At 44.9% G+C, this 111706-nt stretch overlaps 5 protein-coding genes across 6 annotated transcripts; 1 reads left to right on the top strand and 4 right to left on the bottom strand.

Annotated features, from left to right (window-relative positions):
- Positions 1-11037: 11037 nt before the first annotated feature.
- On the bottom strand, positions 11038-20237 carry enc2 (ectodermal-neural cortex 2). 2 transcript variants are annotated; one of them, XM_030097126.1, is made up of 11 exons: positions 18561-18742; positions 17980-18085; positions 16986-17231; positions 16649-16738; positions 16382-16545; positions 16125-16272; positions 14358-14554; positions 14173-14278; positions 13737-13880; positions 13264-13653; positions 11038-13171 (listed from the first exon to the last, which is right to left on the bottom strand). In XM_030097126.1, the coding sequence occupies exons 1-10, from the start codon at positions 18740-18742 to the stop codon at positions 13267-13269; spliced, it is 1770 nt and encodes a 589-aa protein (XP_029952986.1). In that variant the 3' UTR covers positions 11038-13171; positions 13264-13266. The 2 variants fall into 2 exon arrangements, with proteins under 2 accessions (XP_029952986.1, XP_029952987.1); XM_030097127.1 differs by lacking the exon at positions 11038-13171 and adding an exon at positions 20088-20237 and having other exon boundaries at positions 13267-13653; positions 18561-18805.
- Positions 20238-21495: 1258 nt separating this feature from the next.
- Positions 21496-24314, bottom strand: ska1 (spindle and kinetochore associated complex subunit 1). The gene is made up of 7 exons (XM_030096736.1): positions 24250-24314; positions 23724-23809; positions 23292-23407; positions 22871-22965; positions 22591-22722; positions 22289-22458; positions 21496-22008 (listed from the first exon to the last, which is right to left on the bottom strand). The coding sequence occupies exons 2-7, from the start codon at positions 23803-23805 to the stop codon at positions 21860-21862; spliced, it is 744 nt and encodes a 247-aa protein (XP_029952596.1). The 5' UTR covers positions 23806-23809; positions 24250-24314; the 3' UTR covers positions 21496-21859.
- An 8061-nt stretch (positions 24315-32375) lies between these two features.
- Positions 32376-64796, top strand: agbl1 (AGBL carboxypeptidase 1). Its single transcript, XM_030096048.1, has 27 exons — positions 32376-32422; positions 45629-45702; positions 50493-50556; positions 50954-51100; positions 51303-51434; positions 51647-51740; positions 53509-53546; positions 54081-54289; positions 55573-55738; positions 55984-56051; positions 56456-56572; positions 57771-57951; positions 58133-58223; positions 58356-58613; positions 60381-60464; positions 60582-60662; positions 60765-60913; positions 61189-61276; positions 61464-61596; positions 61771-61924; positions 62045-62225; positions 62305-62434; positions 62546-62677; positions 62832-62894; positions 63249-63362; positions 63465-63619; positions 64044-64796. The coding sequence occupies exons 2-27, from the start codon at positions 45646-45648 to the stop codon at positions 64261-64263; spliced, it is 3306 nt and encodes a 1101-aa protein (XP_029951908.1). The 5' UTR covers positions 32376-32422; positions 45629-45645; the 3' UTR covers positions 64264-64796.
- A 1303-nt stretch (positions 64797-66099) lies between these two features.
- LOC115391717 (transcriptional repressor CTCF-like) lies at positions 66100-74477 on the bottom strand. Its single transcript, XM_030096051.1, has 16 exons — positions 74305-74477; positions 71137-71317; positions 70930-71051; positions 70732-70851; positions 70412-70591; positions 70109-70321; positions 69861-70023; positions 69267-69437; positions 69044-69177; positions 68751-68871; positions 68486-68635; positions 68242-68402; positions 67959-68141; positions 67746-67878; positions 67429-67662; positions 66100-67340 (listed from the first exon to the last, which is right to left on the bottom strand). The coding sequence occupies exons 2-16, from the start codon at positions 71303-71305 to the stop codon at positions 67096-67098; spliced, it is 2499 nt and encodes an 832-aa protein (XP_029951911.1). The 5' UTR covers positions 71306-71317; positions 74305-74477; the 3' UTR covers positions 66100-67095.
- Positions 73014-98788, bottom strand: LOC115391716 (rho family-interacting cell polarization regulator 1-like). Its single transcript, XM_030096050.1, is given in 26 exon segments — positions 73014-73024; positions 76339-79365; positions 80554-80644; positions 80838-80921; positions 81004-81072; positions 81074-81201; positions 81366-81524; positions 82271-82423; positions 82512-82647; positions 82747-82858; positions 83605-83750; positions 83845-84409; positions 84494-84663; positions 84991-85113; positions 86336-86468; positions 86652-86800; positions 86894-87019; positions 87199-87242; positions 87381-87444; positions 87587-87736; positions 88157-88210; positions 88391-88414; positions 88527-88605; positions 89139-89291; positions 90305-90428; positions 98690-98788. Coding segments are annotated over 25 exon segments (3153 nt in total). The 5' UTR covers positions 98709-98788; the 3' UTR covers positions 73014-73024; positions 76339-79267.
- Positions 98789-111706: the final 12918 nt, after the last annotated feature.

Consider the following 111706-nt stretch of genomic DNA (forward strand, 5'->3'; position numbering starts at 1 on the left):
CTCAGTCCATCTTGGTGGAAACGGCAGAAAATGCAACTTGCTCCTGCGTCTCAGTGTAAACAGACGTTGTTTTCACATCAGTACTGAGTTCATGCAAAACTTTTTGGAACGATGCATTTTCACTTCAAAACCTCAAAGAGGAGTCTGAAAAAATAGATGAAATAACTGAATGAAAGGAGAGCTCATGCAACCACAAATACTCTCTCATCATCAACTTGAAAATCCCCAATCACACACTACACACTCTACACACACTGCTTGTGTGTACGGCTTGTACCTTGTAGTCACGTGTGGTTGAATGCCAATCCGACTGTGTTCACACACACTCACACACACAATCTGAAACTTAACTCTAACTAAAACCCAAGCTACACACAATTTCAAAATGTTTGTGATTTTTATTCAGTAATTCACAATGAACACTTTTAGTTTTTGTTTTTCTGTCTTTCATTGAAAGACAATGCTCTTTTTTTTTTTGACACTGGCCTGTCTTTTTGTCTCTGCTTCTTGCCATGCTGTGTTCAGCAGGACTCCCTCCTACTGGCTGGTGACCACGTCGTCGTTCTGCAGAATCTTTTTCTTGCACTGCAGAGCCTCTTCGATGATTGACCTGTGGGACCCGCCACTCAAAGAGCGTTCATGCGTTTGATGAAGGAGTTTATTTCCACAGCGCCCCCTGCTGGCAGAGCCAGGTTTAGCGGTCCCACCTGCTCATCTGATCAGACATCGCCAGCTTCTCGCAGGCCACGGCCTCCAGCAGGCACTCGGAGGGCAGCAGAGCCAGCCAGCCACTCGGCCTTCTCCTCGTTTATGATGACCCGGGAGGAATAGGCGAAGTCCAGCAGGAGCTCCAAGACCTGGAGGAGGAGAAAACATCCGTCACAGACATCAGCGTATCGGATGAACCGAAGAGACCGTCCTGTGTTTTCACAAGTACAAACGCTGAAACTTGCATCTGAACAGAGGACAAACACCGTGCAAAAATCTGACTTCCTGTATCTATAAAGCTCTGAATGGTCTCAGACCTGAACTCATCTCAGATTTGCTGGTAGAATCTGAAGCCTCCAGACATCAGAGGTCGTCAGGAAGAGCTTGAGGCAGTAAAACCGCAGCAATATGAGAAAAGTGTTCATGTTCAGGAAGAGGCGGCTGTACCTCAGGATGCACGCTGTCCCTGAAGTTGACGTCGGTGTCCAGGCTTTCCCTCTCTTTTTTTGTCTTTTTTTGAAAGACTGCTCTTTTTTTTTTTTTCTTTTTAACACTGGCGTGTCGTTTTGTCTCTGCTTCTTGCCATGCTGTGTTCAGCAGGACTCCCTCCTACTGCCCGGTCTGGAGACGTCCTGCAGCTGGCGGACTTCCTCTAGCAGTCGGATACAGTCTTCCAGCCATTGGTTGGTTGGCCGCTGGACATTTTGGTGGTGCAGTCGGACAGCGTCCTCCTGCCTTCTTGAGTCCTCCAGCAGTTGGGCGTGCGCCTCCTGCAGCCGGTTGTGCTGCTCTTGCAGCTTCTCATAGTCCTGCTGCCTCTTCTTTGCTTCCTCCTTCACTCGGTCGCACTCCTCCTGCATGGCGTCACACTCCTCCAGCAGTCCCTCACACTCCTGCTGGCTGTCGAAAGCGTCCCTCTGCAGCTAGACGCACAGCATCTCCATGCGGTCCTGGTCCTCCTGCAGTTGGCTGTATTCCTCCTGCAGGTGGCGCCGCTCGTCCTGCAGCCGGTTATACTCCTGCAGTGGGACTCCAGCTCCACCTCCACCAGCTCCATGGTGCTGTTGGCCTCCAGCAGTTGGTTATTTTCCTCCTGCAGGCGGTGGCGCTCCTCTAACTCCTGCTGCAGCAGCTTCTTCTCGTCCTCCAGCTGCTTTCTTTCACTCTCCAGTCTCTCCATGTCCTGTCTAACCTGGGAGTTCTCTCTCTCCAGTTGGGACTTCTTCTCCATTTTGCAGAACTCGTTTCATTCCTCGTCTTCTTTCTGCTGCCATAAATCCTTTCTTGCCTCTCCCTGACTGACTGAACGCTGTGGAAGACCTCAAGTCGCCTGGTTTGACTGGGAGCTGCTGAAAACACGCCTGAACTGTGCCTGTCTCACACTGAGAAAGAACCTGCAGCAGAAAATGCAGAGGAGAAGAAAAACACACAGCAGCCCAAATAAACACAAAAGTTACAGTGTGTGTGTTTAACCAAGGTTTACTTGTCTCTAAATAGAAGAAATCACCTGGTTAACAGTGAATTTTCTCAGATAAATACTCATGCTCAATACAGGCTGACCTTGTGGTGACCTTGTACCAGAGATGGGGACTCGAGTTTGCGAGTCGCTCTTAAGAGACTTCAGACTCGACTCTGACTCGTGTTTCAAGACTCCTGAACCATCGTGAGATTTTCCTGTTTCCTTTCTTTCTATTTCTTGGTGTTTCAGTCTGACGGACCAGCAGCTGAACACACCAGTTCAATAGGTGGAAAAACTTACCATGCTTTCTTTCAATTGTTTCTCAAACAAAAAGCCACTAATGCCACTAAGTGCACTGTGACATTAAAGAATTTGTTTTATCACAAGTTTAAATACATTATGAAAAAAATTACATCAACAACATCCAGAACAAAACCCAACAGAAGCCAAGATCCATTTGCTCCACTGTAACAAAGTGGGTCTCAGATGAAACCAGAAAAGCTCCACTTTCAGATGAAACCAAGCAGAATATCTTCTGAGGAAGCTTCACCTCACGTTAGAACAGACAGAAACCAGACCTTCACATCACCACAGTCAGCACCTCAGACTGCATGAGTCTCACAGGCGACTTCACCAAATCCCAAAACTGACGCGTAAAGCAGTATATTTGATTTCCTGACTGTTTTGTGGTCATTATCAGTCCATCCTCGCTGTTCTCTGACCAGAATTCATGGTGTTTCCTCTGGAATAATGAAAAGGCGTCATTCGCCATCATTTGATCTGCTGCCTCTTGGGGCCATCTACTCGGATTGTCGTCAATCTTGAGAATTTAAAAGTTTTTTGACATTCTGTATCTCTTGAGCTTTGGAATGATATATTACACTGGAAAGATTCTTCCATTAAGTGTAAAAACAGGTGCTCTGCCACCATCTTGGATCAATGACACACAGAAACACCAGCAGCAATTAGACACAGTTTCTGTGATATATTTGACAATTTCTTTTCTGAAAATCCAGATTTGACTTCATTGTGCTTTTTTACAGCATGTTGTTCATTGGTTTTTTCATATTGCAAAGAAGATTTTGTGATTTTCACTGATTTCTTTGACTTTTTTTTTTTTTGCAATTTTATATTGGAATCTACTTTTTTAAATTTATTTGACAGTTTATATAGTTTATTGTTGGAATAATCATATTTCACTTGAAAACTGTTACAGGTCAGCAGGGGCGTCAGGGTTTGAGGACGGGGGGGCTTCACCCCCAGGAGATGAATAAGATGTGAGCGAACGAAGCACATGAGCACAAAATCTCAACTAACAAAGACTGAGAAATTATTCATTATTATTTCCCTTTTTTTTTTTTTTTAATACAAAACAACTACAGTCATAGGTTTGCATGATAACAGCATGTTTACAGCAGCAGTTCTCAAACTGGCGTCCCCGGACCCCCAGGAGTCTGTGAGCCATAGCTTGGGGATCCCTGAAAAATGTCAGATACATTAAAAATAAACATGAGAGACATGAGAGATTTACTTTTTAGAGACTTGAGGCTTGACTTGGATTTGCAAAAAAGACTTGTGAACATCTCTGCCTTGTTTGCACTGGAAATTAGACTGTGTGTGTGTGTGTGTGTGTGTGTGTGTGTGTGTGTGTGTGTGTGTGTGTGTGTGTGTGTGTGTGTGCTTCATCTGTAACGTGGAGGGAACCTGCAGGTTTTCTGCTCCCATGCTGCCATCTAGTGGTGACTTTGAGGAATCTCCACTTACCACTCTGGGAGCTGTTGACTGTCATTGTCCTGATTCTTCATCTCTGCTTTCAGCTGAGTTTTATCAATAAGTTACTTTGTTTAGTTATTGGGACAATGGTTTGACCAAACCTGTACCCAGAGCCATGTCTCCCAAAAACAGATTTCTTGTGGGAAGCATGAAGCTGCCCTGATTTACCGGGAATACGGTTGTTTTGTTGTAAATAGTTTTATTATGTTGACGTTCCTGTCGTGTATTTTGGGAATAGCATGGCGGTCGTCTGGTTTAATCTAGTTTTCTGATCTTTTCTAAATGAAATACATTCAGATGTACATGAGAAACAATACATATAGTATGCTGTCCTCACTCTGAAGCATCTACTTTTTCACCAGCTAGACAGCGAGCTAACGACGCCTCAAATAATCAGACTTGGTTTCTTGTTGCTGATTTATTTGTAGAATGGCCTCAAACCATTGCCCTCTTAAGACCGTCGTAAAACTAGGAAAAATACAACAAAAATGTGTGTTAGCTAAACACATAGCAGGCTAGCTTAGGCTAATTACAAGCTATGTGAATACTACTGTGAATATTTCAGCCAGAACTTCACATAAAACAAAGATAAAATGCATATTTTTCACAAATCACATCATACTCACGGACAAATCTTGTCCTAGGCACAATATGTGAGGCATAACATCAGCGGTTTCAGTCATGGACGCAGGTCGATATTTGCACGCAGCCATCTTGAATTTACTCTCAAAACAATTTCACACTGCAACCACTAGATGGTGGTAAAGCGCTGCATATACAATCTTCTTCTTCTTCTTTTCCTTTCCGGCAGGCTGTACACATATACAGTGTAATGCTGCCCTCTACTGTTCAAAGAATTACTCGCAGTCCTTTATGTTCTCGGGTAAAGGTTGGTGGAAAGAAGGAATCTTACAATAGCCTTTTCTATGTCTCGCGAATTTATTCCATAGGCAAAGATTGACTTGATTGAAAATAGTCATTTTAAGCTTTGAAAGGTCTTTATACAAAGCCGTTCTTTCTGCAGAGTTCCGATCACAAGATAAAACCACATGTGCAGCAGTCTCTAATTTCGCACATTGACATTTCCCATCCGGGTGCTTTCCCAGTTCTTTTAAACAAGCTACAAGACCACAATGCCCAAGTCTTAATCTGGTTATTTTTACTTGGTTAATTCTAGAAGAAAACTAAGCAAACCTGGAATTCTGCACTGTGGGTTGACACTTAAAATAATGCCTTCCCCTGGTCTCTGTTTCGACTCCCTTTGCCACTGTTTCTGCACAGCACTTTTGAGTATACTAAAACACTCCATCTTCCCCAAACAGAGGTTGTACTCAATTTCATGACATAAAAGTGACTGTTTAGCAAGAGAGTCAGCTGCTTCGTTTCCCTCTATCCCTGAATGAAATGGGATCCAGCAAAATATTACACTGCAGTCCATGCACTCTATTCTATGAAGGCAACTCAAGATTTCCAAAATGACATCTGCCCGAGCCTCAGCTGGACCAGCAGAGACCGCCTGTAAGGCAGACACAGAATCTGAATATATATAAGACGCTTCCGAATTGTTCCTTTCAATCAATTCTAAGGCACACCTAATGGCTAACAGCTCAGTAGTAAACACTGATATATGATCAGAAACACGCACACTAATTTTATTGTTACTTGTATAAACTCCAAAACCTGCCTTTCCAGAAGAGGGATCCTTTGACCCATCTGTGAAAATATAACAATCTTTTTTCATTCTCCACAAATTCATTTATTTGAGCACTTACTTGACTTTTATCTAATCCCACAAAATCCAGCTGAGCCTCAGGTTCTGGCAGAAGCCAGAATGGGACAGGAGACCACACTGATCCCACCACTCTTCCATTCTCTATACCCATCTCCCTCGCCATCTTACAGACAGAATTTAGAAAGGACTCTTTTCCACTACTCTTCTCAAACTCCCAGCAGTTTTCCAAAAGACATTCAGCAGCAGACTTACGTCCGGCGTACGTACGGTGAGTCTAACCCAGTACTGGAGTCCCAATTTTCTCCTCCTAAGTGTCAAAGGGGTCTCCCCCATCTCAACCAAAAGGGCAGGTATAGATATAGTTCGAAACGCTCCACAACAAACTCTTGGGGCTTTTGCTTGGACAATATCCAAATTTTGCAAGGTAGTTTTAGCTGCTGCTCCAAATACAAAGCAGCCATAATCCAATGTTGCTCTAATCATTGCTCTATAAAACATGTGCAATGTTGTCCTGTCTGCTCCCCAATCACTGCCAGCCAAACTTCGAAGGACATTAACTATTTTTTCACACTTGTCTACAGTCTTGTCTACACCTTTCGTCCATCCATAAACCCAGAAATCTGAACATCTTAACCCTTTCTAAGGGCTGTCTGTATAAGTGCAATGTCATTTCAGGAATGTTCTTTTTAAGACCAAAAATCATATAATTACTTTTTGATGTCGAAATTCTAAAACCCCACGTTTGCCCAGTGTACCACCTGATCTAGCGCTTTCTGAGTTTGCTTCAGTAAAAAGTTGACATTTCTGCCACCGTACCAAATAGCACGTCATCTGCAAAAAGGGATTTTCAGAAGGCTGGACTAACACTTTGAAAAATATCATTTTTTCATTACTTTAAATAATACAGGACTAATTACAGATCCTTGTGGTGTCCCATTCAAAATACTCGCGGTGTTTGAGATTTGATTGCCTATTCTTACCTGAATTGTTCTATCTTTAAGAAAATCCTTTATCCAAATGAACATCCTGCCTCTGATGCCAGCATCAAATAGTTTTATTAACAAACCCTCTCGCCACATGCTATCATAGGCCTTCTCAATGTTGAGGAAAACGGCCACCAAAGCCTCTTTTTTAATAATTGCCCTTCGAATATCTCGATCCAACACTGCAACAGAATCCATTGTGTTCCTGCCAACTCTAAAACCATTCTGATAATCCACAAAAAAAATAATTCATTTCTAAAAAGTACACAAGTCTATTAGTGACCATCCTCTCCATCACCTTACAGAGAACTGAAGTCAGCGCAATAGGTCTATAAGACAAAGGAGAGGAGGCATCCTTTCCTGGCTTCAAGATTGGTATAACCACAGCGTGCTTCCATACCTTTGGTAACGTACCAGCCTCCCATATGTAGTTAAACAAAGCAAGGATCTCCTCAAGTACTGGGTCATCCAGATGCTGCAAAAGCTTGAAACTTATCTGGTCTTGGCCTGGCGTGGTGTTAGCTCCAGCCTCAATCGCCTCTTTGAGCTCCTTGGAAGAAAAATACATATTATAAGAACTATTATCATCGCTAGTAGATTTAAGCTTCCAATTATTAATTTGCTGAACCTAATTTCTAACTCTAAGACTATCCTCTAAAAACTTGGAATTGTGCACATCCTGAAATACTTTAACACACATATCAGCCTTTTCTTTACTAGAAATTGCCTCCAAGCTTCCATTTTTTAACACTGGAATAGAGGTATTAACCATTTTCCCCACCATTCTATGTATCCTTGACCACACTTGTTTAACTGGTGTTTTTGGCCCTAATGTGCTACAGAATTCTCTCCAGCTTTTCTTTTTTGCGTCTTTAATTGTTTTCCTAGCCAGAGCTCTGCACCTTTTAAAATCTAAAACATTCTTCCTTGGTAGGACATTTTCTTAATCTCTTAAAAGCTTCAGTTCTTTTCCTAACTGCATCGTTACATTCCTTGTTCCACCACGGAACAATGACTCTATGACGAAGCTGCTTTCTGCAAGGATTTGTTTCTGAGGCTATTTTCATAATCGTAGATGACAGAGAGTCACGCATTTCTTCGATAGAGCCATCACTATTTACATTAGCCACCCCTACATTAGTGCCTTTCCTAATTTTTTCCCAATCTGCCCGTTTGAAGTCTAACCTAGGGGGTCTTTCAGAAGATTCAGTCACAAGGGTTTTATCAAAAATACTCATCACTGGGAAATGGTCACTACCGAGAGAGTCACTATCTGAAACTCTCCATTCTGCCATCCTGGCTAACAATGGACAAGTAAAAGCAAGATCAAGGCAAGACATCTTGTTCGTGTTAACATCAATACGAGTTGGGGTGCCATCATTTAACATTATAAAATTACTCCTATCTAAAAACTCTTTAACTATAAAACCATTTGAGTCTCTTTTATGGCTTCCCCACAAAGGAGTATGGGCGTTAAAATCACCTACCCAAACCACCAATGTGCTGGTTGTTCTCAAAATTTTATCAAACTCTGTTAAAGCCAGATGCTCACCTGGATTATAACTATTAACTATAAAAATCTTCCCCACAGTGCTCCACACCTCAGTAATTAAACATTCAAAAGAGACATCACACTCACAACACTTATACTGAACTCCTTCCTTGATGAATGTGGCACACCCACCCCCAGTTCTACCTTCTCGATCCTCGCGTAAACAGTTGTACTCCGGGATTGAAAAATCAAGGCATGGTTTCAGCCATGTCTCTTGAACACACAAGATGTCTGGTTTCACTTCACAATCTTTAATAAATTTCTTAAACTCCTGCCCATTAGCTATTAGACTCCTGGCATTCCATTGCAGGATGAGTACCATGAAAAATCACCTAAACATCGCCAAAAATGTCATTAAGATCACTCTGATCCATAGCCGACGTTTCCTCTCCCCATTCCCTAGCTGAGCTAGATGTGGATTGACTTAACAGAGCCACAGACTCATGACCTTCTTTCATGTAGTTTGACAGTGACCGGGGAGCGTAGTCCTTCCGCCCCAGGAACCTGTTAGCAGACTCTATCACACAGCTGATTAAATCTGATTTTGAGAACTTTGTGCGGGAATCATAAATTACGTTTACAACAAAAGCCAAAAAAGACTCTTTATTCATCACTATCAAATCCTGGTTAGAAGAATGTGGGGGAACTTTAGTGGCCACTGGCTCACTCAGAGAAGCATTTGACAGGCGAGTTTGAGATTTTGTCTCTACTCTCTTCACTGCGTCCACATAGGAAATCTTGTATTGCTCTTTCACTCCCATTACTTGCTTGGCTTTTGTAAATAGCTGGCACTACTTTGAGGACGCCATGTGACCTCCACCACAGTTGCAAAATTTCGGAGTGGACGCCTCACATGTTGTAAAATCATGATCTCCCCCACACTTTCCACACCGTCTCTCCCTTTACATGACACAGCCATGTGTCCAAAGCGCTGACATTTAAAGCGTCTTACAGGGGGCTTCACATTGCTTTTGACAGGGAAGGATAAACAACCTATGAACACTCTTTCTGGCAAACTAGTGTCACTGAATGAAATCAAGACAGGGGCATTGGGGTTCCCACCTTCTCGAGCTTTAAACTGTTTGACATCGCTAACAATACCACCTCTAATGTTTTCTTTGATTTCACCCTCTGATATGTCAGCACAACTCCATAAATGACACCCTGTACTATTTCTCTTTTCTCCATCACAGTGGCTACCACTTTCTTGTTGGCAATTTTCACAGTTTTACTCACTTTATCCATTTGATCTTTACTTTTGCACATTACAATAAGCGCTCCACTTGACAGCACACGCGCATCGATACCATCACCTACAGCTTTCAAAGACTCAGCAATTTTTAGTGGGTTCACAGCTCTAAACCCGTCCCCAGTCTGATCCTCTATCTTGATCATCACTTTATATTCATCCGAAGCTTTTGCCATTTTCAACAAAGGATTACCTTCCTTCTCGGGCGAGGTGTCCGATCTACGTTTGCCAAATGTTTTAGAGATTACCTTGCTCTTTGCGCCTTCTAGGCTTCCCCTCCTACCACCCCTAGATGAGGAGGCCATCAAATGAGTTTTAATCAGTGCAAATGTAATCGGAAAACAAAGTACGCTCGATCAAACAACCCGCGACTCAGAGCTTCTCGCAACGTCACTTCCTCTCTCTCCACCAACCTCCTGGCCATATACAATCTGTGCTGCTTACTCAAAGTTATTTCAAAGGGCAGAATATATAGATTAGTAGAAATGACACAAAGGACTGAAAAATGTGTGGTTGGGACGATCAGGTTAGTATGTTCGTTTATCTTTTGGAAAAAAAAAAGCCCCAAAACAACATTTTTGGTTAAATTTCCATGATACGATCACTTGACAGCCGGGTGGGAATGAGAGGAATCAGTTTGAAAGAACTTTAATGATTCACAAGATACTTCAGTGAGCTCCTCTGTGACAGAAGGGATAAATCCTGAGAAACAAAAAGACAAAAGTCGGATTATCTGAGCCGTTGTTTTAGGCTTATCTGCATACATGGACCATGCAGTGTATTTATTGATAAAACTGCTACTTACTCCGAATCTAATGCTACGAGTGCACCTTTGTTTATTAAATTTAACTTGTTAAATATTTTTTTTCATTAACACTTTTTTCACATGTACATTTGTGTACAGAGCTCTCTATGATTCTGACTGGCCGACTCACATCAAGCTCGACTTTTCCTTTAATAACCAATTCCATAATTATGCCACAAGACAGGCTCCTGGTTTGCACTTACCCTTATACAAGAGAAATCATGAGCAGTTCTCGCTCAGATTTAATGGACCTAAAGTGCGGAATATGCATCTGGACTTATTAGAAGCATCTTTGTCCATGTTCAACTACGAAAGAAACTTAAAGAACAATTTAATTCTACAATATCTGACCTAATCCAAACACGACATACACATGATATATGGGGATTGCTTTAGATTGTTTTGTTTATTTTGTAGGATCTCTGTTTTTTCTCTCTCTACTTTTGTGGTGGACTTTGTGACATTTTTCCATGTACATTTTTTTCATTTTGAGTTTGTGCAGGAGCAGCATTTGTACAAGCCTTTTGACTTTTTTCACTCTCTTGCACATAGTCTGATTGTTTTGATTATATGTGCACAAAAAAAAAAAAAAAAACTGAATTTTATATTTTGACTCAATCAGATTTGGTGACTGGGAGAGTGTGTACATATTTTCTGACTGTTGTTGAATATTTTATTCTACATATTTCTTTGGCTTATGAAGGTTTAAAAACAGAGTAAACCAACCTCTGGTTTCCTGACGGAAGAGACACACAGCGAGTTGAAACAGCAGTGTTTATTGTCACCAGTAGAAATGTACACAACTCTCCGTTCTCCGTCACTTCCTTCGGATCATCAGAAACCCGGCCGGTGGGTCCAGCTGCGGCGTTCCAGACGGGACGGGACATGCAGGGAGAGAACGCCGAGGGACGAGAGGACACCGGCCTGGACGCTCGCTGCAGCAGCCCGTATAAAAAATGCATAGATGGTGGAGAATCTGCGGCCGGTGCGGAGCTCCTCTCATCGCTGCAGGAGCAGCATATTGCTAAAACACAATAACATGCTACAGGAAACACTAAGTGTAAACTCTCTGCCGGTCTGGATTTAGTCTCATGTTAAAGGATCAATACTCCAAGACTATTTCACCATCAAAGGTCAAACTCCTGCTTCTCTTTAAGGCCCGTTCAGACGACGGCGTTTCACGTGAGAACTCCTCACTGCTGCGTTCTCCTTTCTGAAAACATGAACAGGGCCCCAGTTTCATCTCTCCGGTCTGATTCCAGGCTGTTTGCATGTTCCACACACGAGTCGTGCAGGTGAACACGCACGTGAACGCACCAGGGCAACAAGGTGAAGCTCAGCGAGTGTTTAAGGCAGGCGTGTCTCACTCCTTTCAGTTCAGGGCGACATGATCAACTGTTCTCTCATTCAGCCACTAAATCAAACTGAAGCTTTCTTTTCTAAAATGCTACTGATGAAGCTTTGTGCTTTTCTTCATGGTCGAATCAGGAGGAAGGAGTGAAATCTGTCTGCAGATTTCAGCCTGTTCTCCACTCCACCCTCAGTCTGGCTCTCGTGCTGAAGCTACAGCGCTGAGGCTTCCAGATGTTTCACAGCTGCATGACGGAGCTCACAGCCGGGGTCCACTGCTCCGAATAAAACCTCTGAAGGAAGCAGGAAAAGAAAAAGAACCTTTATTGAAAAGAATAAACTACAATTAAATTTTCTGTAAAAATTAAGGCTGAAATTGAAATTTTTATTTGATCAATCATTAAAAAAGAAGCATAAATGATTTAAATCAGAGCCCGAGAAGATCTGAGTGATATTTATGAAACGTCCTTGCATAAGTCCAGTAGATATTGCTTCTGTTATTATCTTCAACACGATCACAGCAGCCTGGAACTCGGTTCTAATCCTCACATCATGAGTCTATTCGTGATTCACTTCATGGAAAACCAGCCTGCAGTGAAGTATGCTGAAGTACAAATTAAACTTTACCCTGGAAATACGTACATCTCATTTTTTGTGCATTTAACATTTTCCGCTCCAGGATCAATACTGTCCACAGAAGTCACACTGTGATGAAGGCAGAACATTTAAAAGAAGCGATTCCACACAGGGAATACTGCTAAAAACCAGGTTTAAGATCACAGCTTCCTTTAGTTTGTTATTCCAGGGGTCACGTGCCCCTTGACCCCTGCTGCACATCCTAGAAACAGGATGGGTCAGTGTGGAAAAAGGAATTTCCTCAAGTCGGTTCAGAATGTAGACTTTCCTATTCAAGACTCACGTTAAGAGAAAAAAACTCTGTAAAAAGTTTATTCAATAACTCATGTTTAAACTAGATAAATTATTGCTCGTGTTTTTATTTCATAAAGCTCATCAAGATGTGCCACCGTCTTTGTTTTTGTGTGTTTGAACTATTTTATGTACATTTATTTCACTGCATGTCATCTATGAAGCAACTTTATCCGTTTTCGTACCAGATCCTCTTCCTGCTAACACTGTAAACTGTTTTTAAAAAAAGTGCTTTTTAAATTATCTTATTTTATGCAATTAACACAGTAAATGTGGAGAGAATCGGTTTGTGCTTTAGAACATGATATTTTCTCTTTCGGTTCAGTAAAAAAGTGCATCGACTGTGAGCATTTTCAGGATGTACACCTTCCTTGCCCTGAAACAAGGTGAGAAAGTAGAGTTATTTAAGGTGATGTAGTGGTTGTGAGCGGCTGCCTGCGGCCCCTGAACTGGAAGGAGTGGACGCCCCCCCGCTGTGAAAGCATGAGCGGAGCCCGGCTCCTCCGCCGGGCGCCGGGATGTGCTGGTAAGTCTGAGTCAATACAGTCGTTTCCTATGGAAATACTGGAGGTTACACTGGAATGGTTTAGTCTCCGCGGCGCCGGGCGGCGGCGTTCTTCCTCACCGTCGCTCCTGCAAACGGCACAAACACACAGCAGAGGGTGAAACAGAGCCGTCCTCTCTCCGGGTGGGAGTTCTCCCCCCCTCCCCCGTCCGGAGCGTACCGGTCAGGCGGGCAGGTGCTTCCAGGTGCTGACGAAGGCGGTGGGGATGAGCGAGTACGGCACGGTGGTGATGGAGTTCCAGCTGTCCGACGTGGGGTCGTAGCAGTCCAGCGTCTTGCAGCGCTGCGTGCCGAAGTAGCCGCCCACCACGTACAGCTTGTTGCCCGAGGCCACGGCGTGGCAGCTCATGCGCTTGGACGTCATGTCGCCCACGCGGGTCCACTGGGTGGTCTCGCAGTCGAAGCGGTACGCCGAGGCGGCGGTGAACTCCGTGTCTCCGCCCATGATGAAGATCTGGCTCCCGAGGACGGCGGCCGCCGTGTAGCGCCACGGCTGGGGACACTCGGCGGCGATGTTCCAGCGGTTCCCCACGGGGTCGTAGCACTGGACCTGGACACAGTGGAGACACCCCCACTGAGCGGACGGAGCGGACGGACCGGACGCCGCGGTTACAGACAGCAGGGCCTCTGTACCTTGGAGGCCTTGTCTCGGTGGATGGTCGTCCCTCCGAACACGAAGAGCTTCAGCTTGGCGCTGACCACGGCGGCGTTGCTCACCCCGTCCCTCAGGGGAGCCATCATGGTCCACTTGTTGCTGACGGGGTCGTAGCGCTCCACCTGGGAAACGGCACAGCCAGTACAGTTCATCCTCCACCCACACGAGAGAGAGAGCGCTAAAAACTGCGGATTTCTGTGGATCAGCAGGACGACGTATAAAAACGCCTTAACGGGGGCTTAACGATGCAGGGAAACCACACTGTGTGTGTGTGTGTGTGCATGTGCCGTTTCCATCTGAATTAACATTATTTTCACTGTAAATATGAAGCTTTTCTGAAACAGACACGCCAGAACGCCATGTTCTCACTCTAAACATCGTGTAAAACACAACGAGGAGTCTTGTTTCCCAGACCTGCTTTAGCGACACTGACGGAGACGCAGGGAAGACTCCAGCGATGGCCGTGTGTCCTCCCACCACGTACAGACTGTTCTCCAGCTCGGCCGAGCCGTGGCCGAATCTGCAGGTAAAAACACCCAGACGTTACCGCCGGCGGCAGCGACAGCAGCAGCAGCGGCGGCGGCGGCTGAGCGTCTCACCTGGCGATCAGCATGGGCGCTCCTTTAGACCACTCCTCGTGCACGGTGTCGTAGATCCACACGTCTTTGGACACTCCGTTCTCCGAGCCTCGCCCTCCCGTCACGTAGACCTTGCAGCCGATGGCGCAGGCGCTGAACTCCTTGCGGGGGCTGGGCAGGTCAGTCTTAGGGATGATCTCTTTGGCATTGTGGTCCACCTGAACATGGAGTCAGAGGAAAGTCAGGATCATACTGATCCTCATCAATGCAGATGGTTGTTCTGATTGGTCACTTAACAGAAAACATCTGTAGAAAAAACACTTTAAATATGTTTTTCTTTTTCAAAAGAGGGACCTCACTTTTTAAATAACCACAGAATGACACAGAATATTATTACGTGATACATTATAACTGTAGGAACCCTGAGGTCCAGGCTGGACCGGTAAGTAAGAACATTTGAATATTGAAGGGTAAAAATACATTGTTTTTCTACATTGTTGATGATTTCGGTTGGAGTTTCTTTTTTAGTAACTAAGGTTCCTCTCAGTAGTAGACAAGTCAACTCTTTTATAAGGAATTATGTTCTGCTGATGTTCCTCTTTAGTAGTAGACAGGTCACCTTTTAAGGGATCGTTTTCTGTAGATGTTCTTCTTTCCTAGTAACTGGTGTAATAACGAAACGTCTCAGAGAAAAGTATAAAATGGAAATGAACTGGAGAAGCGTGGGCTTTCACTTACAGGCACTGTAGTGTGATTTTGCTCCCAAGACTGCGCATCTTGTAATAAAAGACATCATTTCTGCTGGACTTTGGCTCCGACTGATTTCATCCTCTCCCAGAAAGAAATAAACCCTTCAATATATAAATAACTACAACTCTAAATCTCTGTCTTTATTTCAGTTCAACACAGCGTCAATATATCATTAAGAAGTTCATATTTAATTACCCATCCTTCAACAACAAGTGGAAAATGTGAAATCTGAATAAAACTGAAATTTGATCAATATTCTGTTTCAGTTCTCTATGCGCTTCACAGCTATCAGCTCACGGTGGATTTTAATTAAACTTTATATCTTAAGAGGCAGAAAAAATTTGGCCACTGTGATGAAAATATTTATATATATTTTTATTTTTGGCTCCAGTACATTTAAAATGGAATTGTTTAATATTTTGTTTGAGTGGAGACTCGGGGTTAACGAGCCTCACCCGCTGGACTCCACACCTGCTCATAATCAGGGGCGGGTCTATATAGGAGGAGAGAGTTTGGCCTCAGTAGGGGCTTTTGGGATGACAGAGGCGACACCATCAGTGGCCTCCGTCTGAGTATTTAATAAGTTTTGACTGAAGAGATATAATTTGTTTCAGAAACACCTTTCAGTTACTTGAGTTGTCCCACCACATCTTTAATATTATTCCTCCCATCATTTTGGTAGATTTAGTAGGGGGTAGTGTGGAGATCACACTACCACCTTTTAGAACCCCTTTGTGGAAATTTTCTTTCTTTTGGTTTTCTTTGTTAATTTCCCTTTTATACGACGCCTGACCTAATTTACTTAGGTTTTGGTTTGGGTAAACATAACAGCCACATGTGAAGAACAGTTTATATCTTGATCAGAATAACTTTCCAAAGTCTGGAAATGATCAATACAAACATTTCTCCATGTGTGATCCCCCGAACTGACTCAACATGTAATACAGACTCAAGTGCACCTCTGGTGGTTAAATACATGTACTGCAGTTACAGTCGGGAGCGTTAACTCTCCACTGCTGAGCGGTCTGAAGCTTCCACCTGGTAGATCTTGTCACACATGAAGGTCTGTCCTCCCAGGATGAGCAGGGTGTGTCCGGCTTTGCGGGGCCGAGCACAGGGGCTGGTGACCACGCCGTCGTTCTGCAGGATCTTCTTCTTACACTGCAGAGCCTCTTCGACGATCGACCTGCGGGAGAAAGAACACCACTCAAAGAAAGAGCATTCATGCCGTTTGATGAAGGAGTTGTCATTTCCACAGCACCCCCTGCTGGGGGGGGAGAGGTTAGCGGTCCCACCTGCTCATCTGGTCAGACATCACCAGCTCCTCGCAGGCCACGGCCTCCAGCAGGCACTCGGAGGGCAGCAGAGCCAGCCTGATGCCCCTCAGCAGCTCCGGCAGGTGGAGCCGCCGGTCCTCCAGGTCGTACCGGACCCAGCGCATCACCGAGTTAAACACGATCTGCCACGACAGACGCTCGCCATGAAACCACCGCATCCAACCCAGCAGGCTCAGCGGTCAATGATCAATCTGACAATGATCCGAATGATGAGGAAGAACCGACCTGCTCGTCTTCGATCTCCAGCTCGTCACTCAGAATCAGCTCCAGCAGTTTATCTTTAGACAGACTGTAGAAATCCTCAGACTCTCGAACCTGAACCACCGACACACACATCTGTTTAACACCTACTGACGTCAAACTTTCACCTGTTTTCAACTTCTTCAGGTTTAAAGATCATGATTAGTTTATTTATTTGACTTTTTGCAAGAATTTCATGTCTCCATAAAGTATGTACCATTTATAAACTGAAGAAAATGGCCATAAATCAATATAAAGTATTAAAAAGCAGCGTCTCCCTGGTGAAGGCTCCTCTAAAGCTGAGAGCAGGAGAGCTCCTCACCGTTTCGTAGTGCAAGAGGCACATCCTCCAGGACAGCTCGTACAGCTTCTTACACTGGTGAGCGTCCGACAGCAGCATCATGCCCAGGCAGTTGGAGGAATGGAGGTTCTTCTCTAAAAACTCGGCCGCCGCGTCCCGGATGTCGTGAAACTGCAGCATGTCGCCGGCTTCCAACAGCGACTCGGCGTTCTCCTCATTTATGATGACCCGGGAGGAATAGGCGAAGTCCAGCAAGAGCTCCAAGACCTGGAGGAGGAGAAAACATCCGTCACAGACATCAGCGTATCGGATGAACCGAAGAGACCTTCCTGTGTTTTCACAAGTACAAACGCTGAAACTTGCATCTGAACAGAGGACAAACACCGTGCAAAAATCTGACTTCCTGTATCTATAAAGCTCTGAATGGTCTCAGACCTGAACTCATCTCAGGCCCCATCCACACGAAGCCAAAACGCTCATAGTTCCAAAAACGTTTGCCCGTAAAGACGGAGTTGATTCAACATTTATGACCGTTTTAAAAACGGCCAAAACGTTGCAATAACATGGCAGGCCATTAGGTGGCGCTTCATTGACAACCGCAGGAAATACATGGCAATATCACAGCGCCTCCGCCTAGTAGCCCTTCGTGATCTTTTTCGTGGTCGATCCAACATTTTTGAGTTTTGGGCTGGATTCGTCTTCGTGTGGATGGGGCCTCAGATTTACTGGTAGAATCTGAAGCCTCCAGACGTCTGAGGTCGTCAGGAAGAGCTTGAAGCAATAAAATCACAGCAATATGAACAAAGTGTTCATGTTCCTCGCTGTGTTGGAGCATGGCAGCAAAATGAACACATTCTAAATCCAGCTGAAACATTTTAAAAGTACACATCAGAAAATATGGACCCCAATTTCAACTTTGCTGAGAAACACAGTACTGTGTAATTTTGTTAAAGATTTCTTTCAGCTGCTGAACTGGAGAAACTTGTGAATGACTGACAGGAAGAGGCGGCCGTACCTCAGGATGCACGCTGTCCCTGAAGTTGACGTCGGTGTCCAGGCTTTCTCTCAGCCCTCCGCTGAACATGGCCTCAAAATACCGGCTGCAAGCTGCCAGAACCGCCCTGCGAGACACAAACACACATCGATACACTCATTCACACAGCACTTTTCAGACAATAAAACACTGAAAGACACAAAAATAGGCTGAGCTGATTGGCTCAATTTGTCAATCATTGATGACTGAAAAACCACTTAAAGTCCAAATCCAATCACGCTCATTGGAGTAAAATAATGACAGATAACACTTGAATTGGTTTCTATCGAGCAGTCAGCAGCTTACAAGACAGTTTCAGCTATTGGCTGTAGATTCTGCTGGTGTTTAGGCTTTGTATCAGGTCTTTGGTGAAAGTTTCAGCACTTTAAATCCCACAGTCCACAGCGAGCGAGCACGTGTGCCAGCGGAACGATAAGAGTGAAGGTTTCACAGTCTTTGTGCTTTAACATTTACCACACCATCATCTGCGTAAGTGGCGACATAACCCTGACGGAGGAGCTTCTCCAGATCCTGTGATTCAGCCGATCGGGTTCGTGACTCACCGGTGGCACGGGAAGGAGCGATCCCCGGCCCACAGGGTGACGTCAGTGAACATGTGCTGCTTCCTCATGGTGTTCAGGTGGGTCAGGACGCAGTCGGGATGTGAAGGCTTGTGAAACAGTAGGATGTTCATGGAGGAGGTGCTGGTGCGGGATTTTCGATTCTCATGAACAGTCACTGACATGGCAGCTTTGGCACCTTCAGAGAATCACCGGAGGCAGTTTCATCTACTCCTTTGCGTCAGCACCTGCAAAGGTGAAGAGACAACGAGCGCAAGACAGCCACGTTTACAGAGCTCCACCTGGTTTGATCGCGTTTATAACAAAAAACACAGTGACTGCTGAGAGACAGGGCAATGAGGATGAGGACTATGTGATTTTCTTTAAAAAATAAGACAATTTTTATTGATTTTCTGCATGGGCATAACATGAAATGAGGTACATTTCAAAACCACCAAACCATTTTCAAACACAAAGCATGTGTCCGTCTCTCACAGCCCCATCCATTGTCTATGTGAAAAGCACCGCGGTGCATGCTGGGTGCGGTGCGGCACATTTCCAGCTGTGTTGCAAAGCCCCGTCTCAGCTCAACTGCAAAAAATTGAAGGGTGTGATTTTATGTTCAATCCCACTGGTTGCACTTGTCATATGATCGTCCAATTTTCTAAACTTTTTTATAGAATGTGTTCCTCTTCTGCCTTATAACATAAGTTAGTTTATCCATGCACTGTCCTTATTCTGGGACATCTGCATTAAGCTGAAAAACTGTGTCATCTTTGCACACATCCAGAAAACAAGTGATGGCTCACATCTGCAAGTCCACGCTTCCTAAAGTCAAGTCAGGTTTTTCCAGCAAAACTCCCTCCAAGCGTTTGAACTTGTGGATGTGCAGAACATCCCACACACTTCAGCTACTTCAGTCTTTACCTCTGCTGTGTCAAATCCATACAAGACTACACCATTCTCTGTAATTACACGATTGCATTTCTGTTTCCAGGTCATAATTTGGGTCTTCCAACTCTTCCTTTAAGATGTTTAAGAGTTTAGGAGTGAATGTGAGTGTGTGGTGGTTTATGGTGGACTGGAGACCTGTCCAGGAGTAACCTGCCCTCATCCACACCTATCTAGGACTCAGATCTCTCTTTAAACATAGACAGTTTCCTAGAGTTCAGTCTCTAACCAGATGTGTGTGAAAGCAAGTGTGTGGTTGACTTCAACCACAGCTGGAGTGTGTGTGTGGTCAGGGCTGATCAGAGTATACAGAAGCCACACTGAGGCGCCTCTATTATGCACTCGTGCGCATCTTCACGTGTCAGATCACTCCCAGGTTGAGCTGTACAATGAATGGAGTTCAGCTCGTGAAGCTATCTCCACCGCTGATCGATCTGTTCTGTAAAAGAACACGTGTGCCACTGCCAACACAGATTTCCAGGACAAACACACAACCTGTAAGAGGAGCAGATCCATGATAACAATCCAGGAGAGAGGGCAGCTCTACCTGGCTGACTCTCAAGCCTGGTTTTTACTCACTTGGTGAAGAGTTGAGGACGCCGGCTGAAAGACACGCAGTGTAAAGCGCGGGCTCCGTTCATGAAACATAACAATAACGTGTTTAAAAGCTCTGCGTTTCCCTTCCACGTCAGTCTGTTTTTGGCAAGAAAAAAGAAGGGAAAAAGAACAGGAACCGCAGCCTGGACCAATGACGGAGATTGACATTCCGCTGGCCAATCAGAAGCCGAGCTCTGAGGCAGGCGGGCCTCCCGACCAATCACGATACAGAGAGGGTTTGTTGAATGTGACGGACGTTTGTTTAGACCAATCGGTGAGGTGAGAGTCGCGCATGCGCAAAAGTAGCTGCGAGCGGTAGGCGGGGACTTGATTCTCATGGGAACCAATCAGCAAAGGCGGAGCCTTGCCTTTAATGGCGGCAGCAAAACAATTAAACTTTCTTTCATTCCAGATGTCTGAAACTGTCTCTCAATATTCCTGGAATTGAAACTTTGTCTCATTCCATGGCTCTGAAACTTTTTTTCATTAGTACAGGATCTGAAATGTTCCTTTTGTTCTAGTATCTGAAACTTTCCTTCATTCATCCAAAGCTCTGAAACTTTGTTTTTCATACCAGGAGTCTGAAACCTGCTGTTACTTCATGTTTTCTAACCTTTGTTTTATTATTCCCAGTAGGTCTAACACTTTCTTTAATTACCCCAAATGTCTGAAACTTCCTTTCATTATTCCAGATGTCCAAAATAATCCAGAGCTCTGAAACTGTGTCTTATTATTCCATCAAGGTATTATAAGAAACTTCCTCTCATTTCACCAGAGAGGGCTGAAACTTTCTATTATTATTCCAGGAAGGGGTCTGAAACTTTCTCTTTCTATTCCAGGGCTCTGAATCTTTTAAACCCCTAAGAATGGGGTTTCATCTTATTTCCTCAAAACAAATCTGCCTAGAAAGACAACACATATTTAAATATTAAAGATAACATTGCTTTAAGTCCTTAAAGAATTCTGAATCAAAATACTTCAGCAAAGGCTTTAAAATTACTGTCCATCTTTTTGTTGTTTTTATATCTTTAACATAAAAAAATGAGTTTTTTTTCCTTAAAAGGTTTGCACTTTAAAATGCTCACATTTCTTTAAGATAAACATCTTTCTGATGACCACCATTCTGCCGTATTTGCACAAGAAGTCCCTTATAGTTTAGTAACTAATGTATTTTTAATGCAAATACATCAATCAAGTGATCTAAGCTGATTTGCCAAAGCAAAGTAAAAAAATCCCATCGAATAATATATTTTATGACTGTCTTCAATTTAGAATAATTAGTCTGAAAGAAATGTTAAAGTTATTACCTGAAATGGTCACTCACCAAGGCTTAAAACAAAAAGGGTTAACAAAAAGGGAGTTTTGTTCTTTTATTCAACAGTAACATTTTTAAAGACAGAGCAACATCACAAGTCAGATTAAAACACTTAAATGTTAAATAATTTTACTTTCACAGAAGAAGAGAACAGAAAAATGAGCTTACGTATGTGCAGGGTACACTTTTAGTCGGACTTAAATTTTTTATGATACACATCTATATTTCATGATGAAACATGTCAGGGAAGAGCAGCAATCTCAAGAGCACCATAGAGCATATGTTACAGCAGCATGAAGCCTAATCAATATGATCCGAAAGTCTGAGACGCCAACACACACTGATGTGCAGATGAATAAGTGTTATAGAGCACAACAGCACTGTTTTAAACTGGATAAAAACGATCTTTGTGTCCAAGAGAAAGAGGGATAAAATCCCGTCATAATAAGACGTAGCGAGTGATTCCTCCGCCTCGCAGCTCCCGCAGGCGCTGGCAGTGGCGCAGCATGTTCAGAATCCCCTGGAAGCGTTTGTCCACCTTCATCTGAGTGAACTCTCGGATGTCATCCTCCACGATGAAATACTGACCTGAAACACACGTCAGAACATCACCGGTCACGTCCATTTGTGACAAAACAGAATCACTGTAATAACAAAGACACGTGGCGATATGTAAAACACGCATCGCAGCCATGCTGGAGATGCACTACAATAACGTCAATGTGGCAAAATTTAGCACAGAAACAAGAAAACATTAGAGCAAATTAAGTCTGTGAACAGATTTTTAGTGTCAATAGATTTCAGAAGTCTTCACATGTGGGCATTTGTTAAACGGTGGTCAGACACTCTGCTCATGGGTTTGTGGTACCTTTGGTGTCTTTGGTCTCCTGGTCCTGAAAGCGCCGGCGGAGCTTGCCGGACTGATTGTTGAGAGTTTTTCTCGGCTGATGGACGATCTTGTACTTGAATGTCACGGCAGAGTTGATGCTGTGCACTGCGCTGTTGACCTGGTCATAAGACACGCGCCCTTTCATGTACCTGAAGGAAACACATCGCACCACACAACACGTCTTCAATCTCTTCAGAAGCTGCTACATTCTCAACAGAGATGAGCTCTAATGTAGCAAAAAAACAACTACTGGCCTCCTATTCCAACATGTTAGTACTCACTGAGGAATGCCGTTGAATTCTTGTACTGTGATGACATCCATCTCTTTGATGAAACACTTGGACTTTTTACAGTTTTCTGTCTGTGCAGGCTGAACGTCTGCTTCACTCTGGTTCGTCACGGACTCGTTCCCACTGGATGAGGAGAGACGAGTCAGTCACTCACAGCTGATGGGTGTTTTTTAGTGAAGTGAATACAGACAGGCAGCAACATCAGAGAAAAGATGCTTGGTTTTCCACAAACTTAAACCAAATATTGTGTTTGAAGCCACAGCAGCTGTACCTGGCTGAGCTATTCTTCTGAGGCATGTGCGGAGGCACATTGTCCTTCATGCGCTCAACGTCTTCCAAATACATCTGACTCAACTTCTCAAGTTCCTGAAAGTCAAACGTAAAAATGTTTCATCAGGAGTGTAAGAGAATTCATTAAGATTTTAAGATCTCTAATGCTGCTGAAGTTTGAGGCTCTTTGCTCTGTGCTGTACTGAATATCATTTAGCAGTTTATATCTTTGTACCATTATGATTATTGTCTCACAGACATGTAAATCAACGTTATTACAGACTAACTATTTATTGTATAAATGATTTCTTTACGCTGTACTTTTATAATCTGAAAGTTAGCATATTCCAAATAAATCAGGATAACGTGTAAAGTGTCTCGTGACAGTGATGCACTCAGGAGAGAACACGGCTTCACTCTACCTTCAGATCTTTCAGGTGCTCTTCCTGTTTCTCAACACAGCTTTCAAACCTCTCCAGATGTCTCTCAAGCACACAGAGTCCTTCTTCGAGTTTCTCCATCTTCACTTGCGGTGAATCTGACGATCAAGAGGAGGAAAAATCACAATCTTTATTCACACTTGAGGATGACACAGTTGGCTGAGCCTAAGAAGATTTGATGACTGGCTGTAATAACGAATATTAGAATAAAACTAAACGTCGTCAGGTTCACTCACAACATTCAGGCTGAATAAGTCCACCTGAAAGTTTTAGACCCTGTTTACATAACAATGTTTTCAAGTGACAACTCAAAACTTTGGGTGCGTTTTTGGGTGTCCATTTAATCGACACGTTGTGTAGACGGGGCCTAAATGTGGACCTCCTTCTATTGGCATCATAAATGAGCATGCGTACCCAGTAGTGACAGGTCCAGGAGGAATCTTAAGGAAGATATGCTGTCCTGGATGTGGTTGCTGATGTCCCCCAGGTCGGCCATTCTCCTAAACACAGAAATTGTTACCAGCATGAGTTTTCACTCACAAAATTAACTTTCAAACCACTTCACTCTCAGCTCCCCTCGAAATGCTCATTTAGTCGCATTAATAGTTACAAACAGAGTGGAAAGCAGTAGAATATTATGACTTTGAATGACACTGATTAAAAAAAAAACCTGTTCTGATTGAAGCAAGCAAACAGTAACAAGAAAATCACATTCAAAATGTTTAGATCTGAACGTTTCTGCGTCTACGGAAAACGCTGAGGTGGTCACTTAATAACACCGGAACCAGAACATCCAAAACACCGGCTGCCACAATAACATCCACATCAGTTTTAAACGGCAGAAACGAGAAGTGAATTTCCAGTCATAGCGTCTTTGCACAGCAAGCCGACAGCGGCAAACAGCAGCTCCGTTTAAATACTCTATTCTGTTACAACATACCTGTAATAACAGTAAACAGACAGTAATCACACTCCCGCTCTTCTTCTGCTCTCTCCTTCACTCTGCTACCCGGTTCTTTTCAAACGCAACTTCTATTTCCGCTTACGTCATACGACGCAGGCGGAAATAGATGTATGTCAGTAGACACCAGACGTATAGATATATATAGATATTCAGACATAAAATATATATTAGCACAGACAGACGCGTATAAAGGGCGACAGAAAGTACTAAAACCAGGTCAGTGTTGTGAAAATCATATATTTCGTGCACTGGCCGGCTTGTGTTGTGCAACTATAGACTGTAATACATTATTTGCATGCAATATAATACTTGCAAAACACAAAACTGAACCAGACAGACATCTCGAAGAAGACACAGCATAGGCATATATTCTCAAAGTACTATATGCAAATACATAGACATATATAATAAAACACATACATATATTTAAGTAGACATAAACCATAAGCAGACATATAGCCAAGCTGACACACTATAAACACATGTAAGCTGACACAGGCCAGCTGTAAACACTGTTTAAGTAATATTATCAAATGACTGAGACATATCTAATATCTACAACCAAGCATCTGATTGCAGCAAGATTGTTACATTTAAATATATCTGAAATAATCAATTGCATTAGTATAATGTAATGTGTGAGGGCGAATTTGTGGAAACCTGAACGTTAAAGAGTGCAGAAAGCCTGTGATTTGAGAAGTTACAGGCTTTTGATTCTTGAGACTAACACTCAAGCACATACATGAATGCAGACTGTAATGATAAAGGTTTGTAAAATATGATCTTCTGCTTCTACATTTAGGAAAGCAAGTGTAATTAGTTATTTATTATGATGCCATTGTTCATTTAAGATCATTTGGAGCTGTATTTATGTTGCTTCTGAAACAGAGATAATGTCAATGACTGTATAAAGTGGCTGTGTTAAGTGTCACAGTATTTCAGGAGCTGTACAGTCTGAGCTGCAGCAGGGGGCAGACTCATTCAGCAGCTATGGCTATATAAGAGCACAGTAATAAAGATTAGGCTGTGATGATGCACAGCTGCATATTATAGGTTGTGTTAGACCTGTTCATGTGCACTGTGTGTTGTATACCTGTCAGCTGCCCCCTAACCCCTACTGTAACTGAGGGTTCATAAAACATACAGACAAATAACTCTGCCCTAGTAGAAATAACTACAATGTGAACAATTGTTCATCCTTTTGCTTCTTTATGGTATTCTGACAGTGAATGAGTACTCCCTTCTAGTTTTGATTCTATCCAATCAGATGTTTTTTTTTCTTTTTTAAATAGCGTGTTTCTCTTCATCTTAATGTTAAAGGCACATTGCTTGTCATTGCTGCAGTTTCTCCAGCCTTCAAGCATGCATTTTAGTACACTTGCTCTTAACGCTACTTCACTTAGCTCTTACTGCTGCTTGTGGTCATTACACATGCACTGCTTTTAATGCAACAATGCCATCCACAGTGGATAAATTAGTCAGAATTTATTCAGTCATTATTCATTCATGTATATATGAATAGACTTCAAGTAAATACGATTTGTTTTATTTTCAGAAAAGTTTCATATTTACGGCATTGGTTTGAAAATTATATTTTCTTTCAAGAACAAGCAGAAATGCTGAAAATCATGCAGTTTTCACGCACTAGTAGTTGCTGCTGTTTATTTTTGTTTAAATCACACACAGGTGCACGAAGAGAACAGTTCATTATAAACATTAACAATGGTGAATAGCTACAGGACGTCTGTATCGGCAGGTTGCTATCATGATGAACCTCATTGATAAAACTACCAAGTCCAGGAGAATCTGGCCTGGCAGTCGTATGTCACTCTGGAGGCTGTTGTTGTTACTGTTCAAAACTGTTAAAACGTTCCGACTTGAAAGCCGTTTTCAAGAAGTTGAATTTTCAGTGATTTTCAATGATTTTTGCACCAATATCATGCAAACAGGGCGTAATTCCTGAGAAACTCGGCGCAAGTCCTGGAAAAAAAATCAGTTTGTTTACCATTTGTTTTACAAAACAAAATAGGTTGAAACAGTTCATGTCTGGCTGACTGGAGCTCAATAAATCTGTTCAAGGAGTGTGTGTGTGTGTGTGTGTGTGTGTGTGTGTGTGTGTGTGTGTGTGTGTGTGTGTGTGTGTGTGTGTGTGTCTGATGGAGATGGGCAGCGTGCCTGGAGAGCAGCTTGGGTTTCAGGCCTTTTGGAAAATGCCATTTCAGCCATGTGTGGCACGACAAGTGGCAGGACCATCAATGCACGCTCGTGTTACGGTCTCAGGGATGATGGATGGCCGTGCACGTCAGAGGGGCTGCTCTGCAGCCAGCGCGGAGCTAAACTCACTTCAAGCTCTGCTCCAGCAGGAAAGCAGTCCTGATAAAACAGGCTGACTGGATGAACGTTACGTTCAGCTTTTCTTTTTTTTCCTCAAAAACTCTGAAAGAGGAGAAAATTATGCAGAATTGATAAGAACAGCAATCTGTACTTGGTCCAAGTCTGTCCTGAGAGGAACTTTTTGTTGGTGCACAGTTTCAGAAATTAGTCTAACAGAGAGCAACAGTGTGTACGGAACAGGAACGCAGGCTTTTATACGACTGTACAGATATGTGACCTCCTCTTACTGGATGGCTTTCCAGCTCTAAATCTTCTCCTGGATCTCTCCTCTGCCTTTGATGCTGTCAATCACAGCACCATGATTAACCGGCTGATGGATTTGTTTTGGATTGCTGCTGTTGCTGTAAAATGGTCTACCTCCGACCCGTCTAAGAGATCTTTAAAAGTTTTTCTCAATAAAATAATGTCTATCCCAGAATACCTGTTCTGTGGGGTACCTCAGGGATCTGTTGTGGGTCCCATACTCTTCTTGTTGTATATATTCTTATTGCTGTATATAGATGCTACACTGCTGTTTGGTGAGGAACTGTTTTAACCAAATGAAAAGCATGTCAAAGCTCAGATTAGAGGTGACAAATGGTGAATTCCAGATAATCATCCATGCTTTTATCGCTTGTTTGGATTATTGAAAGACTTTTCACCTGTTTAAAGAAATCTGCTTCGGACTGCAAACATTACTCCAGTCTTGACTTCTTTTCATCATTGTTAGTAAATTCTAGGATTCATTTTAAAATATTAGTGTTAAGTTGTAAAGTCCAACATGGTCAAACTCTCTGATACAAATGTCTGATATTGACAGGATACAAGTTAGTGCAGTATCACACAGACAAGACTGTGGACTTCTCTCCTGCTGACTCTATCTTTAAAAATAATAACTAATTAAAAAACAGGAAGTATTGTGTTGGATCATTGCTTGTTGTGAGGCATTTTTTAATTTTTATCCACGAAAAGTTCCATATACCGTAAAAAGGCCAGCATATTCCTGCTCCTTTTTAACTTTTCTATTTATTTAAATCATTTACACATGTTCTTTCATATTCTTTCAATTGCCATACAACCGATATCCAACATAATTCCAAATTTTATAATTGTGTACACAGTCAAATTGAATTCCCAAATGGAAAATCTTGTTCAGACTGATCCAAAAGAAAGCAATGATGGTAATAACTACATTTAAAATGCATTTTTTAATGCTTTTAAATGCTCTTGTAAGACTTTTTTTCTTCATCCTGAATTTTTTTTCTATCATTCTTAATGTTGGAAGAGATAGACAACAACAGATCAACGTTAAACTGTACATTTGTTCTTGCATGAAACTACAACAACAGATGAAATGGTTTCACCAAAGTCCTAAGTCTGTCTCCTCTCCAGCTCCTCTATTGTCCTCTCAAGTGAACTCTGTTGGCTTTTCCTCAGCCACCCTAAAACCAGTCTGTCCCCTCAGTCCTCTTTGGTCCCAGTCCAGCTTCTCAGGGCCCCACCTTCATGATGCCCCTTTCCTTAGATGTCATTCACTCTTCTTATCACTTGGGTCAACCAGCAGGGTGTCCTCTGGGTTCCTCTTCACTCCAGGTGGTTGTCTCCACATGGTTCTCTTTACAGTTACATCAAAGCAAGTTCTCAACAGAAGACCACCAGAGCACAACCTTATTTCCTTATCACTACATTCAACCTAAAGCAAAGTGTCATATTCACGTACTCTGCTCCAACTGTAGCTATTGCGTGTGTTTTAAACTTTAATTCAAATAATCTTCTAACAGTCTGAATCCACAGTTGGTGTCTTCCACCATTCTTCAGATTCAGATTCTACAGAACAACAGTAGAGTGCAGCTCAGAATTATGAGAATGGTTAACACATGAATCGAGACAAACGCCAAGCAAAGTTGGGCTTTGAGGCAGTTTGGGTTTGTAGTGGAGCTGTGAAAGTACTTTTTGTGAAACCATCCGTAATAAAAATGTGTCAAAGCAACTATCCATCCACCTCTCTCCACATCTGGACTCGTCTTTGGGACAGTCTTGACCGGGTCCTTTATGGGAATGAGTAACGAGCTGGGACAAGAAACTCACACCACTCTGCTTCATCACAGAACCGCTGAGTGACTAACATTTTGACCTTACTATCTTCTGGTGGTGAGATCTGAGTCAACCCGACCTGGACTCAAAGTTTCCCCCGTTTCCAGAGTGCTGACCGCTCTGCCACCATACATCAGTTACTTTGTCAATTAATCTTCCTCTGATTCCTGTTGAGACTTGATAATAATTAGAAGAGTCTTTTCGATCATGCACCACGATGTTCCTCATTAATCCTGCGCCGTGCACGCCACTGACACCGTTCTGGCCACGCGTCAGCGTTTCCAGGTGACCTCGAGTTCCCCGCTGTTCCGTTCCTTATATTTGTAGGAAGGTAGGACAAGACACGGCACGCAGCTTAGCCATACTTTTTTATCTCGGTGGCCCCTGTCAACGCGGCCCCCCTACAAAGGTTCCTACACATATATTATACCTCGTACTACATGCACAGTTGGTGTGCGCACCATTTTATCTAATCAACTTGAAAAGGATCCAGCTGAAGTGATGAAGCGGGGGTATTTTCACTCAGGATTGAGTTACGCTGATGGCTATTTCAGGCAGGACGAACCACGTCTTACCGGTGAAAGAAGACAAGGAGACGCTAATGTTCACCTTTTTCTGTCAACCTTTCTCAAGCTTCCGTAGTTTTGCACACGGCTCGAAATGTGACGGTGAAGAACGACTTCCTCACGGACCCTGAACTTCGCATCCTATATATTCTTACATTGTACGTGTAGGAATAAAAAAATGCATCGTGTTAATGTGAAAAGAGTCCTCTGGAAGAATTTATTCAAATATAGAAACAGCTTAAATTATAATAAAATAGACAGGACAACTGGTTTGGAACTACGTTTGGTTAAGATTTAATCTTGATTTTCCTTGTAGTGAGATGTTTTTACATCGGACTTTTTAATAAGAAGTTGGTGTAGATCAGACTTGGCAATTTAATTTTTATTCCACAAGTCACATGCAGTCCATTTCGATCTCACATTGGCAAAATGACAGAAAGAGCTTTTGGTTAAACAAAAAAAGTCACCAAATCACATCTATCCAAAATGCATGTCGCAGGAAAATAATGCCAGAGGCACAGGTGTGTAAGTATACAACACATTTGTCTTCACATTTATCTAAATTCTGCTGTGTAGTTTTGTCTTTAGTTTTCTTCAGGTGACATGTTTCTTCCTCTGTCAGTCAAATAAAGCATACTGGAGGTTTTCCTGCGGCACTGTAGCAGTTTTTTGTCATCGTACAGACTTCTGGTGTTCCCAGATGATAAAGTGTGGCTTGTATGCAGTTTTCGAACATGTCTCATGGTGAAAAAAAACAGTGAAATGTCCTTCATTTTGCAGCATTCAGCATGTTTTGACTGCTTCCCCCTCACATGATGGTAATGCTACGTCACTGAGGTGGCTACCTTAATATGCTTCATCACTGACCTGCTGGCTCGAATCACAAATGGCAGCAGTTTTAACTGATCCCTGATATGTATTCAGATTCCTATTCATGCATCAGCTGTAGCCTCTTGATCCAGTTTGGGATCATGAAGTGTTGAAGCTGAGCCCAGCTGACGACAGGTTTCTCCCACAGACACACACATTTACACCTATGAGCCATTTCAGAGGCACCAACTAACCTCCAGTGCATGTCTTTGGACCGTGAGACCCATAAGGAACCAGCCAGATCACCCCACAATAGAATGTGTTATTGGAACTATGGCCCAGGACCAGTACCAATCAAAGCTAATTATCAGCAGCAGGAAACCCGAGAGGAGGCGGGAAAGGGTTCACATACCAAGACGAAGCTCCGTTAAACCTCAGAGATGACAAGCATGTCTCAATATGAAGGTCTTTACCTCTGCAGCTACTGAACATGGCAATCAGGACACAGCCAGGTCCAAGTAATCGGGGAACTCCTGGCTCGCAAAATCCAAAACACCAAACATTCATGCTAGCAGATTGCTAGATAACTGTGGGTCCAGAAGGGTGAAGCACCATCAACTGAGCTGAGAATGCAGGGAGATTATTTGACTCTTAGAATTATTTCAAACACATATTAGAAGAAAAACATCAGATAATATAAATACTGTCACCTGAATGAAAAACAGAGGTGTCAAAGGACGGATGCCTCTTCTTAATCTTTGACTACTTGTTGATAGCGAGTACTGATATGAGTAAATGCCGTTAAGCCATTATTGCTACTCCAACGGAACTTGAAGGCCATGCAATGCCATGAAGAAGACTGTAATACTAGATCTACAGTATGCATATAGCAGAGCACAGTGTCTATCTACACGCTGCACTATGCTAATTGTAGATGCAGTAGTGGTCTTGAGATGCGGGACCGAGCACGCCACAATATCATCCAGCTCACCTTTAATGAGCATTTCTGTCATGCTTAAATCATGTTTCGGCGTGAAGCATCACTGGTGTGTGTGGCTCGAGACTCTTTAGCATCCTCCTGGAACCAGGGAGCTGTTAAACCGCTGAGCATGTGCAGAAGAACTACACACCACAGCCACGGTGCACACGCGCAGTAGCAGCATCTGAATCTGCAATGAAAGTAGCGTTTACCCCTCGTTTCCATGGAGATGGGTTCAGAGCATTGTCAGAAATGCTGTGTTTTCGTTTTGTTGTTGTGTCAATAAACACTCAGTACTCTACAAGAGTTTTCAATTTTCATTTTGAAAACATATAAATGGGGCCTATATGTAAATAATGTGATGGCGTCATTTTCCTCATTTGGGTCTCCTGAGGTGGAAAATGTGCCATAAATCTGACCTCCCTGATGTGGAAACTCATCTCAGCTTGTTGAACATTGGACATGAGAGAGCAAACGCCGACATTGAGCGTCGCTGCCAGCGGTTCCTGTTAAAAATAGCCGGATCTCGGTGGACCCTTTCATGCTGTTGACTGGCGAGCTCCCACTGAGCACAGCTTTATGCTATTCCTGCACATCCAAGCATGCACTACATGTAGACACAAGCCCCAAACTTAGCTCACACAGTGGCCGGGGGTCAGGGGGGGGTTCTTGCGGGGGTGGGGGCATCCCTGTCATCTTGGGGAGATGGAAACACTGTGAAAATTATCATGGCGTTGCAGACGATGCTGCAGCCTCGACTCCGTTGTGCCACTTCACCTCCTTTAACTCCCCTAAACAAACACGGCCTGCTGGTCATACATTTATGGAAATATTCAATATAAGTTAAAGGAATTAAAAAGGAGTGTTGATAATAAATCAAAAAATGTGGAAATCATTCAGGCTTTCAGCACCACTTTGTGCACACACTCACACACACACACTCGCATATGAATCAAGCCCTATACATTCACCCCGTCTGCCCCAGACACGTTACACAGTGCTGTTTGACATTTGGGCTCCTGACCAATAGGCTCCAGGCACAGGGGCATTTTAAAGGCAGCCAGGTGCTGGGAGGTGCTGCGCGCACACTCATTCTCCCTTCTTCCCCGAGGACTTCCCCTCAGTGACGGGACAGCGGGGGGACACCGGGGGGATTATATTCTCATTGGCTGCCTGTTCATTTAAGCAGTAGGGCAGACAGGAAGTCTGACAGCGGGGAGTCTGAAGCCAATCTGCGTGGTCATGATGTTCGGCTGTGGACGCAATAACTTCACCTGGAATGGGACTCTGAAGGAGCTGGAGGGCACCTACAATGCCTTCTGCACAGGTGAGCAGGTCTCCACAATCCTCTGAGAAATAAACAGGTGCTTTCACATTTTAAATCTGTTGTCGCAACTATTTACACCAAAAACCAACGCTCTGCTTTGAGTGACAATCTGCGAAGAATGAGAGCTATGGAAGGCATCTTTTGCCATCAGAGAAAGGGTTCCTTCACTTCAGAGCCAGCGTCTGTCCACGCTGCGCGACCATCTTCGCTATGTGGCTGTGTTATGTCCTGAATGCGAGGTTGCATTCTGTGTCCAGGCTCTCCGCAGTAATAAGATGTCAGATCAGAGGCATAGCAGGAGGGAGCAGAGTATCACACACTCGTCTAATGAGGCGCAGCGGGCTCGACCGGGCTGCAGCGCAGTGGAGTCCGTCGCTCTCTAAATACTGCAGTTTGTTAATGGACATTTAAATAATTGATGGTCCGGACTGTCAGAAACAACAGCAGCATGTCTTGGAAATGATGCACTGTTTTTATATCCTGGTGCTTAGAAAGGATTAGTTAACTATAATATAAAAATACTGCAGGAGAAGTCTTTAGCCTGCAGCTCTGCAGACACATGAGACTCCACAGCCGTCTGAGGAGGATCCATGAAACCCACTCTAAATTACACAGAAATAAACATCACATAACAAACCGTCTAGAAATAAGACTCTTAAGTCAAAGTTCAATGTGATAAAAGTGACATTTAAGTTAGAAAGTTCAACAGTTTTTGTGTTAAAATATGTTGCTTATTAGAATGGAAAAGCTGCTGAATGTCAAACAGTTGCAATGGTAAAAAAAAAGAGCTCCAAACAGATAAACCAGCCTGGTTCACGGTTGGCAAATAGTTTGGAGAAGTGAATCATGCAAAATTTTAAACTATAACATGTTTAATGGAAAATGAAAATCACCTAAAAGGGGCTAAAAAAAAAGTTTGAAACGGTAAAAAAGAAATAAAGTTGATGATGATAATAGCTAAAATGAATAAAATGGCTAAAACTGAAACAGCAAAGAATGTTCAAACATCAGTTATTGGTAAAATGTTCTAAATAATAATAATAATAATAATAATAATAATAATAATAATAATAAAAACTAAAAGTGGCAACTGGGCTAAAAGTGGCATAAAACAGCTCAAATGGATAAAAGTGTTAAGAAAGCCCTGCTAAAATGACTGTAATGAGAAAAACCAGTCAAAATGATCAGGATATCTAAAACCTCAACTTATAAAAAGTTCTTAAACTGTCTAAAAAGCTACAGTTTTGATGAATAAAGCTGTGTTCGCTTGATTTAAAATGTTAGACACGGCTTATGGGCAAAAATAACTCGAGTCATAAATGTTGCAGACGTCTGAAATGAGACCTGAAAATGGATTTTTGTTTTCAACAGAACTAACAGAGATGTTCAGTACTGTAGCAGGTAGTTTCTTCCACACATGACCTGTCACAGAACAAACATCACCTTCATTCTATCATGAAACAGAGATGGAAAAAAAACAACAATCTGAGTTTTAGGAGTCTGATCATGTTGGAGAGACGGTGAAGTCTTCAGTGTTCAAGACCAAAGAGTCTTCAGGTCTGCAGGCCCAGTGTGAAAGGCAGGTTTTGGAACTTCAGGAGGGGGATGTGATGTGGTTTGTTGTGGTTTTGGTGGATATTTCCCTTGTGTACTGTTTCTACCGCTTGTTTTTCGCGGCTGCTTCACGTCGTCCTTGGTGCTCTGGCTCTGGTTTCTAGTTATAGATCATGTTTGGTTTCATGTTCCACACATGTGTTTCCATGTTCCCTCCCTCCCCTCACCTCCAGCTGCCCGGCCCCCATGTCCTCTGGGCTCCCTCAGCCTGGTTCCCCTCCATTGTTATCAGCTGCCCCCCCCACCACCACCACCACCACCTCCACCACTCTCCATTCATCCATCTGTCTTAGAACTTTCTGACTTGGGTTGCAGGGCAGTGTGAAGTCAGTCCGTCACAGAGCAAACCCTGATGTTTGCACCTACATTCACCAATAACCTCAACAGGAGGATCTGTTGGGCTGTGTACGAAAAACAGGGCCATCCAGAGAGAACTCGGACATGAGCGCTAACCGCTAACTGCTAATTGCTAATCGCTAATCCACCGTGTTCTCAAGTGGGAACGCAAAACTTTCACTGTGTTTCAGGTGTTTACACAAGAATGGTGGTCGGCACCACTGAAAACGCAACTTTATGAAAATCCCAAGGTGGAACTTTACAGAGGACTACTTTTTCCTGTTAGCATGAGACTCCTCTGTGATGCTTCCTCCTGCTGTAGAGGTCAAGTGGCAGCTTTCGATCTCATGCTGTGAAACGCTGGGAAAAATCTAGATGAGTAGGAGGAAACATTTGGAGACACACACAGAACAATTTAAACATTAACAATGGCGAGTACAGGGACATTCCTACGGACAGATGACCCAGTTGAATTTCTATTCTGGGCGACTCTCGACTATAAAACCACCAAGTCCAGCAGAAAGGAAACGCTGTTGTTCCTGTTCGTCTCCTCCTGCATGTGCAGAGGAACTACTGACCTACGGCCGTGGTGCGCCTGACTGGCGGCGCTCATCAATACGTCACTTCATACTGCATTTCTATTGGCTAGCTGACGAAGGTCGCAGCATCAGTCACCATCTGCCCATTCTGAATTTCATCTCATGTTGTCTTTGGTCCCAAAATCATGAAAGCGACAAGAATGTAACCAGTCTGACAGCCTGACGTAGGAACACCGATTTACAACCAAGACCAAAGATATTCAGGTTCAACAGTGTTTCCTTGAATCCAGATGTGTCCAGGGGTTTATCTTTTCACCATTTTCTCAATCTCATGCAAAAATCTATAATATCTTTATTGCTGTTTGCTGTTTTGATTCTGCAGTTGCTGATATGTAGAATACTTGTAAGCATGTGTGAGTTTGCACTGTACAAATAATACTGTATGTATGTAACATGAGCCGTTCACCCCCCAGGCTCCCAGTGTTTGAACTGTAACTGTGTATATATAAACAAGTGTGTATCTGTGTGTGTGTGTGTGTGTGTGTGTGTGTGTGTGTGTGTGTGTGTGTGAGTGTGTGTGTGTGTGTGTGTGTGTGTGTGTGTGTGTGTGTGTGTGTGTGTGTGTGTGTGTGTGTGTGTGTGTGTGTGTGTGTGTGTGGCGGTAGGGTGACAGTTGGGAGTGGGAGGCTGGTGCCACTACTAAACTGCTGTATCATGTTAAGTTACTATATGCAGACCTCTGAGAAGCCAAAGATCAGATCCTGTTTTAGCCGATTTTCCATTTCAGCTCCCCTCCGAGACACACACACACACACACACACACACACACACACACACACACACACACACACACACACACACACGTGACTAATCGATCACAGGCTAATGCTCTTCAAGTTCGAGATCATGTAATTCAACGATGATTTTTATATCATTGACAAAAAGCAGAGTTTGACTGAAACTTAAAGGTCTAATACACGATTTTCTCGAAAAGACGAAGCCCCACGTCTGTTACTCACTTTTTGAACAACGCGCATGCGCCAGACCATCCGCCCGGCTCTCCCATAGATATCTTATAAAAACTAGATGCCTTAAGGCGGAGTCAACAATGTCGTTCACTGACGGCCATCTTAGGACAGTGGACCACTCTGGGGCGCTCTGTGTAATCTAAGGGAAGGTGTGTGATTTACACGAACTAAAATACTCAACTCATTGAATTCTTGACGGATTTACAGACGGTTTGATTTATTACTAACGTTACGTTGCTATTATTCAAAATGAATGTTAAAATCACAAGTTTTATTTTTGCATGCAGTTAAATATCTACATGTCTGACGTTTATAACAAACCAATTCGTTTGAAAATCGATTGAAAATTGAGCAATTAATACCTGTTTCAAAGTTGACACTCCATTGACATTAATGTGATGAGTGAGTGAGCGGCCCTGTACCAAGATGGCCGCCATGAGAGACGTTAGTCCCCATTGGGTTACAGCTCGCATGAGCCATCCAGTGTTCTTATATGATATCTATGGGCTCTCCTGCTTCTCCCAGGAAACGCGGAAGTGTATGAGCGCGATCTCCTCTTCTCTGGCGTGCACGGCTCTGTTTACTGTTTCTGCGATCCGCCTCGCTCATACAGTAAATAAAGCTTTTTTTTCCGAAACAGCTACAGTTTCATTATGTCAGACTCGCCATCGTTAAGTACTAGCTCAGAAGCTCACCGGCGACATAAACACTCTGAATGCGCATGCGCAAAAGGGAGAAGCTGATTGGGCGCAAGCACGTAGAACCGCCTTACGAAAGCAGCTCGTCAGAATGACTGACAAACGGACCCACCAATTATTTAGGTGATCCACCCGGAAATCAAAATGTTGTATTACACCTTTAAGATGAGACTGAGCTGTGGCTCTTCAGCTCAAACCGACATTTGATAATTTGTTTCTACTGTGATTGTAGTCGTCTCATGCCTTTTTATTTTTTTCCTTTATGAAGACTCAGTTCATGTTCTTGACTGCTAACAAAACACTTCCTTAAATATCTTAGTGTCTGTAAAACTGTTTTACTGACTGGGGCGTTTCTTGTGTCCTGATGATGTTGAAGGTTCTAGAAGGTGGTGGTGAAAGTGTTGTTTTGAGGCTTTCCTGGGTGAGATGGTGGACTGGTGGACTGATGGACTGATTCACATCCAGATTCTTGGTTTATGACGGAGCTGAAGGCCTCTCTGACGGACTGCGCTGCGTTTGGCCTCTGAAGCCTGCCCTCGGCCACTCCGGCACGCTAAATGGTTTGACCCTCACCTCCGTGGTTATGACAGCTGTGCCACCTCAAGGCTTGAGCTGAGAAATGCCAGGAGTTGTAAAAACATAGTGATCACTGTTGTAGAGCAACAAGAGAAAATAGCTTTGGTCTTTTACCTGTCAGAGAGAGAGGGAAGTGCAGGACATGAGGAGAGACATGAGACCAGCCGGAGGGGTCAGACTCCTTTATGGGGTCTTATAAAAACCAATCCGATCCCAACTGGGCCGGAAGAGTAATATTTCATCTCTGTTATTTTGAGACTTTGCTCCAGATTGGGCATCATAAGGCTCGGGGGCCACATGTGGCCCGTTAATGCTGTTTGTCCGGCCCTCGGGGCGTCGCCAGACAATTCTCAATCAGGAAATTCACTGCTGTTACTGGATTTATCACACAGTGTTCATGTTCTGGGCCATTGTTGCAGTATTGGTTGTGTTTAGCAGCTTGGCTAGCAGAGCTAGCAGTTATTACCGTACTTAAGTGGTGTTTCACAGTGGAAAAAAAAAGTCAAGTCAAATCTTATAGTTTTTATTTACTGATTTACTGAATTCAAAATTGAGAAAAAATGTCATCATAATTTCCAGAGCAAGGTGGAAAAGAAACAGTGACGCAGGGCGACTGGAGCTCGCAAAAATCATGTCAAGATAAAAAAAAAAACTTCTTATCATGACATATTTTTTATTGAGAGAAAATTCAAGTGAACCGAAGTCTCGGCTGTCAATATCGGCGTTCATTTTTCATGTGAAAATGAGTTGAAGTCTTTGAAAGGTCATGACCCCGGCCTGATTAAACCCTGCTGAAGTAATAATTCCTCTTGATTCTCATGGACTGTGGATGGTAGGGGAGCGCCCCCTACTGCCAGGCTCCTGTAAGAGTGAGAGGATGCACCTCCCACATTTCAGCTTCACTTGACGGGATCCATGTGCAGATACATCCGCACATATAGACAGTTCAAACAGACCTCGTAATGCTCTCACTACGTCCTGCAAGATGTTTTCATCCTCCACGTTTCATGCTGCTCACTGGGCTGGTCGAACTGAACAGTGGAGAGCGTAGGTGTTCAATAAATAGGATGGGGGCAAGTTAAAGTAAAAGTAAAAAAGTTGATTTTTTTTTTTAACTCTGACTTTAAAGTTAAAATTTCTACTTTAAATGTGTAAAAAAAAATGTATACACTATTCTAACTTGGCATTAAAGCTCTCACACAGACAGATGATAAACATTTAAGATTCCCTGCACTGATTTTTTTTCGGATGAGCACACTGGAGGAGACTGAATCAGAGTTTCTATTGTGAGAAAGAAATGATAAATGATGCTTCACTTCTGATATTCTAATCATATTCCTGTAACCCTGTAGCAGTTTCTATCACGCTGCCATCAAAAATAAGACGTGTCTTTATCTAGAGGTACTTTCTGTCCATCATGAAGCTGTAAAACAACACGGGGCAATGCGAGGCATTAAAAAAAGCTTGTTCCTGTCTGTCAGTCAGGATCGTGTTGCCTGGATGGAAAGAGAAGGGATTTATAGCAACGTCCAGTGGCAGAGGGCCGCCCATCCTTTAGGTTTCTCTGCACTGTGATTTATATCAGCGGGGGGCCGCCTCTCACACAGACATGCTGCAGGATGCCGCGCACTTGTTGCGCCTATAAATTACAGCTCTCTGTTACCCCTGGAGGCCAGGATGTGGAGTACAGAGCGGGACATGAAGAAACAGCTCATCCTGCAGGAAACAGTCTGTCCACAGCCCAGAAGTTTGTTATTCTCAGTGTTACAACATGTTTCTTCACTATTAGCTACAAAGAACAGGAACATGTCAACAAAAAGGGTTTATTTTTCTCTTGTTTTTATTTTTATTCACCTCTTTCTGAATCAATCAGGAAAAAAAAAGTTCACTTCTAAAGAAAAGCTGCTGTAAAAATTTGCTAACACCGTTTTCAATGTTTGTTCTGTTTCTCCATAAATGCACATAATTTTCCAGTCTTTGTCTTATAAACATGAACGTTTTCAATCCGTTTCACGTTCAGCGTTTCCTTTTTGTACCTTTCACCTATCAGCAGTTCACACATGTCCTCACTTTGCCTGTCTGTCCTGAAGCCACAGCCTGGAGCGGCAGGCAGCGCTCACACTGGACTCATCACGGCTCTCAGTCGTTTCCAGTCGACCCTGACTCTGTCGGCTGATGTGCAGGTCGAGCTGTTATAGAAGCAGCAGCTGTTCTACATGTTAGACTGAAATAACTGCTCTTTAAACAAGTTCAGCGCTGCCTTCTCGTCAGAGAGCAGCTTCACTTTGTTACATTATGATCTAATTGAAGTCACGAAAGGGGTGTGAAACATAAGGCCTGTGGGCCAAAACCAACCTCCAACATCAGAAACATCCACGCGCCTTTACACTGACCGAGAGCTGAAGGAGAATCTATCCACTGTCCCTGACAGGCTGGATGTAATGCTCAGTGAGTTTCGCTGGAGGGAGGCATTGCTGTGCTGTTAGAAACCAGCTCTGAACGGTTTGAGTCCGCCAGTTTCCAGCTCCAAAGCCCCTGGATTAGAGCGCCTGGTGGATGACCAGCAGTTAATGCCTCCTCCTGAATGCGGCGTCTCATTAGTTGAACTTTACGTCCCACATTCTGACATTTCAGTTGTTAAACGGACACACAAGCGAATCAGCGCCCTGCTTTTAGGGAGAAATGTCATTGACATTACGGTCTGTCAGCAAGGCAGGATTAATGCAGGGACGCCTCCTTCGTGCTCCGAACACCTGCTCTCTCCACTGCCGCACCGTGCCGTGACGCTCTCCAGACTGCGTGCTTCATGTTAAACCCCGACTGGTTTCCTTTTGTTTCCACTCCGTGTCTCCGTCCTGCTGAATGCGACACACTCAGAAAAACACACACTCCCCTCACATTCATGAGGTGGTGAAGGGGAATGTTTATTAATGTTTTTAATGTGTCTGACTCAGCTTTATGAATTTACATTGGAAATGTATCATTCATTTCACATTATTGATATATCAGTTGATAATAATATAAACAGAAACCTTGACAAGGAGCCTCTCATCCTTGGAAAAGTGGATTTTCTGCACTTACTGAGCAAAAAATAAAATACAGGTGAAGAATTGAACCTAAAAACCTCCATTCATCCAAATACAAGAGTAGTGAAGAGGGTGTCGTATTAGGAGAGAGGGCTGAAGGAAAGGAATAAACAGTTGTTTGACAAAAAAAAAACAAAAAAACAAAACTTTCTTCTCTTATCATTCATATTCACTGAAAAATGGCCGCATTCTGCCAGGACGTCTCCAATCAGTCTAATATCTATACAATATATGAATCATTTATTGGTTTCCTTTTGAGTTTAAACATGTTTTGTGGCTGCAGATGAATTTTATCTGATGAACGAGTCAGGATTGTGTCTTTCTGTCATAAAATCTTTGTTAGACATCGTTTATTTTCAGGTGACAAACTGTTCTTTCACAAAAGCGTCACATTTGTGGCTTAAAATTACAGGATATGCAAAGAATGAAAAGATAAAAACGATAATTCACATGTAGCTGATGAGCAGGAAGCAGGAAGAAGACTGATGTTCATGTATTTCTGGATATCATAAAGTTACTTTGGAGGGAATGGTCCAAAAAAATGGAAGAGTTGCATCTAAAGGAAAGGAAAAAATAAACAGGATTTGGATTGAGGGGCGGGAACTCTGATCACCTCGTCCCTCAGTCAGATACAGTGTTGATGTTTTTGACCTCCAATGAATAAAATAAACTCATTTCTGTGCCATTTTCCCAACTTTTCCCTCTCAATATGAAGTACGGCTCAGATTGGTACGTGTGGCATAAATACCCCATCTCCTTATGTGCAAGTGTCCTTGAGCAAGACACTGTATTCCTTCCTCTGAGCTTTGATTTTGCGCAGTGACGCCTGAATGTTCAGGTTGGTCTCAGTGGTGAAACTTAGAGATGGGGGCGTTGTATATTAACACCGAGGGAACTTAACGCGGCGCACAGCGACAATCCAGCAGCTTATGGGGAAGACGCAGGTCTTGGCGTTTGGTGGTCGAGTCTCAGCGCTTCTCTTCCCGCTTCACCCACACTGACACAGCTTAGAGCAGGAGATGCATTTCACTGTCACAGCCTGCTGTCTGCACACATCAGTGGGACCGGACAGCTGCTGCAACAAGGTCTCCTCATTATTTAGGAAATGTGTGTGTGCGCGTGTGTGTTTGTGTCTATGATTTCACCTGCGGATTAGCATTCTGTCCTGATTGGAATGACAAGGCATGATTGCAGGGTTACACGCCCGATGCTCTCGGTGCCGCTTTAGGACGAAGACGGAGGCGCGTGCGCGTGTGAATACCGGGGTCAGGATGTCTCCACAACATTTTTGTAAGTGGGCGTCATGTCCTGTCGCTCTGCCTCATGGGAAGAGTCGGCGGGCTGGAGAGCTGGCCTCGGGCTCTGCGGCTGAGAGTTGGGATTAAGAGCGGGTATTCTGAACCGGGGTGTCCTTTAGCGTGACCCTGCCTCTTCCTCCTCTCACTCCACGGGTCTTTTCGGAGCTGTTGACACACAAATCGCCGGCCCTGCTGCCTTCTCGCTGTAATTATCTCCACAGCAGCTCGATGCCATCGAATGCTTTCCAAACTAGTACAGGCAACACCTGTGGTTAGATGGATTCAGAAAGAAAAACTCTGATTTCTGCTCAGATCGTCTCCTGATGTCTCAACAACCCAAACATCGGTAAACTTTTAAAAGTTTTTATCCTTCTAACATCAATAAACAAGCCCCTCTTTAGTGGCTCCCTGCGGTATTCATTCATTAAATTATATGGAAAGAATGATTTCTCCCCTTTCTGTGGAAATAGTTTTATGCAGTTTAAATAGTTTTCCAAGTGTTTCGGTGTAAATGCAAAATTTCTGTGAAACTAATGTTTTCACTTGAAATGTGGTGTAATGTGGCCTAAAATGTTATAAAGAAAGTGCCAATTGGCAAAAAATAGCAAAAACAGCTCAAAATAACAGTGGATTGAAAATATGATAGCTAAAATGACATTTAAAGTAAAACAGCGAAAACATCTTAAACAGCTCAAATTGTTAAAAGTGGCTAAAAAGGAGAAAATTGGTGAATACAGCTAATGCCTGACGTGTGCAGAAAACCAGAAGCTGGAATTAGCAATGTCAAAACCAAAACAAGCAGAATAACTGGACGGTGCTATAGAAAACATTTATGTCACAGATAATGTATGATCAGTTTAAAGTGGGTCCTGTCTTGATGAGGATTGAACGTGGATTGTTTTATTTATCATTCATGCATACAGATCCTTTTAATACGATTGTTTTCATCCATGCATCCATCTATTCATATTCAACCACTTATCGGGGACCGGGTCGCAGGGGCAGCAGTCTAAGCAGGGATACCCAGACTTCCCTGTCCCCAGACACTTCCTCCAGCTCCTCTGGGAGGATCCCAAGACGTTCCCAGGCCAGCAGAGACATAGTCTCTCCAGTGTGTCCTGGGTCTTCCCTGGGGTCTCCTCCCAGCAGGACTTGGCTGGGACACCTCCCCAGGGAGGCGTCCAGGAGGCATCCTGAAGAGGTGCCCGAGCCACCTCAGCTGGTTCCTCTCGATGTGGAGGAGTAGCAGCTCTACTCCTAACTCCTCCCTGGTGACTGAGCTCCTCACCCTATCTCTAAGGGAGCGCCCACTCACCGTATCGAGGAAACTCTTGTATTCAGGATTTTGTCCTTTCAGGGATGACCCAAAGCTCATAACCTTAGGTGAGGGTGGGGATGTAGATTGACCTGTAAATCGAGAGCTTCACCTTTTGGCTCAGCTCCTTCTTCACCACAACAGACTGATCCAATGGCTGCATCACTGCAGCCGCTGCACATATCCACCTGTCAATCTCATGCTCCATCCTTCCTCGACTTGTTAACAAAACCCCAGGAGACTTTAACTCCTCCACTTGAGCCAGGGCCTCTCCACCGACTTGGAGAGGGCAAGCCACCTTCTTCCGGTCGAGGACCATTGCCTCGGATTTGGAGGTGCTGATCCTCATCCCTGTCACTTCACACTCGGCTGCAAACCGCCCCAGTGCATGCTGCAGGTTCGATGGAGCCAACAGGACAACATCATCTGCAAAAAGCAGAGATGAAATCCTGTGATCCCCAAACCGGAGCCCCTCCGGCCCCTGGCTGCACCGAGAAATTCTGTCCATAAAGATTATGAACAGAACCGGTGAAATAGGGCAGCCCTGCCGGAGTCGAACCGGTGACAGAGGGCAGCCCTGCCGGAGTCCAGCATGCACCGGGAACAGGTCCGACTTACTGCCGGCAATGCGGACCAGACTCCTACTTCGGTCATACAGAGACCGGACGGCCCTTAACAAGGGGCCCCGGACTCCCTACTCCCAAAGCACCGCCGCAAGATACCATGAGGGACGCGGTCGAACACCTTCTCCAAATCCACAAAACACATGTGGACTGGATCGGTGAACTCCCACGAGCCCTCTAGCACCCTATGGAGGGTATAGGGCTGGTCCACTGTTCCACGACCAGGACGAAAACTGCATTGTTCCTCCTGGGTCTGAGGTTTGACTACTGGTCGAATCTTCCTCTCCAGTACCCTGGAGTAGACTTTCCCAGAGAGACTAAGGAGTGTGATCCCTCAATAGTTGGAACACACCATCCGGTCCCCCTTTTTTAAAAAAGGGAGCCACCATCAGGATGTCTGCCAATCCAGAGGTACTGTCCCCAACCGCCACGTAATGTTGCAGAGACGTGTCAACCAAGACAGTCCCTGCACATCCAGAGACTTAAGGTACTCAGGCTGAATCTTGTCCACCCCCGCAGTGCCTTGCCACAATTGTTTTTATTTGGATTGAAAAGATCGCCATCTAAATGGGGCCACTGTCTCAGCTTGGGAGGTGGCAGATTGATCCGGACCATTTCACAACAACAAACTGTCCCATGCTCTTCACCTCCTGATCATGTTTTGAACCAAAACAATGTTTCTTTGACGTTGCAGTTTCAAAAACAAAAAAAATACTGCTGTTTTGGTTTCACTTCCGTGTTTTTTGCAAAACCCCAAAATCTGTCACCACACTGAGACCATACCATTCAATGAATACTGAATAATCAGTGCCGTCAGATGATTTTCACCAATTTTCAGATTGATAGGATGAATTCCCTAGGCTGAGTTAAGAAAAAGCCCATAGCCTGGTTTTGACAATTTTCGACAAAATTTCAAATCATAATATCGGCTTTCCTGTTTCCTGTTGATCTGACCAAAAAGTTCCAAATGGTAAATCCGACCATCGCGGCATGCTCTACGGCCCTACCAAATTTCATTGTGCTCAGTCAAACCACTGATTTTTCATGATGTTTTTAAAGATGTATATTTTACCCCACTCTTGTCTCAAACTCAATAAAATCTGAATCTGCCCACCCTGGCAGATTTTTCTGCCAGATTTAGTGAGTTTTCATTCATGCTGCCATTCCCAAAACGTACGATTTGCGTGTCCTTACAGCTACAGTATGGTCCGACACACCCCTCGGACTCGGATGCCCCTTGGGCTCAGACCCTAAAAAATAAAAAGAGATGCTAGACACTAGTTAATTCCACTTTGACACTGAGCCCAGTTTGGGATTCAGACTGTTGATACCCTTTGATCAATCTATAACCCCATCAAATAATGAAACCTTTCATTTTGCATGTTTTGAGTGAATAATCAAGATTTCACTGATATTTTCTGAGATGTGTGTTGAGAGGAGCGTTGGCCCTCAGGTCAGGGAGGTAACCCCCCCCCCCCTCCTCCCTGGCCTTTCTTTTCTGGGGGTGTCCATGGCGGGCGGCTCTGAAGCCTTGCTGAGCCCGGTGTTCCTCTCAATATAGTTGTGTTGTGCAGCTGCCCAGCTGGTCTTGTCAAGGCCTTTTTATAGTGTGGTCTTCTCAACACCAGCGCACAAATGTTTCTGGAGCTCTTTATCCTGCCGGGGTTGGGTTACACATGCACAGACGCCTGTGTGCGCTGCGACACAACAACACACACATTTTCCTTTTTATTGGCAAACGCTGACGCGGACAGCGCCGCCGACCGCTGGCAGGAAGTACTTTGTGACAAATTATTCCTCGGTGTTGAAAGGCCGAGCGGGAATTCAACACAGGAAGACACCTAGAGCCCCCCGCCCCTCCCCTGCCCTCCCTCCCCCCCAACTGACGTCCCCTGTGAAGTTCACTCAGGAGGACTGTGTGTTGTCCTGCAGACGCCGCCGCCGCCGCCGCCTGTGCCCGTCTTTGTTGGTGAGGGGAATCAAACCGGGGGGGTTGAGGGAGGGGGGGGTCGGCTCTGCTCTGCTCTGACTGATGCACGTCCAGCTCTTTAACTGCCTGCTTCTCCTTCTCTTCTGCACTTTTCCTGCTGCAGAGCGACGGAAACCCAGCATGACGGCCGCCCAGAGCTCCTCCAGTGGCCTAGAGGTCCTTCTCTGCAGCCTGCAGGTACGAGCAGTGGTTCACTCCACTGCAGCGTGCACGCTCACCGTGCACTGACCCAGCACATCCTCACTGTACCACTTCTGGTTTTTCACTTTCAAGTCCTTTCTCTCCAGTCAATATTCTTTTTAGGGATGAAAACGTGTTTCCCATTTCAAATACTTTCTTTTTTAACTTCTACCATTTTATTCTGCATGAACCAAATTATGTCTGAAAATCTGGTAGATTTCTCTTTATTGTCTGTGTTGATTATGTATTGTTACTGTTGTATGGATTGTTTTACCTGTATTCTTTCCTTTTGCTCCTGTCGACTTAATGCAAATATCCTCGCTGTGGGACAAAAAAAGGAATGTCTCATGTTATTTTAGCTTATTGCAGAATAGAGTAGAACAGAAATACTTTATTAATCCCAAAGGGAAATTCTTTATAGCGCTTCCTCACATGGAATCAACAGGATTAAAGTTAAAATATCAATAAGGCAGAATAAAAATTGAAAGTGATAATAAATATTAATATAAATATCAGCTAAGACTGATAAAAGAAAAGCATGCTGGAGAGTAAAGCAGAGAAAAGGTCATCAACGCCCCTCGCAGCAGGAAGCTGCAGGTGATGGAAGAAGACAAAGTGAAAAGAGAAAAAGAAAGCAGGAGCCAATATTTTATCTTATCTTTAAAATGAAACAGCTGCAAATATGTTTTTGATCTCAAAGACTAATTTTTTTGATTTCTATGAACAAATACAGACAGCGAGATGGGAAACTGGTGGCCCGAGGGCCACATGTGGCCCCGTTCTGTCTTCTTTATGGCCCCCAGGACGGTTTCCCGAAATGTTAATGCATGAAAGAAAGTGAATCAATCACATTTTAACCCAAAATCTGCTTCAGAAAGTCCTTGAATGTGGATAATAATTGATTCATTCAACTTCATTTCTCCATATTTGGCTCACTTTAACGTTAAATCGTTGCGTTGTCTGCTTCAGTCTGACGTTTTGTGTGTTTTAATGCGTCTTCTCTTTAAAAGTACCGGGCCCAGTTCTGTTTTTCTCTGTCGTCGTTCGGTTCACAAAGTTCAGTTTGCGACATCGCTGAATCAAACACGTGTTAAATTCAATCCAGCTTGAATCAAATAGGTCTCGGGTTCTCATCGTTTGGTTTGTGGTTGACACTGGATCCCCCAACATAAAAATAACGATAATACTGTACATATTCTCTGCTCTTAAATCAACACAGAATGAGTGAGATCGGGAAGTGTCGGATGTTTCGGCTCTTTTTGCACAACTCGGGTGAAATCTGAGGCAAAGCTTTCAGTTTGGACCAATACAGTCCTGAACGATCCATCCCAGAGGGACCAGAACCCGGATGGTGACGCCTCGTGTTGACAGCGGGACTGTAATCCTGACGGTCCTATTAGCAAGGGGTTATTTATAGTCCTGACAATGGGTGTCTCCCAAGCCTTACAGGAAAACCATCAACAATCAGTGTCTGCGCTTCAGGAAAACTTGAAACAAAAAACACTTTAAACATGAGTTTCATGGATTCCTGATTGGGTCAGAAAGGTCGCAGACTTCGGGTCTACACAGATTTAAAGCGGTGACGGTATTGAAGCCTCGAAGCGGATCCGATTGTGGTCTCTGCGGTGGCTAACATGTGAGACCCCTTCGGACTCTATAGGCGGATTTGGAGCTCTATCTATAGACGGACGGCTCCTCGGTTGATGTTGTGATATTGCGTTACACTGATAAACATGAATACACAACCACAGGAACGGCTGGAGGGGCGTCTCACACACACTGCCAAGAGGATATGACACCCAATGTACATGTGTTCCACTGGAAAAAACAATTAAAAGAGCTGATCAAACATCTGCCTTGATGAGACTGATGGGGCCCTTCAGGAGGGACGAGGCCAGAATATCAACATTCAGTGGATTTACTGCAGACGACAGACACACACTGACAGGACCTCACACAAGGTTGTACTTTCTCCGTTAGAGAGAGACGTTTTCTTCTGGTCTTCAGTCTCTTTAAAGATTCATCACACAGTTCAGAAAAACTCCAGATAAGATTCAAAATTTCAAATAAAGTCAAAAAGATAAAAGACAACATTGTAAAAATTCTTTGTTTCAACTCCTTATCTTATCCATATTTTCTTTCTTTGTTTTTAATTTTTGTCTGTTGTTATCTCTTTAACTTTTTCTTTTCTTTTCTTTTTCCTCTATTTTTTGTCTTTTTCTAATTTTGTTTTACCTTTTTACTCTTTTCTTCTCTTTTTCCTGGCTTATCTCCTTTTCTTTCTCTGTATTTTTCAGCTATATTTTCCCATTTCTTTCCTTTTCTCTCTTTTTTCCGTTTCTTTGATCCTATTTTTCCCTTTTTTTGTTTTACAGTTTTGCTCTTGTATTCTTTCCCCCAGCTTTTCTTTTATTTGTTCATTTTTTTATTTTGTCTCTTTTCCCCATTTTTTTACATTTTTATCTCCGTTTCTTTTTCCTTTCCCCCAATTTTACCTCCTATTTTTCCATTTTCATTTCCCCCTTTTCTCTCTTTTTTCCTTTATTTTTTCTTATGTGCTTAAAAAGCACCGAGACCCAAATGAATTAAAAAAAAAGCCTCCTCCGGCAAAGGAAAGGGTTTTTCTCTCCATCCATTCTTTCTCTCCGTCTTTTCATCCATCTTGAGACGTCTCTGAATGAAGTCTGGATTCTTGATTAAAGTGGCTGCAAAGATGTCTCACACACACACACACACACACACACACACTCACACACACACACACACACACAAACACACACACTCACACGGTGTCCTGGAGATGGTGTCCTGGCCCATCATGAGGCCGGTGACTCAGAGGAACCATGAGCGGATCGTTCTAGATGTTTCGTCCGTTGCTCATGTCTTTTCCTCATCCTGTGACCTTTCACCCGGAGTTTAAATAGCAGGCAGACTGATGGAGAACATTTGTCACTTTCTTGAGTTTCTTTGCCGTTCGAGTGGATTTGGAGGCGTATTAAACCGAGTGATCTGGAGGAACGCTGCTCTCAGTCTGCAGGGTTTTACCGTCCTGCTCGTCCCTCGATGGGTCTGTAAGGCGAAACTTTTGCGGTTAAACAAAGCTATGCGGCGGCCCTGTGCGACCTGGACTTCTGCTATCAGATGTCTTCTTAATGAGGTACATGCATGTATGCTGGGAGGTCAGCAAGAGGTCACCAAAAGGTCAGCAAGAGGTCAGCGGCGCAGAAAAAGAGGTGCAAAGAGACAAAAAGAAAATTGGTGCGTTAAATTTGACGCTAAAGAGAGTTAATGTGGAAACTTTGCTTCCAGTCAGACTCATTCAGGACTTCTTCTTGGTGATATGAGCAACAAATTATGTGATAATGGTGAAAATTATTTAAAAAAAAAAAAAAAAAAGTCATGACTTTAGCAGTTCATCTATAGTCAGCGATAGATCAGTAAAACTGAATAGGGATGAATGATAACAATAAGAACTATAAAAATATCAATCATGTCATAATTTATTCAATTTCAATGTTGGTGAAATAAATATACATTGTGGCAGGATGGTATAATCCGTCGGTATGGGATGAAACCAAAACAGATGTATTTTGGAATAGAAGGAAAAATCACATTTTAAATCCAGTTGACAAAATCTAACTTTCCTTTCGGACATATTTCTAAGCTTTCAATGATGGATTCTGGTAAATACATTTATGAAAAGTAAATGACCTGTGATGGTGGTCATTCATTTCTCACACTTACGGTGTAAAACAGCTCTGGATAAAGTGAAACCTTCAAAAATTCATTTGGCGAGAAGTTTTCCACTTTTCGGTATTGAAATGAAGGGAGGGAAGGGGAGCTGGTTTGGAGTTATTTTGTGAAACAGTGAGAATTAGATGAAACTGTCTGAATTAAAATGTGGATAAATATGGTGATTTTCTGACTTTGATTCAAGACACTTTTCAGTGAATTGCTTTGACGTGACACACTGTGAAGTTGATCAACTTTTGATACATTTCCTCACTGAAATATTGAATTTACTGAAATATTTTCTGCTGTGCAGCAAAACAAAACAAAAACTAAAAATGTTTGTTGACTTTTGAAACCTGCACAGACACATGATGTATTTCCATCTTGGACTCGTAGCTTTTTTCCACTTTTTGTGGACGTGCGTTGAGCCAAACCTGAATATTTCTGGGCTGATCCTTATTTATTCTTCTCTCATGAACAGTTATTTTTATCGACGTGGGATTCGTTTCACATCAGACTCAATTCGCAGTGCCACAGCCACAGGCTAGCTGCTAGCTGCTAGCTGCTCGCTGCTCGCTGCTATGTTCCAGTCGGCTCCTCCAGGATACAGGGATGTGGGGCTGCTTTTCATCACAACATTTCTCACCAGCTCCAACTACGAACAAGCAGATTATTGGCAACATAAATACACTGTCTGCATGCGGCACACTCAGCTATTTATAGCATGCGAATAGTTGGCCATTGGCGGTGGTCTCTTTATACAACACGCATTTTAATGACTGGCAGGTTTTGGCCTGGGCGGCAGATTTCTGTCGAAACAGCAGAATTTAATCAGACAGATCCTGCAGTTTGCTGCGCCTGCAGACAGCCGTCAGCGACCGAGCCGAACGTTTGGGATGAGAAATCCCCGCAGCAGCGCTGGCGGCTCCTCAGCAGGAGACACCAGATCGGTGCATGGAAACCGGGACATGTTGTTTATTATTTTCTTTTGTTTCTCACACACATCAGACAGCTGATCTGGTTTGTTTTCTCCTTCTTTTTTGGAATTCCTGCAGAATGTGAGGGATGTGGAGAGCACCTTAAATATCCTGAGTGTCCTGGATGAACTTCTGTCAGCCGGTAAGCTCCACACCATCAGCTTTGGACCAACGAACCAAACTTAGTGTCAGGTTGGCGAGTCGCCGGTGAGTCCAGGAGCGAGCTGCAATCAGAGCTGCTTACGTATCGATAATCCATCACGATGCCAACAAGACACGAATCATACAAGAACTGCAGGAACTGCAGGAAGCTACAGAATTCAATGCCTTCGTGTTCTGCATGTCAACGCATTTGGTCAAACTGATTGAGCCTCAACTGCCTCTTAATCTTTATTTAACCACTTTACAGGCATTAATAAAGGATATCAGATGTTTCTGACACAGAATATGTCTACTTTCTTTTTTCTTGTTTGTTTTTTGCCAAATTCAAACTTTTCTCTGAACGTCCTTTGGTCCGTCTCCTCTCTCTGTGTGTTCAGGTACAGATCGTCGCATTCACTACATGATCACTAAAGGAGGAAGCGAGGCGCTCCTCACCGCGCTGGTCAACAACTGCTGCGTTTTCACTCCCAACTACACCGTCCTGCTGCCGCTGCTGCACCTCCTGGCCAAAGTGGGACACAGAGGTGAGGAGGAACCGGGTGACCACCCGAACCCGAACCCAAACCTGAACCCTAAAGCAAACCATCACAGACACACACAGTGTTTGGGAAAATCTATGAATTCTTTACAAAATGTGAATGGAAACCTGTATTTTTACTCAATAAAAACAACAAAAACTGTCCTGAATTATATGATGTTTCCACTTGTTTTGCTGTGTCGTTGCAGACCGCCGTATCGGCGTGAAGGCAGAGGATGCTGGAGCTGTGCTTCTGGTCCTGAAGCTGCTCAAACACAACGTCCATCATGCCAGGAGGGCTGCAGCCTGTCTCTGGGTCATCCGGGTCTTCTCTTCCTCAGGTGGGCACAGACCTTTCTCCACATGATGGACTGCTCGTGTAAATCGGATGATACTCCTGTTTCACTGTGTCCATCTTTGTTCTTCTCTTGTCGCAGTATTAACGGAAGGTTCCTTAGTTTTAATACTAATCACTTGCATTGCTGCATATCTTCTCAGAATGGATTAATTCAATTTCAAAGCAATGAGGCTCAGACCTGTGTTGTCCTTGTAGTTTGTACTGCCAAACTGATTGGAGAAAATCAAGGACTGGACATCATCTACCACCTCATTCCAGCTTACACCACCAAGCACCTGCAAACCATCAAGTGAGTACACAGGCACTCAGCATTTGTTGTTGCACGCTTCCATATTTAGCAGCAGTAAACCTTTCTTTCAATCTTTATTTCAAGCAAGCTTTGTACATAATTGTACATCTGTACAATAACTATACAAATAATAGTGTTATTGGTGCTCGAAAAAGAGTAAGGAGAAGACGGACTTTGTAGAGATTTGCAAGATTGTGCAGTTTGCTCCCCATGTCTGTTGGATTTTTTTGCTGTTTCTTGATGTATCTTGCTGTCTTAGCAATATCGCCGCTCTTCTTGTCAAGTGATCGTTTAAATAGACATTTGTTCCCTTGAGCTTGCATTGTTGATTTAACAATGCTGTTTTCATTCTTCCTGTTGACAAACCAGAGGGTTATAGCGGGTGTGTAGTTACTCTTCTAGGGCCGAGGGTGGAATGCTTCGATGTGATCCAGGTTCAGCTCAACTCCATTGCTCCAGAGAAAGTTTTGCACCTGCAGCTCCACAGAACACGCCTCCAGCTCCTTGGTCACATCCATGCTGCTGCACCTGACCACCATGCGCACATACCAGGGTGGTTTTATCAGGAGACCGGTGATGACCAGTCCGTTCATTCAGGAGTCCTGCTCGAGGTCGTCCTCCCTCCGCTCCAGATCAGCAATCCCTTTGTCTTTAGCTTTATTTTGGAGGCGCAACTGTTTAACCTCCTCCATTAGGGTCAAGAGCTTTTGCTTCTACATCCGGACAGCTGTTACCTCTTCGGTCAGGAAGTCCAGAGACTTCTTTCGGACCTCGTTCTCTTCCGGCTGTTGACTCTTTGGGCGACCCATTTTATCTGAAGTGGTCCGTTACCTTGCTCCAGTTGCTTGTGTAGCGCTGTAGTGGTCGGGTGTCTCCTGCTACTAGCAGCTAGCTAGCGTCTCGATGCTGCTCTCCGTCCCAGTTTCAGTGGTACTTTTGGTGGATAGTTGCATTAGTCAGGCCGGCCCCTCATCTCCTGTCGTTTGCCAGGGCGGTAGAAAACTCCCTAGCCAGTCTGGAGAGCTCTGGCTGAGGGGGTACAGGCTGCTGGCCTGGTATAGCTGTTCGTTGTTGGAGCTCTCTGGAGGCTCAACATTAAAAAAAAAAAAAAAAACAGATCTCAGTCTACCTTCTGCAGCTTGGCAGGTTTTCACAGTTCCAGACATTAAAATACAGAGCTGAACGTCAGCGTGTGATGCTGCCAACCTGGGCACAAGGTGGCCATTGTTGGACAGTAGCCTGAACCTGTTGGAACTCTGTTAACCTCAGAAAGTAAGAGAAATCTGCAGAACCAGACTCAGAGACTTTCTCTGGCTCCAGTTAGGGCTAGGGAGAAAAGGATCGGACCGGCAGACGTGACGGGAGCTGGAGGATGTCAAGGGGAAACATGGTTAGTGACAATGGAAAGAGGCTCGGTGTGGGTCACTCAGCAGCCTAAACCTACAGCAGCTTCACTAGTAGATGGTCCACAAGCCCTGTAATGCTGTAATGTAGAAAGCACAAGGTGGAGCTGTGGACAGAAGCTCAGTTATATCACAGCAGCGTGTCGCTGGAAGACACCAGTGTCCTTGAAGGCTTTAAGGAGTTTTCTGGATCATGGCCAGAGCTTCCTGCATCTGATCCTGATCTATCTGAGGACTGAGCTGCCCATTCCAGTATGTGAAGGCAGAGTGCAGCCGGCACAGCACAGAGTAAATGTTCTAAATGTTCTCGAGACTGGACTGACGAGTCACTTCCATACTAATGTGTCTCTTTTTCTTTGTTCTAGGGCAGCAATCAATGCTTTAGCAGCTCTACTGTGCACAAGTAAGTTTTATTTATAGCTTTCGTCTTTTACCAGCTGATCATTCTCATTCTCATCATCACTACTCTAAGTCGTCTCTCATGTCGTCTCATCTTATGTCGACCACCATGTTATTGGTTTTTCATTGGGAGTACAGGAAATTGATGAGTTGAAATGATGTTCATTCACATGGAAATGGAAGAAATGCTGAAGCATGAAGGGCCACTAGGGGGTGCTGGTGTTGGTTTTTGTAATGAACCCACACAAATGCACATGGAGAACAATACATTCTAAACATTCACAGTGGAAGAACTGCTTCCTACAGCTGATTTGTGACTGTGCAGTCGCAGTATGTCTGCCATCTGTACAGCAACCGAGTCAGAGCGTTCTCGACAAGTTAAAGTTTTGCATTCTCACTTGAAAACACAGCTGAAATGTAGTGGGGTCCAGGTGAAGAAATGTTCCTCTGATGAAGGCTGAGCTGATCTGCATCACCTTCACCATCACCATTAAGATAACAGTAATGTCTTCCCCCACTCTCTGTCCTTCCTTCACAGGGGCAAACATCAGCTCTGTGGTCCATAAAGGTTACATCTCGGGGCTTTTGTGGCTTTACAAAGACTGGCACACCAAAGACACGCAACATGTCGCAGTGGAAGTCCGCTACGCACTGCTCTGCTGCCTCCATAAGGCCACCTGCAGTACTGCAGGAAGACAGGCCCTGGTGTCCGACGGAGGCCTCGGTCTTTTGTACGAAACAACTCAGGTGAGTTCTAACTATCCCCAATGAATCAATACACAGTCTTTAAATGTGTTCCTTCTCGAGGTACAAGAATCAAAGTCTTGAAATTCATGTTTGGATCATGTCAGTCTCAGGATCAATATTAGCTTCCTCTTGGACGCTGGTAAAGGAAAATATAACATTACCTGATAGGTGAAAAATTCAATTTTAATTGAGTCTAATGCAACAACTCAGTTTTCTAATTAGGTGGCATGATTCTTAATTAAGAATCTGGAGTGTTAAGGTGACGTGAATGCTTTGAGTAAACGCCTCCTTCAGGTCTTAGCACCTCACAGAAAACCTAATAAGATGTGGTATTCCTCAGAGTTGGAACAAGATGTTCCTGGAAGTGTCCCCGGATCACATTTCACCAAACAGACTGCGGACTCCGGTTTCTGAGGAGTCTGTGATATTTATTCCAGTCCACATATAAACAGGTGGGCAATCGGAGGAAGAAGCTGGTTCAGAAAGAGACTTTTTTACTAGAGGGGCGAGGTCTGTTAGTGAGTCTGCCTGTGAAGGCGTCCGGCGTCGCTGTTCGGGGTGAGGCAGTCCACTGTAACCTGATTTACTGGCTCCAGTCCATGAAGCTCTCACTGGCCCGTTCGTCAATACGTTGTCTTTTTACTTTAACCTCTGGAGCAGCAGTAACCACAGTGGCTGAGCCATATAGACAAGAAGAAGGAGTTGGACCTACCTGGTTCCCCTGATCGCCAAGCTGAAGACATTCTGAAGAGGAACTGTGAATTATTCTTTGAACTGGAAACTGACGAGGAGCTGCTTTCTAAAAACGGACTTTATACGTTAAACTGTCAGATTTAATCCACATCAGTCTTCTCCCAGTCAACATTCTATGAAATACATTAGAATTGAGTCATTTTGAAAAAAAAAATGGAACAAATGACTGTCTTTTTTCTCTAAAGCTGTCAGAGGATTTTTGCTTTGGTTCCTCTTCTGTTCTACAAGATCCTGCAACCTTGAGATGGCATGTTAGCATAGCCTCACCTAATGCTAATGCTACTTCAGTAGGGCTATGGTAGCTAGCTTTCACAGCTGATCACTCATCAATCCACTCAGATCTCAGCTTTATTGTATTTTTTAAAAAGGGTCAAATCCACAGCAAACTTTAGAAACTTGCATTAAAAAATTAAGAGACAGCAGTTCTGATTCGCTAAGCTCCCGCCTAAAACCGAACATTTTCTTCTTTCTGTGGTCTGTGGTCCTGTGTTGTGTGTTCCCCTCTGTGTTGTGTACCGGTTCCTCTGCAGAGCTGCTTGTCGAATAAAAGTCTGGAATGTTTGGTGGAGCCGTCGGTGCAGCTGATGAGGAAATGTCTTCCTAAAACCCCCCTGCCGCTGACGTCCGATCAGTCTGTGTACACCTTCCCCCTGCCCGGACGACCCCCCGCTGCTCCTGATGTGGGCGTGGCCACAGGTAGGGTCAGGCCCCGTGTTCGGATCCACCGAAAACACAACTTTTTGAAAATGGCCCCCAGTGTGGAACTTGTGGAAAACAGCACCAGTCTGTTTCTGTGTAGACGGGAGGGAAACACAACTTTTTGAAAACCACATGTTCGATACCTCTGGTTTAAAGGTATTAGTGTCATCAGGGGTCAGAGGACAACATCATTTTAGGCAAAACTTCCTGATTGTAATGCTGTGGTTTTCATTTATGTTCAGAGGAGAACAGCGAGGACAGTGATTTTGAAGAAGACAAAGATACTCAAGAGGCCGACGTCAGAGACTACGTAAGTGTTTTGTTTTATTATCTGAACCCTTCCATGTAGAAGCGTCTCTGGCATCACTGGTACTTTGTACCGTAACATATGAGTTCAAGTGTTCAGAGAATCAAGTTTAATGGGTTTTATTTCAAATTACTATTAAAAAGACACCAGTGATTATAGCAGTATAGGCGTGATTTCAGAGATGTGTGTGAAAGTTAAAAATGAATTCTGTGAACCCCCCCCCCCCCCCCCCCCCCCCCTTGTGGGCAGATGGAAGAGCAGTGATTTCAGATGTAGTGTGGGACACGATGTCCTGCGATATCGCATTTCTTCAGTTTGACTTGTTGCAGTATCAATCAATGGCCCTTCATTCCAGTTACACAGAGTGTGTGCGTGTGCTTTACTGTGTTGTGTATTTGTGTGTCCAGGACGACGACTTGGAGACCGACGTGAACAAACTTCGTCACCGTCCCGAACCGGACAGGTCTAAAAATCAGCTGTTACAGTACGGCCGCCTCTGTCCCGAGCTCACACATGATTTTCAGGTATGTGTGTGTGTGTGTGTGTGTGTGTGTGTGTGTGTGTGGGCGTTCTCGTATTTCTATCCTTGTTGGGGCCAAATGTCCCCACAAGGATAGCAAAACATGGAACAACGTGCCTTGTGGGGACCTTTTTCCGGTCCTAAGTAGGAGAAACAGTGTTTTCTTGACCATGTTGTTGTTACTGAAAAAAGTAAAAGTGCAAAAACATTTCTTTAGGGTTAGGCTTTGTTGTGGTGTGGGTTAGGGTTAGGGTAAGGGTCAGGGTTAGGGGCTAGACATGAATGGGAGTCAATGGACGGTCCCCACAAGGATAGAAATACAAGACTGGGCGTGTGCGTGTGTGTGTTCATGAAGCTTTACAAAACGCTTTCACTGGATAAAGATCTTACCGTATTTTAGTGCTAGATTAACATGATATTTACTTGTTTGATATTGTGGAGCTGAGTAGGATCGTTTGCAGATCATGTCCTCATGAAAACTTCTTTTTTTCATCTTTACATTATTTTCCAACAGCACCATCTTGTGACGGAACATTAGATTTGACATTTGAGACTTAATCCATTGAGAAAACCTTTCAGGCTTTGACACAAATACATATTCCACCTCCTGAATGAGCTCCAGAATGAGACTGATCAGTCAAACTTGGTTTGGAACAATCTGTATTTTCCTGCACCGAATCTGTTCCTGCGGGAAGTTCAGAGTAATTCCAGCGTATGAAACCCAGCAGGACGCTCCGGAACACTGGACTGATTCCCTCACAGAGCCTGTCTGAAGCGTTTTTGTTCCATTTCAAATCTTCCATTACTGATCTTTGAAGAGAGTTTTCCTCGTGTCAAGTTATCTCTTCGTCATGACACACAGAGAGAAAGTACAGACACAACAGGAAGTGTCTTTACTGGTCTGGTTGATGGAAACCAATGGAGAAGTCACGACAACAACTGCACCCGCCACAACCACTAACACCATAAAACAGAATGCTTCTAGTTTTATTTCATTGTTTTGTTGTCTCATGTGCGATTGTTCAGTTCTGAATTTGCATTTTATCTCGCTGGGTGCAGAATTAATCGCCCAATGGGTGAAGATTTGACTTGACGTGATGCAGATTCTGTACCAGTTTGGATGAAACAGGGAGATGCTGTTGAAGCATCAGTTTTATTATGCTGGCTGATGTGTGTAAAGCGAAGTAACGCCTGTGTTTCAGGAGCTGAACCTGGCCTCAGAGTCAGAGGAGAGTTCGACGGCGTCGTCGGACGAGGAGGCCGTCCTGCTCAACAAGCTCACTCCTGAATCCTCCAGGAGGAACAGAATGAGACGCTCTGCCAGCACAGACTCCTCCAACTCCTCCAAATCACAGAGAGAGTCTGTGAAGGGACTCACACCAGGTCAGAGCTGGCCAAACTGAAAATCCATCAACAAGATGCTGAAACATGTTCAGAAAATAATGGCCTGAATGATGATCTCTCATGTTCTTACACAGCGTTCAGGAGGAAATGATCCAATCACACATTCTGTTTATGTTCTCTGTGAGAAGCTGAGACTCAACTGATGTCCATTCCTCACCAGGCACTCCTCCGCGAGAGGCAGCTGACCTCCACAGTCACAGTGGACTGCTCAGCACCAGCCCCAGCTTCAGGACCATGATCAGAGAGGCAACGTAAGCTTCGCCATGGCTTTTTCTATTAAACCGTATTTAAGACGTGTTACATCCTTGAGCTGATCTGTAGCTTTGTCTTTCTCAGTAACTTGCTGTTTGCCTCCTGTTTGATATTATCATCTCTCCTCTCAGGGGAGATGCGAGCCTTAACGATAGGCTGGATGACGAAGAAGATCCAGGACAAGGATCTCCTCAGTTTGTCATGATAGACAGGTTATTGGAGAGACATGGAGGATGTATTCCCCACCACGATCCCGAGCTGTACTGCGCTATAGCTGCCAAAATCACATCTATTCCAGGGTTCAACATCCTGGCTTTTCCTGATTTCTGGGGTCACCTCCCTCCACCAGGAAATGAAATCATGGCCCCACGCAAGCCCAAGATTCAGAGGTACTGAGGACTGGTTCTGTTGACGCTGATTTGAAAGAGAATCACGACATGTAAACTGTTATATTTCAGCAGGAGTTTGGGCACTGAGTCTAAAAATGTCAGCCTTTTTTTCTATCTTTGTCATGGAAGAAGCTGCTCCAACAAAACCGAGATGCAGCAGCAGCAGGACATAGGATCCAGGTCCAGCAGGTCTTCTCATTGCTCCTGACTCTGGGGAGCACAGCTTGGACCAGATGACCACTCAGTCTCATACATACAGCACCTGAAAGACATGACATATTGTTCATTCTCTATTGTCTTAGCTTAAAACAGTTGAATAGTTGTCACTACAATGGCGACAAATGGGGACCCTAAACATTTTAGGGTCCCCATTTGTCACCATAGTAGTGACAATTATTCTTTCCAGGGTCCAGACAAGTCAAACACTCGCTACATAACACTCATAGATACTCACAAGATCCAGAAACATAGCATCTGCTAGAGATGCAGGTATGAAAAGACACTCATGCACTTCAGGCCCCCCTCGGATGATTTCTGTTGCAAGCTCTTCAGCGCCATCCTCTGGTCCAGGATTTGAAAGCTTCTCTGATGGTCTCTGAGCAGATCCAGGGTGAGGTTGGACCCCCTCCCCCCCTCTTCCATTTGTCTTGCTGGATCCTTTTCTTTCCGCTCGTCTGGTTTGAACTCAACTGAAACGTCTTGTTTCCGCTCTTTGAAGCACGACACTGTCATAGTGCTATTTTGGGATACCTTTCACATCATCTCAGATGTATTTCATGTTATCGTCCTCGTTTGGTCTCACATTGCCTGCCTGCCCCACCTCAGTGTCCTCGCTGTGGTCCCACTCCACCCTGATTACCCATGATTGTTTCTGTTTCTGTGTGCTCTCATATGTCTCTCTTCACTCTTTGAACTTGGCTTTTGAATCTTTGTTTTTGGGAGAAGTTTCTGATTTGGGATTTTCCCTCCAATTATTATTAAAGACTCTTTTTAATCAAGAACTGAACTGATCTGCACATCAACCTGAAAAAGAGCCAGGTGAGGTGTCTCAGTGCCTCAGCGGCACCTCCAATCACCGTCACTGGAGAACTGGAGTGCACTGAAGATCTTCCATCCCTCAGATGCCTTATCTGAGGGGCCGCATAAAATCATGGAGGTCTACCTTAACAAAACCAGAGGTTCCTTCAGTCGACTCCAGAACATCCGGCCCAATAAGATCACAAATGAGTAACTGCATAAGAAGACGACCAGTATGGATATGTCTTTTGAGATTAGGGCTCACAGGCTGGGATGGTTTGGTCTTGGATATCCAGAGGAGCCATGAGGTGGACTCGAACTGGAAGAGAAGCGCCGATCAAGAGGCAAATGATCCGGACAGGATTGGGTGGTTCTACAGAAAGTTTCCTCCTCTGAGTCTAGTTCAGCAGAAAGTCTCTGTTGAGTCTCTGGGGGGACTTCTCTTCTGCTTGTTCTTGTGAAATTGTTGGTTTTTCTCTGTAAAAGTGCCCTGAAATGACCGTGTTTAGTTTGCCGCGACAGATCTAAAATTGAGCTAAATTGAATGAAGTCCTCAGATCAAAGACTTGTCAAATTCAGAAAGAAATTGAGCAAATTGAGAAAACTGCTGTTGTGGGTCACAATTTCAAAACAACAAGGGGTCAAAGGGTCTTGAGCTCATGTTACTATCCACCTGCTGGGAAAATAACTTCACAAATGCCAGGAAAACACTAAAAGATTTTGTCCTATTTATTCCCTTGTTGTTATCAGGCAAAAAGTGTTTGAAGATATCCGACGGTTCCTCAACACAGACGACATCATCAACAAAGTAGTCTTTGACCTGGAGGAAAGCAAGTAGGTTATCAATACAGCCAGTGAGTGCTTACAACAACAGCTTCTCACACGTTTATCTTCAAAATTGAAATCATTTATTTTTCACCAGGCGGGTTTCACCCTGTCTTTGTCTTTCAGTCCTCAATATCACCCCGAGTCCTTGAATTTCTTTTCAAAATTTGAATGTGGAAACCTGAGAAAGGCAATTCAGGTGCGCAGGTATGGTTTCACACACACACACACACACACACACACACACACACACACACACACACACACACACACACACACATACACTAAAGATGGGGCCTTCTGTTGCAGACATGAGTACGACCTGGTCATGAATGCGGACGCTAACTGCTCCCAGCACACGCAGTGGTTTTACTTTGAGGTCAGCAACATGGAAGCAAACGTCCCGTACCGCTTTAACGTCATCAACTGTGAGAAGTGCAACAGCCAGTTCAACTACGGTGAGACCCATTGATTTTAAGAGAGACGACTATCCTGAAAAGACAGTGTGTTACAGCGTCCTGCCATGTTAAACTAACCTCTTGTCAGCATTTTCCTCTGCTCTGGAACTGTGTTCTGCCCCCTGCTGGTGACTAACTGCGCTCACATGGTCACTCAGATTGGGAGATCGGATTGTCCCGTTTACATGAGTGTAGTAATGAGACTGGTGTGTGTGTGTGTGTGTGTGTGTGTGTGTGTGTGTGTGTGTGTGTGTGTGTGTGTGTGTGTGCTGCAGGGATGCAGCCGGTGCTGTACTCTGTGAAGGAGGCTCTGGAAGGTCGACCACACTGGGTGAGGACTGGAACTGAAGTCTGTTATTTCAGGTATGAATGAAATTTAGAAACAAAATACAGTTGGTAATTCAGCTACCTTCTGAATTAATTTTAAAAATGTTCATTATCTATTCAAGCAGTGTGTCAGTTGGTCCATAAAAAGGAATTCCATTTTTAAATTCTTCTCCAGCCGTTACACCTGATACACTTTTCTGTTTTCTTACATTTTCTCCTCCAGAAACTACTTTTGTCCTGCTCAAGGCCGGAGGAGAACCACGTTTTACACTCTGACCTTTACAGTCACCTTCAAGCACAACGAGGATGTCTGCTACATGGCCTATCATTATCCCTACACATACTCCGCTCTGAAGGTAATCGCCTCCAGGTATCAGTCCTGTGCCTTCACGTTCACAGGATGATCAGTTGAAATCAACGACCAAGAATAATCAAAAACGTACCTGAAGATGAAGATGGACCAAGAGAGAGAGCATGAATTAATGAATGGACACACGTCTGAACACTTTTCGTCTGCTCTGCATCACCAGGCTCATCTGAAAGTGCTGCAGAAGTCTTTAGATCCCTGCAAAGTCTTCTTCAGGCAGCAGGTCCTTTGCAGCACGTTAGCAGGAAACTCTTGTCCCGTGGTCACCATCACTGCCTGTCCGGCCAGCAGGGCCTGGAAGGATTTGCACCAGATGCGTGAGTAATCGTTTCTGGCATGATGGCGTTTCCTGGGTGGAAGGGAAGTAGGCTGCGAGGCGATCAACTTCAATAGATGAAATGAAACATCAGTTTTTGTCGTCTTCTTTCTCCCTCCAGGTAACCGTCCCTGTGTGGTTCTGACGGGCCGGGTTCATCCCGGAGAGTCGAACGCCAGCTGGGTCATGAAGGGAACCCTGGAGTTCCTGTGCAGCGACGACCTGGTGGCTCAGAGTCTGAGAGAGGCCTTCATCTTCAAGATCATCCCCATGCTCAACCCGGACGGAGTCATCAACGGCATGTGAGTCTCTCTGCTGCTCAGGGAAAATGGACGTACACCACCGGTTCTCTGACTGCCGGTCCTCCACGTGTCTCCTCAGGAACCGCTGCGACCTGAACAGTCTGGATCTGAACCGTCAGTGGTGTAAACCAGACCCTGTCCTGAGTCCAACCATTTATCACACCAAGGGTTTCCTGTACTACCTCAACAGTATCGGACGAACCCCGCTGGTGAGAGACACACTCTTTTTCAGATCCTGTCACCGATGTCAGACCTCCTGAATGAAATGTCCAGTGAAGTGGTCCGGTTCTCCTCAGAGTCTGAAATCTCTGTTCTCTCAGGTGTACTGTGACTACCACGGCCACTCCAGGAAGAAGAACGTCTTCCTGTACGGCTGCAGCGTGAAGGAAACCCTGTGGCAGTCCGGCTCGGCCGTTGACACCGTGGGACTCAAAGAAGACCCCGGATATCGAGTAAGACTCTTTCACACACGCGCAGTTCAGACTCCACCACCATGAATCTTATTCGCCGAGGCGCCTGCCGTGCGAGTCGGCGTTTGCAGTGAGGTGTCTCTGTTTCTGTCTCTCTGTGTGTCCTCGTGTGTCTATGGTCTCTTTCTTTCTTTAGACTATTCCAAAGACCTTGGATCGTATCGCACCAGCCTTTTCTTTCAACAGCTGCAACTATTTGGTAATAGTTACCACGATTCTAATAATAACTCATCCCCATTATCACCAGTTTTACCTCCACCATCCTCACCCTTAATATGACCAGTCTTCATCCTCACTGCATCGTGATCCAGTGCAACAGTTCTGCCATAAACAGGAGTAGAAGTTCCTTTTTATGGTCTGCAGCTGTGTTGAAGCGTATTTCTGTCTCATGGATGTTAATGACTGGATCACTTTGTGCCCCTCATCAGTAGTGCTCAGTGAAATATTTTGCTATTATCTGCACATTTCTTTACGTCACTTCTGCATTTGTTCACAGTTATTTAAAATATTGCAGCGATGACATCCAGACTGATCTGCGTGTTCGGTCCCCCAGGTGGAGAAATCTCGCTCGGCCACAGCCAGAGTGGTGGTCTGGAGGGAGATCGGCGTGCTGAGGAGTTACACCATGGAGAGCACTTACAACGGATGCAACCAGGGGATTTTCACAGTACGTGGCACACAGGAATCAGAGTAATAGAATGGCAGAATTAGGATTGAGGATATTTCTGTGTGTGTGTGTGTGTGTGTGCGTGTGTGTGTGTGCGTGCAGGGCCTGCAGGTGGGAACCAGGGAGCTGCAGGACATGGGCCTGAAGTTTTGCCACAGCCTGTTATCTGTGACCAGCGACATGAGGGCTTTCTACACCAGGAAACTCATCAACCACGTCAACCTGGATCACAACATCCTGGACCACAAATCACACAAGTAGGCCCCGGTTTCCATGGTAACGCCGTCACGGGGTTACACCTGTGGAGAATTTCTTGCTCTGTCAGTTAAATACAGTAATGATTTAGTTTTTTTATGGTTCTGCAGCAGCTTTCTGCTGTCATACAGTGACCTCTAGTGGTCTAACATGGTGTGTACATGTATAGTTAAAAATAAGTACTTGTAATGCTTAATCTTCCAGATATTTCTAGGAGTGGTGTTCCAGCGAACTGCTGTTCCAGATGTCTCTGCTGATTGATTTGACCATTTTGCAACCATTGATTGTGATTGGTTGCAACTCTGTCACCTCTTGAGATTTAAAAGAAATGAAACAGATTCTTCTTCTTTAGAAGAATTAAAGTTTTTCTTCGCTCCTGAGCGTCAGGCTGGAGTTTTCTCAGCAGCTCTCTTCTCTCCCCTGCAGCTGTTTTGAAGACGACGAGCCTCCGTGTGTGGAGGAGATCGAGTACTCGCCGGATTGTCCCTCGCTGAAAGGCGACGATCTGGACTCAGACGTCAACAGCAGCATGGCTAAGGAAGAGGAGGAGGAGGAAGAGTACAGCACCTGTGACCTGACGATGAAGGCCATTCAAGCATCCAGCGACGCTCACATCTCTGTCCCCAACGGACAGACTGTGGATTGAAGGGACGTGCAGAAGCAACTCCTGACCTTCAAGTGATGAATAACAGATTTCCACGTTGCGGTTGCACTTTTTCAGTTGAAGTTATCGTAATGACCGAGAGCTGAGCAGCTGGTGGACCACAGTCTCCCATAAATTACTGATTGGTTTCACAGCAGACTGGGAAGCAGGTTCAGATCAGTGTCGAGTAGAAAACTGACCAAAAATGCACTTATTTTAAGATTTATAGCTTAAATAATTGTCTAAATGTGAAATAAATGAAAGCATCGATGTGGTGACATTTAAAAACAAATCCAAATTTGTCATAATTTACACGATTAAAAGAAGAGTTGATGGATTTTGTGACATTAGCAGCTGTGATTCTTCTAGATCCACGAGCTGGACGTGTTTCGCCTCAACGTAAGGAGGAAGCGGGACGGTGTGTGTGTGTGTTTGGTCGAGTAAAGGTCCTCAAACATATGTTTACTGATGACGTGAGCATGGGATTGTGTGTGTGTTGGCAGAATAAATGTGTTTGTATTCTGAGTTTAGACATAAAGGCGGTTTTTGAAAGCAGGTTTGTCTTGGATTTATTTTACCTGGTCAGATGACGTGAAGGACACACGTTTACTTTGACATGTTTTATCTTTTGTCAAAAAATCAAATGTGTTAATTTTTAGAAGAAAATGTAGTTTCACCTTCTCCGAAGTTGAAAGAAACAATTTTATCACATTTATGACAATAATAGTAGCTTTATATCACATTTTTTTAAAACAATAATAAAATCTGATTCCTATTAAAAGCGCTACACTTTTAATGTTTAGGCCGTGTTCACAGGTTTCAAATAAGAATCCTTCACTACAATGTTTTGAAAACGATGTGTGTTCCCTCGGAAATGGTAGACATGTTGGAAACGCTGCAGTTAGCATGCCAGGCCACAAGGTGGTGCCGTTTGCTTTTGTAATGAAACCACACACACTGTAAACATTAACAGTGGGAGAACACGGACATTCATATGGAATGCTGCACAAAGCAAACTTCTTGTCTAGCAAAGTTTTGTTTTTTTAGATCCATGTCTGTTAAAATTGTAGTTTATATTTGGCCTTAGCGAGAAAACAATCACTTTTCAAAAGATTAACAAAAATCAGGACTCAATGAAAAGCTTTCTGAAATCTGTTACACCAAAGCTCCTTTGATCGACTGATATTAAAATCAGTATTTGCCTAAACTCTTTGATTCACTCAACAAGCAGCCTGCTCTCTGGCGCCCCCCTGTGGCTCACTGTTGTACATGTGACACACCACAAACAAACCAATAAACCAGAACAGACACAGAGTGGTCCCATTAACTTGATTTTATTTCATTTTTTTAACAGCTGTACAGCGTCCCAGTTCCAAAGACGACAGGACAGAAATGGTTCGGTTCGGTTTTCCGACACTCGCAAACGTCTCGGATTTCTACTGCCAGAAACAAAAAAAGAGAAATGAAGGTGTGACGAGTGTCTGCAGCGAGTGACCGGAGAGAAGAAGAGCTTTAATGATCGCCTCCAGGATCATCTACCGTGTTCAGCATGGCTTCAGGACATGTGAAAAAGTGGAACCTCGGACAGACAGGAAAGATGATTATTACAAAAAGGGTTCGTTTTGCTCGTGAGGTTACACCGTCTGACGCTTTCACGTGAAATGACCGTAAAATGTGGCACACGTTCAAAAACTACCGCGAGTCCTTCGTGATGAGGAGGAAGCCTGGGGATCAGCTCCACTCGCGGGAACACGGATTCAAACAGTAAGAGCCAACGTTAAATATCTGGACACCGTTTTGAAAACAGGTGCTTTAAAAGGTGGAAAATACAGTAAAAACAAAAACTGTTTTTAGGGGGAAATCAGCGGGAACAGTATGGAAGGTGCTTCTACAGGGCTGATTCTGGCCCCCGGGCCAATTCCACTAATGTGAGCAGCTTCGCCGCCACCTGCGTCTCGCCGGTGGATGTTTTTGAACGTGTGGAAGTGACCCTCGCGCTCACATCTGGAGCCAAACGGTGAAAACGGAGAGGGAGGAGGGACACATGATGGAGTCCGTGCAAAAGAAATCCACTTTACAGGCGGGACGACGAGCGCCGAGAGGCGGATCCAAACAAAGAAAATCAAAATCCCTCTACCTTCCGACAAACACGGCTCAATTTAAAATCATTTAAAAAAAAAAAAGGCTGAGAGAAGAATCAAAGCAGTAGCATTCAGAGTGTATTTACATGCAAACCACCGTCCACGATCCCAGGCGTTCATCGCTTTCACCGCTAACTGTTTGAATACTGCGTCCGTCCTGATTGAAGCATCCGGAATGTACAAATAAAACAAACCATCCTGCTAAAGGATGCAGGTCAAGGAGAAGAAAATGTGACTTCTGACCACTTGACTGTCCATCAGCATTAATTCATTGAAATATTGTTAAAAAAACAGCTTTTGATCAATAACTTGCTGTGTTTGTGAGCCGAATGTGTGTGAGTGCGTTTCCTCACGCCGCTCATGAAGGGAAAAACTGAGTGGAAGCCAGATTTCACACACGCGACGGTTTCGAGTTCCAGGGTTTAAAATGAATCGAGGAGGAAAACAAAATGGAAAGAGGAGGAGTGATTTCTTCATGTGGTGAAAGAAGCTGGACGAGGACGAGAAGCAGAAACACCCAGAACAAGGATCCTCGGAGAGCGGAGACGATGAGAGAGATTATGCTGTTAGAGGAACGTCTGAACGGACCGACGGTGGCTCTCCGTCCTCGTGCACGGTTTGTCTACTGAAGCAGGGGGGGGAGGGGCGGGGCTTACACTGGGGGGGGGCAGAGACAGGAAGGAAGGCCCGGCGCTCATCGGTCCATCATGCTCAGGATCATCTCCGGCGTCAGGTCTCCGTTGGCGGCGCCCGCCGCGCCCTCCTCGTTCACCGCCAGCTCCACAGTCTCCACGCCCTCCTCCTCCAGCCCCACCCCCTCCACCGTCAGCGCCACGCCCGACTCCAGGGGCGCCGCCGACGCGTCCCCGTCCTCCTTCTTCACGATGATGTTCTCCACGGCGCCGGTGCTCTCGTCCTCCACCTGGATGATGGCGGTGGCTGGAAAACAAGACAGGAAGGTTGAAGGTTGTGGAGACGTTTCCGCCGAGCTGAGACTTCCTGCTGTGTGTCGTCTCGCCGCCCTCACCCACGGCGCTGGTCTTGGCGGCCGCCGCCGGCTGGCTGGCGGCTGAAGGCTTGGGGGCGTTCTTCGGGGGCCGGCCTCGTTTCCTCTTGACGGGCGGCTCCTCGGGGGCCGGGATGGGGATGGCGGCGGGGGCCTGCTCCAGCTCCATGCTCTCCGGCTCCTCCTCCGGCAGCAGCAAGGCCTCCTCGCCGTCGCCCTCGTCCTCCTCCTCGTCCGGCTCCACCTGATCGTCCTCTGCAGGGCGCAGCGGGGAGACGGAGGTGAGGATGGAAAAACCAGGTCTGGTGGAGGCCGAGCGGGGAGGGTGGGGGACTCACCGCTGTCGTCGTCGTCTCTTCTGCTCCTCATCTTCTTCTTCCTGCCCTTCTTGCCCTTCTTGGCGGGCGAAGCGCCGTTCTCCGTCTCCTCCACCTCGCCGCTGCAGTTCTCGGCGTGGCGCGCCATCGTGTTCTGAAAGACACTCGCCGTTAGCGAACCGCTAGTGCATGTTCACGTCTTCTGAGGTGTGTGTGTGTGAGTGTGTGTGTTACCCTGCGAGTGAAGGTCTTGCTGCACTTGGGGCAGACGAAGGCGGTGGGGACGAAGTTGGGGTCGTGGTAGCGCTTGAAGTGCATGTCGAGCAGCTGCTTCTGCCTGAAGGTCTTCTCACACTGGCTGCAGGCGTACGGCTTCTCGCCGGTGTGAGTGCGGCGGTGCATCACCATGTGGCGCTCCTGCACAACACACACACAGCAACACACACAGGGCTTAGCGGACGATTTAATCAATTTCAGATAAAGATGGAAAAGCGTGAGAGGCTCTGTCGACGCGGACCTGACGGCAGCAGTAGTCGCACATGTCGCACTTGAACCTCTTCTCGTTCTTGTGCGACTTCTGGTGCTGGATCAGGGCGTAGCGCTCGTGAAAGACGGCGTCGCAGTAGCGGCACTTCTTGCCGGTCTCGATGAAGGAGTGCTGCTTGCGGAGGTGAACCCCTGCGGGAGGCGGAGGGCGGACGGGTTAGAGCGGCGGCGGCGGGCGGGAGCAGACGGGGAGAGCGGCGGCGCGGCGGCCGTACCCAGGTCGCTCTTGCGTGCGATGACGGTGTCGCAGTGCGGGCAGTGGAACTTGGCCACGTTCTCCGTGTGTTTCTGGAGGATGTGCATCTTCATGGTCCCGCTCTGGGTGAAGCGGGCGTGGCAGATGTAGCATTCGTACGGTTTCTCTCCTGAACACAGCAAGAAATGATACTGACACTCCGCACCTGAAGAGAGGCAGCTGTGTGTGTGTGTGTGTGTGTGTGTGTGTGTGTGTGTGTGTGTGTGAGTGAGTGTGTGTCTCACCTGAGTGTGTCCTCATGTGTCTCTTCAGTTTGTACGTGTCTCTGCTGGCGTAGCTGCACAGGCTGCACTGGAACGGCCGCTCGCCGGTGTGGGAACGGATGTGACGCTTTAGCTTGCTCACCTAAACCACACACACACACACACACACACACACACACACACACACACACACACACACACACACACACACACACACACACACACACACACACACACACACACAAATAAATAACTCAGAAATCACGGAATCGGTTAAGCGCTCCAGGAATTGTGGGTAGGCGAGGCGGTCTGACCTCCACGCTGGCGTAGTCGCACATGGAGCACTTGAAGGGTTTCTCGTGTGTGTGTTTGTAGCGACGGTGGCGGACCAGCTCGCCGCTCGTCACGAACGCCATGTCGCAGTCTGTGCACTTGTGTGGACGAGTTCCTGCGGAGAGCGGGGGGAGGGGATTACATAAACGGCGAGGCGCTGCGATGGCGTCGCCTCTCGGACACGCGGAGCGGCGCGGCGCCTACCTGTGTGTGTGTTGAGGTGGTTTCTGAGCAGGGTGACCGTCCTGAAGGCCCGCCCACACAGGTGACACTTGTGAGGCCGCTCGTCGGTGTGGCTCTTCATGTGCCGGTCCAGGTTGGAGCGCCGGGGGCAGGTGTAGCTGCACAGCTCGCACTGAAACGTCTTCTTCACTCCTGCAGGAGGAACGAGTCCAGAACAGAACAGATCGGTAACAACTTCATCCTTTCACCAGGAGGCCGCTGCGCTCATTTGGCATTAGATCTCAAAGGAAACAGAACTAAAGAAAAGCTGAAACCACAACAAACTGTTAAAAAGGGGGAAAAAACTCAAACTACTAAAACATTTCTAAAAACTGCAAAAATGATCATTATTTAAAAGTAATATCAATAAAATTGATAAAATTGACTAAAATGACCAAAAACTGTGTCTTTCCCTCTGTCAACGGGTTAAATGCACAGTAAGTTTTTTTTTTTTTTTTTAAATATGAAAAGTTCTTAACAAATGAAGTTTGATTGTGTTTGATTGATTAAACTGACATTTCTTTTTGGGGGGGGTGAAGGAGTACTGTGTCTGGTTGTGCACGGCGGTCTTCTGACCTTTCTTCTTGATCTTGGTGGGCTTCGGGGGCTTCATGTTGCCCACCACCTTCTCGGCGTTGACCTCTGACAGGAGGCCCTCCTGCTGCTCCTCCTCGAAGTCGTACACGCTGACGTCCATGTCCTTGTCTCCTTCGGCGTAACGCAGGCGACTCTTCTTACCCTTCAACACAACACCAGTTCGGTGAGGGCTCCGCCTCCGACCCCCCACCTCGCCACGGCCACGGCGCCTCATTCAGCGGACTCACCTTCTTGGCTTTCTTGACGATCCCGGACGGGGGCTGGTAGTCGGGGTCTTTGGACCAGCCGGACTCGTCGTTGGGGGGCTGGATGGGCTCCCCCTCCCCCTCCACCAGCTGGTTCACCACCTCGTCGTCGTCCTCCTCCTCCTGGTGGGCTTCCACTTCGTCGTCCTCCTGCTCCACTGTCTCCACCTCTCCGTTAGCGCCCACCTTGACCACCTGGACACAGGAACACGGACGCTGCGGTCACGCCGCCTTCACAATGTTCCATCTAATCGAGAGCGCGGTGGAGTTTGAGGCCGCCGGTACCTGGAAGCCCTCGGGCAGCGGCAGCGTGTGGCAGATGACGGGGTCGCCGTCCTTGGGCATCGCTGCAGTGTCTACGTAAGTGCCTTGCTGCAGAGCCTCCACGGTGGTGGCAGAGACGGGAACCTGGACCAGCTGGAGCTCGCCGAGGCCCAACGCCGCCTGCTCCTCCATGTTCACCACCTGCAGACAGAGGACAGGCACACGTGACAAGAACCGCGTATTTCACCCCCGTATCCAGACGATTCTCTGACGTCAACATGATGCTTTCAACAGGTTTTCTGCACTCAACATCTGGAGGTTAATTAGTTTGAATAAAAGACCTGAAGCGTGATGATTTGCGTCTGGTCCACTGTGGTCACAGTAGCTTGGTGAGCACCGCCCGCCACCCCTCCGACCACGCCCACCGTGGCTGACGGCCCTCCAACCGCAGCGTCGATCACCTGCAGGGCAAAGGTCAAAGAGTCAGAGGCGGTGGCACGCTGCGCCTGACGCCAAGTCTTCAAGGCGACTTCACTCGCCTCAGTCTTCATCTGCAGCAGAGTGGGATCCAGCGAGTCCATGACCATCATCTCCACCCCCGCCCCCGCCTCGATCAGCTGCTGCTGAGACTGGGACGCCGCCACCATCCCTTCTCCGTGTCCTGAAACACAGAAATGAGGGTTGTATCGGTCCATTCAGCACGAGCAGGACTGGGAATTGACCCGACATCATGCGCCGAGGCCCACCTTGCTCCAGGACGACTCCAGCCTGGCCTTCCACCACCCCTCCAGCCTGGGCGGCCTGCTGCAGGAGGTCGGCCACCATGGCGTCCTGGCTGTGGACGGCCTGAATGGACGGGAAGTCTTTAGAGGGAACTTCCACCACCCCCACCCCCTCTGCTGGCCCACCGTCCATCCTGGGTGGGAACTGGAAACAGACAATCAATTAGCTCAGCTGTGTGTTGGAGCGTCAACATTCTCACTAATCAATACCAGAAATATCAGTTAACTGAGGAGATCACAGAGCTCAAAGATCTGCTTCACTTCACTGATTGAAGCTTTAGAAACAATCAATACACCGGAGCAATGCTCCATCCACATGAATCCAACACTTTAACCTGCTCCACTCACCTGAAGCTACACTTATCCTGCTTCACCCATGCTGCTGTAGCTCGCTCCACTCAGGCTAGCTGACATCATGAAGGTCTGATAACATAATGGCTTGGTTGTGGCACAGAGTGAGACCAGCAATAGGTCCCAGTTCTACATTCAGCCTGAACTAAAGGTTCTGAAGACACGAGCAGTCATCAGACGACACTGGGAACTTTCTTTTCTGAACAAGTTTCATTTTATTCTTGTATGCCCAAAACAAACAAGACTCGACGGCTTCCCACACACCGTGTGTGTCAAAATATTTGCACTAGATTGTGTTAGCAGGTCATGTTCCAGTGTTACGCCACACCAGGCCAGATGTCAGAAGAACAAAAGTCAGAGAAAAATTACAAAAAAACCACAAACTGTAGAAAATTGCACACGTGCATGTGATCAAAAAGCTAAAGATGAGCACAGCTGATTATTAAACGACTCTGTTTTATGTTTCACTGTAGATGAAAATCTGCTTTTGAATAAAAGCTTAGAATCATTGGCATGTGTTGGACTGAAACTTTGAAAAACTATATGAATGAATTTATATTTACATCCACAGCAGAAAAAATAATATTGACGATTTAGTGAGTATAACTTTTATAAAAACATCCACTAAAATATGTGAACTCTTTAACCCAGAGGATGAAAGATATTTACATTCAGTATTAAAACATTAATTGTAACTGACATCTTATATCTGAAATAGTAATAGTAATAAAATTATCTTAACAGACTTCAGGTGCCTCAAAGATTACAGACATACGGCAATGAAATATATTAACTTACTTTTTCATTCATAGCTTTTTGCATATTTAATGTAAACGCATCAATGTAAGAGTTCAAACACTTTACTGTTAAAGTATTATAACAATGTCACCTATGTCAATAATTAGATATATTTTGGAATACCCCAGCATTTTGTTCAGTTTAAGAGATAAAATAACCAGAAGAGGTTACCAAGTCCGCTGATTTGCTCCAGTAAAAGATTAACATAAAGTCAGATTTTAACCAGTTTCAACCCGCTGACTCAAAAAAAAAAAAAAAAAAACCCAACATAAATTCAAACCTTCTGATTTCAAATTTGTGAAAAATATAATGCTTCACTAACCAATCACATCCACTCCTCGCAGGAAATTATTTTTCCCACTTTCACCCATCTTATTTCTAAGATTTGGTAAACAGCCATAGAGCACCAGTGAGTGTCAAGGGTCATTCTCAAAAACTTGCCCCCCCCCCCCCCCCCCCCCCCCCCCCCCCCCCCCCCCCCCCCCGTGGGCAACGAAACCTCAAACTCCTGATCAGAAGGCCACTACCGCCCTATATGATAGAGCAGACAATTCAAGTGTTTTTCAGCTTTGTGGTATGAGCTGAGAAAGCCAGGAAGGTTTCTGGAGGAGGAGAGCTGTCCACTCCAGAAAAGCTGTCCTTGGCACTGTCATCCATCCTGCAGTGTTTTTTTTTTTTTTTGAAACTGAAGAGAAGCTCTTCCCTCATGGCATTGCCATGCATCCAGTAGTAATTTAGCATGAAATCAGCCCAACCCAAAGGGAAGCAGTATCCTCCATACAACAGTATTTTTTGGACTAAAAGCTGTCCCCACCTGACAGCAGGTTTGTGAACTGGAGGGAAGCTGTCCCCTCCTGGCACTACCATCCATCCTGCAGTATATTTTTATTTTTTTGACTGAAGGAGAGCTGTCTCCTCCTGAAAACAGATTTTTTGAGCTGCAGAGAGGCTGTCACTGCCGTCCATCCAGCAGTATGTTTGCAGTGTGTAGAAGCTGTCCCCTCGTGGCAGTGCCATCCATCCATCCAGCAGTATTTTTGTAGCTCTCCGAGCAGAGTCGTAGAGGGAGCTCTCTGCTATAATATATATCCGCGGCTAACAGGCTGTAAGTGGGCTTAGAATAAGAGACAGGCGGTGGACGGAGCAGCAACAGCTGGAGCACAGAGCAGAGACCCGGACACGCAGAGGAGCTGGCAGTGGATCTGCTGGAAGAGGAGGAGGAGGAGGAAGACACCAAGGAGGACTTCATCAAGTCTTTGAGATCTCCAAGGATTTTTTTAATGTCGCTCATGTTTCCGTGCTAGCTTCAGCACATTTCTGTATATGCTCCTCAACCGCAACAGCTGGCTTTTACTCAGTAACGCCACGTGTTTATCAGTTAATTTAAATTAAAATCCTCATTTGGATGTTTACTGTGGTCACTTTAATAAATGTTTCAGATATTAGTCGGATCAAGGTGTCGGAGGAGAAGGCCTCAAGCCTGAGCTAGGCTAACTAGCGAGCTAACGCTAGCCGGTTGACTTATTCGTATTTTGTTACGTAACAAAACTCAAACATCTTATAATATGACATTACTTATTTTTACTCTGCTCAGAGTCTTCTTAAGTGTTTGATAACAACGCATTTACTCAATTCGAGAACATCAACGTCTGCGTGCTAATGTTAGCTCGTGGCTAATAACTTCATGGCGCCACTTCCATAAAGACGGAAACAAAGAGAAAATGGACGCCTCGGCCTCAACTCTCCAACACGGCCACTAAACTGCCCCCGCGGCACCGACACCTCCGCGGGCACACACAGACACACCCGGGTCGCTCCAAGTTTTATTCCAACTTGGGCTATTTAAACGTATTTTGACTGGGTTTTCGATAACGATAGAGGGAGACAAACACTCTCCGACGGAGCTGCCCGGGACCGGAGCCCCATCGTGACACCTAGAGGCCGATTAAAGACCCTGCAAACAGAAAAGTACTGAGCGCTCACCCGTACGGAGTGTTGCTGCTCCCGCGGAACTCGACCGGCAGCACTCGGTCCGTGCGACAAAGTTGAAGCGGCCGGGAAGGAGTGCGGGCTTCTGGGCAGTTTGTTTTAATCCCTCTCCTTTAGCAGAATAGCTTGGACCACAAAATGGCAGTTGGGCGCTCAGTGCGCCTGTGCGGCCGCTGGGGGGTGGTATCGAAGCGGCTGCACCAGCGCTGATTGGCCGGGAGGGGCGCACCGGGCTCCGGCAGCGGGCCGTGGCTCACTGCGCATGCGCGGCGCTGGGGGCGCGGGTGGGCGTCAAAGCGGCTGCACCGGCTCTGATTGACCGGGAGGGGCGCCACATCCAACAGATCCAACAGCGGGTGGGAGCGTGGGGCGGCACGCGCGGTCCACTCTGTTAAAACACCCTGCTATTGGCAGGTAATAGCAATAAATACTAAGTTTGGCGGATAATGACATTAATAAAAACCGGGTTTTGGTGGGTAATTTAGAAGAAACAAGGATGATCAGTAGTTTATTATGCTGAATAACATTTCTTGACCTTTCTGAACTCATTCTAGGCAGTTGATCATCAACTTCATTTACACAGCACCTTTAAACATTTTACAATAAATGCAATAAAAAACTAAATTAAAATCAAAATCATTAGGGTCGTGAGTTTTGTAAATGAAGAATTAAAAACTGAATAATTCATTGTGTGGATCTTGTTTTTTTTTTTAGATCAATTTATTCCAGACATGTTGAAATATATGGAAAATGCACGTACACACACACACACACACACACACATCCATTTACATATACACACTAGTGTATATGTCCAAATGCATAAAATGATCTTTATCAAAGTAAACACATCGGTTTGAACAGGCATGCTATTACAGGTAAACACATATAACCCAGGCATTTAATTCAACATGTTTGAAAAGGTCTGAAAGTCAAGTGTGAGTTTTAAGGACCACTTTGAAGGAATGTAGGATTATCTCCTTGAAGAGAAAGTGGAGAGGTCTTGAAGGAAACGGTCACTTCTTGTTTTCACCCTGGAATTTAGAAGTTAATTACACAATTTTACAAGATGGACAGAAAAAACTCAGACTGAGATGATGTCTGTTAAAACCTGTAAAGTTTTACTTGACAATACCTCAAGGTAAAACAGAATAATTGAATAAACTGTAATAAATGTGCAGATGAAAAAAAAACTTATTTTTTCAACAGCATCATTGTCCATTTCAGTTTATCACAGATATTCTTTGTGATTTTTTTACATAATTCTGTCACTAAATACAGAAATCAAAAGTCTATAATGTTCACAGCGTCTCCCTGATATTGATGCAATATTTATTTAAACAATACATGCAAGAAATAAGGAAACAGACAAAACATTTCTCACAACTTCATAAATTCAGTTTTCACCTCAGATATAAAGAAAAAAACACTTCATGTCAAAATCAAGGCTCATTCTGTGTTATAATTGTATATTTCATCTATCAAGCATGATGTGGAAAAAAGAAATCCCTCAAGCAAGTGGAAAATCATGGATATATTTCAGTGGAATTCAGGAAACTATTTAAGGCAGTAGTGTCTAACATATGGTTAGTGGACCAAAACCAGTCCGCCGGACGGGTCCATCATGTCCTCTGAAAACGGACATTCACCTTTCTAAAGAAATAACTGCTGCTTGTAATGTTTTAGTGTGAGAATAAGACATCAGTGAGGGCCGAGGCCTGGAGGTGCTATATTCCAGTGAGATAGCACGAATGTGTGTCAGAGTCGGTCCTCGAGGGCCGACCTGACGTCTGGACGCTTTAGCTCTCGCAGCTGTAATACACCTGATTGCAATGAGGGACTCTGGTGATGTCTGTGTCCCTGTTCACCTGGTAGGGTCAAGAAGAGAGACGAGAAGAACAGTGTTGCCTCTCCTGGTCCTGGTTCTGGTCCAGACTCTCCTGGTCCTGGTTAGTTTCAGGGTGAATCACTGGAGGAGGTTCAGCACAGAAATCAAACACTGGAGCACTGAGGGTTTCATGTTCTGACGCTGCTTTTATTTTCCTTGTAAATCCAACACAAGTCCCGTTACTGAAGGTCACGCCATCAAAAGCACAACTGTCTCTGGTTCAGCCGCCGTTACGCTCTCCAGACATTTCAGAGTCACACAGAGATCATCTGAGCAGAAGTAAAGAAGGTTGGCACGTTACAGAGAACAGCAGAAACAGTCCGAGGCACAGCTTGGTCAACGTGGAGCGTCTGGCATGTTGACATGGGTACAGTTAGAAAGTCTTCTCTCTGAGCGCACTGCAGGATTGTTCCCCCACAGCGGTTCTCAAAGCCAGAGGAAGCCCAGAAATCCAGACAAAGAGACATAATCAGAGGGTAAACTGTAACGGATATGAATACAAATCCTTTATATCAGGTCTGTCAAACTCATTTCAGTTCAGGGGAAACATTCAGACCAGAGGGAGCCGGACTGGTAAAACACAGCCATCATTTACCAGACGTTTCTCTTCACATTTTTATGACAATAAAACAACATAGCTGAAAATATAGTGAGAGAAAAAAGGAAGAAAATTGAAATCTAAATCATCTAACCATGACGTTGTGTCAGTTGAGCTCCTCCACTTTGAGAACCTCTGATTGACAGAATCCACACTGTCATTCAACAAACTTCCCAAAACTGTGTTGAAAATTATTCTTTTTTTTTTTACATTGAAGGTTTTTTTGTTGGTATTTGCACAATTAGGTAGAAAATACAGTCCGATAAATTCCAAAATGATAAATGTGTTTCTTCATTCTGTACCCAACCTGAACACACACACACACACACACACACACACACACACACACACACACACACACACACACACACACACACACACACACACACACCCACGTTCGTGGTGTTGAAGTAACAACCACTGAACTAACTCCAGTGGACATGTTAAGGCACTCAGTGTTTTATTTCTTACATAAAAATGCATTAAAAAAAAAAAACATCTTTCCAGTCCTCATGTGTCACACACACACAAGCTGAAAGGCCACACACACACACACACACACACACACACACACACACACCACTCGATATGAAGCAGGATTAGAAAACATCTGGAGCAGCTGGAGCCAGCGGGGCCGGTCCGTTTGGCATCCTCATCAACTTTGGTCTGTAAATCATCAGAATGTGATCTATATACATTATATAATAATACTTCATCACACGCTCCGCTTCAGACCTCAAACCATATCTGTGTCATCTGATTTCTGACATAAATATCAAGTGAAAATAAACAAAATCATGCTTCAGACTGGGAAGGAAATTAAAAAATATATATCAAGAATAAAGAAGTATCTTATAACTATGAGCAAATAAAAATAAAATATGGACATAAAGTGCTCACAGAATAATCACAAATGTGACGATGAGTTACTAAGTGGTAGTTAGAAGAGCTTCCTGTTCGAGGCCGGATTACAAACACACTCCTCAGATTAATTACAGTGATCAGATCCCAGACCTCCTGGATTAATCTGCCCTCCAGTGTGACGAGAAAAGGCATAAAACAGAACACACACACACACACACTGTACAATCACTGGAATAGCTTTACATTCAATGTGCGTCAGAAGGAGCGAATCACGCCGCGGTGTGAGGAAGAGGAAGATTTCCTCTTCCTCAGTGGACAGAATAATCTGAAGACCAGTGGAGAAGTCACTGTTTTGGCTGTGGATGAGTCCACGGCTGCGGCGGTTCCAGAAAGGTTCTGAATATTCTCTGAATATTCTGTCAGCAGGTCAAACACACTTCCTTTATTTCTCTCCAGTGTGGGAACGAGGACTGCCTCTTCAGTTTTAGTTACTCAGCTTAAAATGGACTTTATTTCAACTTGCTGCACATGGTGAACACAGAGGGTCTGCAGACAAGTGTGTGTTAAAGCTCTCTGCAGCTCCCCAAAGTCAGCTTTACAGAAACCACCTGAGACGTTTCAGTTTTTAACCATCCGGGTCGTTTTCTCGCCTTTTTCACCTCACTTCTTTCACTGCCGTCAGACTGGCTCGAGCTCAGTGGAGCCCGAACAGAAACCCTAGTTATTTGAACATTCTGACCTTCGGTTAAATATCTTTCTGCCACTTTTGTACATTTTCAGCTATATTAGGTTGAAGTCATTTTGATTTATTTTTGCTATTTTTCCAGCAGTTCTTCATTGTTTGTGTTGCTTTTCTAGCCCCATTAGTCCACCTCTATTGTTTCCCTATTTATCCATATCAGTATTTTCTCTTTTAACCGTTTGCTGCAGTTTGAGCCATTTCTTTAAGACATTTGCATGTTATTTAAAACTTGTTTTTCTTTAGTTATTTCAGTAAAATGAGCAGTTTCACCTTTATAAGCCCTTTTCTTTTCAGCAACTTCAGCTTTCTTTAGCTGTTTTACAGCTTTCAACATAAAGCGATCTTTTTCTCTCCACATATAAACATACAGGTGAAACAGCTGTCAGTGACAGTTAAATAATCGCTACACATTGAATAAAGCTCTATCTTAATTATTTGGATTTAATCATGCTTATTACGTGAAATTATCTTATTTGTTCCCTTGAAGTGTGACTTCAGAGATGTTTTCAAATATAGTCCGACGTGCAAATCATATCAAAATAAGTTAAAATGTGTCTGTAGTTCGGTAAAAGCTTGACGAGTGGCTGCAGAGCTGCAGACTGTGCAGACCTCTGGATCAGAGCTCACAGCTGTTAAACACCATGCGCACGGCGCCGTGCAAATATTCCTCATCTCTTATGAAGAGACGATGTAAAGAAACATTCAAAATGCAGCAGATTGAAATAAAACAGAGACGTGCAGAGCTCAGAGCTGCTGGAATGAAAGGTATGAACGCAGAGCCGAGGGCTGGAAGCACATTCTGTAGCTTACTAAAGTTTTCCCAGTGTGAAACCAGGCGCGGTCTGAACGAGGGACTCGAGCGGCGTTAGAAAGCCGTGCTGGCCATGCTTCCTGGAGCGAAGAGCCGCGGCAGGCTGTCCTGAGACGTCTCCACGTGTCTGTGGGCCATCTTCCCCTCCTCACCTGGAGGAGACACACAGGACGGACCGGTGAGGAGACCGGGGATCGAACCGGTGGACGGATGGAGACACAATGCTGTCCTGATCCAATTAAAATACATTTAGAATGTTTACTGAGTCACTGACGGAAACGTTCACAGTGTTCAGGTGTTTTAATTGAACACAGTCTGGCAGTAACTAAACTAGAATTCCTGCATTAGTGCTGTTTTAACTTCAATTCAGAAAGGCTTTTAGTATTTTTAATATTTAGGATTTTAGGATTCTAGAAATTTCTACAACACAGCAACACCGACTGAAATGTTTGGGAAAGTTTTTTTAGTCAGTTTCATCAAATGATTAAAGTTCGGTTTGAAGAAATGCTGAAATTACCAGATTTAATCACTTAGTCATTATTTAGTCATTTAGTTGTCTATATGTGTGTGTGTGTGTGTGTGTGTGTGTGTGTGTGTGTGTGTGTGTGTGTGATTACAGTGAAGGTGTGTCTATGTTTTTTTATATACTGATTTTTGTTTTTAATACTATAAAGCACTTCGTGTTGTTGTTTTTTTTAATATAAAAAGTACCTTATAAATAAAGTTTGACTTGAAGCTTTATGAAACAAAATCAAGTGTCTGTGAAGAACAGAAGTGTAGAAATCTTATAATAAATATTAATAAATTATAAATATTATATAAGTATGTTGGTCAATGAGAAATACATTTTTTCTAAAAATATGTATTTTAAAAATGTATTAAAAACATGATCAGTGTTTTTATTTGTTTATTTACTTGTCTTGCATGCTTATTTACACTTTTAATGCCTTTTTTTAAATGACCACCTCTAATAACTTATGTATTTCCATGTTTGATAACTAGTTTCTTTATATGTTTATTTACACATTAATTTATATGTTAATTTATGAGCTTAATCACTGATTTACTTTCTTATTCACATGATTAAAAAACTTGTTTACTTACCTTTTAACCTACACATTGATTTATCCATTTACCGCTCTTTTGTGTTTGTGGTGAATTCATGGGTATGTGAGTGATAAGTGTTTAAAATTCATCACTCATTCATTCATTGATTCATTCCTTCATGATGTGCTGAACACCTGCTGCTTGTGAAAACGCCGCTCACGTTTCCTTTAAATAAACCAGGCGTGTTTGTTTGAGGCAGAAGCAGCTCATTTCGTCCTCCAGGCCATTCTTACCGAGCACCAGCAGCGTCTGCTTGGCGGCGTCGCGCACTTCCTCCTTGTCCGTCTGGCAGAGGTACACCAGCTGGTCGATGCTCTCTTTGGCCTGGAGGCAACAGCAACGGCGAGAACTTATCATCTGACCGTCAGAAGGATTTAAAGTTTGAACATAACGCTGTTTGACACGCAAATCTGGAAATGGAGAATTTCACTCCTCGGGTGTTTTTTTAAGAAGATTTCAAGAATTATTTAGATTTAGACATCATAGAAATCTATTGGAAAGTGTGAGATGTTTTTACCTTGAGAGAAGCCAGAGCTTTACAGCCGCACACTCTGGCCTCCACGTCGCTCTGCTCCAGCAGCTCCAGGCAGCCGACCAGCGCCTGGCGGAGAGAGGGAACTGTGAATCTGAAAAAGCAGGTGAAAGGTGGTGGAGGTGGGAGCGGCGTGCGGAGGGAATCGTACTCGCTCCCTCTGCCGGGGCTGGGCCGCCAGGCTCCTCAGCACGGAGCTGGCCGAGGCGGACACTTTCCCCCCGGGGGTCCCGGAGCAGCCTGGCCACGGCGTGGAGCCCCTCCCTCCTCAGGCTGCACTCCGGGGGGCGCCGCAGGGCCTGGACGATCAGGTCCTGGTCGCAGGACGACAGGGTCTCCACCAGCCGCACTGCGAGGAGAGAGAGGACCCCCCGTTGCCATGGAGACGGAGTCAGCGTGTCGCGTAACGAAAGCTTTCTTTTTTCACTTGAAAACGCCGTCAACGGCGTTTTCAAGTGAAAACAGAAAACTTTCGAAGTTAGGAAGTGTGCGTGTGTGTGTGAGTGTGTGTACCTTCCTCCGCCAGCTCCGTGACGTGTGTGTCCATGTCGCCGACGCCGTTGGCCTCCAGGTAGCTCCACAGCTGGAACAGCGTCACCGTCACCTCGCTCCTGCTGTTGCCCCGCCGGGGCAGCCGCTGATCCAGCAGCCGCTCCACCAGACACACACACACTGGACACACACACACACACACACACGTGAGTGAGAACGCGGCATGCGGTGCAAGCCGCATCACACACACACACACACACACACACGCACAGTCTTGTATTTCTATCCTTGTGGGGACCGTCCATTGACTCCCATTCATGTCTAGCCCCTAACCCTAACACTTACCCTAACCCTAACCCACACCACAACAAAGCCTAACCCTAAAGCAATGTTTTTGCACTTTTACTTTTTTCAGTAACAACAACATGGTCAAGAAAACACTGTTTCTCCTACTTAGGACCGGAAAAAGGTCCCCACAAGGCACGTTGTTCCACGTTTTGCTATCCTTGTGGGGACATTTGGCCCCGACAAGGATAGAAATACAAGAACACACACACACACACACACACACACACACACACACACACACACACACAGTCTCGTATTTCTATCCTTGTGGGGACCTTCCATTGACTCCCATTCATGTCTAGCCCCTAACCCTGACCCTTACCCAAACCCTAACCCACACCACAACAAAGCCTAACCCTAAAGAAATGTTTTTGCACTTTTACTTTTTTCAGTAACAACAACATGGTCAAGAAAACACTGTTTCTCCTACTTAGGACCGGAAAAAGGTCCCCACAAGGCACGTCGTTTCACGTTTTGCTATCCTTGTGGGGACATTTGGCCCCAACAAGGATAGAAATACGAGAACACACACACACACACACACACACACACACACACACACACGGATTAATGGGCACCTGGCTCGGCCGGCGAGGGCAGGACTGTGGCGTAGGCAGAGGCCAGGGTGAGCAGGAGTGTGTCTGCGGTGGTGCTGTACACGCTGCCCTGCTTCCCTACGCACTGTTGCCATAGCGATGCCGCTCCGGGTGTCTGGCCCAGCTGGGGTATCACTGGAGAGGAAGAAGAGGAGGAGGGCGTCACAACAAACCATCATAGCCTCCACGGCGGCGACCCAGCATGCCACACGACGGCGCTCACCTTCAGCCGGCTGCCGCCGCCGCCGCGGGTTCTCCTTGATGAGCCGCCGGACCACCTCCAGGACCCGAGCCTCCCGCAGCAGCTTGTCCAGGGCGTACATCTCTCCGCACCGCAGGGGGCCGAACGTGCCCAGACGCTGCACACACACACACGAGCACAAAGCCAATGTTGTCACACATTATCAGGCGTGTGTGTGTGTGTGTGTGTGTCTGTGTGTGTGTGTGTGGTCTCCTACCAGCAGCTGAGCGCCGCAGTTCTTCAGGTGGACCACCAGGACGCCGTCCAGAGTGGAGCAGCCTGTGGTGAGGGGGGAGGAGGGGGGCGAGAAGCCCCGGTCCTGGAGAGACCTGCTCACACACACACACGTCAACACACACACACACACACACACACACACACACACACACACACACACACACAGACACACACACACACACACACACACACACACACACACACACATACACAATGATCAAAACTGAAAATGTAGTTTCTGATTAAATCTGCTGAACTAAATCAGATTCTTGACGGTATTCTAATCGACTGAGCTGCACCTTGATGATCAGACACAAGGTTCCTGTTTGACCCGAGCACAGATGACATGAACACCATTAATAAATATATGTCACAAATATCTTCTAACAGATTAATTGAACTGCAATGTGGCACTACAATGTGTGACTTCTAGTTAGATCAGGGGTGTTAAAGATAAGGCCCGCGGCCCAAAAACGGACCACAAGAGGCTCCGGTCCGGACCACCAAACCAACAAGCAAAGAGTAAAAATTCCTAATAAAACACAGATTTTTTTTTTTTAATTAAATTTCTCAGGATTAGGGGAGTGAACACACAGCTGCAGCTATTTTCTGAACTCACTCTTTGGTCTTTGTGAAAATATGATTTTATTTGTGGGTCCAGTCAAGTCTGTGAAGCTGAGCTCTGCTGATCAGCAGTTGCGTTGACCTTCCACTAGATGGAGGCAGCAAACCAGCAACGGCTCGCAGCTCGCCGCAGGAAGTGTGAATTAAAGCCAGGAAGGAGCCTTTAAGTTTCTCATTCACGCCGTCCGTCCTGCCAGGCGTGTCTCCACCTCACCTCCCTCCTCTGCTCCTCCTGCCCCCCCTCTCCTCTTCCTCCTCCTCCTCTTCCTCGCAGTCTGACGTGTTGAGGAAGTCGAAGCTGCCCAGCGCCGTTTCCACGGTGAGGCTGAAGACGCTGGGGGAGCGGCTGTGGCTGCCACCCTGCACACACACACACACACACGCGCGCGCGCTGTCACGTTGACGTGTGTGTTCCTGATGGCGCCGTCTGACCCGTCCGGGTCGTGGTCGTTACCTTCAGCGTGGCCTGCAGCAGCTTCAGCTCCTGCTCCAGCAGCTGGAGCTCGGGGAACTGTCCCCGGTAGTCGTCCAGCGAGGAGACCACGGCGCCCAGCGCGTCCTCCAGCCCGCTGTCTGGCACGCCGCACGCCGCCCTGGACGGGTCCTCCAGCCCCCCGCCCCCCGCCTCCTCCTCCACAGACACCCGCCGGGCCACGTACGTCCCGTCCTCGCCGTTGGTTTCAGATGGGAGTGTCTCTGCCACGCCGTCCCCCCCCGCCTCCGAACGCTCGCTGTCTGCGGCGCCCGGCGGCTCCTGAGTCCTGCCCCGCAGCTCCATCTCGATGTCGCTGATAGAAATCCTTGAGATCGGCGACGTCGCGTCCGCAGACTCGCCAGCCGACCGGTCCGTCGGCGCCGCGCCGTCGGCGCTGCTTTCGCTGATGTGGCTCAGGGAACGCGCGTAGCGGCAGGCGCCGTTTCCGGGGGTTACGGGGTCCTCCGCCACCGACACAGGCCGCTTCTCCGTCGAATCCTCGCCGCCGGCTTCCACCGTCGTGGCCGCAGTACATTCCTCGTCCCTGAGATCAGTTCACATCTCAGTACTGATGGAAAACAAAACCACGGCGAGGAAAACGGGCCGAATCATGACCAGACAGACATACCGGGTGAGTGGCGGGAGCTTGGCGGCGTCGGGGAGCTCGGGGACGCCGTCGCGGTGCTGACTGGAGTTCTGAGGCGAGAACGAAGCGTCTCGACAGCCGAAGGAAACGTCGGAATTGGAGGAGGAGCTTCCAGTGACAGCCGGCTGGAGATCGGATGTGACCAACACTCCCTGGGAGACACACGGTTTCAGCAGGAGGCGACTCAACCGAGCGCCAGAAAGGTTTCACGCTGACACGACAGCATTTTCAAAACTACGTCCGTTCACACGGAAACGGCAGAAACACTGAAACACACACTGCAGAGAACAAAACAGGTTTTTTTTCACAGGTTTCTTTTCAGGTTTTATTCATAGTGTGTCAAAAACACGCCTTCTCCCCCGTTTCCATGGAGACGGAGTTGGACTGTTTTTGAAAAGTTACGTTTTCAGCGGTTCTGGCCACCGTTGTCGCGTAAACGTCCTCTTGCTTTGCTGTTGCTGTGTTTTCAGCCGTCTTACCGTTGGACGCGTAGAGTTGCGCGGCCCCTGAGCAGGCAGCTGCGGACTGGAGTCGTCAGAGGATTCAGACGAATTCGACCACGCCGCCCCATTTTCTAACTCCTCCCGGCGCCGGAGCATGTTCTGAAAACACATCCCGACCATCACTGAGGGCTCAGACGGAGAGCAAAAGACACAATCACCCCATTCTCTGATCCGAATGATGGGGGTCTTCTATTGGTAGAATGTCTAAAACTTCCTCACAGCAGGAAGAGACGCTCAAACACGCAGAACCTGGTCCAACAGGTGAAACTACGAGGAAACTACAGAAACTACGTCAGAGGTCTGCAACCTGCTGCTCTGCAGCCACATGTGGCTCCAAACAGCTTCCTCAAGCTCATCTCCAGGTGGAAAGAGTCTGAAAGTAAGTAAAGGTTGGATAATATCTCATCCCACCGTGTCTCCTGCACTCAGCTGAGAGATGCTGAGTTTCCAAAGTCAAGATCAAAGCTGCCATTTACACAGCGCCTCAACTGAAGATAAATCTGTGCAGCTAGAATGATTTAAAATGGACAAAAACACATTTTACGATTATCAAATAGCCAAAACAATAAAAAGGCAAAAAGCAGCTGAAGGAGAAACATCTAGAAATCTAGAAAGACATGCTTGATTTACATAAAACAGCTATAAGCTTTTTGAAATGTGTCCTAATGGCAGGTAAGAAGCTTTATAAATGTAACAAAAGACACAATGTTTAAAGTCATATAAAAATATACAACTGAAGGAACAAAAAAAAAATGGAAAAACAAAAAAAGGACAATGAAATTCACCAAAAACGCTTAAAAGTTATGAAAAATTAACAAATACTTTGTTACCCTGTGCTAAATACATGCAGCAAAAAAGCTCGAAAACAACAAGATTCTAAATATGCCTGTCGATGTGAGACCCTGACGTCCAGTTTTTATCCATACAGCTTCACTATGTGCAGCGTCTTATGAGTCGCTCTCATTCTGAAGGTTGACCCTGCTCCTGTTGGGGTTGCAGACCTCTGCTCCTGATCTAGCGCCCCCCCGGGGGGGCCCTGCTGGCCCTCCCCGCTCTGGGACTTACTGCCGGCTGCTGCGACGGCGACTTGTCGCTGCAGGAGCAGCTCTGGTTAAGAGTGCCCCTGAAGATGTCCAGCAGGGGCCAGTTCTGGCCCCTGGTCAGGCTCCGGGGCAGAGACTGCAGCGTGGCAGCGTGGGGGGAGGCGGTGGGGGGACAGGTTAGACACGTCTCCGTGTGACGGACGCGTTAGGAAGACGCCACAGTAACGTCGCACTAACATGAGTCTGGACTGATTCTGTGGAGGAAAGGAAGAACTCACGAAGAAGGCTTGTTCTCGGAGGGACGGGGTGTCGGGGGGGCTCTGGTTGAAGATGGTGGAGAACCTCTTACTGACGGACGGGGCTTTGTTGACGGTGCTGGTGACGGAGCCCTGGTCGTCTTTATCAAACGGACTGCAGACAGAGAGAGCGCCATGAGAAACCTCCACTGAACCCCAACGCTTCCAGAGTGTCCTGAAGGAAACCAACACACACACACACACACACACACACACACACACACACACACACACACACACACACACACACACACACACACACACACACACACACACACACACACACACACAGACGTACTTCCAGGTGACTTCCAGGCTCAGCTTGATGGTGCCGAGGTCGTTGATGTCCACGGCCACGGTCTGCGGCAGAGCGGCGAACAGGTCCTTGGTTTCACAGGAAACGTTCCCGACCACCACGTGATTGGCTAAACTCTTCAGCTCCGTCACCTGCCGGAGGGAACCGAGCAGCCGTCACCGGCCACGCACAGCGGGACACGCAGCGCGACACACACTGAGCAGCACGCGTGGCGGAACACACACCTTCACACACAGGAAGTCACTGATGAGGGGCAGGAACACCATCTCCTCGCTGTCCCACACTTGTTTGGCATTGATCTCGATTCTGCCCCGGAGCTTCCACCGCTGGCGACCGTACTTCATCAAAATCTGCACACACACACACACACACACACACACACACACACACATACACACACAAACGCAGTGTCCCACACATTATAAATTCTCCCAGTGCACTGTTGAAAACGTGCCTTAACAACCTTTAAATTTCATCTTTTGTGTATTTTCTGAAACAATAAGACACACAAAACGACACACATACACACCTCATACTGGTCACCGGCACAAAGTCGAGCGAATCCAGCCAGACCTGGAAACGAGACACAGCATGCAGCGCAACGTGGTACACAATCTTATAGGAAAGAGTCTCATACAGTCTGATGCTGATCATATTCCACAGAGGAGTGCGGGAGTGGTTTGAAATAACACACACAGGGCTGGTTCCTACCTTTCATCCGAATGTGAAACTCTCCCAGCTGGTTCTCGAACTCGCTCTCCAACACACACATGTTCTACACACACGAGAGACATCAGTAGCATAACGTTGGTGAGTCGGTTATGAGGAGACACTGAGAAGCCTTTCCACTGTAAGAAAGGAACTAAATCACCACAGTTCCAGTAACTTCCAGCCAGGACTGGTTAGTGGCGTCTCACCTCTGTGTACTCTTTGTATCCCTTATTGGCTTCGGCTAAACTCTCCCGGGCCTCCTTGCTCCCTGGCGACGCCGTGTACGCCTTCACCATCTTGTCGGCTCCGTCCCGGAGTCTCCTCTGCAGGCAGTAGGCCTCATACAGCTCTTCGATCTGCAGGGGGGGGGGGAGGTGGGGTTATTTGGACAACTGGCGGTGGTAATCTGAGGTAGAAAAGGGCACACACAGATCTGAGAAGAGGACCAGGAACAGACAGGACTCCTGACTGGAAAACCCTGTTAAAGTCTGTTTGGCCCTGGATCTCATTAACTGAACAATGAACCGCTGAAAAACTGTCATTCCAGATATTTTTAATGTTTACCTGAGAGGATTTCTGGTCTTTAAGATCTGCTATCTGCTATATTTTTATTTCCTGTTCCAGAGTATTGTCATTTATTGTACATCAGACCCTCACTGACTCCTTCCTGAACAGAGACAGAGGAACCTCACATCAGGGTGAAGTGTCCAGCGGCGGCGGCGGCGGCGGCGGCGGCGGCGGCGGCGGCGGCGGCGGCGGCGGCCTTATGGCCTTACCTTGCTGAGGTGAAACTCCAGGCGGCGGATGTACCTCTCTGTCACCTTCACTTGCTGACAAACACACAAGAAGTCTCATTTATTCCTTTGCTCCACTTTAATTCCAAAACTTCATGAAAACCACCCACACCCACACCCACACCCACACACACACACACACACACACACACACACCACACACACACACACACACACAAACACAGCAGCTAAAAATCAAATGGATTTCTGGGTCACCTTGTCCACTTCATACAGGAAACCCTGAAGAGCCAGAAAACATCAAAATGTCAGGATAAACATGTTCAACCGAGAAACAGTGAGAAGATCTTTATTCTAAACACGCCGTGACGACGGCTGAAATGTCTCCACGCACCAGTCTGGAGTTCCTCTTGGATTCTTTCATCTGCCGGGTGAGGCTGTCCAGGTCCATCTGATGAACCTGCAGGTGGGACCTGAACACACACACACACACACACACACACACACACACACACACACACTGATGAGCACACAGCTGTACATGCCTGGAAATAAAAGCTGAAATGCAGATGTCTTGTCTCATATGTCAGGATCAAACATTTTGAGCCGGTGTGTGTGTGTGTGTGTGTGTGTGTGTGTGTGTGTGTGTGTTCTCGTATTTCTATCCTTGTGGGGGCCAAATGTCCCCACAAGGATAGCAAAACGTGGAACGACGTGCCTTGTGGGGACCTTTTTCTGGTCCTAAGTAGGAGAAACAGTGTTTTCTTGACCATGTTGTTGTTACTGAAAAAAGTAAAAGTGCAAAAACATTTCTTTAGGGTTAGGCTTTGTTGTGGTGTGGGTTAGGGTTAGGGTAAGGGTCAGGGTTAGGGGCTAGACATGAATGGGAGTCAATGGAAGGTCCCCACAAGGATAGAAATACGAGACTGAGCGTGTGTGTGTGTGTGTGTGTGTGTGTGTGTGTGTGTGTGTGTGTGTGTGTGTGTGTGTGTGTGGCGGTGCTCACTGCAGTCCCGTCTTCAGCGCGTCGTAGACCTGGTCCAGTCGCTCCGGCTGGGGGACTTTGGGCGGCGGGTTGGCCTTGGTGGAGGCGGTGAACATCCTACTGGCTCTGCTGGGCTTCCTGCTGAGTCCTGGAGTGCTGAACACCGACAAGCTCCTGCAACGGCACCGGGAGCTCCGTCACACACTGTCATCCCGCGTCCGCAGACAAGACCAGTCACTAGATCAGGATGTACGCTCCACGATTGCTTTATGTTTCATTTCGGCTTCACAAAAACAAACATGCTGTCTGAGTGGAAAAGACTTTATATCATCTCTTGGATAAAAAGGATTTCAAAATAATCAAATGGAGGGGGAAAAAAAGCAAACATGACTAGAAATGGGGGAAAAATGCTGAAATTATAAGAATTTGAAAGGAAAAAAACATTAAAAACGGAAAGAAAAAACTAACAAAACTGCTTGTAAAATAAGTAAAACAGATAAAACAGCTAAAATGTCCTTCCACCCAGAGGCCATAAGACTCTATATCTCCTCCTGTAAATAGTGTTTCCTGTGTTCTGGTTCATTTCATCCTGCCTGTGATGATATTAATCACACTTAAGCCTTTTACATTGTTAATATTTTTCATTATCCATTTAATTTTTACTCTGCCTGATTTGATATTAAACTTTATCTTTTTATTCATTCTATGTGGAGCAATGCTTAAAGAATTTTCCTTCTGGGATTATTAAAGTGGTTTTATTCAAAATTGACAGAAAAATGCTAAAATAGCCAAACGGTTACAATCTGGTGGAAAGACAGCTGTACATGTAATAAGTGTTTTCCATCCAAAGTTGTGTTGTCAGTGGCTCCCGTCACTGTTGTCGTGTAAACGAACTCCCAAAACACAGCGAAAGTTTTTTGATCCCACTGAAAAGGTCCTGTAAACGTGGTCTTGGGTATATCTTTTAAACCTCTGGGGAAAAATAACTTTGTGCATTTGTGTGGTTATTTCTTTATTGATTATATCAGAGACACACTTGTCACATTGTGATCATGAACGTCAGGTTTCTGGTATTTGAAACATCAGGACAGTGATTCTCTAACATTAGCATCCAACACTAAAATGATTCATCCTCCTAAAACGTGAAGCTGAACCGTGGGTCACGGCGGTCCAGCCCGGGGCTTTACCTGTACGCCTTGTCGTAGGTGTTGACTCCAGTGAAGCTCTGGCTCCTAGTGATGGACCTGGAGGTGAGGCGGCGGACCGGCCGAACCGACAGAGACATGGTGGACAGGGTTCGGGACGGACTCCCTGTGCGGGGCAGAGGAAGGACAAACGGCCGCAGCGTGACCCCACCAGTCAAAAGCCTTTTGTTTGGACCGCAGCGTGGAGAAGCTGAACTGACCTGAGGCCAAAAAACACCAAATGATGACTCGCAGTAATTACTGAGAGAGCGCTTTAACGTCCACTCTGCTCCCGTCAGCGGGGAATCTAGACCGTTCATCACGACTCTGCTCCTGCAGCGCTTCTCAGCTCTCTCTTTCTTATCGGGCTTTCTTCGCACTGTTAAACACCGGAAAATCATAGGCCTGGTGTACTAAAGCAGCGGTCTCAGACATAAGGCCCGTGGGCCAAAACCGGCCATCAAGAGGCTCCAATCTGGTCCAAAAAAACCACCGAGCAAAATACAAACATTTCAAAGAAAGCAGTGTTTTTTCACATATTTCTGAAGAGAAGCAAACACAACGAGCTGAGATATCGGTGATGCGGAAATGAAAGCTAACAAGCTAGCATTAGCCTCAAAGCGATGCTGTCAGGGGGAGTTTGAAAAAACACCCATAATGCAACAGCTGTAGGACATTTCTCCGTTTTGTATCATTATAATCAGGTTTATGTTGAGGTTGTAGTCATTCTCTCCTAACTTTGTTTGGTTTTGTGAAAATAAAGAGATTTTCTTCATGTCTGAGGTTATTATAGCAGTTTTAATAGTCTCAAAATGGACTAAAGTCTAGCCAAAGGTTCCTACTCAAAATCTAAAAGCGTCGGTATCGATGCCTCCCTCGCCATAATTTCGTAATACTCGACCAGATAATTCCATACTGCTTGTTCACCATCAGAGACACACGCTGGCACCAAGCCAAACACTTGAAGAAGCACGTCACGGTGCACATTGGTACAGAACATCCCTGAACCAGTCTGCAGACAGCAGCAAGTCAAACTCAAGTGTCTCAAGTGTTTACCCTGGTATGATCAATCAGGATATGATCCATCGAAACACAGCTGAGGGCCACAAAGGCTGCATGTTTTATCCACAGCAATGTCAAATTCATTCCACTGCTTGTTGCGACAGGAAACCACCCCCCCCCCCCCCCAAAAAAAAAAAAAAAAAAAAAAAAAATTAAGACCAGGATGTGGAGTAAATGGCGCCACAGGAAAATATACCAGAGGAAGCCTGTGTCAGAGAATCACACTGAGCACTGAATTAGATATTCCTACAGTGTAATAGTTCAAAATCACATCTTCCAATCTCAATTTCCAGGGTTTTCTGACACCTTCTGGTCTTTGTTTGTGTGACAATCGAGGATCATGCAGAGAAAGAAGACATTTAAATGTTCCAGTCTGTATCAGTGGGCTTACAAAACCTTCAAGATATATTTTAAAATAACACATTTCAGATGCCACAGCAGCAGTAAAGCAAAGAGATCTGAACCACTCAGACAATCTAAAACCAAACCGAGCTTTAATCACACTGTAGCGGCTGATTTGACAGCAAAGACAACATGCTGGATTATTAGTGAGTGTAGAAAAATAGCTCTTTTTATAACAACGATTGATATGTTATCCAGACAATGCTGGCAGAAACAAGTTCAGGTTTCAGGAGTAGAAAAAAGCCACTGCAACATTTCATTCACCAGTTTTTCATCTCAGAAGTTACATTCAGCTCTATTTTTTCTGTTGCTTCGATGAAGTCATATTCAAAGAAACTCTCTTGATACACTCTTTAATGTGTTCTCGTACACTCGTTAATGCATAAACACTTACGCTACATTTACACATATATATATAAAATTCCACAGAGCTGCTATGAGCATGCCAAACCTATAAGAGGCAGTGTGAGCAGAAGCATAAAGCCACACTAGCCAATCAGAATCAGAATCCTGGAAAAAAGTAAACACAGGTTGTATAAAATAAAATGCTGATTCTGTTGCATAGTTTGACGTTAAACTCCGTCTCCACTTGTCTGCATGCAAACCTAAAGACGGAGTGTTTTCAGTGCTCTGTTTTATCCAGAGTTTTCAGATATAAGCTTTATTTATCTGTCCATCCATAAGAAATATCACTGGTTTCACTCGTGTTCATGTAAAAGGGGCCTCAAGCTTTGTAATTTTGTGACAGGATGCCTAATTTTAAAACATGAAAAGAAAAACAAAAAGTAATATCCCTTCAAATCAAGACGACTTCACTACGCCCAGTGAACCTTTGGCACCATTTGCCAGGAAGGGGTGGTCCTGGAACACACACACACACACACACACACACACACACACACACACACACACTGTCTATCGGTTCCCCATCTTAATGTCTCTAATCCATTTGGCCTTTCAACTGCAAATGTTGTTTCTTCTGATGTTCTATGTTGTTACTGTGGCTTCAGTCAGAGGATTATTATGGTCTGCCGAAGCAGCGTTTCCCCCTCCGAGGTCTGTCCTGAGTCCTGAGCCCTGCGTCCTGCGTCCAGCTGAAAAGGCCTCGGCCCCCTCAACCCCCACCCGTCGGCACAGGAAATGTCACAATCCGACAGGAAGTCAGATGCACTGCCTCTCCTGACAGGAAATTGAACAAAGGGAGATAGTCTTGAGGGCTGCAGGCCTGAGGAAACGTCAGTTCTGCTGGGAATGGAGAAAATGATTCCTTCAGTCGCGCTTACTGTGCAAGTAAACTGATGGCACGACTTCTGGTGCTGTAGAGGTTAATCTTTACATCGGTGGTTTCTCTGATGGTCTTGTTTTAACCCCTTCTCGACAATAACGGACAAAGAGCCTTTTCACTCGTGTGACAACGTCTCCGTCGCAGCACGGTAAAAGAACCGTGCGCTCCGTCCGCCATCATTTTATTTCCTCATTTCAAACAGCTGAACTAAATAGCTTCCTCCTTGTGGGTTCACCCGAAGGTGCGCCCTCTAGCAGCACACACACACAATGCATGAACTTAAATCTTCTTAAACTTACACATAAGAAATGGCGCTTACAGGTGCCTTTTCATGTCAAATGCAACATGTGCTCAAGATGTGCTATCTAACTATCTAGCTATCTAAAAAAAACCCACGGAGAGGCTTACAGGAAGTGAGAGCTGACAGTTTGTGGAGAAGGAGTGAGTCAGGCAGCAGAAGCCGAGCCGGTGGAAAAGCTGGGTCATTCCGGCTCCATCACGTTCAGCCTCTTCCTCTTTAATTTCCGGGCCGATCCAGTCAGTTTCTGAGCTGTCAGGCACTCTTATGAAGCCGTTTGTTGTTTGTTTTTTCTTCTCCCCAGCTCTGTCGCAGCCTGACACTCTGAGCATTGAGACTCTGTGAACCATCATCTGAACCAGGGGTGTCAAACACATCCTGTCAGACCTCATGGATTTGATCATATTGATCAGAAAATCCTACTAGAGACTGGAGCAGATTATTGGGATTAAGAAGAATGGCATTAAACTTGTATCCATCATATTTAGCAGACAGGTTCTACATGGAGAATACAGTATTAACGCTAATTTACACAGGGAGTTCCACAGGGTTCTGTGCGAGGACTCATTGTTTTCATGTATCTTAGCTTCCACTGCTAAGCAGACAAACTTTTTATGTGTGAAACCAGAAGATTTTGATGAATTTGTCAAGCATTTGTCATGCCTTGAAGACGTGTCGACAGCCTAACTTTCCACTTCTGAACATTGATAAAAGCTTCCAGCAGATGGAGATTCAGGAAACCTGCTGGACGTCCAGAAGTCACGACATTCACAAACACACTGGATCAGAGCTGAAACAAATATTTCACTGGATTGCTGTTACTCAAGAATATCTGAAGGCCACAATTACTCTTTAATAATCGAGAGCAAGACTTCAGAAGTCAACTGTATGTATGACTTTTAAGCACCTCACATGGTTTCCAAGCTTTCTGAGAGAACGTTACAGATTAACACCGAAGACCATTAAATGGTTAATTTGAAGGTTTTTGTTTTGAACCAGTCACACTGAGATCCCTGCTGGAGTGTGGATCTTCTGAAGGGTCCGTCCCAGTACAAAAGACTTGGTGGTCGGTGCCTCTTGATGTGGAATTTGAGAAAGGCAGCCGGAGACGGCAAGCGAACCGCCTTATCTGCAGCTGTTCCTGTTGAAGTGTTGAGATGTGTGGGTCCTGGATGTGGAGGGTGGTACGGCTGAGCTCAGCTGCAGAGGAGGCTCGTGTGGGACGGCGAGGGAGTAGATATTACACATTCCTGCTGCCCATCACCTAATTACATCTCTCCACATGTATGCAGCAGCTGGCTGCGACCCAGCGAGGGAGCGGGAGCCAAGTGAGGCCCCGAATGCTGCGACCGTCTCTTCCAAATGTCCCATAACGCACCACTCGACAGGATCTACGAGCCAGATTGACTATTTTGTACAGCCAGATTTATATTTTGTTCTCTATAGGATGACGGAACTATGACCTGCTCTGATTGGTTGGTGCTTGATACATCTACTGTATTGATTAGATAGATAAATAGATTGACAGATTTACGCCCTGCACGTCCTATCTCCAACCACCGTCTCCTCTTGCTGTTCGCTCCTGAGCCTCTGACCTCCCACCATAACACAGAGTAAAATTTAAAAGTATCAACTGATTTGTTCATCATGCGTAGAAAAACACTTAAAGCACTCTGAAATAAGCTAAAATCACTTTAAAATCCACTAAAAATACAATAAAATCCACGAAAATCACAATAAAATCAACAACAAAAAAAACACCATAAAATCAGCTTAAGTCAATAAAACATCCAAACAAATGTAGGAAAATATCAACAGACACAAATGTTTCTTGGAGTGCTGCGACTGCATGTTGCACTGAAAGTGACAAGTTTTAGAAAAGAGCTCTCGGGGTAGAACTTTCTGAATACGCTCTGGTTACTCAAGACTGCTAAGGTTCACAGTGGGGTGTGTGGTTTCTTTACCAACCACCTGGCACAATGGCACCACCTCGTGGCCTGGCATGCCAACGACACCGTTTTTCAGCGCTTCTGCCGTTTCCTTGTGAACAGACGCCATCAACGTGAAACTTTTGATATTTATCCACTGATTAATCCCAAGCAGCAGTGAGTTTCACTGATAAAAGATGGCGGATGCCGTCTTTGAATTCCCTGTTCTGGAATGAACCTGTGGCGCGACCTTTTCGTTTCGTCTCCGGTACCCTCAGAGCAGCGGCAGCTATCGCTGTGACCTTTGGTCTCCCTGCCTGGTACACCGCGGCTCCACCCGTATCGCAGTTTACCTCCACCATGCCAGTTTCCCTTTGAGCTGGTGATTGTTTTCCGTCAGCGACCCCGCCCCTCAGATCCCAGCTGATTGTTCCTGGGCTTGTTGTGGACCGGCGGGCTGATGGCGCCGCGGTGCTCGTTTCGGCCTCGTCCACACGTTTAAAACACCAACCTGGACGCTTCCAGTCGGTCTCAGATTCCAGCTTCAGCTTCAGACAGGCGAGCGGCAGTCGGCACATCTCCCTCTCCGCCACACCCTTCGGTCACCTCCACCTTCCTCACATCAGTTCATCCCTTCACTGACTCGTCCTCAGAGGCGCTCGGCTCCGCGGTCCCTGCCTGATCCGAAAGGCCCGCTGACAACAGTCCGGCCACACCAGCTCCTCTGCCTTTGTCCCTGGAGCACAAACACACAGCCTGTGGCTCTGCGCCACACACTGCGGCCTCCATTCACCCCTCTGCACGCAGTGTGTGTGTGTGTGTGTGTGTGAGAGAGAGAGAGAGTGACACGGTCCATATTGTCTGATGCTTTCTGACCTGTATTTCCCAGACCATTCTGGAAACATCACTGCCTGAGAAACACACACACACACACACACACACACACACGCTCAGTCTTGTATTTCTATCCTTGTGGGGACCGTCCATTGACTCCCATTCATGTCTAGCCCCTAACCCTGACCCTTACCCTAACCCTAACCCACACCACAACAAAGCCTAACCCTAAAGAAATGTTTTTGCACTTTTACTTTTTTCAGTAACAACAACATGGTCAAGAAAACACTGTTTCTCCTACTTAGGACCGGAAAAAGGTCCCCACAAGGCACGTCGTTCCACGTTTTGCTATCCTTGTGGGGACATTTGGCCCCGACAAGGATAGAAATACAAGAACACACACACACACACACACACACACACACACACACACACACACACACACACACACACACACACGTGACAGCCCTCCATTCAGTCCTACACTTTAACCTGCTCCAACCACCTGAAACCAAACCTTTAACCTGCTCTACCCACATTTAAAATCTGGTGAAGTTGTTAAAAATTGTGTTTAAAACCTTCAAATGTGAATACACACAATGCATTATATCAATAACGTTTAAAATACTGGATGATCAATTATTCTAAATGTTGAAGGCTTTCTTTGTTTTTTTGGGATTAGTTGAAATTCTGTTGAGCAGACAGAGTAAACAGTAACCAGGGTCAACCCTGAGTCCAGACTCCACCTTTCACTGTCATGGCCGAGTGGTTCTCCTGCCACGTCCTCCACTGGGATTTATTCTCATTAATACTAATGGATTCACTTAAGTCACTGTTTTGAAGAAGAAGGAAAAAAAAAAAAGATCTTCCAGGCTGTTATCCCTCTGTCATGTGTTTGTTCCAGATGCTTTCTGCTGTGCGAGCAGAAACAAACAAGGAGCCGGAGCATTAAACCACAGCGTTCAGGTGGAGGTGCGACAGATGGTCTGACTCTGCCCGAGCAACACCCAGTCACTTCGGATTACACAAAGAGTCGCAGACGCCCAGTTCACACAAGTCTCCACTGAATCAAGCAGTTCGTCACTAATTCATCCAATAATTCATACAAAGTGATGTTGACACATGAGCTCAGCTTTGCAGTCCAGAAGTATCTGTAATGTGAGCTTAATGTGTCTTTCTAAAAGCATCGGTGGACCACCTGTACGAGCCGATCACTTGTTTGGACCTATCGGGACTCTGGTCCCACCCTTTGTATTCACGCACACATGCATGCTGTACATGCACACATGTATAAACAGGTATACACACTTTAATCTGCTTCATAATGTGTGAACTGTGTGTTTTTACACAGTTCACACAGTTACGCCATTCAAAATGCCTCAGAAAGGTGAAAGAAATACATGAAATTACATTAAAATGAGGACCCTCAAAAGACTGATTTTTAAAACTCATGATTAATTGCATTATTTCCAGTTAATCATGATTAATCGTGCTTTGAATAGCATTTTTTAAATGGTGTTGTTTTGCATTTGAAGTCGGTTTTCAGCCGAGAACATAAAGCAATTCATCAGTCCAAACAATCAGTGATAAAGTGGAATTTAAAGTCATTGCTGAAGTTTCAGCATGGAGACTTCCTGCAGCGCCTGATTTCTGACCAGAACGTCTTGATGGAGAATCAATCAGAGGAAGAATTTCCTTTTTTCACCTTGTTGGATATTCTTTCAAAACAAAGTGCCATGTAGAGCAAATCCATACAATGTCCAAGTTAAAAATATAGTTTTCAAATGGAAAAAAAGCCCTAAGCCTAATTACTCACGATCTAAAAAATAACTCTTTAGTCATCCTACATTAATTAATCATGATTAATGTGATTAATTCTGACAGCCCTACTTAAAATCATAAAAAAGCCAGATATGAAGAAAATAAAAGCACATTTAAAAGACAAATAAAACAGGAGAACAAAGTGTGAAAAATTTAAAATGAACTGAATAAAAATGCATTTTCAGTCATAAGATAGGTGTTCACCTGTCATTCACATATGAGTGTAAGTCACATCAAACTGCACTTCATAAGTCCTGACATTGATACTGATCATCAATCAACGGTCGTACCTGTACTCGCCGTTTAAGAAACTTTTCGGTTCATTCCTAATGTGTACATGAGAAAAGTGGACAGTTTGACGGATTTTAGAAACCCGACCCGACGCCACGGACAGGATGTGAAAAGTGGAGGAGTCCAGGAAAAAGAGGGCGTTTGGTCACAGCACACCATTTCCAGGAAACGTTAAAAAGTGCTGCTGACTGGGACAGTCAGGCCAGTGTCAACACACCAAACAGGTATCTACAGAAAAAAACAACAAAAAAAACTGCTGCACCAGTCAATATCATATCAGGAACCCGGCTGTGAGCCAGAAGCGAAGCTTAAATCACGTGATTTACAAGTAAATACAGACCGCCCCCCTCCAGTCCCCCCCCTCAAAATAATAAGTTACAAACATGTTAACCAGCAACTGGAGGTCCATCCATCCAAACAGAGAGTTAATGATTAGAGAGGAGCTGTGCTGGACTGCTTCTTCTTACCTCCATATCCGCTGTACATGTCAAGATCTGCCACAGTCCAGTCCACAGATTCCAGAAACAAGTGCTGCACTCCCACTGACTCCCCCCAGCTCCCCCCTCACTCTCCGCTCTCTCACCCCCCCTTCGCTTCTACACCTTCACCTTCCTGGGATCTGCTAGTTTTTCTCCTGTTGCGATCAGGTTTTCTGAGGCTCTCTCCTCTTTATCCCAGTGTGTCTCTCTTCTTATCTTTTCCCATCTCCACATTCACAACTGGTAATCCTCCCCTGCTCCCCTGCTGATCCTCTCTCTCTCCAACACATACTGGTAAAAAAGCGAGGGGAGGAGGAGGAGGAGGAGTGAGGAGTGGGAGGAAACAGGAAAAAGCGAGGCGGTCCTCTCCTCTGGTCTCCTGCTGACCTCATGGGTTTTCCTGCCCCTCCTTTTCTCTCATGAGCATATTGTTTCGGAGAAGTTAGTCACTTTTCTTCCATTCATAGCATCGCCCCGATGTTCGTCCCATTGTCTTCGCACTGACTCAAGTTCCCCGATTGAGAAGGAACAAGTGTGGCCAAATTTTAAAGTCTGAAAGACACCAAATGAGAGATTTGCTTTGAAAAACATGTGATAGTTAAATAATGAGAACAGGTGAGGCAGGAACACGAACACCAAAGGCGATGCTAAGACTTTCACACTGTGACGGGGCGCCAGCAGTGGAACAGCTCCCTCTAGTGGTGCGAGAAGCCAAAAGATAATTACAGAAGTTGTATGTTCTCTTCTGCTTGGTCTCCCTCGAGATCAGCCATCCTCCCATGAAGGGTCGCGACCTTGAAGCGGTTTGAAGGAACATCCTGAGCATAACCCCCAGTGGGAGGCAATAACGTCTTGTCATGTGAGTCGACACGATTTATCAGGGGATTCAAACACGTTTTAGCTCAGGAGCCACAAACAACCCAAATTCATCTTCAGTGAGCCGGACTAGTAAAACAGTACCACAATAACTTTAAAATTTAAACTAAAAAAAGTATTTTTTTCCTTGTTGTAGTGCAGCATATACGTGACAAAAATGTCGATATTTTCATAAAAACCAAACAATTATGAGGGAAAATGACTATAATCTCAAAAGAAAGCTGATTTCATTGAAACCTTCTGGTGCAAAATACAGTAAAATGTTCAAAAAACCTTCTCCTAAAGCTGCGGCATTATGGGTGATTTTATGAATCCACCCTGACAGCGTGGCGGTGAGGCTAATGTTAGCTAGCTTTCACGGCAGATCAGGTCTCAGTGTTGCGTCATTGCCTCGACTCGCCTGAAGTTCTGATCTCCTCCCTCGGTGCGTCCCCAATAGTTTTTACGCTGTGATGTTTGATTCAGTGATCTGAGGTTCAAACTGCAGCGGGTTCTGATTCAAGCTGTGAGCTTCTAGAAGTGAACTGGCCTGTGAGAGGCAGTTTGTCAGGTTCTGTAAAGTGGACCAGGACCAGGACCTGGACAACGCAAGAGTTTACTGAAAATACCTCAGATCTGCTCAGCACCTGTGCTTTTCAAATTAAAAGACTCCTGCGCTGTGTGTACAAAAAACTTTCATAGGGACAGATAGAATAAATTCATGAGCCATAACCTACAGACTGTAAACTAAATCTTACCATTAAAAGTATTAAAAGTGAAAACGGGTAAAAAGAGTGAATAAGAAGGTAACTATAATGTTAAGAAAAGAAAAAACAGTCGATTCCTTGAGGAACTGAACAACATTTAGCTACATTTTAATCAAAACCCAATGACTAACTGTCATGTTTTCATGAATAACTATTACTTAAAACTGAAAACGGACCAAATGGCTTTTTTATTTTCATGTGCTGCTCACGTGCTAAAAACAGACAATGTGATGGAATTCATATCAGATTCTGCTCCCTCCCTGCTCCCTCATGATTGATTATCACATCAACATTAATAGAGTGACATATCAGCTGTCGACTCAGACTTTAAGGTGTTGTTGCCACCTGCTGTTGCAGATTGTGAACATGTTCAATAATCCTGACATGCTTATTTCTCTGCGAAGGCAAACCACAGTTCTGAATACACAGAATTCAACAGGGAAAAAAACTGAGCAAAAAAAAAAAAAATCCATTCTGCACTCATAAAGTAAATCTAATGCTACGAACACACAATTATAACGTTCTTCCCTTCATTTGCTCTCCCTCGCAGTGTCTCTCTCACTCTTCCTCATCTCCACTCATCTCTTCCTTCATTACAAGAAAAAACCAGCAGCACCAACTCACGGTCTAACAGGGGTGTTCAACCTGCGGCTCTGGAGCCACATGTGGCTCTTCAGTCCCTCTGTGGCAGGTCCATGAAGCTTTCACTACATAAAGCATGAATAAACATTTGATTTATTTGATCATAGTGACACTTCACTGTACTATTCAAAATGAGAAAAAAGTCTTGGTTCAAAAGGGATTCAAAAAAAAAGGGACAAGTAAAATCGGGAAAAATGGCTCAAACCTCAAGAAATGAGAAAAATGATAGTTAAAACAGCTCAAATTTCACAACGTGTCAACAAGAAAATCTTTAAAAGAGGAGCAAAACTGTTGAAATCAGGTACAAAATAAGTACACTGTTCTGAACAGTAATTGAAACTTCACAAATACATCATAAAATACAGTTTTTTGTATGTGTATCAAAACTAGATATGAAAGTTCATGAGCTGCATTCGCCTCGTTTTAAAGGTTAAATGTGCTTCGCAGTTCTAAACCAACCTGACCTGGCGGAAAGTCACAAAAATGGCTCCTCTTGTGCTCTAATGTTTTTAATATTTCTGCCATTTCCCATGTAAACGGACATCGCCTTCAAAACGTTGCCGTGTGAACGGCAAACTTTTGCTTAAATGAAAAAGCAAAAACGATGCGTTTTCACTTGAAACATTGTCGTGTAAATGCCAACATCTATAATAAAAAAAAAAAACCTGTTTCATGACGGTTTTCAGAGAAATCTGAGTGAAGGCAACACAGAAAACAGAAAAGCACACGACAAACAGATTAAGTTCAGTGTGTTTTAGAGTATTATTTTTAACTGGGGAGACGTTCCGGTTGAAGTTTCCCCGTCACGTCACTCTCTCTTCGCTAAGTACTGTTTTGCAGTAATGTCGCAGCTGTTGACTGGAATTTTCTCTCCACTTACTTTATGACAGCCTCTGTTTCAAAGACAGACATGAAATTAGCAAGTGGACCAAGTGATCTGTTTACATGGAACATTCAGCATCGCTTTTTGAACGAATTAACCCTTTTTTCAGATTCACTGAGCTCAAATTCTCCAGTAAGGTGGACTAAAGAGCAGACATGGCTTTCAAAACGTTGCCGTGTGCACATGAAACTTTTCTGAAACGACGACACCAAAATCGAAGCGTCTTCGCTTTGAGGCGGAGACGCTTCAGTAAGCACCACATGACCGGGGTGTGTGTGTGTGTGTGTGTGTGTACACCCGTGTGAAGTGGGGACCTTCTGGTTAATCTCCAGCTGGCCATTAAGCAGCTTAACTGTCACTGGAGTGCAGCGGGCTAATTACGTTATTAAGTTGTAGCCAATATGTGGTTCAGCGGCACACACACACACACGCGCACACACAGACACACACATCTCTACTGGAGAAACTAAAGAAAAACAAAAACAAAAACCGTACGCACGTCAACAGAAGCTGTTACAGCCTGACGAGTGCAGGAGTGCAGACTGACGTTTGAAGCATGTGTTTTCATTTTACTGTGAAAGGCTGTGAGCCTGCGGGGCTTCCTGTTGTCGTCCGTCACACTGCCGTCTGTTCACACATTCAAACTTGACCCGTTTGAAGTCTGAGCAGCAGTGTTCAGGTGAGGAGAAGAACGCTGAACAAACAGCTTCTGAACTGAGCGATCAATCAATCGAAAAAGAAGCTGATGACGTGAACTGAGATCAGCCTCTAAAGCGTTTCTCCTCAGTGTTCATCATAACGTCTGAGAGGTAAACGCTCGCCTGCATGCCAGGTAATCACGGCCATCACATCAGGTTTCATACGATCAAGTTGATTTTTACTGATTCAGGTAAACCAGACAACATCTGGAATGTTTAATGATCAATAAGAACATTAAATATGATCACTTTGTAGATCAGATCACATTTCGAGACTAATAATCCAGAAAAACATTCAAACCTCAATCTCACTGATCAGATACACATGATGACTGAATGATCTGAGGAGCTGCTTCGCTGCTCCATACGCTCACTTTCCTTCAATCCCCGTTCCTCAGGTCTGGCCTCAGTCTGTCCTGACAGGCCCGAGGCTCGGGGAGTAATCCTTACATAATCTGGTCCTGCTGCATGTGCAGACGCCGTGGTCGACTGTCCGATACCCAAAAAGTTATTCCTCATTTAAATTCAACTCAAACCTTTTTCCAATCCTAGTTTCTGGCAGGAACTTAAAGGAAATCTGACACATGCGCAGCCCTCACGCTCCCTCAGCCTTCACTGGCTCAGAGTTTTAAAAACAGGGCTTTGAACTGAGCGGACGCTGGAGCGAGGCGTCTGGGAGGCGGACGGCTCCAGGCCCAGGATATGTGATTACTGCAGCAGCTCTCTTATTAGTGAGAGCGGCGGCGGAGAGCCGGCCGCCGTGCGCTCGGCTGAGCCAAAGGGAACCTCAGGTAGACTCCCACACGGCGGAACCTGGAGAACAAACCCCGACGCGAACCAGACCCTGAAGGCATCACAGCTACTTTCAGACAGAACCAGAACACACTCAAAACACACTCTACCGCCTGACATGTCCTGAGGCAAAATAAATCCAGTTTAAATCTATCACTTCTTTTCTTCTTAGCGTCTCTTCGTCATGCTTGGACTGGAATGTTTCTCAGTCATCCAGCGAAGCGTCTCGCCTCTCAGTGGAGAGTTATGAGCTGAACTCTCACTCAAACTGCAGTGATTCATCATGAAAATGTCAACTCAAAGTCTTCTGTGGTATTTTCGCACCTGTCGTCCTGCAGGTTGGACTGAATCCTGCTGCGGGCCAATTATGGCCCACGGGCCTCATGTTTGGTCTCCCTGCTCTACTGCATTCCCCCAGAACTGGGAAGTTCTTCGATACGTCTTAAACTGCATTACCAGGAGTCTGAAATGTCTTCGTGTTTAGATTAATCAGATATGGTAGAGTTCCACCACAGTTTAATAAGACTATATATATATATATATATATATATATATATATATATATATATATATATATATATATATATATATATATATATATATATATATATAAAGACTCTTTTTAAATCCGTAGTAACAAAAATAAGTTATAAGTTTATGAAATACCAGTAATAGTGAAAAAGTAGAATTACAGTGCCAGTATTAGTTAACAAGTCAAAATAAAGAAGCAGTAATTATTAATAATGTATCAATTCAGTAGTAGCAAAAGTTTAAAAAGTGTAATTAAAATTCCAATCACAGTGGAAAAGTTTAAAGTAGCAACACTTGTGAGAAAGTAACCAAAAGTACAAGTAACAGTTAAACAGTATCAATAAAGTAGCAGTGATGGTGAAAATGTATCAATACAGGAGCAGCAAAGAATAGTTCAGTTAATTATGAGAGAAACAAGAGAAACAAAAAGTCCAGAGGAAGAAAAAAGTTCAGTCATCCTGAGGATGACAGTCACTGCCTCCTCACTCTCTCAGGTGTTTTCTCTGCTCCAGCAGAAACAGATTCCTCTTCCCTCTGTCTGAACACACAGCTCCCCGAGGGGAAAACCCGACGGGCACCACTTCATCAGCTGCCTTCACCTGGAACCCGGAGCCTGGAGCCTGGAGCCTGGAGTCCAGGGCTTCTGCTGGGAATGAGCTGGTGGTGAGAGAGGAGCGCGGCTCGGCGCGGCGGCGGTGTGTGTTTCACACGGCCTGTTAGCCAAGCTCCAATCATTAACTGAATTAGGCCTTCAGACAGCCAGAGCCCGGCGGCGGCACAATGGCCTCCCTGTTCGCCCCGGCCGCGCAGGGCAGCTCCGGGGGGTGTTTGTGCTCGTGAAAACAGCATTCCCACAGTCAGGCGGTGTCACCTCCACCGCCAGGGTTTAGATTACACCACCGTCCCTCCATGGGGGGGGGGGATCGGCGTCCAGCCCGCTGTGATGCAGAGTTATGCCAAGAATGCTTCCACCGCACCCGAAGACTGACCAGCAGCTCCGGGGTGGAGCACCTGCCTCACATCCACCTGCCTCACATCCACCTGCCTCACATCCACCTGCCTCCCATCCACCTGCCTCCCATCCACCTGCCTCTCATCCACCTGCCTCTCATCCACCTGCCTCACATCCACCTGCTCCACAACCACCTGCCATTATTTTCAGTGTTTCTAGCATTTCCTTGATGGTGAACACCGTTCAAGACTTTCCTGAAACCAAAATGAAAACAGGAGTTTTCACTTGAAATATCCTGTAACTTTTGAATTTTGAGAAATAATTTCAAAATTCTGCATTAAGAAAAAGTCAGAATTCTGACTTGAATCCCAGAATCTGAATAAAATTCTGATTTAAAACTTACTCTAATTCTAATAAGAACCACTGTTGATTTTAGAATCAACAGGTCATGCATGTATGTTTGCTATTTAAGTTTTTTATGCTTAAACGCCTACTTTTTTTATTTGCACTAATCTTAAAGCAATGTCTTTTTTTAATTTACTGTTAAATTCTGACAAATAAAAAATAAAAGTCATAAGAACTGACTTTGATCTCCGTCTCTGCTTTCAAAGAATTTAGACGTTACTCAAAGAATTTTCAGAAAATGTCTGAAAATGACATTTAAGTGGGAATTCCAGCTTCCTTCTTGGAATTCTACATGAGGTGAGAGCATTCCTGACTGTAACACAGCATGAATCACCTTCATGGAGGAAAGCAATGAGTTTAGTCCAGGGGTGCTCAACCTGTGGCTCTCCAGCTCCTCTGGAGCCACTTCATTCGCTACGGAGCCTGTCCGGCGGTCCGGAAACTTTCCGCAAGGATCCTATTTTTCCAGACTTGCTTCTAAACAGAAGCAAGTCGGGTGCCGGAAGGAAAGTAGATACGTGTTCCAAACTAAGTGATTTTCAAAATAAAATCTGTGTCGTGTTTTTGCCTTAATATTCTTTTTAAAAAATTCTTCTGGTAGAATTTATACAACAAACCACACAATCTAGTCATTATAAGCATTAAAAGAATGAATGATGTTGTTCTTAGTCATTGCGGGAAAGTCTCCAAAATTGCACAAAAAACGCTGGAGACCTTTAGTGGCTCTGTGTTGCCAGATTGAGCAGGTTTCTACACAGTCAGGCTTGTTTTGAACACGTCGGGTGGGTTGATAAAATGGTTGTGTGCTCGTGACGTGTTTTTATGATGCAAATTCGGTTTTTACGGTTTTAACGTGCATTTTCAACAGAGATGGAGGTTTGGGCTGCTTTTTATTGAGTTAAACAGGTCTCACATTGTTTGGGCTGGGAGAGCGTCGGATCTGGCAACCTCATCCAACGGACTGCAGATGCACCAAAGGCGGTGTGGTGAGTGCTGCGGTAATTCCATACCGGAGCCAGATCGGACACGCACCGCATCCAGTGTGAGCCCAGCCCGGCGTAATTTGGTTTTGAGCTTTCCAACATGGCGTCGAGGAAGAAGCTCTCCAAACACCCATTTGTATTATTTCATTTCTCACTCAATGAGAATTGATGAGAGAATCAATAAGGAATTGTATCAATAAGCAGAATCGATATTGGAATTGGAATCGCCAAATTCATAACAATTCCCATCCCTAGTGGTTACAGGGTGTTTTTAATCCTGAATTGCTTTATTCAGAGCTAAGCAATTCAGGATTATATTCCTGAGCTTGGTGTTTTCATGGAAAAAGAGGGAAAAGCAAAACAATAGAAAGGAATACAAAGAAAAGAAGAAAAAAGAAATTATATCAAAGAAAAAAGAAGGAAAATTGCTCATTTCGCTAAAGCCATAGCTGAACTACCAAAGGGGCTAAAATAGTTAAGTTGTACAAAATGGCTAAAGTGGAAAAATCCATGGAGCAAAAATCCTAAAATTCTAAAAATAGCCACAACAGCTAAAATGTTTCAAAATACATCAAAATAGAACCCTCTTTTCTACTTCTTTTTAAGATATTGCAGCTTTTCTTTTGTATACATGTATTTTAACAACAATTTCTTTATTTTGACAGAAATGTTTTGTGGCTCCAGACAAATCTTATTTAGTGGGAAATCGAGAAAAAGCTCTTTCTGTCATGAAATACTCTTGATATTGACATTTCCATCAAAGCACACTCTGCTCAAAGCAAAGACAGACTTTCAATTTTCAATTTTAAGATTATTAATGTATTATTTCACCCGCCCGACTCACTCAGGATCAAACTGTGCTCTGTGTCAGCGGCCCCTGAACCACAGCATGTGAGACCCCCCCTCCCCGAACCTTCTGGAGAGCTGGGATTTCCCACTGCACCCAAACACAGCAGCATCTCTGTCCGGGAGAAAACTGCGCGCGGAGTGAAGCAACAAGCCAGAGATACAGGTGCCACACACACGCGCACACACACACTGTAAGCACAGTTTGGCACGGGAGCGCGCGGCGCGCATTGAGATAAACAGCGCAGGCTGGAAAGGAGAAAAGGTTTGGAGCGACCTACATGTCTGCTGCGGTGACCTCCTCCGACTGTCCGCAGAAATCCGTTACTTTGCGCTCCAGACAGAACGGAGAGGAGAAGGCAGCTCGTGCGCCGCTGCTCTTCCTCCTCCTCCTCTTCCTCCTCTTCCTCCTCTCAGTCCATCAGACCGACCCTCTGCTGTCAAACATCCACTCCGCTCCGGCCGGGGACAGGTCTGACTGCAGGTCTCCAGACAGGACCTACCGACTTACTTCACTCACGTCAAGAGTCCGGTAATCACCCGGGAGACTTCCGGTAATGCCTTTCAGTCTAAAAGCTCAGGCTCAGGTGCGCCGCGAGGCGCTTCTTCAGGTGAATACTGTTTACAGGTGTGACTCAGAATAACAGTAAGACTCCTCCTCTCACCTTATCTCATCTCTCTAAAGATAAAAATGTTGTCTTTTCTTTCCTTATTTTGCCTTTTAATTCTTAAAAACTATTCTTGTTTTCTGCTCCTTTCTCTTGTTTCAATGTAATTCCATTGTATTACTGTAATTTCATTGTATTACTACATGCCATTGATGATTGTTCCTCTTGTAGCCTATGTACTGAATTGTATGTAAATACAAGAACCTGTCTCCTTCTCTTTTCGTCCCTCACCCCAACTGGAACAGCAGAAAGCCGCCACCTCTGAGCCTGGTTCTGCAAAGGTTTCTTCCTGTTAAAAGGGAGTTTTTCCTTTCCACAGCCGCTTATGCTTGCTCATGTGGATCTGTTGGGTTTTCTCTGTAAAAATGTCTAGAAACAACTATGTTGTAATTTTCACTTCATAAGTAAAGCTGAATTGAATTGAATTGAATTTCCATTTCTATTCTTTTCTCATTTTCTACTTTTTAATCTTTCCTTTCTTTTTTGCTTGCAATGGATTCTTGTTTTTGTATTGTACTAGAATGTTAGATTTTATTTTTCCCTATAAATAAAGAAATAAATAAAGAAATAAATAAGTATAATTGATTTAGTTGAAACTTGTCTCCTGTATTGTTGTTTTTATTATTTTTGTATCCATTTTTAGCGAATCTATTCCGGATGTGTTACAGTCTGTATTTGTTTTTATTCTGGGGATTAGACCATTTTTGAACATCAGTGTGAAACTAAATAAACATAACAGCCACACGTTTATCTTCTGGAAGCTTCCCGCCACGGTGCCGCTACGGAGGAGCTCAACAGACACACTTGGCTCCAGAGCCGCAGGTTGAACACCCCTGGTCTCATCTTTCTTGTTTGTCTATTGTGTTCTTTCTTGATCGCTCATTCATCTCCATATTCTTCACCTTAGCCACATGCTGCGAGCAGTGGGCTGACATGTTGGAGTCAAGGGTCAGGCTCAGGGACCCTCTGTTGGTCTCGAACCAGTGATATTTTTTTGCGTCATTAGCAAAAGGATTTCTTTATTCCGACTTGTTTTTACGCAATAATTCACAGAGGAAGCATCAAGATGGGGACGGGTGGCTGAAGAGTTCAAACTAACTCCTGCATGAGTTGATTCAAGAGGCCAAAACAGGTAAAAGCAGGTATTGTGGAGCCCTGAGCGACAGCACCGAGCTCTGCCTTAAAATACATACAATCAGGCCCTAAAGTAAGGCCTCACCTGTCCTGAGCTTTAGCAGCAGCTCCCCACAGGGAGGTGAGCTCAATCCACTCCTCTATAATCTCCCCAGGCTGCACCGCCCTGGCAATTACAGCGTGCATTCAGGGATAAACTGTCATCAAGCTGCAGCAGCAACAACCCGGCGCTCAACACCACAACAGGAAATGACAGTGGACTTAATGACAGGAAAACACATGGAGTGGAGTGGAGAGGGTCTGGGTGAGGGGCTGCACAGGGCCCACTGCCACACAGCAGCCTGCTGAAGGACTCACCTGCGCTTCCCCCTCCGACCCACAGGGGGGCGCCAAAGAGCGAACAAGACAAAACCAACAGATGTGAAATCAAGTCAGAAAGCTGAAAGAATTATTCACAGAGTTTGACACCTTAATATTCTTGGATATTGTATATTTAAAAGCATTAAAAAATATACAAATTTGAGTATAGAATAAAAACCTTCCCTCTTGAATTGTTTACATTAACAGAAATAATGATCCTTTAAGTTGGCTGTCTTTCGCAGAGGCAATGTGAGAAGAACTAATGTTAAAAATGGACGTGTTTCAAAGTTTCAAAGAAAAACTAAAAAGAATTAAGGATTACAGTGCAAAATGATAGATAAACCAAATGATTAAGAAGAAGAATTTTGTGTAAATCTTGTGTTTGTTGCTTCTCCTCTTCCTCTTTGCATTCCTGGTATTCTGGGTTATTTTATGGACTGTACAGGAAAGTGTGTTTGCTATTTTTTTTTTTTTTTTGTGAGAAATTGTTTAATTCAGGCATGTAAGCACAGTTTAAGTTTTGTACTGTAGATTGCCATCAATATAAACCACTCACTTGTTCATTCAAAGGTTCCTTCCAGTGGGGCGACGACTCAACTGAGTCATATTGGTAGATAAACTATAAATTCTAACACTCTATAATAAGAAGTTGCACATGAGAAAAAAGCTTTCCAAAGATGCACGTGATCCGGTCCTACGGCCTGAGACACTCTCATGACTGTTAAACCCCAAATTATCTGGAAAATAAAAATGATGGGAAAATAACACGCTGTAAATCAAAACTTACTCGACAGTGTGTTTCTCCTTATTATCATTGTAGCCACATTTTATATTCATAAATCTTGTATGGCACAATCTTCCCCATCATGTCAGTGAAAAATGATTTGTCTTTGTTACTAAAAAGTATAGAATTTGGAATCACACCTTTTTTCATTTCATTCTGTCACCAAACCTGTTCTTGTTTTCTCTTTTTAATTTGACCACAAGGGGGCAGGAGAGGTAAACGTCAGTTCTCCTGGTTCAGGGCTCCAGGTCTCATCACAGGGAGCACGGGAGGCTTTGCTGATTTCTTATTTTCACTTTCTGAACAGTTTAGTTATTTAATCTGTCTTTCCATCCAGAAGCAGACTGTTCTGTTCTGTTCTCTGCAGCAGATCCCAGCTGACTGAGATCATCTCTCACTCTAATTCACCCCCAGGAGCAACTTCAGAGTCACCAATTCACTTCAAATGCCTTTTTTACACTGTGTCTGGAAACATGTGCTTGTTGAAAAACGCCTCACAGAAAGGCCCCAAACCCAGACTCAACCCGGGGAACTTCCTGCTGTGAGGTGAGCAGGCAAACCACTACCTGATTATCTTTCAAGCTTTTTCCAAATTCCTGCAGGTTTCTGGCAGTAAATCTGATCCTTGGTCTAAATACAGAAAGGTTCCAACATGTCATCGCTGCATGGTGGTGTAGTGATTGGTCCCCCTGCCTCACAGTGAGCTGGTACCCTGTTCAAGCCTGTTTGCATCTTCTCCATATGTGGCTTTACTGATGGGAAAACAGGTTATCGATCAATTGATGCCTCTGAATGATGTTTAGGTGTAAATGTGAGTGTGCACGGATTAGAGTCTCCCTCCTTATTATTGACCTGTGATCGATTGATGGCCTGAAATGGATCAAGGCATAAAAACGACGCACCGTATGTTGTTTTACAGTGTAGTCTTAGTTTGTCTGGATTGTTTTGGATTACAAAACATATCCCGAATCGCAGCACCAAGTTTCATCAAAATAAAAAGTGAGGGTTGTCTCACCGCTTGTTGTTGGGAGTGTAAAGGCCACGATCTGAATCTATGAGGTTCCACCAGGTGATAAAATCACATTTTTAAAATGACACGATCGCAGGTACTAGATTCATACTAGATTGCTAGTATAGCAATACTAGATCACAGGTACTAGATTCGTATCTCCATCTTAAAGCCATGATAATCTTACCAGATCACAAATTTCCAACTTCTGCCTCATTGTCAGCAAGATGTTAGCACTTCCCATGATCGGTGGACGGTGGAGAAGCCCCGCGAAGAGAAGAGCCGACAAGAAAAAAAATAGGCTACAGAACAGAGGTTCTGTCTTTTCTCGAGACTAAAACCTCAAGGCAAATATTGGGGATCACGTGTGGGGCCAGAAACTGTTATTACCTGATGCACAAAGCAGATCCAGACAACTGAGATACTGGATATTTGTCTGGATGATCAAGGTCGTACGACTTGTGGGTTTCTGGACAGATACAGTGGAGAATTTCCTGTCAAGGAGTCATGGAGGACCCAGACTTCTGAGAGTTGTTCTGGGTTCCTTCCACAATCTGAAGTTCTGCTTGATTGTTAGACTGGGTTGAATGATGACAGACGTGTGCGCCAGTGAAGGATTGTGTGTTTTGGAGTGTTGGCCTTGTGAAAAAAACCCCCATACATTTCACTTGAAGTTAGCATGTAAGCTAGATGTTG

Source organism: Salarias fasciatus, chromosome 7 (genome assembly GCF_902148845.1).
Source record: "Salarias fasciatus chromosome 7, fSalaFa1.1, whole genome shotgun sequence".
Taxonomy (NCBI): domain Eukaryota; kingdom Metazoa; phylum Chordata; class Actinopteri; order Blenniiformes; family Blenniidae; genus Salarias; species Salarias fasciatus.

Excerpts from the sequence above, each read along its gene's own strand:
- enc2 (XM_030097126.1), bottom strand. The coding sequence starts at position 18,742 with ATGTCAGTGACTGTTCATGAGAATCGAAAATCCCGCACCAGCACCTCC. Across the intron at positions 16,739-16,985 it reads GCCTCTTGCACTACGAAACG|GTTCGAGAGTCTGAGGATTT; the intron begins GTGAGGAGCTCT and ends TCGGTGGTTCAG. Across the intron at positions 13,654-13,736 it reads ACCGAGACAAGGCCTCCAAG|GTCCAGTGCTACGACCCCGT; the intron begins GTACAGAGGCCC and ends CACTGTGTCCAG.
- ska1 (XM_030096736.1), bottom strand. The coding sequence starts at position 23,805 with ATGGCCGACCTGGGGGACATCAGCAACCACATCCAGGACAGCATATCT. Across the intron at positions 23,408-23,723 it reads CCTGGACCTGTCACTACTGG|ATTCACCGCAAGTGAAGATG; the intron begins GTACGCATGCTC and ends CTTGATCGTCAG. Across the intron at positions 22,966-23,291 it reads AGCACCTGAAAGATCTGAAG|GAACTTGAGAAGTTGAGTCA; the intron begins GTAGAGTGAAGC and ends TTTGACTTTCAG.
- agbl1 (XM_030096048.1), top strand. The coding sequence starts at position 45,646 with ATGACGGCCGCCCAGAGCTCCTCCAGTGGCCTAGAGGTCCTTCTCTGC. Across the intron at positions 50,557-50,953 it reads GGATGAACTTCTGTCAGCCG|GTACAGATCGTCGCATTCAC; the intron begins GTAAGCTCCACA and ends CTGTGTGTTCAG. Across the intron at positions 58,224-58,355 it reads ACCATGATCAGAGAGGCAAC|GGGAGATGCGAGCCTTAACG; the intron begins GTAAGCTTCGCC and ends CTCTCCTCTCAG.
- LOC115391717 (XM_030096051.1), bottom strand. The coding sequence starts at position 71,305 with ATGGACGGTGGGCCAGCAGAGGGGGTGGGGGTGGTGGAAGTTCCCTCT. Across the intron at positions 68,872-69,043 it reads GCGACTACGCCAGCGTGGAG|GTGAGCAAGCTAAAGCGTCA; the intron begins GTCAGACCGCCT and ends TGTGTGGTTTAG. Across the intron at positions 68,403-68,485 it reads CGCACGCAAGAGCGACCTGG|GGGTTCACCTCCGCAAGCAG; the intron begins GTACGGCCGCCG and ends CGCCTCCCGCAG.